This window comes from Marmota flaviventris, chromosome 5 (genome assembly GCF_047511675.1).
Source record: "Marmota flaviventris isolate mMarFla1 chromosome 5, mMarFla1.hap1, whole genome shotgun sequence".
In the NCBI taxonomy this organism is placed as follows: domain Eukaryota; kingdom Metazoa; phylum Chordata; class Mammalia; order Rodentia; family Sciuridae; genus Marmota; species Marmota flaviventris.
The window spans coordinates 130,715,284-130,859,462 of NC_092502.1; the positions used below are offsets into that span (position 1 = coordinate 130,715,284).

General features: G+C 39.5%; 1 protein-coding gene across 2 annotated transcripts; it reads left to right on the top strand.

The window, feature by feature from the left end:
- Nucleotides 1-36,206: 36,206 nt before the first annotated feature.
- Basp1 (brain abundant membrane attached signal protein 1) lies at nucleotides 36,207-89,092 on the top strand. 2 transcript variants are annotated; one of them, XM_027954406.2, is made up of 2 exons: nucleotides 36,207-36,408; nucleotides 87,496-89,092. In XM_027954406.2, the coding sequence occupies exon 2, from the start codon at nucleotides 87,505-87,507 to the stop codon at nucleotides 88,168-88,170; it is 666 nt and encodes a 221-aa protein (XP_027810207.1). In that variant the 5' UTR covers nucleotides 36,207-36,408; nucleotides 87,496-87,504; the 3' UTR covers nucleotides 88,171-89,092. The 2 variants fall into 2 exon arrangements, with proteins under 2 accessions (XP_027810207.1, XP_027810208.1); XM_027954407.2 differs by lacking the exon at nucleotides 36,207-36,408 and adding an exon at nucleotides 76,104-76,199.
- The last annotated feature ends 55,087 nt before the right edge of the window (nucleotides 89,093-144,179 follow it).

Consider the following 144,179-nt stretch of genomic DNA (forward strand, 5'->3'; position numbering starts at 1 on the left):
GGGTTAGTCATAAATTCAGAAGGATCAGGGATGAACACTGTGAAAATGTATCAGGAGCAGTGAGAGTCTGGGAGCAGGGAGAACAGGTTAGAGCCTAGAAGAAAAGTTATGGGGCATTTACCTAGATGGCGGCAATCTCACTCTTAAGAAGATGATGGGTGTGGGATACATTGTTTTCCAATCCCTTAACAGAGCATCATCACATTCTTTGCATTATGTTGATTTATAAAATTGAATGCATAAACATTTTTGAAGAAAGATGACACTGATTTATAAACTACATTCTGAATTTGTCATGGTCGAGTCAACATACGTGTAAGGTGATCATGAGAACATACTCTCCTGCTTGTCTCAGTCCCTTCTTGGCCAAGGAGACTGAAGCTAAGATAAGCTTTGCATCTGTGGGCCTTTGCCTCAGCAGCATGATTCTCCAGCCAACTGAGCCTACTATCATAATCTAAAGCAAGGAAGGTCTTCTACACCCAAATTAGAACCAGAGAAATAGATTGTCTTCTGAAGATGGTCCCATGGTATCTACTCAACGGTTACTCAGATGTGCTGGTGTCTTGTTTTGTGAAGATCTGCCTAAGTTTAACAAAGATATAACTTCTGCTAGTTATTAATGAATAAAGAGTAACTTCTAGGTGAATTTAGGGTAAGCCATCCCCATAGCCTATAGGTGAATAGGGCCCAATGTCTATTTATGTAAACCTTGTTTTACTGGGACATAGCCATACTTATTCTCACATATTTTTAACCTTTGAAGGCAGAGTGGAATAGATGGCCTACAAAGTTTAAACATTCAGTATCTTGTCCTTCCCTGGAAAAGTTTACTGACTCCCAACTTTCTCATCAACCAGTGGCATGGTCTGCTGCACTTTCATGGGGTTGGAAGAGGAAGGACAAAGAGACAAATGAAGACTTTTCTATCCATTTTTCTTGAAGTCATTGAAGTGAAGCTGGGAGAATCAAATACAAATCGCACCTCCCATTTCCTTTTTTGTGTGTGTGTGTGTATGGGTTTGTATGGGGGTGTGTGTGTGTGACGGATGGAACCCAGGTGCTTTTGCATGCTTGGCAAAAGAGTGTTCTACCATTGACATACACCTTCATCCCTTTTTTATTTTATTTTGAGACAGTGTCTTGCTAAATTGTTCAAGCTGGCCTTGTACTTGTCATCCTCCTACTTCAGCTTCTCTAGTAACAGGAATTATAGGCATGTACTATGTACCATTGTGCATTTTTTTGAACTTTTTTTTTAAAGGAATTGTTACTAGATTTAGATTTGGCAGGACTATAGTCAGAGCTCATCTGTGAATTGTTGTGCAGTAGTTAAATTCATGGGCTCTGGAGCCAGACTGCTCATGTTCGTATCCCAGTGACTCCCAATATAAACCTGGGCAAACTATGTGACTACTCTCTGCTTCAACCTCAGCAATAGTAACAGAACCCAAAGTCAAGGTTAAGGGGAAGATTAAATAAATTAACGCACATCATGACTAAGATAGTAGCTGGCCTATAGTCGACATTCTGTACACATTAGCTCTCAGTAGTACTGATGTGCTAGAAGGTTGTCCACAGCCAACATTCTTTGTGAAACCACCAGTACTCTTGCTCTGATGACATCTGCTTTAATTGAAAGAGAAGAATCTATTGCCTGAGTCAGGACTCTCTGAAATGGCCTTCCAAGTTTCCCTGAATGAGTGGAATGACCATCACTCTGGAAATGTGCTAGAAATACAAATTTTCAGGGGCTGGAGTACAGCTTAGTGGTAGAATGCTCACCTAGCATATACGAGGTACTGGGTTTGATCCCCAGCACCACAAGCAATAAATCTCAGGTGCTATCTAAGACTATTGAGTCAGACTCTGAAGATGGGTACTAGCCAATGGCATGCTGGTAAAAGTTGAATACTATCTCTTCTGGGAGCAAATGCCTTACAGTGCTGACCCTTGTGGTTAAATTCCATCACTAAGACTGACCTCAAGCTACTGACATGGTGATGTTGAATGTGGAGCTGGGAAGAGATGTCCTCGGGCAGCTCTCCTAAGCTGATAGAAGGAGCCTGCTCCGGTACATACTGACCCAGTAATCTCTGTTTCACAATGTTCCTGGATAATTCTAATACACAATCAAATTTGAGAACCATTGTTCTGACTGATCACCAAAGAGCTTATTCTTCTAGAGTTCTGGTGAGAAAGTGTGGCCCAGAGACTCGGCTTTAAATGTAGACTATAAGGGCACAATCTTACTCTACCATTTCATGACCTTAGGAAAATGCCTGACACATAGTTATACAAAACTATACACTGGTTGTTACTATTTATGTTACAAGCTTTTTATCTGGGACCGTAACACTGGACATGAACAACTTTAAGGAGGAAAGATTTATCTTGGCTCAGTTTCAGAGGTTTCAGTCCATGGTCAGCTAGCTCATTGTATTGGGCCTGAGGCAGAACATCATAGCACAAAGGTGAGGTAGAGGAAAGCTGCTCAGCTCATGGCAATTGAGGAGGTGGGGGAAAGGGTCTAGGATAAGATATAGTCCCCAAGAGCATGGCCCCAAGGACCCATTCCTTTCCAGCAGGTCCCTGCTCCCATAGCCCCCACCACTTCCCAGTAAGCCATTCAACTATCAGTGGGTTATTCCACTGATGAGGCCAGAGCCCTCCTCTCTATCCAATCACTTCCCAAAGGCCCACTACTGCACTGGGGACCAAGTTTGCAACACAGGAGCCTTTGAGGTACATTTCAAATGCAAACTTGAACACAGCTGACCAATGCCTTTCCTGAACCTTTATGGACTTTTACTGCTCCCCGAGGCCCCTGGTAAGGCAACGATGTTCCCCACTGCTGTATTTTGCAGATAGATCTATAGGCCTTTCCTGAGGGCTTTGGCATGCTATATATTGTGCCCCACAGTGAAGTAAAATGGAAAACAGCTTTTACTTCCCTATTTTACATGACAATAGGTAAAACAGGCAACACCAGCATGCTGATTTACAGAGCCTAATCATTACACTGGTTGAAATCAAGCAAAGAGGCCAGCTGGAAGTTCACAACTGCCCCTTGGTATCTAAGGCAACTAGATGGGGGTTGGCAGGCAGAGGGTTCTAATTCCAGTTTCCAGAACAATCAAGTAGCTGGTCTCCTGTGTGTAAGGAAGCCACATGGGCAGAGAGGCCAGCTTGGTAGACTTGAAGTCCAGTGAGACTGTGTTAAACCATGCTGAGCTGCTCTCCTCGCGAGAACACTACACACTTATGTAGTGTTCATTCTGTGACAGGCTCTGGCTAAGCAGTTTACGTCTGTTGACTAATTTAATGCTCATAACAACCTTGTGAGGGAGATACTACTGTTATCTCCAGTTTATAGAGGAGGAAATTAAGACTTAGAAAAGTTGGATAACTTGAAGGAAGTCTCACAACCAAGAAGCACCAAAGTTGGGATCTAATGGCTGTGTTCCTCATGGCCACACTATCACTGCCTTTCTTGAGCAGATAGAATAGCAGGGAAGTTGTGTAACCCTGGAGCCACCTGTCTCTAGACTTCTCTTTATGGAAGTATATACCATTATGTTTAAAGCACCTAAGGTTGGGTTCCTTGGTACTTGCGGCCTCAAACAATCTCAGCCATACCAGTGTCTTTGAATGTCTCTTTTTTCATTTCATTTCATGTGTTCATTTTTCTCAACTGAGTCACTCTTCTATCCAAGGACTGCTTTCCTGCAGACAGGGATTAAGAAACCTCCACAACGTCAAAGGAAGAACAATCCATCTAAGGTGGAGGGAATACCAATGTTGCAATACTGAATGGCGACACCAGTAGAAAGATTCCATTGGAACCTAGAGCTTATAGCAATGAGCATACAGGCCTTCAACAGCTGCTTGATTCTCAAAAATGAAGTTGGTCCAAAGATATTGTGGGAATGAAAAGCTGAAGGTATATGGAGGTTACTAAAAAAAAATCTCTAAAAGCTATGGTGGCTTCCAGTGTCTGCTGTCATTATTCATTATGTTCTCACCATGTAGTCAGCATTCGGATTTCCCCAGCATCCTAAAACCTCTTTTGTGACTAAGAATTGAGGATGACTTGTGTATTTCACTGATAAATTGGGTGTTTGGCCTCCAGACTTATAAAAATTTGGAAATAGAGGAAATGTTCCATCCATTCTGTCAGAGGCAAATTTGGACTTAAAGGGATAATGTTGAGCTGGGCACAGAAGGTGCTCCTGTGGAAGACAGTTGCTAGAAATCTGCTTCCTTTCTCATGGCTGTCCTTCTTCCTTCCTTGCTCTACAATGGACCTTTCTCTTGTCATCCCTTCCCCATTTTCCTTCTCCCCACCAACCCTAGTAATTCCTTGCTACTACATTCTAGGACCAAGGAGAACCAGGGTTCTACTACAAGGAATATGGTGATCTATTCATTGGATCAACAAATCCATTGGAAGAACAAATATAAGTGGCAGAGAGTCCCGGGCCCATCCTTCAACACAGTCTGCATTTCCCCCTCACTCATTTAGCACAGAACTTTTAAGCATCTACTCTGTACTAAGCACTGGAGATACAAGGGTAAAAAAAAAAAAAAAAAAAAAAAAATTTCTTCCTGGAAGATAAAGCAAACTTCTTGAGGGTCCTTCTTGAATTTTATTTCTTAAACTTATTTCAGTATTTCATGTATCTAAAGACCCAGCATCATCTTTTTATCAGAGCTCTGAAATAAATAGGTTAGGAATCATTGATCTCAAAAGGCGGGGAGAAGTCTTCATCAGTCATGAAGACTGACGGCAAGTTACTTTCTCATGGGATGTGGGTAATGACAGACCCAGCCCTCAAACCCACATCGACTGACTCATTTATGTTCCTGAGACATCTCACATCAGCATCTGGTCTGGGCAGAGTCAATCACCGACATTCCCACCGGCATTCTTACTGCTCGAAGCAGGCTGTCTGTGCAATCTTTTTACCAGGAGCTCCTCACCCAAAGTTAAGACAGGACCACTGGCAGCCACCTGTGTGATCCTGCTGGTTTGTCTTTGAAGTAAAGAACCTTGAGATCAAAGGAAATATTTTGTTGAACTCAGCTATTTGTCCTTGATCTACTAAAAAACTCTTAATTTAATTAGCAGTATAAACTTTGTAAAGACTTCACTTTCCAAACTTGGTTTAACTGATGCCATTTCTTTTATGTCTAAGTGAGTTGTAAAAAAATAGGGGGGAAAGTATCTAAAATATCTTACATGAGATGTAGACTATGAAGTACTTCTAGCTCATGAGTATTTTCTGGTGGTTCTCACCCACATTTGTATCCTTTTCATGCTCCAATGAGTAATAAGTTATGGTGGGAAATATTTTGGACTAAATTATCTAGTTCGGTTCCAGAACGGCAAACTTCCCAGATTCCATTTTTTTTTTTGAAGAGGGCACTAAAATTATGACATATTCCTCAAGTCAGGTGCTTTGCATATGTTTAAAGAATTCAATCCTGACAAGAATCTGTGACATAAGCAAGTATTCCTGTCTCTAACTCTAGAAATTAGGTGCATCCCACAGTCATGCAGTTTAGGACTTAATCTATGAGGACAAATGCAAAGACCTACTATGTACCTCCCTGTGTATGCAGAGCTCCCTTCATACCTTCTAAAATCATCTGCTTGAGAACCGAAGAAAAGAATCCCTGGAACTTAAAATACCTGTCTATTCCTCATGGAACAGAGAAAAAATTCAAGCCACTAACTCTGAAGAGGGCAGTCTTCCTGGTACTTTTGCAGCTGATTGAGAAAGCAAACTTTGTCTGAAGCAATGGAGACCACCTGTGGATTCTGGAGGAAACTCTTCCATCCTGGGATGTCTGACATGCACTATGAGGGCAAGATGCCAAAGTGGTTGCTGGTGAGGGGTCTTCTGGGGCATTTGTGCCCTAAGAGACGGGCTCACCTTATTTCCATTTGCACATGGGGTGTGTATGTAAACTATGCAGCTGGTCACCCCTCTTCTGTTGGCCTACATTCATGTCAGAGATGTGTCTGCCTTAAGCACTGGTTCTAGGGAGGACTCCACGTGGAAATAGGGAGGTTGCTGGCCAAGACTCCAGGCCCTGACCTGCATCATGCCAAACCTACATTTGCTGCTATGTAGACATGGGCAGTATTTTGGGGCAGTCATTTGAGTTCACAAAATCCCACAATGGGAGGTTTCAAATGACTCTGGTGATAAATGACATGGCAAGATCTTGAGCTAAAATTGGTGCCTACTTCTCATGTTTTTTACTTTCCCTTTCACTTGCCCAGAGAAAACTAGACTTCAGCAAGGGACTGTTGATATTAATGTATAAATTCTCCTTTTCTCAGTCAGGACATGCTATGAAAACAAGAAGGGAGGGAGGGAGGGAGGGAGGGAAGGAGGGAGAGAGAGAGAGAGAGAGAGAGAGAGAGAGAGAGAGAGAGAGAGAGAGAATATGAATCATATTCTGCATCAGAGAAGCTCCAAACAGACAAGCCGATGTCACCTCCCTCCCCAAGAATAGTGGCTGGTCCTGACTCCCCATGGGACCTTTTTCATTAAACAGTCTGAAATATAAAAGTGCATGAATTGGCTGGTATTCATGCACTTTTTGATATTCAGGTATCAAATGTTATTTGTACCCCCCTCCCCCGCCTGCACCCCCACCTCTCCCACCATGAGCAGCATTTCTTTAGCTTGGAAAAATTTAAACTTCTTACTGGAATTTGCTGCAAGAGGATAAAATCCCTGAGAAGTAAAATGTGAGCTTGGCATCAGTTTTGTTTCAGAGTCACATTCAAAGTAGTAAGTTACAGTGAGATAGATTCCTTTTTAATGATTCCTCATGATTTCTCTGAAATCACAATTGAAAGTCAGAATCTAAAGAGAGTTTTGCCAAGCCCATTGTGTGTAATTTGTACTAAGGACTATTTCAATGTGGTTTCATAAGTAAGAGGAAATATGGGGGGAGTTGGGAACAAGGTCCAAGTTTTGTGCAACACATTTGAATCTCTTTTCTTTTTTTCTTTCCCTCCCTCCCTCCTGTCCCATCACCTACTGAATACAGTGGCTGAAATAAGTGGAGGTTTAATGTCCACGCTGAGTGACTGGTACATGCAGCATCACTATTCTTTCCTCCAGACTACTGAGCACGTTTGAAACTCTCCATAATAAAAAAGAAAAAGGAAACGGTGGCCAAGAGAAAAGCTCATGGTCCTCATATTGGGCTGTTTTCAGCTTCAAAGAACCACTAGTGAGAACTAAACAGAAGCAGGAACTACATTTAGTTCAAGCTCATTTTCCTAGGAGACTTTTCAAAAAGTGTTTTCCTGGAACCTTAAAAACACCCTCACAGACTCTCTTAACATGACCCAGCCCAGCCCAGCCCAGCACTGGTCAGAGATGGCAGGAGTACAAGACTGTTGAGAAAGTCCGAGACATACAGTTAGTGGCTGGTTGAGACGAATCCCAAATAAAAATCTGACCAAATAGACAGTCAGAGGATTAGAAAAACAGAAGACAGTGACCCTGACGTTACTCATGTGGCTGCCACATATTTCCTCTTTACCTAGGGGCCATCAATACAGTTTTTTTTTTTTTAAGGTTGGAAAAATTACTTTATGAAGCCTTAAGAAGCACTGAATATAATTCAACTGTAACCCAGGTTAGATGCAATTTAAAATATAGTTCATTTAGATGCAATTTAATAATAATAGTTGATTTCCAAAATAAAAGTTATCATAAGTGAAACCATGAAATTTCCTAACACTTGCTTTTAATACAGTGTACTAATTTTCTAAAACAACTCTGAGGAACCAATATTTACAATAGATGGGATATTTATGAAAAATCTGCCATCAGCTATATTTTTTTGTGTATATATATATATATATATATATATATATATATATATATATATATATTCGTATATATAGAACCTTAGAGATTACATGAAGGAGGAAATAAGAGTCTGTATGTCATGTCTTAACAGCAGAACTAGAGTGCAGAGTGTGAAACTTTTCAAAGCATGTGGAAAAGGAGCAGACATCTTATTTCAAAATCTTAACTGACTTAGAGAAAAGGAAGCTTTTCTGGCTTTAATTGTTCACCTGCATCAGAAAGTCCAGTATTCCTGAGATATGAACCACTGCAATAAGAAGGGAGTGATAGGTACTTTCAAAGGAAAATTGTTGCTTAATTTGGACGACTTGCCCTGGCCATCCGGTGTAATGCAATATTAATTGTTCCAAAACTGGTTATGGTGCAACTGTTGTCTTCCACAAGTGCAACTGATGCCTTCTATGGAGGCAAGAAACACAGAATTACTGCTGAGATTTTTTCTCCAAATGATAAGAATCTTTTTGCTCGATTGCAGGGGAATGGAATGGTGTAATGTATGCAAAATATGCAACAGGGGAAAATATGGTCTTTGTAGATATCAAGAAGTTGCCTATAATCAAGAAGAAAGTGAGGAAGTTGGAAGACCAGAATGAGTATGAGTCCTGCTGCCTTTGGAAGGATGCCACTCTCAATTTAAAAGGCAGAGACATTGATGCAGCGACTGAAGCAAAGCACAGACTTGAAGAAAGACAAAGAGCAGAAGCCGAAGAAAAGAAGGAGAAGGAAATTCAGTGGGAGACAAGGTTCTACCATGAAAACGGAGAATGCTGGGTTTATGGTGAACCATTACTAAAACATATTGGTGCTGTGAAGCATTAGGTTGGGAAACACAGTTTTGAGTTTTTAAGCATTGTAATTTCTATGGACCTTGCTGTGTTGGGGAAACTCCTTGTCCCATCCTTCCTAACAAGCACGAGGTACAACTGTGCTTAGAGCAAACTGTTTCCTGTTTCAGATTTTCTAAGGGGAAAGAAGCATATACAGAGGCAGATTACTAACCTCGCCTCAGCACGCCGGGGTAAGCTTCCTAGACAGCTAATTCTCCTGTGAGCTGGCAGCTCCCAGCTGCTCCCCACGTGAAGCAGGGCTGCTCCCTCCTCTGCGGAACCTGTGGCCCCAGAGATTGCTCTCCACTGGGGCAGTGACCAACTGGCCATGGGTCCAGGGCTCCAGTGTCCTGGTAGCTCAGAAGTCGGGGAAACAACACGATTTTCGAGGTGCCCCTGGGGATTTGTGAGTCCCCTCTGGCCTGTGGTCCTGTCTTGTCCAAGGATCACCAAGTCATGGGCCTCGGGTAGCCTTTCTTTGCATTTTCTTCTGCCACTGCTGCTCCATGAGTCTTTTCCAGGGTGGCCCAATCTACTTCCCTCCCATGCCACCCCTTCCCACTGGGCTGTCGGGGGTCCTTGTTCCTTGATGGATACTCCCTTCTGTGGCCTCAGTCTTTGAAGAATGCCACACTGAAGTCCTCTCTGACTCTCTGGGCTCCCGATTTTCTAAGCTCATCCACCAGGTTGAGTCTCAGCATTATATCCATGATCACCCGCAGTCTGCTACTCTCCCTCCTATCTGGGCTTAGTCCTCCATGTCTTGTGCTTCTCTTTCACATCCATTCCTTCTTGTTTGTCCTCCCTGTGATATTCTGGTGACAGCTTTTCCTACTCACCATGAAGAAGCAAGAGAGAGAGTGTGTGTGTGTGTGTGTGTGTGTGTGTGTACTCGCGCTCATGTGAGTACGTGTGTGTGCATAGAGCATTGAGCACCCTGGTTGCCACAGCTGATGACTTGGGTTCTGATTTTGGCTTTGTGCTCACTGGTGAGTGGACCTTATGTGGAGTTACTTGCTATCTTCAGGCTTGTACGCTCTGGAACTTGGACAGCAGCACCTCCTACTGCGCAGGGTTGTTCTCAGGTTGAAATGAGGAGATCCATATAAATTGATTAGTCCTAACTCACTCAATGTAAACTATGATCATATTTGGCTGGCTTTCTTTCCTACTCGAATTCACCATTATCTGGGGAAATGTCCATGTTCTTTGTAATAGCACAATCCATATCTGGAGAGAGTTCCTGCCTTCTGCCCCTCTGGCACTTACATCTCCAGGACCCAGCCAATCCCACTGCCCAACAGCTACCTCCTCAGCTCCCCCTTCATGCTGCCTCTCCGTGCTGGTGTCACTCCCATTCTATCCACTCTTTCCTGTAGCCTTGTCCTGAATCCCTTCAGCAGGCTTGCTTTCACTGAACTCAACCCAGGCCGTGACGTATAGGTGATTCATCTTGCATGAATGTCATGTTTATTCTAAGCTTATATTTTCCATAATTCTTCCATTATAAGAATTTGTAAGGGACTGAACCACACCCAACCATCCCCCACAAGCCAGAGGGTATATGTGAACATCTGTCACCCTGTTTGGAGATTTGGCCTTAGGTCAGTAATGATCCCAGAGGGTGAGCTGTCTAGGACCCAAGGTGGCAGGGAAGTGGGATGGCACTTTTCACATGGTGATGACTTGGTGGCTGGAAAGCAAGGAGGCCACAGGTGGTCATCCTCCTCTGAATTGGTGTTAGCTTGGGTGGGCAGGGAGAGGACCTGTGGGCTGTGGGAAAAACTCAGCATGTTTTGGTTCTTCTGTGACTTTCTTTGATTCCCCTTTAATTTTCTTTAGAGCTTGTTTAAATCAACATTTTTGCCACTGTGACTAAAAGATCTGACATGAACAATTTTAAGGAGGAAAATTTTATTTGGAGGCTCACAGTTTCAGAGGTCTCAGTCTACAGACAGCTGGCTCCATTCCCTGGGACTCCAGGTGATGATGGCAGAAGGGTGTGGTGGGGGAAGCAGCTCACATGATGATCAGGAAGCAGAGAGAGACTCCACTAACTAGATAAAATATATACCCCAAAGGCATACCCCCAAGGATCCACGTCCTCCAGCCACACCCTACCCATCTTCAGTTACCACTCAGTTAATCCCATCAGGAGATTAATTCACTGGTTGGGTTAAGACTCTTATAACCCATTCATTTAAGCCTTCTTGTATTGTCTCACATATAAGCTTTTGGGGGGACACCTCATATCTAAACTATAACAGTGCTTTTGGTAATTTTAGTTTGTTCCAAATCTGCAAAAGCACAATGAGAAGAAGGGATTTTGTTATCCCAGGAGGATGTCCTTAGGTATTTTTTCCTGGCTTGGGCCAGATTTCTAAGATGTGGTCTTGGCAGAGGGAATTAGTCTTAGGCCCATGAAAGAGTTCTGAAGGGCTGTGTCATGCAGAGAATGTCAGGGTCAGTAAGCTAATGACCTTCCTGTGTCAGGGACATGTGGAGCCAGGAAATTAGGGGAGATTTAGTTCTGTTGGTGCCTTGATTTTTTTTTCTGCAATTCTAGATGGTGGAATGGCTCTTTTGCGGAATGAAAATCTTGTAGGTCCTGGAGAATTAGAGCATGACAGTGTATTTGCACCATTTTGTTTGAGCTTTTATGAATTCTCAAAACATCAGAGATGTTTCTGTCTAAAATATCCACTTCATGACAGGTACAAATTCTGAGGAATGTCTTGTTAGGTAGGCAGTTTTGTCCTTGTGGGAATATTACTGAGTTACCTACATAAACCTGGATGGTGTAGCCTAACGTACACCTTGGTTGTATGGTACAGCCAATGGTTCCTAGGCATCAAACCTGCACAGCATCTCACTGTACCAAACACTGTGGACAAATAAAAGCTGTAGTAAAAATACTAGGCAATAGGAATTTTTCAGTGTTACTATAATCTTATGGAATCACAGTCGCATGTGCCATCTATCATTGACCAGAGTGTCATTATGTGGTACATGGTGGTACACAAAAGAACCCCCAAAGGCTCTGCTGCTTGACCTTCATTTGGGAAGATATATTCATGTTTCTCCCATAGTTGGGTAATTAAGAAGAGAATATAATTGTGTGAGACTTAAGACAGGCTTTACAAGGAGTCTGGGAATCTGTCCCTTAAGCCCTGTTCATCCACTAAAAGCCTGTGTGACCTAGGATGCTTAACTTGGCTCTGGGTTCCCTTAAGTTTAAAAGCCTTTTTTTTTTTTTCTATATCTTTCCTTACCTCTTCCTTTAGCTGTCAGAAGAATAAGGGAACATTTACATTAAATATGTCGAGTTACTCCAGGGAGAAAGTGTTTTAAAAATGTCAACAGGACTGTGAGATTTTAGGCCTTTGAGGCCTATAAAATGCACTGGAAAAGACAAGGAATATGTCTCCAGAAATCACTAGGAATTGAGCATTTAAAAAGAAATAAGCTGGTGCGGTGGTGCACACTTGTAATCCCAGCAGCCCGGGAAGCAGAGGCACGAGGATTGTGAGTTCAAAGCCAGCCTCAGCAAAAGTGAGGTGCTAAACAACTCAGTGAGACCCTGTCTCCGAATAAAATACAAGATAGCTCTGGGGATTTGGCTCAGTGGTCGAGGACCCCTGAGTAGTTCAATCCCCAGTACCAATAAATAAATAAATAAAAATTAAAAAGAAATAAAAGGGGCTGTGTTTGTAGCTCAGTGGTAGAACACTTGCCTTGGATGTGTGAGGCACTGGGTTCTATCCTCAGCACCACATAAAACTAAATGAATAAAGATTTTTTTAACAATTAAAAATATTTAAAAAAGAAATAAAAATGTTTTATACTGCAAGTAGGAATCTGAGTATTGGGTAGTCAGAAAAAAAGGGGGAGAAAAGGAGAAAACAGAAAAAAGTCCATAAAGTTGTGTGCTTTGTCACTTAAATCTCTCTTCATTGCCATTCCCCAAATTCCACTCTGCTTTTTCCCAGTTTGGTTGGAAGTGCCAGATTCCCAGGGCTGCCCTTATGAAGGTCCATGAGCTTGATGAGTTGAAACAATGAAAATTTACTTTCTCTCAATTCTGGAGCTGCAAAGCCTGAAATCAAGGTGTGGGCAGGGCTGGTTCCTTTTGGAGACTTCAGGGGAGTCTCGGGTCCCTGCTCCTCTCCTGGCTGCTGTGGCTGTTGGCATCCCCTGGTTTTCTTGGCTTGTGGATGCATCACCCCAATCTCTGCCTCAGTCAGTCCATGGCATCTCTCTGTCCATATTTCCTCTCCTTATAATGACAATAGTCACGCTGAGGTAAGGTCCACCTAAGGACCTCCTCTTGATTGCATCTGCAAAGAGAGTCTTGCAATAAGGTCACTTTCACATATAAGGGGTAGTACTTAGGATTTAGACACATTTTGGAGTGTTGTTCAATCTACATAACTGACCAAGTGAAAGGAAATCTTTATTTTTTAGTTGTAGGTGGACACACAATATCTTTATTTCATTTTTATGTGGTGCTGAGGATCAAACCCAGTGCCTCATGTGTGCTAAGCAAGCCCTCTACCACTAAGCCACAACCCCAGCACCAGTGAAAGGAAATCTTCACCAGTCACAATGACCTAGGCTCTGGCAACTTCTTAGTGTGGATAAGGCCACCTGTGGCTGCCTTAACAGGCAGGCCAGGAAGCTCAGGCCAGGAGCAGGGGCCGGAGGGGCCTGGCTTGGGTGGTGAGTGCCTAGACTGTGCCTTTGTTGAAGTTTTCTTCCTGGGTCCCATCATTCCTTTTCTTAGGAACTCTCAGTCCAAGAAATTTATTTTTCATTTAATGAATAAATCAAATGCCTTTAAGAATGGTTAGTTTAATGACAAAATAAAACCCAGCTGCTTTTAAGCTGGATTGGAACACATGTTTATGGCCTTTTGCACTCACCCTTGGTCTCCCTCCCCTCCATCACCAGGAGGGTGCCACCTGACCTTCTCCCATGAGGTTGTGCCCTTGCTCAGCTGTGATACCCAGTGCATTATTAAATTAAATGTCTGCCACTCTTAAATCTTGCTTAAACCTCGCATAAGTCATCTAAAGTTCCTTGTTTATGGATATCAGCAGGGGTGACGGGGTAAGGGAGAATAGGGGTAAGAGAGGAGATTGTTTTCAGCTGAGCAAAATTTGACATTTGCAAGACCCGCATGTTATCTCTGGCCTGACCATTTTGTTAACATTCCTTTGCTGGTTCAGGTTTCCTGAGCGCACATGCATTGACCTTAGTTTGGGGCCAATTCTGAATGCTGGAGTCAGCTGCTTTTTAGTTATTACTGCCAGAAAATGAATACATATTTTTTTTTTCAGCAAAAAGCGCCTTGTGCAATTTTCTTCTAATCATATCTGGAAAATGGTGGCCTTCTGCAGTGCAAAAACAGTTCACTTCTGACAATATTTATAAAACGACCTGAATTTATGCAGATTAATGGTTTTGAAGATGTTCTTGTGTGCCTTGACTGCAGTGCCCCCTCGTGGACACTTTTGTGCCACACGTGGTTCACAGAAATGTCAAGAATGCATCTTAAGGAACACATTAAACTTTTTTTTTTTTTTTAAACAGTGAGTCCCTATTTTGTTTCTTGCTCCAACCCCCATATTGTGTAAATGTATAATTCTCTAATGTTCACAGGAGATTTTCTACACATTTCCTCTCCTTCCATTCAGGAGATTGGAAAGAAGGGAGATGTGATAATATGAGCATGTGAGTAAATCACCATAAGGGATTTTGACCTGTATTGGGATACATAATGTATGTCTGTCTGTCTGTCTATCTCTCTCCAATCTATCTCCAGAAAAACCAAAATGCTGAAAATATTACTTTGGTGAAGATTTAAATCTAAAATCATAATGATTAAAAATTTTTAGCTGGGCGCTGTGGCGCACACCTGTAATCCCAGTGGCCCTGGAGGCTAAGGCAGAAGGACTTGGAGTTCAAAGCCAGCTCAGTCATTTAGAGAGGCCCTAAGCAACTCAGGAGACCCTGTCTCTAAATAAAATAGCAAAAAAAAAAAAAAAGAGCTGGTGATGCGGCTCAGTGGTTGAGTCCCTCTGGGTTCAATCCCTAGTACCAATAAATAAATAAATAAATAAATAAATAAATAAATAAATAAATAAATAAAAATAAATTAAATGCAGTATAAGGATATGAATTCATTCAATTCAATTAAAGCTTCATATCCATTTTATTCTAGAAGGATTACAACAAGTGGGTGGGGAGGGAATAGCAGGTGGCTAGGTGAGGCTGCTTCCTTACTGGTTTGCATGATGGTGCCCTCCCTGTAGCTTTGGTTGAGCTGAGGCCGGCTTTCCATCTGTCCTGCATGTTGGTATCTGAGTGGATGTGAGGGTCCTGGCCTCACTGCCTCCTGCTGTAGCTTCCTGGAGAGTACAGAACAGCAAAGCCCAGGGATTTGAGCAGGGACTGTCTTATATGGAAAACAGCTTTGGAGGATTCTCAAGGTTTTTCCAGAGTCATTGTAAAGCTATCACAGGGACTCCCAGACTTGGAGATTTTACGAGCAACCTAAAAAGATTAAAAGATTAAAGATTAAAGAAAGACAGCTACTTCAAAACATTTTCCCCAAGTAATGGCATTGAAATATATGAATTAATAATTGAACAGCTACAATTATCTATTCCCATCAGTTCATAAGGAAAGAACAATTTCCTATAAAAGATAAGATATACTTTCAAAAGAAAGGACACTTCCCAGGAAAATATGTGTTTTGTATCTATATTATATATTGTGTTATACATATGTATATAGACATTGTAATATATACCTGTATATATAGAGACACACACTTACATATGCAAAGATTTGCATGTGTGTGTATGTCTGCATACACCCACAATTTGTCCTTGCCGTTGTTTCATTTCTCCAGAACAGGGTAGAGTTTTTCCTAAACTAGCAGGCTTTTGGGACAGGCATGAGAACTCTGCCTTTGACATTTCACATTCCCTGGTGTGATAAGGTATTTTTGTGATATTAGAACTCAGGGCTGTGTTGTGTGTGTGTAAGGAGATGGGCCATGAGAGAAATTTTTGCCCCTTTGATTATAGAACTTGTTCACTGCTGGCCTCGTTGATTGTGGAGAACACATGGGGAAAGCCAGACCTTAGAGTCCCTTGAGAAGGGCAGGACCTTCAGAGGTCTGCTTGGTGAATCCTCCAGGTAATCCCAGAACTTTATGTGACTCTTTCCAGGCAGAGGGGAACGTGCACTCACATTCAGAGGAAGGATTCCACAGCCTCCCTGAACACTACATTCTGACACAAGAATGCTAGTTCTCAGGGAGGGAACTTACAGACTTTAGAATCAGTGGTCTGGGCCAGAAATGGCCTAAAACCACATGGTTGAATGAAAGTTGCCAATTAGCTTCAAAGAGGCAAAGGACAAGCAGGGGTCCCCTAGATTGGTGTGGACAGTACTCTGTGTGAGCCACAGAGCCCAACACTGAAGCCTTGAGCAGTCTCAGGCTGCAGTTCAGACAGTGGTAATGGGCTGGGGTCTTCTGACGCATCATATTACACCCAAGCCCCCACGTCCTGAGATACTGCAATGCATGATGTCACACTTAACATCAGTACCCAGAGAGCCAACAGTAATGTATTAGCAGCATGCCTCTATCTTGAGATGGATGAAAGAGGCTTTTTTCTCCAGAGCCTCTACCTGCTGGCTTTGGGCCCATAAATTAATTTTCAAAGCTTTCTCTTATTGGTGATCAAATATTTCATCCTTTGGTTTTAAAGGCCTTCATTTTACAAATATTTAATTGATTTTTTTTCTGAATTTAATTCTCTTTTCACATGTGTTGTTCCAAACAGGCCAATATTTGAATGGACAGTTACCCGATTTATACATCCTTCTGTGCGTTTTAAGAGCCTAAAGATTGCATCTTCTTACCTGTACAAGTATATTTGCTGTCTTTCAATTTGCTTTGTTCTGTCTTCTTAGACTTTGGATTAGTTGGATATTTTGACTATTTAACTCAGTTGGCTGGTTTTGGATAATGTTTCTGAAGTGGGCTGAATGATGCCTTGTTCTCCCAAAACATACATCCACATCCCAGTCTGAACACTACCTTATTTGTGTACTTAATTAAGTTAAAGATCTTGAGATGAGGGAATTACTCTGATTGTTGTGAGGTACCCAAATTCAAACAAATATCCTCATAAAAGACACATAAGAGAGACACAAAGAGAAAGTGATGTGATGAACAAGGCAGACGTTGGTGTGCTGTAGCCATAGCCAGGAATGGTGGCAGGTGCCAGGAGTGAACAAAAGGCAAGGAAGAATTTTGCTTTTGGACTCCAGAACCTGGAGAGAGAAAATTTCTGTTGTGTACACCACTGAGTTTGTGGTGATTTGTTATAGTAGCTGTAGAAACAAACGTAGTCTCTGATCTTCCAAGTCTATGTTCAACAAAATTCCTATTGGGTGCTAGTCAGTCATTGTTCCTTTATTTCATGTTATTCCCCAACTGACAACTTCTCACCCCATCTTTTGGGTCATTGACCTCAGTTCTTTTGTGTATTCAACTCATTACATTGTGTCTGTCCATTTGTGGGTTGTGTCTAGAATTGGAGACTTGTGTCTTTCCCAGTGAGCAGAAAACAATCTTGATAATTTCCAACTCACATATTTTGGAGGAAGAACCTGGAAAACTTATAGAATGGAATAGCTTGATATTTCAAAAGGAAATATGAGTCTTGTGAAGGTGTCTTTGAGCAACTTCAGGAATCCTTAGTGTCAGATGGTCTTGAAGATGGACAATTGGTTGTGAGCAAATTGTTGATCTTCTCTTGACATAGATTTCCACATCTATGCAACGGGGATAAAAACTGAATCAACTCATAGGGTTTTTTGGTCAGAATTAAGTGAGGCGATATTGGATATTTCTTAGAACAATGCCTGGGATATAATGAACACCTTAGAAATGTTAACCATCGTCTATGTGTTTATGTCTTAAGCATCTAATTGATATGAAAGCTCCATAAAATGGAAAAGACTGATTTTTTGGGTAACTTTTCATTATTTCCTTGGTTTCAAAGCATCTAGCAGTGCTCCTAGATGTATACCCTATGTGATTCTGAAAATAGGATTTTAAGCAGAATTATATAAATACTCCCATAGAAATGAGCAAAGAATGATATACTCATAAAGCTCATATTAATTGTTGGGCTTTATGCCATTGATAATTATATTTAGCAGGAAGTAAATGACAAATTACCCTTTCTTGTTAAACCAGCTGTCTGTCCCATGCCTTGATCACTTGCAGCGATTCTAAAATTTGTTCCATCATTTCAACTCAAAGCCTGAATGATTAATCCCCTTAAGCTCATTGCTTCACGCTTGCACTGTTGTCAATATTCATGGACCTCATCCTATCTAAGTCTTTTCCCTCCAGCAGTATTTTGAATACAGCATTTTTCAGTCCTCAGACCTTGGGAAATTCTGAGGCATCTTTGCATTCTATATACACTCCATGTTAATACAAATTAACATGCCCTTTCAAAATACATAAAAATGGTTATGTTAATAAAGCACACAATTGAAATTTTAAAAAAGAGTTTAGCAGAAACAGGAAGCATTTCAAGTGTCTTGCTAACCCTGACACTTGGCCCTGTTATCTGCTGTCATCTAAGGCACACTTTACACCTAGAGGGAGGCTGTGCAGAAACAGTGGATGCAAACCCTCATTGCAATGCATTTTGCTGCAATTTAATGTTTTTTATTTTATTATTATTATTTTTATCCAGTTCATTGCATTTATCTCGCGCTGGGGTGTAGATGACTCTGCTCTGCTGCCTCCTTGAAACTCATGTGTCCTTGCTTTTTAGGCACCACGGTGAACCCGCCATTCTTTCCAGATCTGTTTTTACACTGCTTGTCCATCTTTTGAGGCCAATTTAAGCCAAAACATGATGATATATGGGAAGTAAAGTCAAGTCATTTACACTACTTTGGGGTAAATTCGCATGCTCCTTGGCCATCTAACAAGGGTGAGGACATGGTGTCAATCTCCGTACTTAGTGTTGGAAATATGTTCTTATTACTGCCAATTTGGGCATCTTAAGGGTGGACATGCATCTCTTGGGGACCACTGTCTATAGATGAAATCCCAACTTTAATCCTGACTACCAAGACCCTCTGGAGCCTGACTCCATTGGCCTTGGTGGGTTGGCTCCTACAGGACCCAAAGTGGACACAAGTGCTGGGCTTCTTTCTATACGGGTTGCTCTCTGTCCCCTGACTCCCTAACACAACTCCTTTTACCTTCACAGAATTCCTTAGCCTGACCTCCTCATGCTCAAGTAGACAATTCTGCCTTTCTAAGAAAGCCCATGTTAGGTCTCACCTCTCTTCCTGTACAACCTCAAGCCAGCAGTGAGTGCTCCTCTGACTCTGGACACATTCTTTTGACAATTAATCAAACTGGTGAGTTTCCATCTATTATTCTTTAATTGTCATTGAAACTCTCATTATTCCTATTCTCTTTTTACAAGCTTTTTGTCTTATCTTCACAATTAGATTGGTAATTTCTTAATGATAAATTTGTGTCTTATTTTTTTAAGTTGACTTTAAAAACCAAAGGTACTAAAGAATAGTAAAAACAATAAAAAGAAAAGAAACACAAAAAGAAAAAAAATTAAAAAGAAAAAGTATAATAAAACAAAGGTACTATGTGCACATGATTTAAAATGCTATCAGTACAAAAAGCTTTTTATGAAAAACACCATTCCCCTATAGCCTTTCCTTCATATCTTCCTTTTCACCTTCCTTAGGGGGATTTTCTTTCAATTTTTGGCTGGTTCTCCTGTTAAGTTCCTTGATATCTTAGTCCTGCTCTTTCTGTAATTCTTGAATTGTCACCTAGGGACATTTTCTATAGAATTTCTGTTAAGGGATTGAAGACGGGGCTTCCCATAGCTCCTCCTTCCCTCTTCCCTCTGCCCTTTCCATGTACTTCCCCAGCACTCTGTCATTTGTTTTTATTAGTCAGTATTTGCATCGCCTGACTCTATAACTATGGTCCTTCACTGAGCCACATAAAGTATATGAGCTCATTTTCTTCACAACTTTCATTTTTAATTTGTTCTGCTACATCTGAAGCTATCATTACTTCTTCTTTCAAAATCTATCAGTATTACTCTTCAAATTTTCAAAGCATTATGTAACCCTTCTGTTCAATTTTTGCTGGGTGCTGTAGTTTAGATCTGAAATGTCCCCCCACAAAGACCCAAGTATTGAAGGCTTGGTCATCAGCCTGTGATGCTCTGGGAGATGGTGGAACCTTCAGGAGGTGGGACGAAGTGGGAGGAAGCTAGGTTTCTAAGTGGTTTCCCTGAAAGGGAATATAGGGACCCTGGCCCCCTCCTCTTTCTTTCACTTCCAGACCACCATGAGATGAACAATTTTCTCTACCACATACTCACACCATGGCATACTGTGTTACTACAGTCCCAAAACAATAGGGCCAAGTGACAATGGACCCTTTGGTCCATTGGGACAGGGGTTCCCATACTCTTTTAAACCTTGAGCCAAAATTAAGTTGACTGTCTCAGGTATTTTGTCACAGCAATAGGAAGCTAACCCACCAAGAGAGCTTCCTCTTGTCTCATGGGCCAGGTTCACCTGTCCTGCTCTCAGTCAATGTCTTCTGGACTGCTGTGCTGATCTTTTCCTGAGACTCCTCTTTGGTATTCCCCTGTGTTGGGTGCCCTCCTTTTTGGGCTGTCAAATAGTCCTTAAAAGAAATCTGAAAATATCTGTCCTACTTGTTTTGATGGATAGATTTTGTGTACAATACTAGATTGGGAATAATCTTCCCCTGGAATTTTAAATTGTTCTTACCTTTAGTTTTGCCATTCTGATTTCTGACTCCATTCCTTTGTTTCCTCCATGGACGTCTCTGGCATCTTCTCTTTCTGCAGTTTCAATATGGTGTGATCTTTTCACTCATTGTGTTTGACACTCAAACTGCCTTTTCAATTTGGATGTGGTGGTCCTCAATTCTGGGGAAATTTTTCTATATTCTCTTGGGCAATTTCTTCTGTTCTTTTTCTGGAATTTCAGAAATGTTGGACTTCTTATTTTGGGACTTTGTCTTTCCTTTTCACTCCTGTTTTCTACTTCTTGATATTTTTGTTTTGCTTTCTATTATTATGTTTCTATTATTATTATCTTCTATTGAAATGTATATGTTGATTAATATATTTTTAATTCCCCAGAAATCTCTCTTTCTCTCTGATGCCGGCTTCATATCTTCCTGTTTTTATTTTGTGAATGTGCTCTCCTCTCCAGCAGCTCTGAGGATATTGATGTTATGTGTGCGTCTCTGGTTCCTGCATTGTTTTCTCTGGGTTCCTTCCCACCAGTCTCCTCTAGGTCATACAAGTTTTCTTAAATACCTGGTGATGCATGGGTCTCCTTTTATAATTAAAACTAAAGTACTTAAGAGCAATTTTCAAACTCTGTGTGGGCAAAGCTAGTGGGCAAGTGGGCTTCACAGTAAGTGCCCAACAAGTTTTGACTAGGGGCACTTAGGAAATGGACCTGTTGGCAGTATTTTCCCAGTTACAGCCTTCCAGGGTCAGGTTGTGGGAAATGGAATGGGCACTGTGTCATCAGTAGGCCAGCTTCAGTTAATTCCCCTGGTTTGGGATCTGTCCTTACCTTCTCTTCTCTGTTTCTCTGGACACGTTTCCAGTCAAGAGGGGTAACCATGGAGCTCAGAGGTAGTTGAGAGGGAATGTCTGCGATCATTGGGTGTTTCCTGCTTCTAAGTCCTGAACCTTGGAAAGCAGCTGTAGCAAACTGGCTTTCAAACCCTCATGTGGAAAAAGGGCAGCGTGAAGACATTTTTTTTTAATTAAAGGGGTGAATCAATGAATATTGCCATGAATTTTCTGACTGGGTAGAGTTCATGATGCTTGATTTGGGTTAAAAAAATTAGTGGAAACTGCAAGTTGAAATCTCCGTCATTTGGGAAGTTTCTTGTTAGCATGTGGACAATAAAAACTGTGCTAAGAATACTAAGTTGACACCAACTGGAAAGTGAATTTGCATTGTTGGGCATATGAGAATGGATCTTCCTGCAGAGGTATCAAGGGGACTGAAACATAATTCTAATTTGGCACCAAGTGAGCCTTGTATTACTACCCTGCTCCAACACAGATAAGGGAGTGTGTATTTTCCCTTGTTAGGTGATGTGAACTCATAAGTGGAAGAAGAAAATTATTCAATGGAATGAAATTAAGGAAATCACAATCTTAGGTTAAGGAAATTCTTCCTGTTGGTTGTATTTAGTAGTCAAAGAGACATGTGTCTTCTGAATTATAGAGGCCACAAAGGCATAGTAGCGGAGTCAGGGAAATGAACATTAATTGTACAGTAAATAATATTGAGCAAATGCATCCCACAGACGGCACTTAATCATCTGTGTTTTTCATTGCTTTCCATAAAGAGGACGTCTTAGCCCCTTTATTGCATCCTAAATTTCATTTTAAAATGTTAAATAATGCCAACATCTTTTAAAGGAACTTAGATTATACCTAAATGTGTTTTTATCATGATCATGGCAGGTGAAATGAATAAATGAATGAATGAATAATGACCAGGGATACTAAAAATTTAATATATATCTGCTGCTTAAACACACCTGGGGCTAAATACTTTACAGATATTTATAGCTCACAGCCACCATTAAATGTATTGTACAGGTTGCCTTAGCCTAAGTTATGCTGCATAAAAAATAGCCCCAGACCACAGAGGTGTACAACAATTCACGTTTCTCATCCATACCACCTATGTCATGGGACTGTATCAATGGCTACCTCAAAAGTGGGGCCATTCTGAGGGGATAAGGGAAAGGCAAATGGTGAACTATATGCTTGTTCTTAAACTTCTGCCCAGAAGTGACACATGCGACATTTCTTTTAGATGCTATGGCCAAGACAAGTCATGAGGTCACTCCTGACTTTAGTGTAGTAGGGAGGTTTCATCCTATTATATGGAGGGACATCTCAGATCCCCAGCCATGTCCGGTATCAATGGGTAGAGAAGGGCAATCCTCCACAAGGGAGGGGCAGTGCTACGGTTCAGATAAGTGTCCCCCGAAGTCCCATGTGTTAAAGAACTGGTCCCTAGAGTGATGCTACTGGGAGAGAAACTTTAAGCTTTAAGAAGAAGGGCCTAGTGGGAAGTCATTGGAAGCTTCCCTTCAAAGGGGATTGGTCTCTTCTCTCTTTTTTCTTCCTGGCTAGGTTAGTTGCTCCATTAAACACCATGAATTCCTGCCACGTGTTTGAGCCTCTTACCCAGGTCCAAAGCAATGGGGCCAATGGATGATCATGGACTGGAATATCCCAAACTGTGAGCCAAAATGAACCTCTTCTCTTTGTAAGTTGTTTACCTCAGGTGTTCGTTAAAGTGATGGAAAGCTGACTAACGAGGCAGCACATATTTTGAATGATATAATTAACCACAGACAGCTAATTTTATTATCTCCATTTTGCTGGTGGGGAAAATAAGCAAGGTGAGGGTGCCATCAAATTCCTAAACTCCATGAAGCAAGCAATTGATTTGAATACCTAAAAGACTGCACATATTTTATCCAGTTAAAATGTAAGCAAAGAAAGCAAACCAAAACAACAAAAATGCAGAGTGGAGGGATTAATCATGCAGAAATGCTAGAATCAAGACCTATGTCACTTTTTTGAAAGAGAAAATTTGTATTATTTTATTGTATCATTTGTATTATTCTAAGGTGGTTGGGAAAGAAAAATAAACATTAAGATATTATCTATGAGGAATAACACACAGAGATTCAAAAGGGCCTTTGAAAAAGGGCCAATCTAATCTCTCTCTCTCTCTCTCTCTCTCTCTCTCTCTCTCTCTCTTTTTTGGTGGTGCTGGGGATTGAACCCAGGACCTCATGTATACTAGTGCTGCCCACTAAGCTAAACCCCCAGTCCTGCTGCTCCCCTTCCTCTTTTTCTTCATCTTTTAAAAAACATTTTAAACATATTTTTAGTTGTAGATAGACACATGCCTTCATTTTATTTATTTATGTGGTGCTGGGGATTGAACCCAGTGCATCACATGTGCTAGGCAAGTGCTCAACCGCAGAACCACAATCCCAACCTCCTCCCTCATCTTCTTTATACAAATGAAATTAAGGTTCAAAATCTGTATTTCAGATACAGATTAGGTAGTCTCAGAGAGGATCCTGTTTCACTTTGGAGAATCTTGTGTTTTACATCAATGTGACTGAGATATTCCAAATGTGAGATATACTGGGAAGAAGTAAGCATTGTTATTTTAAGAGGAAATAATTCTTAAGAGGAAATAATTTTATACTACCAGAAGCATATCTTCAGCTCTTGGGAACCTAGCCAATTTTTGCATTTTATTTCCTTTCTTGTGGTTGCAAAATGTCTTGTTTGTCAGCAAATGAATGCTTACATGTCTTAAGGTTTTAGCTTATTTTTTATTTTGTTAAAATGTTCAGGAAAAAGTCTACATTTCTCTGGGTTTGGTTATTTATTATTGCCCTGTAAGAATTAGCTAAACAGATGATAATGTGATTTGTTGAATGAGCCTGCCACCTTGTGGTTATTTTGAAAATCACATGGGCAAGACAGTTCTGCAATACTTTTCTTTCAATAAAAACTTATTAAGTGCCTAATATGTCATCAATCCTGTTGTAGGCACTGAGCTTACCATAGTGATCAAACTGACAAAAGCTTGTGTATATACATTAATATATGGAAACGTGCCCACTTCATCAACCTGTCAACCTAGTTTTGACTGACACCTGTGCCTGCCTTCCCTAGCATTCTTCCTGCTATGGGTGGGTGGGCCGTCTCTGCTCTGTAAAAGTAGGTGCTTCCCTTTTTCTACTTTCTGGCTTTCTCAAGGACCTTGCATCTATAATTATTCCTCCATTTTCATCAGCTCCCTGCTCTTCCTATGTCCCCATTAACAAATTTGCATGCCTTAGTAACCTTCATTAAAAAAAGAAATATCTGTCTAATCCCCAATTTTTTTCTGGGTAATGCTGCATTTCTTAGTCACAGTAAAATGTCTTAAAGGTTTTGTTCGTATTCAGTGTATCCATTTCTGCTCTGCTAATCCTAATCCACCATCTCTGCTATTTCCACTCCCCTGGGACCTCTCCTGTCCAGGTGACACACCACCTCCAAGCACAGAGGGTCCCTATCCATCCTTATCTTACTCTGGCTCTCAGCACTGAACATTGCCTTTGACCCTCTGAACAAATCCTGGGGGCTTGAAGCTGCTATTTCTTTGCCACTGTACTCTCCCTTCCATATTTCCAAGGCCAGTTCATATCATGAAGCTCTCAGCTCCTTGTTTGAGAGGCCTTCCCTGACTATCTATCACAGGCTGGCTCCTCATCCCCAGCCCACCATTCCTCAGAGAGAAGTTATTCTCTGGCAGTGAGTGACCTGACTGCCTGCATTTACCTGACTTTTTTTTTTTTTTTTTTTTTTTTTTTTTTACCTTGATTGCTAGATTCCCAGCACCCAGGAATAGTTTGTGGCATTCAGTAGGCACTTTGCAAATACGCTTAATGTTTGCATGGTTAGAATTCACACAACAGTCATGGTCTCCCCCATCCTGCCCTGCTCTGTGGGTAATCTAGTCTTTGGGAACAGGAGCAGGAAGGGCATGGCGCTGACAGGAGACTTGGGTTTACCACTTGAACAAGTTCTTTAACTTCAATGTGCCTAGATTCCCAACCTGTTAAATGAAGCAATTGAGCTGGTTTGGAGGCAAGAAGTGCACATCAGTTTTGGGGGGAAGATGGACTTGGCAGTGGACTCCAGGGTAGAGTATTACAAAGAATGTTTTGGCTACTGAGAGAATGATATGGTTGAGACTTGAGTGATCACCACCGTCCACCCTGCCTGTGGGAGGTGGCAGGGTCTGGTTCTTGGACAGCATGGTTCCTTCTAGCTCTAAATGTCAGAGAATGATTTAAAAAGACCACCTCCCAAAACATCATCGGTTCAGTCGAATTTTAGATTCAAATTAGATAAACATTTGAAGGCTTCTCAACATTTAGTAATAGAAAAAGAATTAACCACAGGCTCAAAATTATAAGCTGTTACCTCCAGGAACTAATCTCACAGAGCTGTGTCTATTTATTTAACTAGGATTCACCTGATATCCTATGTCATGAGGGAGAAGTAGTCTATCATACGATTTTAAAAGTGAGCCCTTTAAGCCAGGTGCCATGGCACATGCCTGTAATCCCAGCAGCTCAGGAGGCTGAGGCAGGAGGGTTGTGAGTTCAAAGCCAGCCTCAGCCATTTAGTGAGGCCCTAAACAACTCGGCGAGACACTGTCTCTAAATTAAATATAAAAAAGGGGCTGGGGATATGGTTAAACATCCTTGGGTTTGATCCCTGGTACCCTCCCCCCCCCCAAAAAAATGGGCTTTCAGAAAAATTTCTGGCACTAAGTCTAGTATTTATTATACTTTATGTTTTATTTCCCTTAAGATGTGTCTTCTTTCTGTCTCTTCTGGGTGGTGATCTTGCTTTCTCCCCCCACCCCCATTTTGCTTTTCCATAGGAGATAATTGTAGACTAGACTGGCAAATATTCCAAGCCACATTTCAATTACTGGGATAATATGAAATTCATTAGATTAAAATAACATAAACCTCAGAAGGCAGTGTGAAACTCTCCTAATGGAAATTTGGATTAAGTATAGATTTTCATCACTTTATGTATCAGGCAGTCAGAAATGTTGTGAACGGATGAAAGAAATGACAGAAGAAACTGTGAGGCATTTATCTTAAGTAAAAAAGAAAAGATAACCATTTGCGACATGTGAACTTCTGTATACAGCATATTCAAAAGATTAGAGAGCTCTTTTCTTCCTATTTCTTGCCCCAGAATAATTTCCTAAGGGAACTAATATAATGCATATTTTAAAAATTGAGTTTTTGAAAGGAAGCTTCAAAGTCATTCTATTATGGAGATTTCAGGAGGAAGAAATCATGAACAGTCTAGAACAGGAATGTGCCAACTCAGCCTTGGGGTCAAAGCCAACCTGCCATGTGCTTTTGTAAATAAAGTTTTGTGGGAACACGGCCATGCCCATTGTTTATGCATCCCCTATGGCTTGCTTTTCTGCTACGGTGGTAAAGTTGGCTCTAGAAATCTCATGATCTTCAACAATTAAAATATTCACTATAGGACCCTTTACAAAAAAATTTCTGACTCCCATTCTAGGTCGTAAGCTTCATTGGCTTGTATACTTTTGAAGGTAGGGATTTTATAATTAACTTTTGTTTTTAAGTGCTCTTAAAAAATATATCAAGGTGAGCACTATGGTACACACCTGTGTTAGCAGCTATAGGGGAGGCTGAGGCAGGAGGATCACAAGTCAGAGGCCAGCCTGGGCAACTCAGTGAGATCATGTCTCAAAATAAAAAGGAGATAGAGGTATAACTCAGTGGTAGAGTGCTCATCTGGCATGTGAGGTCCTGGGTTTAATTCCCAGGACTACAAAAGTATAATATTAGTAACAACTTTCAGATTATCAGTTAACAACAACTTTAAAAAAAATGCAGTGTCCAACACAAGTTTATGCAGGGGTTGCCGTTTAAAACTTTCCTGTCAGTTATTACTTGTGGCCCACCTTATTTTCTCCACCCTTGGAGGAATGTTTGTATCCTCTACTTCTCTACCCTGCTGGGATCTTCAGCATCTTCCACCCCAGAAGGAAGCTCTGCACAGGCCTCAGGCCTGACATCTTCCAGCCTGGACTCTTCCCCCAGTCCTCCAGAAGCCACTCAAGTGTGTGCACTTCCCAGTCACATCCCTCCAGTAGCTATGGCCCTCAAAAATCTTTGCGGCACAGGTTGCCTTTTACTTCCTCTGTGCTTCTGGCCTCTGGGGCTTGCACTCAGCAATTTGTAGGCACTTGAGCAGAGTTTAAACAGCTACTGCACAAGACATGGTGTCTCCATCGTCAGACCCCAGGCACAAATGGGAGAACCGTCCTCCATGGGGCCAAGGTATGAGCCAAGGTTTTAAATGAAGAAGAAAAGGGGGGAGAAGGAGAAGGAATGAAGAAGAAGAAAGAGAATGAATGGGTGGGAAGAAGGGGAGGAGGAAGAGGAAGAGGAGGAAAGCCCTCAGGTATTTATTGTTTTTCTGTCAACAGAGCACTTGAGAAGTCCATTTTTGCTCTGCACTGTTTGTTTATAGTTCACAACATTCAATAAGAATAATCTAGGGCAGAAGTGGTCCAAGACTTCCCTGATGTCCATCAGTCTGAGTTTCCCTGGTCATAAAGCTCTGCTTGAGACTCCAGGGCAGAGGCAGCCTTAGGGGGATATGCATTTCAGAGAGACTTTGCTCAGTGGTGGAAATTCCAGCACTGTTCAAGGAGAGGCTTCCTCCTCCCCTCCACCTCCTGCACGGAGACTCTCTCCCAGCACAGAGTTTGCCCATCTGGGTGTTATTTTTCCTTCTCAGAAAAATGGTTTAGTAGAATTATAATGTGATGGTTTCTGAAATTTGAGGTTGACACAATGAAAGGCCTCATGAGAACATTTCTATATCTCCTGTAAAAACTTTATTTAAAAATTATCCTTTAATAAATTCATTATCCCCTTTGTAAGAGAATGTATCCAATTGGTGTTGTTACAAAATTAGCTTCTTCAGGACACATTTTTTCTGAGGGTGTTGTATGACTGTGTTAAAGGTTTTACATAAACTTTTTTTTTTAAAATATAACCCTCAGAACAACCCAATAATGTTGGTAATATTTTATTCTCCAGATTAAAAAAAAAAATTAAGGCCAAGAGAAATGAAGGACTTTGCTCAAACACAGGAAGCTAGAAAGTATTGGCACATTTGGGATTCTAACCCATTATAGGTAACAACCAAGTTTGTTTCCTCAGCCACTAAGATGTATCATGTGCCTGGTCACCTCCTAGTGGAATACTAGAGTTACCCAGAGGGCTGGGGATGTGGCTCAAGCAGTAGCGCGCTCGCCTGGTATACATGTGACCCGAGTTCTATCCTCAGCACCACATACAAACAAAGATGTTGTGTCCATCGAAAACTAAACTAAAATAAATAAATAAATATTAAAAAATTTTCTCTCTCTCTCTTAAAAAAAAAAAAAAAAGAGTTACCCAGAGAACAGGTCTCTAAGGACAGACTAATTTTCCCATTGAAGGGACAGTTTGAAAACTTTTACCTGTAGAACTGATGTTAACCCTTTTAAAAAGACTGAGACTATTAAACTAGACAAAACACTGAATCAATATAGTAAAATAAAGTCTAATCTTTTTAAAAGTTAATTAATTTATTTTAATTAGGTATATGACAGCAGAATGCATTTTGATTCATTGTACACAATTGCAGCACAAATTTATATGTCTTTGGTTGTACAAGAGGTAGCGTCACACAAGTCTAATCTTTTTGGTAATTAAATATATTCAATTTAAAACCATTGGTACCTATGAAAAGCTATAAAATGTATTTGAGGAAACCAGTTCCCTCAGGTTCTTCCAGTTGCACTGAATGTCTTTAATCTTTTTTTTTTTTTTTTTTTTGGCACAGGGAATTGAATCCAAGGGCACTTAACCACTGAAGCACATCCCACCCCTTTTTATGTTTAATTTTGAGACAGGGTCCCACGAAGTTGCTTAGGGCTTATGGCCTTGCTAAATTGCTGAGGCTGGCTTCAAACTCACAATCCTTTTGTCTCAGCCTCCTGAGTCGCTGGGATTACAGGCATGTGCTACCATGCCGGCTGCTTTTAATCTCTCTCCCTCTTTTTTTTTTTTTTAAATATTGTTTTAGTTGTTGATGGACCTTTATTGGTTATAATATGTGGTACTGAGTATTGAACCCAGCACCACACATTTGCCAGGCAACTGCTCCACCAGAGACTACAACCCCAGCCCCACCTTTAATCTTATTGGAGGGAAAAAGCCATAGAAACCAATGCAGCATTAATTGATAGACCCTATCATACTTAGAAACTTAAACTGAGAATATTTCAAAAGGCTTAAACTTTATGGGTTTGAAGCTGTCATAGTAGTGTTATGAGGAGTGAAAAAGGGAAAGAAAGATCACTGGCTTCCAAAAGAATATAAAGTACTTAATGGATTTGATTTAGCACTAATGCTGTGTCCTAGGTCATTCAGATATACTGAGGAAGACACACACAAACACACATACACACCAAGGTTATGCACAAAGTAGAATATTGTGTATGTGTGTTATGGGTCCATTGACACAAAAGTAAGCTAAAAATATTAAGCATAGGCTAAAATCTTCTTGTTCCTATAATCACTACTCATTGATCAACCACCATGAAATGAAGAATACCCTAACAGGGCTCCTGAGCATCTCCCCAAATCATATATTATAGTTACCGAAGCAACAAATGGTCAGTGTCCAAAATACTCATTCAATGTAGAATTTTATAACGTGGTTTCAGAAAGAGAGGCTACCTTCCACTCCACTTCTGAAATGGCACCATCTCTCATGGAGGTCTGTGTCAACAGTCTGGGGTCACATGCTGCAGACATTTCCCATGTATTTAATTATAACTTAAATGGGACAAGACTACACACATTGCTCAGCAACTTGCTGTAGGTATCTGAGAAATTGTTTTTGACACTTTTACTTATGTTTGACTTTGATACAATTATTATCTTAAATACAAGGAAGTTGATTTTCTTTTTCCTTTCAAGTCTTCCAGGAACACTGATACTTCGGGATGGTAACCGTGATTTTCAAGTACCGTAATTGTGTTAAGTACCCTGACACATCCTGTCATCATTTCCCTCTTTTTAGTACATGGCATTGCTTCTCCTTAAAGTGACTGACACAATGGCTAGTTGGTTTAGTTGGATTTGGAATATCCTCAAATATTTCTACCAACTTTATCCACAATGCATTCTCAGTCTAGCTCTTATTTCTTTTAATCTTGCTTTATTTTATTTTATTTTATTATTTTTTTAGGCAAAAATCTTTATTTCTGACACTGAGTTGAGCTTAACTGTGAAGGAGATTCTTGGGTTTGAGAAGCAAGAGAGTAACGGTAACTACTGTTTGGGACTCAAAAGGAGTCTATCAAAAGTGTAGTTAGGCAGATATTGCATTTGGACAGTATTTATACTTGGATAAATAGGCAAAGCGGCACCCCTTAATTTATTGATAACAAAAAAATGTGCATCCTTTTTATTCTGTTTAGCTCCTTGCCAATTTGTTTTGGGCAGGATTCCTCGCACCAGTGTTAAAGTAACAATATTTTAATCACTACAACCCCATAGGGGCTGATCTGAGATTAGAAACGGTTGGTATTATGAGGGGAAGCTGGGCTCAGTGCTCATGCTGTTTAACATGGGAATCTCTACAGTCTCATCTGTTCAAAAGTGGAATCAGGGGAACATGAGGCTGCAACATTCTTTATGCCACTGGAAATGAGCTTGTTCTGAAGGGCTTAAAGGGTGGTTATAGGGTTCAGAGTCTAGCCAAAGAATTAAGGACTGCTTCCCCCAGATTGAGGCGAGGCACTTTAATCCCTTGCCTTTTGCCTATGGGAACAGGTAGGCCCTACCTGGAAAAACTCCCCTGGTTAGTGAGACAATCACCATTTACCATCAATTTTACATATTTTCTTAAAAGAAAATGCAGGTGAGTAGAAAAGAATTTTGGAACTAAAGGGATAGGTGGGGGCATTGTGACTAATGAAAATGAGAAGGAGGTTAGGAATGAGAACTGTTCCCGTAGACCATGAGATTATTCTCATCCACCTTTTATCCTGGTCAAATGCTCCCAGGTCAGCCCCAAGGCCAGCCTGGCCTTCTCATTTCAAGTCCAGACCTTTGTAGTAAACAGATGTTTGCTCAGGCTTCTGGCTATCCTTTTACATACAGTATATAAAAAGGAAGGGAAATAGGGAATCAGGTTAAGCTGTTTTCTTTCAGTTACTCAGCATGTAGTCACAGGCAGTGGAATTCAGAACCCCTGATGTTAATCTTTGGCATTGCTCTTGAAGTAACTGGACTGATTTGAGTTAGAGGGGGGCGGGTCAGTGAAGGGCTCAGCGTGCTTTGTGGCCTGATGAAAGGGAAATCTCCATTATATGTTGTGCCTTCAAGTATGCTGCTGCCCTGCTGAAGACACCCCAAACCATAGTCAGAGACAGCTTCTCTCTGCACTGAGCTCTCTCAAATAAATAAATAAATAGTACCTTTTCCAACTGAGCATCAACTTCATTCTCACAAACAGCAGAATTTCTCAATCTCATCATTATCACTGTTATTGACATTTTGCTCTGAGTAGTTGTCTGTTATGGGTCTGTCCTGTCATTGGAGGATGTCTAGCAGCATCCCTGACCTCTGCCCAGCCGGTGGTACCCTTTCTACCCTGTATCCTTATACCTCCCATAGTGACAACCAAAAATGCCTCCAGATACTGCCAGATGTTCTCTGGGGAGTACAACATGCCCTAGTTGTGAACCACTGATTTAAACAAAGGGATTGTCTTATGTGGCTGTGTGAAGAGCAAGGCTGTAATAGTAGGGTGGAGTGGGGAGGTGGTGGAAAAGGAGAAAGATGAAGTAAATACACAGATTCCAATATTCTCTTTTGATGAAAAATCGAAAATAAATTCAAAGGGAAAAAGTGATGCACTGCCATATACAATGCTGACTGGTCCTTGGCTTGCAATTTGTAGGTAAGATTTGTTTAACAAATTGCAGCTTGGCAGTCCTCTACCCAATATTCACCAGTAGAGCTGGATATATTTTCTTTTGATTGGTCTTTGAGGGTCTGGTTACCTCAGTGGCCAGGAGTAGGAATAATCCACAAAGATGTCAAGCAAAGATGGCTGGAGGAACACTGGGTGATGCTTCTGTCACCATGCTTTTCCTTTATTTATGTTGTTCTACATCTTTTATTTGAGATGCTAACCTTCTTTTTACTACTGAGGAGGAAAAGATAGGAGATGGGAGGATGCTAGATCTCCATGGGTGATGGGGAGGGAGGAGGAGGGATGTCATAAGTGAGATTTGTAGGTGAGATAAAATGTATATAAATCATGTATGGCAGGTATCTCAGCTGACACCATAGATGCCATTTGAATGGCTGAACACACTAGTGTTTTTGTACTGACTAAGTGACAATGAGTCCATTATATTGGAAGCAATTCTATGGCAAATCCTTTAGTAAAAATTAGCAATCACGGAATGATATCTCTTTTTGATAAATACCTCATAATGCAGGTTATGCTTTCCTGGAGCAAATTATGTAGACAATTTAAAATGACAGTGGAATTCAGTTTGTAATCAACAAAGTCCAGCTTTGTTTATTGAAAATATATTCACTCTTTCTTCTTCATGAATGTAATGGTGAAAACTAATTAAAGTTATTATAAATTGTACCCTTAATATATGCTCTCAAGTTCATCAGTCTATAATCTAAACAGCCATATGACATTCATATTAAGAAATGTTAACAACTTTCTAAAATCCAGAGCTTCAAAAACTTATTCATTTATCCCCATAGTGTGTTTTAAAGAGTTTTTCAAGAGCATATACCCCCAAATTTATGATATTAGAAGAACAACTAAAAATGAGACTAAAAACATCACAAGTCAGATTTATTTAATAGTAATGTTGCATTGAGATGTAACATTTGGGCCACCATTTATAGCATGTCTACAAATTCTCCAAAAGCTTCTATCCTTAAGATTAATAGCATTATTGATCAGTTGCATCACTATTTCATAAACAATTCCTTTCTTTTTCTTCTTAAAAAAAAACAACAAAAACCTTTGAAGAGAACAACTATATCTAATGGAAGGCAAAATTGAGGACACCTGCAGTTCACTGGTATAGGCTTTTGCCTCCAGTTTCCATGGTAACCTGCGATCTGTATTCCAATCACACCTTTGAAAGGCTTGTTTTCTGTCTCCATCATGAAAATTTAGCCAGAAGCACTGAAGGTACCGAACATTAAATTTTAGCTTGTCTTTTTTTGTTTTTTTAAATTGGAATAGGGAACAAAGAAAGAAGATAACACCCATAGGCTTATCATGTAAATACAATGGGAACATACAGTCACTAATTTTAAGATGACCACCGAGATAAAAAAATACCTGAATGGTAAATGAATAACTAGTCAGCTTCTCTAACAAATTCTTATCTTGAGCAAAAAATTGTATATAAACATTTATTAAATTTGATAGGGTAAAAAAAAGGAGAATTCGGTTATAAAAGTCCACAATTTTACAAATCAATGGTTTTCAACTGGAGTGATTTTGCTTGCTGAGGGAATTTGGTAATATCTGGAGATATTTTGATGGTCAAAACTAGGGAGTGTGTGGGAATTATCCTGCCCCAAATAGGAGGCTGAGAACCCCTACAAGTAGCTTCATACATGATATACCAGCATAAGGGAAATAAATGTTCAAATGAATATAATGCTTTGGAAGCAATCATACTGGTGATTTGCTTCCCTGTTCCTGTGCTCTCCTAATTTCTTATTTCATTTAAATGCCAAATGAAGGTGGTGGGGAAGAAAGAAAGAAAAAAAAAATCAAACAAAACTTTCTCTTATCATTCTTTGGTTAAAATGTGAACATTTCCAGTCTGCACGCATTGACCTAATTTGGTGCAGCCTCGTATAAACTGTGTGCATTCAGTCAGCATTTCCACTGCAAAACAGCTACCAACATATTGGGCTGACCTGCCATTTGGATTAACTTAAAGTTACAATAATTTTCTTGTTAAGGGAAAACATACTTATCTTTCCCCCATGGAATACAAATTCACTTACCTTTAGTGTGTGTCTATCTAAATGTGGTTACATTTTGTCACCCTGATTCTGGAGGTCAAGCTTGTCCCGAATTAGTGCCCAGGTCAAGAGGGCATCCGACCTGTAGGACAACCCGCAAGTTGATCATTTTCCTTGGCTGAAACGTAGGCGAACATGAAAATAATCCAAATACAGCCAGAGGGCGCCAAATTGCCGCAAATAAAAGTTCCAAAGGTTCAGACGGGTTTTGCGGGAAGGTAAAATTGACTTTTGTCTAGTGAAAGCTACCTTTGCAAACGATGTCACGTTAGGTTATAGTTTGCATTCCCCTCTTGTCAACAGGTAAACACAGTAAACATATCTCTCACCCCTGGAGACTGTTTTGTGTCCTGGTATTACAAAAAGTGGCCGCTCCCTAGGATACCTGGACACAACGCAGTTGGCCGCAGCTTTGACCGGCGCTTTCTAGCAGCGCTGTGCGGGCTGCCTCGGCCAGCCCTGTCTTCTGAGAACTAACTGATGGCTTCCATTAAAGCACAGAAATAAAAAATCGACGGCCCCTTTGCCGGGCGCTTCTCTTCCCTCCTTCCTCTCCCAAGTCTCAGGAGCATCCTCGGAGGGGCGACTCTGCCTGTCCGGCCAGCTGGACCTTGGCGGTCGCCCTTCCCCAAAACAGCAGCCTCGGGGGCTCAGCCTTGCGGGGAGCCTCCCGAGGAGCAAGTCTCCCTCGCAGAAGAGCAGCCCGGACGTGCCTGCGGTCGGGGCCACTCTAAACCCGCCGACATCTGTTCTGATGGGCTGAGGGGAGCCACCAGGTCTCCCCCCAACCTCACTGCCTGCCGGTATAGCGGAATCTCAGCGAGAAGCCTGAAGCCGGCGGGATTGGGGTGTTGCGAAGGGTAGCTTTTGGCGAGGGCGTCAGTCTCGCTCCTTAAGTCTGAGCGAGAGCCCAGCACTTCTTATTCGACCGTTCCAAATAAATGAGGGGGGTAGGGAGGAAGGGAAGGAGGGAGGAGGAGGGGGGGGAGCGAGCCCCCACAAACAGCCCCTGCGCGGAGGGGGAAGGGAGGGCAAGGGAATGGAGGGGAGCAGAGGGAGGGGGTTTATGAAAAATATGGTTAGAGGGCAATTGAGGGGAGGCATGAAGGGCACAGAGTTGGAGGGGAGGGGAGGAACCGGCATGAAGGGGAGCGGAGGCTGGGGGTGACTGCAGGTGGGGAGGGAGGTGGCGGTTCTCGAATAATCAGGAATTGAGGGGAGGCGGGCGGGGCACCGGGTTGTAGGGGAGGGAAGGGGAGCGTTGGGAGCGAAGGGAGGGACTGCAGGAAGGGAGGGAGGTGGGGGTGCTTGGATCGCGGGGAGTTGAGGGGAGGAGGGCTGACAGGGGCTGGAGGGGAGGAGAGGGGAGGGAGGGACTGCGGGAGGAGAGGGGGTGGGGGCACGGAGGTGGCGCGGAGTAGAGGGGAGGCGGGCGGGGCGCCGGGTTGGAGGGGCGGGGAGGGGAGAGAGGCGGGCGGGGTCCGCGAGCTGAGGGAGGCTGGGCGGGCGGACGCGGCGGGGGAGGGCGCTGGGCAGGAAGGGGAGGGGGAGCGCGAGCGCGAGAAATGCAGAGGCTGCAGCGGCGGCGGCGGCGGCAGTAGCGGCAGCGGCGACGGCGGCGGCGGCAGTGCTCCAACTCGCTCCTCGCTCCGGGCTCCGCCGTCGAGCCGGGAGAGAGCCTCCGCCAGCGGCCAGGCATCCGGCCGGACCACACCAGCGACCCGGGCCCTTTGGTGGCACCGCGCTCACCCAGGGGCGGCACAGGCACCCAGAGCAGGTAAGGAGGCACATCTGGTGGCCCCGCCGCCACAGTGGACTCAGGGGCCTCTGTCTCCCCACCGCGCCCCGCCCCACCCACGAAGCCCCTGGGTTCTTCCCCCTACAGCGGGCAGCCGGGATGCGGGTGGATTAGACAGCAGTAGGCGTGGAGTCCCTCCGTGAAGGTTCGGTCACACTTTGGGGATCTAGGGTGGTGGTGGGCCCTCAGGTGGAAGGCTTCGGCCACTCGCGGGGTGGAGAGGACGAGGGGAGTGGCGAGGCTGATAAACGGAGTTTGGGAGGGAGGGGGCTAGCAGAAGGAAGCTGCTGGAGAAGGAGGAAATGCTGAATGCGAAACCCTTGAAGCGCTTGAGTCCCAAAGATTCTGTTGTGGGTTGAACCGAGCGTTTCTGTCATCGGAACCATTCCCAGCCGGGAGGACCGAAAGGGCAGGGCGTGAGGGGCGCAGCAGAGAAAGATGGAGGGTGGGGGTGGGGTGGGGCGGGAGTAAGGGGAGAAGGAAGAGGAGGAATTTGCTCTGATCGGAAGGAAGAGGGTGGGTTTTTGGTTTGGCAAATGGGTTTCCTTGACCCGTGGGACTCCTGAATCTTGGTTTGGGGTAACCAAGGAACACGAGGTTCACGCGACAGCGTGCATCCAGAAGCACATCCAGAGCCGATCAAAGCCCCAGTCTCGTACGTGGCTGAATTGCCTTCCCATCAACCTGTGGGTTACCTCGGAGCTTTTTATTTTTTGAGCCATTGGCCCAGAGAATGAGCCGCACGCCTCCACCGCCGCCCGGGCCTGCGGTGTGCGAGCTGGAGCCTGACAGCGCGCGGCCCTAATGGGGCTCAGCTTCACTGTGCGCTAAGGTTTGGGGTTTAGCAGTTTTTGCGTAAGGCGCAATCGCCGAAGTCTGACGTCCAGTTCCCGCTCCCCTTCGCCAGAAAAATAAAAATTGCGGAACCCCTGGATCCGTTTGCACACACAATGCGTGGCTACAAACCGCATTCTTTTCATGAATATTCATCGAACGCTTGGCTGGGCTCCTTATCTGCTTCCCCAGAGACATTTCCGCCTTGAAACGAACTCGGTGGACAGCCTTTGCCCGAGTAATTTTCACTCTGTTGAAATTAGCTTGGCGTACATGGGTGCATTTTTAGTGCCTTGTGCAGGGTTGACACACCTCTGTCTTCCCTACGACCTCTAGCACTTGCTTGGCCGGTTAAAACCAAACACTAGCACTGAGGTGGTCTTCTGCTATAGGGGTGTGGATCAGCCCCCTCCCGCCCCCACCCACCCCTCTGGGAATACAGCCGGGGCTAACAGATCTCGGGTACTGCGGGCAAAATGAATGAATCGGGACTGTAATTACCTATTCCTTTGTCTTGGCCTCGCGCATGCGCTGGAGAGCAGGGTGTGGAGGGCCTGGCAGCCCCATCTGATCTCCCCATCATCCACCCACCCACTCCCCTCCAAAGCCTAGGAACAAAGGCTTTTGCCCTAAATATTTCTTAAAGCCCTGGGACACAAATGACAGCCCCCCCCCCCCCCCCCCCGTGTGTATGTTTCCTCTTTCCCAGGCTATCACTCATCGTTTGCTGTCTTACTGATTTCAACTGACCAAAAACAAGATTAGCCTTTATGGCGAGGGCAAATTGTGGATTAAATATATTTTAAACGTGCACTGCTATTTTACTTTCCAGAACTGTCCATTGTTCTTTTTCCTGTAACATATCCCTCTACCGGGATGGGTGGCTTTCTTAATTTGCATCAATTAACCATTCCTCTTGACAGAGCTTTGTTGCCGGTCATTTGACTAAAGGACATTGGTCTCAAACCAGCAGTGGGTGTTGCCCCTAGTAACACCACCTGGGAAAAATTAAGACATCTTGGCATTTATACGAACAAGATGGCCTACGGAGCGAGAAAATGGTTACCTTGTCAGGATCCTAACCCTTCTGGTTTCTCTTGATTCCCACGCTACTGTTTCATTAAGAGTTCCAAAATGCAAACCCCATGGAGATGGCTACTAGGATTGCCGGGGTGAATATGGTGAAGTTCTAAGTTCATGATGCTTCTTTTAAAAAAATTTATTTCTACAAAATCTAACCAGAAGCCGTGGTATATACATTGATGGCTGATTTTCTTTCAAATGATGTATTTTCCAGGTTATAACCCTTCAGAATTCTTTTTGGGTTTGTTTTTACCTTCCTAAAGGTGACTTACTATATATATCAAATAGGAGTTAAGCACTACATTTTCTGCAATGTAGTAGGTTATGTGTAAAAAAAAAAAAAAAAAAATCATGCTGAAGCATTCTCAGTATATACTGGTGCAGTAACACGTGGCGTGAGAGGGAAGTCATCTCTTTTGTTCCTTTTAATAAAAACTTGATATTAGCCATGTTTAATATTACCAGAGCCTGTAATTGCTATGGTGGCAGCCTGGCTGTATTCTAGGTAGCATGGATCATTCCTTCTGTGCTGCTTAGTATTGAATGGGTTATTGTGGCTTAGAGGGCTATAGATGCTTTTTCTTTCTTTCTTCTTCTTCTTCTTTTTTTTTTTTTTTTCCTTTTCTATTAGGTAGAATTTAGCAGGGTGGGAATACAGACTAATTTTGTGTTGAAATACAGACTAAATATACAAGCTGACATATGCCAGTATACCCTGAATTCAGGGAGTTTTGAGTTTTTAAACAAGATAATTTAAAAATCAAATATTAGCAATTATCAGTTATTTTATTTCTACAATTTTATTTATTTATTTATTTATTTTTACCAAGCTTTAGCAGGTAGAGGAAGGGAACTAGTTGAGTCTTTTGATAAAATGCACCAACAGTGACTGCAACAGTGGCCTTATATCTCTAACTGGTACTTAGGCCACCATTGTGGTATAGAGAAGGGATCCTTTTTTTCCCCTCCCCACCCACATCACCCTAATTTAAATGTTCAGAGCCCTAGGCATTTAGGTTCCCTATCCTTGGAGGCCTCTTAATAATTCTCGGGAATTACCTGAAAAAACCACATGATGGTTTAAGATCTCTTTAGGTTTTTTTCTCCCCCAATTTCACACCAGAACAATTTCACGTCATTTTCTTTCCATGGTTAAAATAACTGGAATATGATACCAGAGAAGAACTTGCCTTTGCAGGAGATTTGATCACTGTAAAATGGATGCCTGTGTTGTTTGTGATAGTTTTGTAAAAATATTGCAACATCTAGAACCATTTTAAAAGCTATTAAAGCACCATGTATATACACACATGTGTATGCATAGTGTGTATGTACATACAGGCATGGATATCTATTTATATTTATGTACAGATTGTAAAAATCTTATTAATGATATGTGCTAAACTAGTTGGTATAGAACATTATTTTCTAGTGGTTTTACATTGGTCTTTGGAAAATAATCAGTTTCTGTCTTTCTAAGTATATGCTTAGAAAAGGCTCACTAGTCTACTAATATGCTCATCTTCAATTATTCCCAATGTATTCCTAAAATAAATGGCTGCCTGGAGCATCTGAAGCTAAGATGTTCATTTAGGGGCTTCAAAACCCATTAAACACTAATGAACTTTCGAAGCTGGAGTACACAATGCTTACTAAATAAAGGACTTATACATTTTTTTTCTGTTTAATTTTTGTGATCTCTTGTAAAATTTCATTTTTCAAAATATGTCCCCAAAAGACCTGTTAAAAAGTAAAACAAGTGCCTCTGGTATTTGATTCTGTTGAAAGAGACATTTTGATTCGTTCAGGCCTTTCTCACTCAACTCATCTTGACCTATTCGTTTCACACCTTCTTGGTCTTCCTGATGATTGTGTGAACTGAAATCCAGGTAGCTATTGAGGGCAAACCATATGTGGATGCATTGGATGGTCCCTGGGACAGATGCAGAATCCTTATCATCTTTTCAAGTTTTCTCAAGTCAGTCCTTTTCATTTTTTTTTCTGTCTCTTAAGTCTTTAGATAATGTGATGAATGTGAACTTTACGGCTTGAAATTACCATGAAGTTGCAAATAGAAGTTTTTGAAGGATAAAATACTGTCTGGGCATCTGAAAGGTTCTCAGATACCCTAACTTCTGTCCTCTAGTGGAGACATATTTGAAATTCTGTAAGGTGTTGTATGGAGATTTGCCCAGGGGTAGATTGTGTGGTGTCAGGATGGCCACCCTCCTTGAATTTCCCAGGGCTGCTATGTAACTCAAGAGGTGGCATTTAAGTTCTTTTGAGAAAAATATAGGTAGTTTTAAAACCACAGCAGTTCCCAGCCTGCCAGAAGAAGGATTTTGTTACATGCCATTCCCCGCATAGCTATTCAGACAGATAGGTGGCTGTCATGTGATTAAAAATTGTCTGTGAACCTTCTCAAGAGTAAAAACAATCATACAGAATCAAATTCTCAACAGGATAGAGTTAAATTTTAATTCTGAGGAGACAACAAGCCTAAGTAGGATTACAACAGCATTCTCCTTTTCCCGCTGGAAGTTATCAGGAGAATGGAGTGGGAGGCCAAGAGAGGCAAAGGGTCCATTTTCCCTCTACTGCAAACTAGGATTTAAATGCAAATCCAGGGATAGCAGAAGCCAAAGCCAGAGGTTGTGATTGAGCAGATTGGAAGTCTAGGAATACATTCCTGAAAGCTTTGGAGACTTAGAAATAGAAACCATCTGTAAGCACAACAGGGGCCCAGGGCATAAGGAAATACTTCAAGATAATATAGGAAAATGGTGCTCAGTGGGGAAGGCAAAGTCCTTACACAACATTTTTTTCCTTATCACTTGAATATTTTATGAACTTTTACTGCTTTTGAAAATTTATTTTGGATATGGTAAGAAGAACTGGGCTTCAAAGGCTTGTTTTTTGAATTTCTCTTTGAAATAAATATTTCAACAATTGTGCTTTGTGTAGGGAGTATGACTTTTAGATACTGTGACTTATAGGGTTTGGTGTGGTTGGGCCAAATTCACCCTGATTAGTCCTCTCTTTCAGCCATTTACTAGCTATGTGACTTTTGTCAAATTGCTTGGCTTCTTTATGCCTCAGTCCTCATCATTAAAATGAGACAGTAATACAGGGTTATTGTAAGGATTAAGTAAAATTGTCAAACAGGACAAAGCCTCATACATACTCAGTGCATCTTTGTAATCCACATTCATCATAAAATGGGGAAGAACACTGATTTTCCTAACTTTATCCCCTATTTCTACAGTTATTCACATGCTTGTTTCAAAGGGATCATTATTGCAAGACAAGCTGATGCTGTTGCCTTGGACAGAGTTTGGTAGGACATAGAAGTCAGTGGTTTAGAAAATCCTCCAGGCATAGCTCTGATTCCTTGATTATTAGATAGGACACTTGTAATAGTTTCCAAAGCATACACACAGTGGGGGTAGAAAGTTGATATAACCTCGGCCTCCACAGTGCATTGGCATTTTTTGAGATGAAAATAATAATAATAATAATAATAGTAATAAATGAAGATAATGTGGTGCAAGTCCTTGAAACTACAGAGAAAGGCTTACTCCATGTTGAGACATGAGCTTGACTTGATTAGCCATATGACCTTGGCTATGGACATAATTCATTTGGATTCCTAAAATACTTAGCTTTGTTATATCTTGAACCAATATGCATTAGTGAGCACTGAAAGAAGTCACTTGGTCATTTCTGGTAAGATTGATAAACCAACCTCAGTATTAAAATTCTGCATCATGTATTATCTGGTGACAATCCTCCATCCCTTCACACAGCTGACATAGTGTCACCGTTTCACTTTCCCACATCTTTGCCCCCTCCATACCAGGAAGAAAACTGAAACCTGTATTGGGCAGGAATGTAAAGGTGCTGTTACCTGTTGACAAATCTGTGGAAGCAATTATCCCCATGGAGACCTTAGATACAGGCCTCCTAAAACCATGAAGGAAGTTCTTTGGAATTTCAGATATTTGGGGTGGATCAATCCTGGAATTGGTCTGAAAATTTCAGGCATTGAATTTAGGGGCATATTCAGATGATTTTTTTTTTTGTCCTTCTGGGCACATATGCTTGCTTTTGAGCAAAGGTAGAATCGTTCTAATTTTAGGTAAGATATGTTTAATGGTTTCTTTAAGCAAAGTCGGTTTTTTAATCTTATGGATTCAGAAGGGTAGTTATAGTTACTCTGCCAAGTTTACCAAAGGGAAAGAGACTACAGTGGTTCTTTATAAAAGCTTCTTTGAAGATTTTTTTTTTAACTTGGGAAATTAAAGGATGAGGATGGATACTTGGTGACAGTTTATTGCATGCGTGATAACATGCTCAAATTGACTTTTAATCCCCTCAAACAAATTGTAAGACACATTTTATCTTTGAATAAGTGAAAAATAGAGAGTTAAATAATGTACCTGAGGTCCCAATGCTAATAGAAATTGGTGGGACTTAAATTGGGTCTTATGGCTTTCTGCCCTGTTCTCTTCACTAGCACCACACTGTACTGCCTGTGAGCCTTGACATTTCATCTTACATAACATGGACCCTTAGGATAAAATAAGTAACCTCTTAACATATAACACCTTCAATATCCATTCAGATAGAGTTGCACTAAGTGCATAGTTTAAGTATTCAAGCAGTAAGTACAGTAAGTACCTCTGTACCGGAAGTGCTGTTTGCCATAGTGAACAGCCACTCACTCATACTCTTAAACATTTCCAGGACAATGAAGGTGGTGAAGATGGTGTTTGCTGTTATTGAGGACTGCAACTGAGTGTGGATGTAGTCAGCCTCTTCTCTCACGTCCTGACATTTCACTTGGGGTGGGAGTCACACTTCAAATGCCTCATCTGTGATTCTGCTCTTGGGACATGGTTAGGTGCTTATCCACCTGTTTGCATCTGTGTAACCAGGGTTGCCAGGTTAGAATAAGCCAAATCCTAGACTTCTGTCTCTGTGCAGGATTCATTTTCAGAAGGTCAGTGGCTACTTTTAACCACTATCCCAGCCTCAGCCCTTTGTAAATTCTTGTGTCATTGGAGCAGGGTGGAAAGCTCAGGACTAATATGTTTATCTCTAAGATCAACAGGATCTTAGAGAAATTACTGGCTTGCACAAGGTCCCATGAACTCGTTAGTGGCCTAGGGGAACTTCAGGTTGTTTCCCAATAAAACCTCATTCCTGTCATCCCTCCTTGCTGAGGGAGAGAGGGTAGGCAGAGACAGAGAGACAGAAGCAGTGTCACATTGAGTCAGACTCTTACTCATTGCTTGCAACACAAAATACAACAGAACAATACAACACAACAAAAGAAAACCAAAGAAACCTACCATTCTTTAACCCTGTTACCATTTTTTTTTTTTTTAAATCTCATCTGGGTTCTATTTCTCTCTGTCTTCCTCATAGGGATCTCCTCTGCCCTTTACTATACCACATGTGCTCCTATAGGGAACGTTCTGTAACTAATGCTTTCTGCTTCATCTGTTGGCATCTGTCTCCCTTATTTTTCCCGTCTCTGCTTCTTGCATTGTATGCATGTAATTTTCTTCATATTCCAAAGAATATATGCATGTATTGAAACACCTTTCTTCATAAAATTAAAAATTAGTACTGTGTGTTGGTTTTCTTCCTAAAATGAACAATGGGTACAGGGTTGAGTCTGTGGATGGCAGGTACAGATTTCAAAGGAGAACCAGTTGGTTTTAGTCTAGTTTGGGTGTTGTAGAATGAGTGGGACGGTGGAGCACCCTGCCATAGAATCTCAGGAACCTCAGAGCCTCTGGGAATACCAGCATGCTGCTCATCACTGTGCATAGGTGGTGATGGAGACAGCATTTCTGCTGATTTCTGGTGCTCTCTGTCTTATTGGTTTGGGAACTGCATACAGCAGGAGATTTAATCTTTTTTTTTTTTTTTTTACTTTAAAATTACCATTTACAGTAATTGGGCTGGTTTTGAGATTTAAAAGAGGTGAATGTTTCTGAAGTAGTCCTTAAAATATGGGACTTGGGGCTGGGATTGTAGCTCAGTGGTAGAGCACTTGTCTAGCATGTGTGAGGCACTGGGTTTGCTCCTCAGCACCACATAAAAATAAATAAATAAAGGTATTGTGTCCATTTGCAACTTTTTTTTTTTTTTTAAAAATATGGAACCTAAGTATTTAAGTTACTAAAACAAGTTATAGGGCTTAATAATGAAATTCTTGAAACATATTAACAGGTTAAACTGTTTGTGTGCCTTAAGTGGAGCTTTGAGGAATTTATATTTTTCCAGAGAAACCTGAAATAAATAAGGGACTGCAGTTTTCATAAGACTTTTTTTTTTTTTTTTTTCCATACCAGGAGTCAAACCCAGAGATGGTAGGCAAGAGTTCTATCATTGGTCTACATTCCCAGCTCCCACTTAACAATTTTTTATTTTGATACAGGGTGGTTCTAAGTCACCCAGACTGGCCTCCTTGCAATCCTCCTGACTCAGCTTTCCAGGTTGCTAGGACTACAGGTGTGTGCCACTGCGCCCAGCTTTCTAAGAGTTTTAACCATTACTTAGGCTGATGCAGAAAAGGATGTATTACTAAAATAAACTCAAATTAAGAATTCTTTTTTAAGTTGATGAAGAAATAGATGTACAAGAAAAGTTTCTGGTTGAACTTTGAGAATTACAAGTTTCCCGGATTGCTCAGCAAAGTGACTTTGGAAAGACCCATATCATTTTCCAGCTGATAGGCTATTCAAAACACCTTTACCACACAGACTAATACAAGAGCCAAGTTAAATAGTAGCAAGATCTAATCAAGGTGAAACAGTGTATCAAAGTGGAAAACAGTGACCATCTCTTCACAGTGTGATCCTATATGGTCCTATATGAAGTCTCCAGTTGTCCAGTTTTCCCAGATGTCTCTCCTAGGCATCTCTGAGCTCATCCTAGAGATTGCAGGGGCTATAGGAATATTTGCTTTCTCTGACATTTACAGGTGTTCTCAGTTGTTTCAATAGGGAAAACAGTGTCTGTGTTCTGCATTTGCTTAGGATTATTAAAGATGATGAGAGAAAAGACAAAAATTAGAAAATCAGTGATTTATAGGTAAGCAGGTCCGAGACAACTCCCCCCTTCTTTATTCTACAGTTTATGAAAGGTTAAGTGACTGGGTGTTTACTAATGACATTAATATGACCAAATAAGACAACCTGGAACCTTCTTTGAATGATTCCTTTTCCTGAGGGGAAAGAGAAGAATCTCAAGTAACTACTGATGGTGGCAGTGGTTTCTGAGGCTTTTCATGGTCACCAACTTTAGGTAAACAGGGCGAATGCTGCACTAGTGACACAGGGTTTATCAGTGGGGATCTTTTGTTGATATCTCAAACTCCAATTTCCTTGGGCTCACACAAATGGACTTCACAAACCTGGTTTCAGAATTTTCAGTGTTTGGTTTTCCTACAGATAGTCACAAGTGTTTGTACCCACTCTCCACCAAAGGTTGTTAAGACAAGACTGACAATGGTCTCCCAGGTGTGTGTTTCTTTTTGTGACTCACAACTCAGTGTTTTCCTTCATCTGATGCAATGGCTGACTAATGAAAGGTTTCAGGGCAGGTTTGGTTATCCTTTCTCTGGTGGAAGAAGCAAAAACAGAAAAACAAGTCATTAATAGCTCACTACATTCATCTCTGCCTTTCTATTGTAACTGGTTTTATTTCTGCCATCCAGAAAGCTTGGGCTTTGGTTCCATCTGAACTAAGGTCTTGGATGTGCAGGGAGAGGGTTATCACAGGAAAACTAAACTGACCACAGGGCAGATGGTAGTAGCTGGACCACGGAAAACTAAAAAATCATTTCTCTAAGGTAAGAGTTTTAGTTTTATATGGGATGAACTCTTAATGGAAAAGGAGTCCTACTAATTTCTCTAAGATTAGGGGTTTAGCTTGCTGCAACTCTGAAAGCAGAGATTTGAACAAAAAAGATAATTTAACAAAAAAGCGAATTTTATATTCATCTCCTAGGTTACCCCAAATCCATGTTAATTAGCTCTTGCTTAAAAAATCACTTTGTTGGGGCTGGGGATATGGCTCAAGTAGTAGCGCACTTGCCTGGCATGTGTGAGGCACTGGGTTTGTTCCTCAGCACTACATAAAAATAAGATAAAGATATTATGTCCACCTAAAGCTAAACAATAAATATTTTAAAAAATCACTTTGTTGCAGTTTAATCTTTAGTGCTGTCAATAGCAACACATTCTTTGAACATATCCTTGTTTCTAGCAGTGAATGCTACTATGCTATGTTGGGAAGGTAGTGACAGGGGTCAGGGAGAGCAGTTGGCAGATTAGCACACATTTTTGTTACCTCTTGATCTTGTATTCTCTAGACCTAGAGCTAGGACTTGGCAGGTTTCATTCCTGTATTGATTCCCCTTGGGTAGGCACATTACCAAAAGAGGATCCTTTGTCATTTGTGTGGTAAGTTCGCCAAGAATCTCAGATAAAGGGCAAAGAAGTCCAGAGTGATGCAATACTGCAAAAAATGTTAACTGCTATTTCTAAGAAGAGTGAAGAAAACCAATGCCAGTTTTGAGTTGGGTGTGATTTCTGTTGGAAGAGGGTGAGAACTGGAGGATATATATCTTAAGTAAAATATACCCTCAGGATATTAAGATGGTTGTTAATATTAGCAGCACACAGCATAGCAAACCAGCAAGCCCTGACACGTTGGCGGCTGTTTGCATAGTTTACCTGGTGGAGAAAATATCCAACATAGAGCCAAAGTTTTGGCATACGGTGGTTAGCATGAGGTCTAGTTGACTGAGACACATTTCCATTTGATTCCAGTAACACATTTAACTACCTCCCAAGCTGACTACACAGTTGCAGACTTGAGAGAGGAAGAGGCATTTGTGAGAAGCATTTCTTGTTAAATATCAGTGTTGGTAAAACCCTTCTGAAAAGGAGGAAATGGCTACACTGGAGGGAAGTGTCAGCAGGGTAATTTTGCAGCAGTATCCTTGCACAGGAGAGGGGAAAGATCTTCCTTTTTCCTCCTAGGAGTGTCTGGATTCCCCTTATGTGGGCAGGATTTCTGATCAGTGCAATATAGACAGCAAAATCATGTTGTTGTAGGCCAGCGGTCAGTGACCTCTGCCTTCTGAACTCCACTGTTCCAGCCTCATGGTATTTGCAGGGGGAGGTTTGGAAACACTGGGAAGATCTGCTTGCAGGAGTAGAAGTGGTGGTGGCTTTATTTCTGCATCATTCTTCTTGTGCTGCCATAAGGATGTTACAGACCATGTGGTTTAAGCAACAGAAATGTATTTTCTCACCATTCTGGAGACTGGAAGTCCAAGATCAAGGTGCTGGCAGGGCTGGTTACTCCTGAGGCTTCTCCCCTTGGTTGCAGGTGGTTGTTTTTTCACTATGTCCTCTCAGTGTGTCCTAATCTCTTTCTTCAAGAATACCAGTCAGATTGGATTAAGGACCATCCTAAAAGCTCTATTTCAATTTCATCACCTCTTTAAAGGCCCTATCTTTAAATACAGTCTGGGCTTCTGGGGATTAGGGCTTCAACATAGGGATTTTTGGGGGATGAGATTCTGCCTGTGACAACTGCTGTTTCATATAAGGAAAGAGAGTCCAGTGAAGAACTTTTGAAGCTCTCTGACTCGGGAAGAAGGGAGTGGGCGAGGGAGATGGACAACCTGGTTTCCTCCTCATGAATCCATGGGAGGCCAGCACAAGGGTCTCCATTTGACACATGAAATGCAGAGAAGTTGATTTCTCCAGGATTCAGAGTCAGGTTTCGGTGTCCTCCTGGACCCAGAGCTTTAGGGAGCTGCACCAATAGGCATTTACACATGGGGAACTTCTTTTCCTTCTGACATTAAATTTGAGGCTTTCCTTCTACCTGAAGACTTTCCTAAGTGTTATAAGAGACTGAATAAAGAGAGAGAAAGAGGAAGAGTTGCTAAGTGTGTACAATATAAAGATGTAACCAGACTCAGGCTTTCTAAATTAGAAGGGAATTATTCTGGGGAAGCTTCTTTTAAAATTCTCTGTCATTAGTGGCAATGATAGGGAGTCCTTCCCTTTCTAGACAGAAGAGATGGCCAGATGTGTAGGCCAGTTTAAAATCCTCTTCTAGCATCTATGCTTGTAGGTATGGATTCAGCAGACAGATTTTTACCAAGGGACGAGTTTTGTTGGACAAAGGCTTGGGGTTGAAGACTTTGGAAGACAGGGGCTCTAACAAGAGCAGGTGTTGGAAGAGTGGGATTTGGTGACAGGTTTATGATTTCATGGGGTACCATGGTGGCAGAAGTAATTGCCAGGAATTGTATGAAATCCTTGATGACTACAAAAATCAAGGCTAATGAATCTTGGGGCCTTTCCAAGCAACAAAACAAGTAGTGATACTTAAAGGGACTCTTTAGAGGGACATTCTAAGCAGATCTGGAAGTGGGTATGTTACACATAGCAACTGTGAGAGGCTCTTTTTAAAGAGCATTTTACAACTTTTGGGAATGCCTGCTTAGGTCATTCAATCATTGCTTTCCTGTTTCATGTTTCAGGTCACATCATGTTGTATTAACTATGGCAACCTGAGCACGACCTCATTAATCCACAGTGAGATTGAATATGACAATTTAATTTTATTACACCAGATAAACAAATCTCCAGCCCCCAAATAATTGAAAGTTGATGCTCTTTAATATCTTTTATTAAAATTTCCACTGGTGAATGATCTTCTGCATAAAACATGGGGTGTGAGCTACTTTCAAATATTAAAATTTAGACTTTTAAAAATTTGTGCAAGTCTTATCTTCAATCCATTTCTGGTGGTCCTCTTGAAGTATACAATTTTTTTTGTATGTGTGCCCCCTCTTCCATTCAGGTCAGAAGGCTGGCATATCTGTGCACTGTCCTCCAAGGCCCATCCTTACAGCATTCTTTTTTCTTTTGTAAAAATTTGTTCTAATTAGTTATACAAGACAGTAGAATGTGTTTTGACACATTGTACACAAATGGAGCACAACTTCTTCCTCTGGCTGTATAAGGTGCAGAGTCACACTGGTCTTATAATCATACATGTACATAGGGTAATAATGTCTGTCTCATTCCACAGTCCTTTCCACCCCCACACCCCCTCTCCTCTCCTTATTCTCCTCTGCACAATCCAAAGTTCCTCCATTCTTCCCTACCTCCCCCCATTATGCATCAGCACCTGCTTATCAGAGAAAACGTTTGGGACCATCATTCTTTCATTTCTCACATTTGCTCATTTCTTTTCACCTTAAGCTAGGAAACTAGTTTGAAGTGAGACCATCCTTCTCTTGGCAACTACCTCTTGCAAATCTAGTGTAGCATTTCTCCACCTAAGACCGTCCATCCCAACTCTCCGTTACACCTAGAATACAATTCAAAACCCTCCTCTGGTCTGCAGGGTCCTGCATGTTCAATCTTCTGTTTTCCTCTACAGCCCACTTTCAGTCTCACCCTCCCCACCTCTGTGGTCCAGCCCACTGGCTGCAGAAGTTGCCCCCAGCTCCAAGATCTTTCCTCCTGTTTCTTCTGCATGGAATATTTGTTTTCTCACAGAGTTACTCCTATTCAATGTCATTTTCATGAAGATCACCACCCCTCATAGTACTGGACATTCTTGTCCCTGGACTCACTAAAACTGATGTGATTATTTAATGTTTCTGCTCCTCTAGATGGAAGTAGCCGGGAGGCAGGGATGTGTCAGCTTTTCTTAGACCTATCACTGTGCCCTGTGACAATTTCTGGTCCATGCTCAGCACTCCATGTTTGTTCAGAGCATGTTATCTTCATGGAGGGCACATGTCTCCTGAAAGTCACCTTTGACAGCTGAAATGACTTCAGTATAGGGACACTAAATTTCACCTCATCAGTTGTGCTTACTATGAAGATGAATAGCTGATGAACTCCAATTAGTGTAATTATTCTGTTTCCAGCCAGTAACCTTGGTAGTAATTGTCCTAAAGCCCTGAGACATTAGAAGTAATTAGTCCTGATGGCTTGTGCATCTCAGCTTCCTCCCAAGGTAGAGTCTGGAATGGAGAATAAAATTGTGTGTTATTTGTGGGAAGCAAATAATATTACATCTTGGGGATTTATTGAAAAATACGGTTAGTGAAAGTTGGGGCAGATTTGTCTGTTCTTCCAAATCACTGAATGTCATTCGTTAGCTCTGGACACCAGTAAGCAGCTTAATCGATGCATGATAGTAACAGCCTTTGTGAAGTCCAGAATATTAGGTCCCTGGATAAGCATGTGATTTGAAATCGTCACATATCTATGAATGGTAAACCTATCAAAGTAACAATGAATGGAGCCCTGGCTCTGTGCTGTGTCCACTTACACTCAATTGTGAGTTTCTAGTTGGGACTTTGTTCATCTGTAGATATCAGGTTGCTAGCCCTGAACCTCTTTCCAATAAAGGGTGAAACAAATGGAAGGGCACGCTCCATGGCCATGTGACCTGTGCTCTACCAATAAGATCTGTTTCAGAATGTTGTCCTTGACTTGGCTTTACTTCACACCCAGGAACCAACTTGTAATGAACCATTAGCAAACATCACTTTTTTTTTTTTTTTTCCCAGCAGAGAGAAGTGCAGTGAAGACATATTTGGGATTCACTTCCCTACTTCCTTGATTTTGAAGTACTCATGATGATCAGAATTCATTTTCCAGTGTCTTATTCTTAAGTGCCATGGGCATCCTCCTCCTTCCTGATGTCCCTCCCCATAACATGCCCCAGGATACTTGGTGGACAGATCTGAAGGCATTTTCCCACAGGGTCAAGTCAGTTTGATTTAAGTTGGGTGGTAGAATAGACAATCAAGGTTATGGGCCAGGTGTCTCTCTGCAATTGCTTTCTCATCCTAAGCACTGTTTAGAGACCCTAAGTCACGACATTGCCTCCTGAGTTCTTACATTCTGAACTTCAGGTGGTGTTTGGAAGCCTGGACTCATATTGTAGATTACATAATTGGAAAGTGTGATTAGCTGGGAAAAAGTGGTATTGATGATTGAACAGCAATTTATGAAATAAATAAGTATCTAGGTGACCAATCGATATGCTTTTAGATATATATTTCCAAGCAGATGATATTTTTTCTCTGTCTTTTTTTTCCCCCTACTTCTGTTGTAACTTGTTAGTGATGGTGATGATGTCATTTTGGTTTAAACTTTTGAATACAAGCAGAAAAGTGTTTGTGGCTGCAATAAGTAAGTCCATGGCATGATTATTATAGCTGTTTAAGTCCACTCTCTCCCACCTCCAGGGAACATTAGGGTTGGGCCTCAGTCTTCTGCAGCTGTGCACTTCACCTCCGTTTGATTATGTGAAGATTTTGTTACTGGGTTGGAGGAGTATGATGTAATTTGAGCATTTGAAGTCCTAAGTACAGAATGCATATTTTATGTAGTTAAAAGATACAAGTATTGCTTTTGTGATGAATTCATTCTTTTTCTTTGGGGAAAGGGTACTGAGGATAGAGCCCAAGGGCACTTTATCACTGAGCTATATCCCCAGCTTTTTTTAAATTTTTATTTTTTATATATTTTATTTTGAGGGAAGGCTTGCTAAATTGCTAAGGCTGCCCTCAAAATTGTGATCCTTCTGTTTCAACCTCCTGAGCCACTGGGATTACAGGCATGTACCACCACGCCCACCTGAATTCATTTGTTATTAAAAATTAGTGGCCTTTGGAAGCATATTTCTAGACTTAGCTTTTTAAAAAGAGGTTCAAATGATTCTATAGTCCTCTCTAAGCATATGTTGAAAACTTGTTTTTCTGCCCATGAATGAGCAACTGACATAAAGTTTTTCTACTTTATTAAATGTGACCTGGGAAAATGCAAACCACATTAAAATATTGCAGAATTAATATTTATTTATTGATGGAGCTGGGAGACTCAAGGACCTATTATTTTCCTTTAAGGAGATTACATTGGTGAGGGCAATCAAGTAAACTAGTAATTACAGTGAGATAAGTATTGGTCTGTAGATATGTGGGATAGAGACGGTGACCTGCAGATAGTCATTAAATTAACTTCTTGGATCAATCATTACCTGTACCTTTTCCCTGTTCTCCTGTCTGTCTGTAGTCTGTCTGTAGATTCCTTTTGCCTGACAAAGCCATGCGAGTTATCCCAAGTTCAATTGGCTATTATTTAAAGAGATTTATGTAAATATCACTTTAGAGAATATGGGAGAATTCAGGATCGATTACATTTAGTTCAAAGATCTTAATTACTACCTAGAAAAGACATTTAAGTATCTTAAGTGCCTATCAAAACCCGAGTGCTTTGGGATAAGAAATTGAAGGGAAAGTCTCCAAGAACAGCCAGTTGTTGATGCAGAGTGAGAATATGTCTTGTATCTGGGTGTCCTCACAGCTGGGCCTCCCTGGGAGGTGTCCCCAGGCAGTGCTCTCCTGACAGTCTAACTATGGTAAGACGGGCTGCTCCCTTGAGAAAGAGGAAGAATTGCTATGGACCTGTATTCAAAATTCTGAGAAATGCTTGCAATAGGTTTTTGAATTTTTGCTGTAGGGAGCTTCCTTCCCAGTCCAAGAAATGAAAGGTAAGAAGGATGCTGACTCTTTGAAGACAAGTTGGGGTGCATGGAAATAACTGCAATGGCAGTGACATACAGTGAAGGAGGGTGTTTCTATACAAATAAAACATTTTGTTTTGATAAAACATGGTTTTAAAATGTTAATTCCAGAGTTTCCATAGTGGGCTAGGTGTGTTCGCACCACTAATATTGACAGCATTTCCATTATGATTTGCATAGGAGATGTGGAGGCCACTTTTGCTCTAAAGTGCAGGTTTCTCTTGACTCTTGAATTGCAAGACTCTTAACCATGACCTTTTTTTTTTTTTCCCCCTAACGTCTCAACAAATTAAGAATGAAGTTGATAACTGATCTCCTATCACTGCTCTTGTCTGGCTTTCACCTTCCAGTCTGATCTGTATTCCCCAGCATCTGATTCTCCATCTCATGGGAAACTCTTTGGAGGCTGGAACCCCATCTGCCTGGTTTTTGTTTTCTTAGAACTTCAGACAGTCCTTGGCCCACAGCAATTGCTCAATGTGAATCGATGCATTAATCTTTGAGACCATTCTACTTTGGGAGAAGAAAAACAGAGAAAACAAAAAATGGTTTATTATTGCATGTATTTAAATCAATGTTTATTTTATAATTGTGGGGTTCTTGAGCAAATCATCCAGGGAGTTAGGTTTTTTGTTGATAAATGGGAATCAAAACATTTCACTCTTTGTCACTATTCTCTCTTACATAGTCCAATGGCAAATTAATATATCCTGAGAGCATGTCCTGAAGTTTTCATGTCACTATTGAAAACAGCAAGACACATTTTAATAAGAGGAACAAAGGATTTATATCAAGATCCAGACATCTGAAGGTCGAGTGGTTCAAATATGCTAGCACCTTCTTTGAGTTAGATCCATCTCTTAAATACTTCTTAGTAGGTCATCTTGATGTAAGTGAATTATAATTCTGCAAATAAAAAAAGCTGCTTGTGCTACTGTGTAATTCCCCTGGAATTTTTAAAAGCTGGGGTTTTTCTGTATACTCTGAAAGTTTGGTAGTGGAATCTTTCAGCCCATGCTCCAGTAAACAACCAAGAATTCTTCACAGAGTGGTAGTCAGGAACACTGGTAAGGCTGTCCAGTTAGGGCCTCCAAGAAACCCTCCTGTGCTCATCTGGAACATTTCCTGAGTCAAGGCACAGACTGGTTCTGTTCTTAACATTAGTGTCTTAGGTGATTTTCATTTTAAAAAAGAAAGGCTACCCAAATCTGGTTAAGCTTGAAGGCATTATGGCTGGAGGTGCTTCACTGGGCTCTGGACCTTCCTGAGTGGCTGTCCCCGATTTGGCTTTCTGAAGTCAGAGTGCTTGTAGTCTTCAGTGTCACTAAGCCCATATGAGATATGGATTTGTGTGAAGAGACTATTTTATTATATAAGTCCTTATTTGGGGGGTTCTTGTCCTTTCCCTATTTGGGGTCATTTTCGTTGGGTGGATCTCAGCAGGTGACACTCCTACTGTCACTCTGTGGTTTGAGCTCAAAATAGTTTTGTGAATGTTCTCTAATCTATTGTCTAGGTGCCTTTCTGATTTTTCTCTGTTTTAGCTGCTTTTCTTTTTTATAACAGTGCTAGACTTTCTCCTCAAACTCTTTTAAGATGTATTTGGTTCTTTATATCATCTCAGCCTTCTTCTGCAGGGAAAGTGGTCACTGTTTTCAACCAACTCAGTCTCCATAGCTGGCTATCTGAGTTTTTATTTAACCAAAAATAAAACTTCAAAGAAACAGAATAGGCTTGAGCCTCCTTCCCCTCCCTTTCAACTAACACCTACTGATGTTTATCTTGGGAATAATTTGATGTTTATTGGATGAAACATGTAGTTAAGGGTTAATGGAGATTCATGTCAAGCTTCAGAACAATATGGAGAAACTTCTAATATCCTATGTGGAGCCTGTGGTTCAAGGTCTCTGTGGAACCCACGATGGTGGGGGTAAAAGTGCTTGTTGGCTCTAGATGTCTATATTGAATGTAATGAAGCTGAGTCACATCCAGTACAATCTGAACTTGAACTTGACCAACCTTTTCCTCTTCAACTCCTGCCATCTCTTCTTTTTCTGTTTGTCATCTTCATTTCCAGCACTGTGAACTGTTCATAATTTCTGATAAATATCTAATGTGTGACCCAAATTATATAACTATTTAAACATGGCTCATTATAAATAGTATTTAAATATTGATATGACTTCAGGAGTTTTGAAAGAACAGGTGGAAATTTCTGAGCACAACTATTCAAGGCCTATTTTCAGTTCAACTTTGGTTATATTCAGTGAACTTTCAACATCCTCTATTCAAATGCGGATTGCCCAGCTTTCTGAGAGATAAGTAGGAAAGAGAATTGGTTTAGTGCTCACTCATTTTAGCCATGGAAGAAGCCAGTTCAGCTTGGTTCACCCAATAACATGTTGAGCTGGGGAATAAAGCCACACACTGTTCCTTACCTGAACAGTCTATCAACATGTGACTTAATATCACATGCTACTATAAGCTCTTTCTGAAAGGTGTGGTCTATGTGTAGAGTCTCTTTACTCACTGTGCAAAATCATTTTTGGGGTAAACAAATTTAGGATCCAAATAAAACCAACAAGTGTTAACAAAAGGCCATATATATGATGTGAACTGTGGACCTCACACTAACCCTGGAGTCTGGGCGACAGTGTCCCAGAGGATGTGTCCAGAGATCATAGGTCACAGATTGATGTTGTAATCCAACTCTGGTCCTATTTCTTCTAAAGCCTTGCAAAATGAGGCTAATCCTATTTAGGACTCAGGAATTCCATATGTGCAGCATATTTGTATCTGATAATGTCCTTTCAAAGTTGAAAACACAAACTTGAACTAGTAAAGTCAAACTCTTCTGGTGTGGATTCCCCCCAAAACCAGTGAATCTATACCAATCCGTAACGTCTTTGCTGGTCACTTCTGCTTTGAAAACGCAGTACTGTGGTGGTGTTTGCTTTCTCTTTTCCTTTTCACTAGTCAGTAGGTCCATAGTAGGACCTGTTAACAGAGAAAGTTAAAAAAATGACCCTATGCTGTGGTTTAATGTGTATGCCCTTCCCAAACTTATATATTAGAACTTAATAATACTCAGTGTGATAGTATTAAAGGGTCTTTTGGCACATGATTAAGCATCAGCCGGTGGTGGCAGTTGAGGCTCTGAGGGGTTTTTCCTGAGAGGCTGTTTGTTTGGCGTGTTTGGTTCTAAAAATAAAGTTAGTTTCTTTTGACAAGTGGCTCCTGATTGTGCCCAGCCAGACTGCGGCAATTAAGCCATGAGTGTTTCCACTATCATCAATGAGATTAGGGTTCTTAAAAAAAGGTTGATGGGAGCATCCTACTCCCCTTTTGTCCTGGATTTTGGACTTCCTGGCCTCCAACATGATGAGAAATAAATTATTTATAAATTACTCAGTCTAAGGTGTTTTGTTATAGCAGCAGGAATGGACTAAGACATCCTACAAAACAAAGTCTAGATTATTTTGATTTCAATTCTAAGTTTATAACATAAAACCACCATTACAGGGAAAATGAAGTAAGACAAAAATCTATTTTTTAATAGCCAAATGTTTTATAATTTCTTTGAATAATAATAGTTCAAAATAAAACCTTTTAGTCTACTGAACAGAAGCTTGCCTTTGACTTACCATATGCCTAAAAGGCATTTTTGATTGGCATTTTAAAATACACCAACTGGATGATACCACTGTTATCCCATTGTATAGATGAGGAAACTGTGGCATAAAGAAATAAATAACAGGTCCCAGCCAGTGTGATCTGGGACACCTTAATTCATATTCATGCTTTTAACTTGCTGGAAGCATTCTAGTCAACAACAGCAAATGCTTTCTTTTTCTTTTTAAAAATTTATTATTTATTTTTAAAATTTATATATGACAGCGGAATGCATTACAATTCTTATTACACATATAGAGCACAATTTTCATAGCTCTGGTTGTATACATAGTATATTTATACCAATTCGTGTCTTCATATGTCTTTGAATAATAATGATCATCACATTCCAACATCATTAATAACCCCCTGTCCCTGCCCTCCCCCTCCAACCCCTCTGCCCTATCTAGAGTTTGTCTATTCCTCCCATGCTCCTGCTCCCTATCTTACTACGAATGAGCCTCCTTATATCAAAGAAAACATTCAGCATTTGTTTTTTTTGGGGGGCAGGGGGATTGGCTAACTTCACTTAGCATTATCTTCTCTAACTCCATTTACCTGTAAATGCCATGATTTTATTCTCTTTTATTGCTGAGTAATATTCCATTGTGTATATATACCACATTTTTTTTAATCCATTCATCTATTGAAGGGCATCTAGGTTGGTTCCACAGTTTAACTATTTTGAATTGTGCTGCTATAAACATTAATGTGGCTGTGTCCCTGTAGTATGCTGTTTTTAAGTCCTTTGGGTATAGATAGAGGAGAGAGATAGCGGCGTCAAATGGTGGTTCCATTCCCAATTTCCCAAGAAATCTCTATACTGCCTTTCATATTGGCTGCACCAATTTGCAGTCCCACCAGCAGTGTATGAGAAAATGCTTTATTTTTCACTTGTAGTTTGAGTAACTTTTATTTGACTTCTTTAAACAAGCGCCATATGTTAGCTGCATTTGTTGGGAATGAAGGGGACCCTGAAGATTTCCTGGATCTGTGGGAACTGGAGTGGAGCTGTGTGTACTTCCACATGTCTTCCACAGGGCCTCTTCTTCTTCTCCTTGGACAGCACTGGGGGGAGTCAGGACTATAGGACAAGTCACAGAAACAAAACGAGGCTCCAACCAATAGCTGGGGAATTTGAGAACAAGGCTGCTAAAGTACCACATGCAGCCAGCATGGAAATTTGAGTTTTCTGAGGCTTGAATTTTTTAAAAGCTGTTAAATCAAGAGGGGTTCTTAAGTGAGATTTTGACCCACAGTGTATCTACAAAAATGTACAATGTGCCACATTTTAAGGGTAAGTGTGTATCTCTTCAAGACATCTCTCTCATCATTCTCATTCTGCATACTTTCTTGATTGACTGAGAAAGGAATAAAATTTTATTAGGCTGTGCCTTGACTAAGCATCTCTAGTGTACCATTAGTAGTTTTAGCAATTACTATGAATTACAGAAAGTCTGTATCTCCTTTTATCTTTTAAATTTTATCAATGAATTTGTGCTTTTCTCTCTTTAAATTTTATGTTTTAGACCAGTTAAAAGCTAGAGATATTTCCCATATACCTGCCGCGTATATACACATGCATTGCCAACATTCCCTACCAGAATGATGCATTGGTTAAAATTGGTGGACTAATACTGACATGACTGTCACCAAAGTCCACAGTTTACTGTAAAGTTCACTCTTGTTGTTGTATGTTGTATGAGTTTGAACAAATGAGATGTATCTACCTTACAGTATTGTAACTTTGTCTCTTAATAAATACTCAGATCAGGGCTTCTTATTTTACTGGGAAGGGACTGAATCACTAAAGGGTATTTGTTATGATGCCTGTTTAAAGAATCTGTAATGCTTTGCATTATAAATTTAAACAACAAAAAATGGTTTAGATTGTGTGTAATGTTGCCCAATTAGCTAATGTCTTTGTGGACTGGAAGTGAGTATAGAAAAACACCAATTTAGTTTTTAAAAAGAGTAAGCATTTTTCTCTTCTAAATGATTTTGGTGGGGGGAAAGGAGAGGGCATTGATTTTAAATGAATATATGCTTGCAAAATGATGTTTTGTATAAGTCCTGTCATCTCCATAAATATGTATCTTTCCTCAAACCTGGAAATCAGAGCCATTTATGTGGGTAACATGAAAGGGAATAGTCTGGAATGCTTATAGTGTTTGGCCTCCAGTAGGCCCACGTGGTAGGTGGGAAAGGGTATCACGATATACCCACAATTACTTAAATCCTTGTTTCATTCTTTATGGAACCTTGACTTGGGCCAGTTCCTTCCACCTGCTTAGCTTCCGTTACTTGTATCTAACTTGATACTAATGTCTACCTCATTCTATTGCAAAGGTAGCCAGGTGCATGGGAACTCCTCATCCCCTTTTTACTGTGATCTAGATCTTGGTGTCCTTCAAAGCATTTGCAGCACATTCTGATTATTGTATTTGTGAGTCTGTCTTCTTTGTGCACTGTGTCTTAGTGTATGATGTTATGATTGAGGAACCTGCCTTCATTATGTGTGACTCTAACCATCTCCCTTTCTAGCCTGCAGTGTAAACATGGTGCTACCAAGTCCTCTGTCTGTCTCAGGAGTGACTCTGTCTCCAACACCCTGCACTCTGTCCTCAGTGAATATCCATTGCCAATATTTACTGTTGCCAGAAGAACACAGAGCACTGTAGTCCTGCCAAAATGTTCATCAGGCAGAATATTTTAAGCTGAATAAATTCTGGATACTTTCAGGAACTGGATAAAGTTAATTTTTTTTTTTTTTTGCAAATAATATCCTATACTATAAATTTTAAAACAGGATTGAAGATTTCTAACTGATATTTTAGGTTCTAAATATTGAAAGATGAATTTCAATTTCATTAGAATCTATGTGTTAAAATATTTCCAGTATATACCTTCTTGATAAGAATGTATGCATTGCTATTCCCAATGTGTGGAGGACAGAAGAATCAGGTGAAAGTTTGGTGCAACATTGTGTGTGTGTGTGTGTGTGTGTTTTCTCCAAATAAGTAATTTAGCCTATGCCAGTATAATTGGATTTGTGTTCATGAGGGATCTACTTTAATTTCAGATGGGACATTGTACAGTGTACCTTTTTGTTTGTTTTGTATGGGCAGGTAAAAATTATGTTGAATTTCAAACATGAATATGATACAATACCATTATACAATACCAGTAAAACATTCTGGCTTAAGGATACATTGTCCAGGAACCTCTGGGGCATGTGGTCTGGTTCGTAAATCCACTGATTTGGGGAATAACACTGGAAAAGTCCTGAAGAATCCTGGGAATCGTCTCTCCCACCTTGCCATTTTATGGACAAAAGAGCTCATGATGGCAGAGTCTAGGAATTACCCTCAAGAGCCCTTCCATTATATATATTGTCAAATCTTAAAGTTATATTTTAACTTGAACTGACTTGATAGGACTGTGGACAATGAGTGTATAATTTGCATCATGCACGTTGAAGATATTGTGATTACGGCTTTTAAAACATTACTTAAATGTTCATGTTATAATAAGATGTTTTTCCCCTTGTAGTGGCTGCAAATAAATAACATTAAAGATTGTTTTCTCTCATTTTGAAGATGGAGTTGAATGTTATCATTATTGATACTATTTTGTTTCATGAGAGCTAGCCAATTGGTACTGTTTGGTCCACTATCATATTCTAATTGTTAAAAGGAATTTTATAAATGCTAAATCTAAAATGTCAAGTATGTGATATATTTATATTCAGGAGACAAATCTATAGTTACCTCTTGGTTTCAGTAACTGATTCTATTTTTTTAAATAAGCATTCTTACCTCAGCAATTTAGAATATAAAATTCTGGGATTAATGACAAATAAATTTTATAATCTTTTAAAAATCATCAGGTTCTGCATATAAAGTTGAAATTTTTCTTCTAGGCAGAGAATATTCTTGGTCTTTACTATTTATCACACTTTTAAAAAAATATAGATAAAACTGTTAGACTGGGGGAAGTTTAAAAAAGTGGAGAAAGAGACAAAGGAGTGAAAAAAGGAGAGATGGAAGAAGAAATTGAGGTCAGAAAGAATAAGTTCATTTCTCAGGAGAATGTGAAGCGAAGCACCAGGATTCAAAAGCACGTCTTTGGAACGCCTGACCTTGCCCCTGAACTTTCATGGAGTGGAAATGTAAACCTGGGGGACGTTTGTGAATTACCAGTAAGTTGAATAACATGAATGAAATGTATTTATAGAGAAAAAGATATCTAGGAGACTCTAGGAAAAAAGAAACAGGAGCTAGATGGTTTCTAGAATAACTGGAGAATGCGTTGTGGTAGAAACCTGTCACACTCTGAGGTCTTTGGAAGAGGTCTTTCTGCTGGAAAAAAATTGCCACAACCTGCCCACAACTTGTGGGGTTGGGCTTGGCTTTTTTGGAGGACATTTAGTAATGTCCTAATAAGAGTGGAAACTCCCTGTAAAAGACCTTTGGAAAGGAAGAGATTCTAGATGGAAGGTTCTGGAACATCCCCCAAAGCTGAGCCTGCGTGGTGGTGGTGGTGGGAAGCCAGTGGGACTGGAATTTCAACAAAGTGTGGATCCAAGGGAGCTGAGCCTGGGTCTCAACCTCCAGCCAACTCTAATGGTTGTCTCACTAGATGGGAGGGAGAGCCAAGGGATCACCCTGACACAGGCCAGTGAACTTGAGAAGGGGAAGTTTAGATTTAAAATGGGATCCTGGTTATTATTTCCATCATTGTGATTTAATTTGAACTTCGTTAAATATAAATTGTGTTATGCTTTGGCTCAACTCACAGCTCTGTGACTACTAGATACAGAATTTTAAGGGTATATGTTCACTTAGAAAAATCTGGAGTGACCTCATTTCTCTAAGCTACCCGTTTTCCTAGTTGGTTGGTTTCTGTAAAAAGTCTTTTTAAAAACTGCATTTTTTTGCTCCCTTTCAGCTTCTGAAGACCTCAATTCTGTCTGTGACAACTGAGAATCACATATGTCTCCCTTTTTATCTTGTATCACCTTATAAAAATCATGTGGGTTTCTGAATGTTGGCGTTTTACTAAAAGTTCTGGCCATGGCATGATAGGACTTTTGATCTATGTGCAGGCTCTATGAGGGATACGGATCCTGACTTCATGCACGTCAACGATTATGTTATTTTAATGTTGTTATTTCAATGTTTTAATTTGGTTTAGGAGATTGAAAACTATAATGTTTTTGTGTTTTCATCTAAACTATGAAGACATAGGCTGAATACTAAACTGCACAGGGTGTGTTCTTTTGTATACTTTCAGGCTTTGAGACTAATCCACAGTTGTAACTCACTGAAAATGCTGCTTCTTCAAAAGATCTTGGTGGTTAGGAAGCAGCACTGATGTGGCCTGTGAAGTTTCCAGACCGGCCTCGAGCCCCCCTTTTATGGCCCAACTCCTCAGGCAGATTTACAAAACTGAGAATCTTTTAGTACAGATAGTGTCAGGAATGAGGGAGGGCTGTATCAGTGTTCTGCAGGCATTTCGTGCTTATTAAGTTTGTGTTCCATGTTTAGCCTACAAAGTCAGTACAGTTCATGTCATGCAAATGAGGATGTAAATTCATTGCAGGGGATTTATGAAATATTTCACATTTCGGTGGCCTCTCCAGCTGCATAAGGGCATCAGAGAAATTGTGAAGGTTGGCATCTTAAGCCACCATGAATGTGTCTTAGGTTGAACTGGCCACCAATCCCACGGTTAGGATTTGCTCATTATTTGCTTAGGATGATTTGAGTTCAAACACTTGAATTTTCCAGATCAGAGTTTCTAGGTAGATGGTTTCATGCTAGTCAATATGTTGCAGTGAGTTTATTTTTGATAGTTGTCTATAATCCTGTTGTCAGAATTCTCACTTGAGCTATAAATACAGCAACTGCTTTGAAACACACTTAATTTTAATTAATACAGTGCCCCTAAACGGTTGTTATTAAAGGACCTCAGTTATGATCTCAATCTGTTCATTTGATGTGAAAACAGTTGTGTCATACTTTTAAAAAAGGGTTGCTTTTTCCATCATGTGCTGTTTCTGTGTGTTCTGGATAAAGGCTTTTATAATTAAAATTTCCCCTGTCAGTGGTAGATTGCATTGATTCTATAAAGGACTATAATTCTATTCTGTTTTAGTTAAATGGGAGTCCACTATAGCAAAACCACCCAAAAGTATTCATTTTAGCTTGAGTTGGACATTACTCTGTAATAGGATGGCATTTAATTATCATTACCATAGTGTGTATTCTATGATGGAATATCCTCATTGCATGGAATTGAGAATTAATAAAACCAAGTGCAGACACCACAGTGTTCTTTCAAGCTCAGAAGGATAGGAGCCACAGAGTCCCACAAGAATGGGAATGATTTGCAGTAAGTCCCCAGACAAGCATGTTTATATGGGCCCACATTAAATAAGGTGGTACAAAAATGACAGCACTGTAATCTCTTAAAAGAAAACCCACCTAGCAGTTGTGCTTCTTTACAGCTCATAAAGCACGTTTACCTATCAGTGCACCTGTTGTAGGGCTCCTTGATTTCCATTTTCCCTTCATGCACCACAATTCCATGGGCTCCAGCATCTCTTCATAATGGATGCCTTGCTCCAAATCATATTAAACATGAACACATACTCACATCCCAAATTAAATGCAATTTGCATAATTATAAATGTGTTGAACTGTAGAAGCTAATTGGCATAACCGTTACAGTAGATAAACACTTATTAATTAAAATCTGGAGGTCTTTTTTGTGTTCTGGAGGACTTATTTTATTTTTTATCTCAAACTTCGATACTTTTCAGGGCCTTGATGAGCTCAGACACCCCGACCTTGTGCCTGCAGGCCCAATGCAGGGACTGTCCCTGTGGCAGGACTTGCATTGATTCATCCCTGGATGGGTCTGACCTGTATGGGGTACAGTAAATGTTGGTCTTTCTGCATTTCCTTTGGTTTTTACTCAGAAGAGAATTCAGTAAAAGGTGAAATGCCATCTGTTCCTCCCTGTGCATATCTGTAGCAGGCAGGCAGAGGCTTTCTGTTTACGGAATGCAGGGTTCTGGATCTTCAGTGTGGTAGTTCCCTCCTGAGCTGTGGGACCAGAAATATCTATATGGATGTGATTAACTCACCAGGAATCTGAAACGTCAAATGCAGTTATGACTTTCATGATATCTCTTCTGCTATATTCAATGAGAATGGAATCTAAATTGAAGTTTTCAAAAGGTAAAGGGGTTGTGTGTAATTAAAAAAAAAAAAAAGATGTATTAGGAAACAGCATACAGTTTTTTGTTTGTTTGCTTGTTTTTGTTTTTACTTTCTAGCACCTTGCAGTAGAGTTAGAAACAGATTTTAAGTGGAAAGAGGAGAGATGCAGTTGGATGCAAGGGTAGTGATGATGATAGCACACGCTGGCCCAGAAAGAGCCCCACAGTTCTGGAAGGGAATGGGGTGGATGGTGCATCTTGCCTCTTGGAACTGAATACTGGAAAGGATTTGGTTCAGGTAGTGGAAAGCTAGCCATGAGCACACGGAGAAAGTCTTGAGTCTGGGTTCCTGAGGATATCCATGTAGGTCATTGGTACCACTGTGCCTGAATCTGAAGCCTAGGAAAAGACAGTGGTCTGCAGAGTGTACAGAAAGGAATCTTCAGCATCCAAAAGGGCTCTGGAGACTCTAAGTGGATGGCTCTCCCAAGAAGAACAGGAAGACTGAATGAATAAGGGCTTAGGTGACACCCCCAGGAACTTCTGGAGGAAGCTTGGAATGGTGGAGAAGAGCCCAAGCTGGGGAGGAAGGTGAGAAAAACAAGTCCTAGGAGAACTGAAAGGAAACTTTTGTGAGGCTGGGGGTAAGCTCATAAGAAACAACTATTTTTTTTCTTTCCCTTTACTGTTATCATTGGACTATTGTTTGGTATTATGGAAACATCATAGAGATAACTTCAGACAGGGTCAGTCATTATATAATTGATGGGGCAACACAAGACCACATCCTCTGCTCAAGAGTAGCATCTAACTTTATTGTTTTGTTTAATTTTTACAAATTCTTTCTCACATGAAGGTAGTATTTTCCCTGTCCTGTGCTTTTGAATAAAAAAACAAGACTCCTGAGGTTAGGGGACTCCTTGTATACCATGCAACAGAAAGGATGGATCCTTGTTTGGAACCCAAGCATGATTTTTTTTTGGTTCTGGTCTTTGTTTACTTCGCGCTGTAGCACTGTGCCTGCTGGGAGGCTGAATGAGTTGTCCAAAGTTTTTGACCTGGTAAGGGTTATGTTTCTACCTCAAATCTAAATCTCTTTGCTCTCAGGCAGTCAAAATACCAGAATAAGCAGTTAGAGTTTTTAAAAAAAGTATGTTGTTTCCCAGTCTTAATACATTCCCATGTGACATTCTTTTTCACTGATACTATTGTTGCAAACCAAAGACTGCCTGATTAATCTTTGCAGCATCCTTTAGACTTGAGTCACACATTCATCTGATCTTAGGAACTGAGTCATTGGGTTAAGTACGTTCATCTAAGACTCCAGACACAGGTCAGCAAGCTTTTACTTAAAGGACAGGATAGAAAATATTTTAGCCTTTTCCAGCTATACGCTTTCTGTTTCAGCTACTGAATTCTGTTCTTGGAGTGTGAAAGAGCTTTATAGATAATGTATCAATGAATGGCCATGAGTGTGTTCCAGTAAAATGTTATTTTCTAAGACAAGTAGCCTGCCCAGTTTGCTGGCCCCTGCTCTAGAAGGAAAGGTTATATTCTCAAATTTTCACCTTTAATTTGTCATGTAAAATCATCTCTGACAAAACTGTGAAAATAGTGAATTGTTTTTCTTCATTTACTGAGTACAAAAACGTACCTACTTTAAAAAAAAACCTGACATCTCTGAATTGATCTTTGAAATGTATAATGATGATTTTAGGAACACAGATGTAAAGTATGAAATTAGATTGCCCACTTTTTTCTTTATTTTCTCTTGTGTAGCCTTGATGGAACTCACAGTACATAATCAAGTCCTCCTAATCTCTCAAAATAACCCAAACTACCCTCTAAATCAGGGAGGCCCTGGTTACCAAACTGAGAAGTTTGAGTTGCTTTGATCCCCATCTATGTGAACCTCAATGTCTGTGGGATTACACACAGGAATCCATGGCCAAGAGAAAGCTTGAATACTTGAATTACTAGTGAATTTTCATGCATTAATTCACCAGAAGTGAGAAGACCACTAACACCTCTAGGAGGCTTTTTGGAACATAAATACCCTTCAACATTAATCACTATGTCTGATGTTTTTAATTTTTATTAAGCAGAGGATATGCATTGGGTACTTTTGAAAAGCATTATAAATGGGATTTGAATGTTGATGATTTTAACATTGTGTTCGAATTGTCAGACTTCATTGGTACCATATTTGAGGATTTTTGGTAATCTGAACTAGACTGAATCTTGAAGGGATATATATATATATATATATATATATATATATATATATATATATATATATATATTTATTTATTTTAATAAAAGAATGAACTAGGAGGTCTTTAGCATCTTATATGCAAATGAGGGCTGATTATGACATATAAGCATAATTAATTTCTAAAAGAATTATAAGCTGGTTTCTTTTTAATTTTTTTAAAGTTGTAGATGGATACAATATCTTTATTTTATTTATTTATTTTTATGTGGTGCTGAGAATGGAACCCAGCACCTCCCACGTGGCGAGCATGCTACTGCTGCGCCACAACCCCAACCCCTGGTCTCTATTCTTTTTAGCAGTTCCTTCTTGTCTGTTTGCAACTGCTCAAGCATATTCCTGCTACTTAACTGTAGTTCATTCTTTGTGTTTATCTGAAAAGGAACTTTCCCTTTCCAGCAGGCTTGCACTGTTGCAATAACCCAGGGTGCACTCCTAGCAGTGTTCCCTCACCCTGAGGCTGAGGACCATTCATCTGTTTGACCTTTGGCTTTATCCTGGGTTTTGAGAATAAAACATTCTGGTGCAAAGGGTCTCTGAATGTTGGAGTGACTGGGGAGATAGGAAGACTCCTTTGGGCATGATGAATCCTGTGAATCTGTTAAAACAACTAAAATAGTCGAGTTTAACTAATTCCATGTCCAAGGGGATGGATCAGATTTTTCTAGTTCTTTTTGGAAGTGCAGTTTTTTTTGTTTTTTTTAATTTCCTAGGAGTTTTTAGAGGGAAGCAGTTTGTGTGAACAAGTCAAGTGAGGTAAGTTGATAAAACATTTGATGTACAGTGGATATTTGTATATTATTAAGTGTTTGAAAACACTTTTAGTGGCCACATTTATTCTTAGATTTGACAAGATTTGCAAATGCCATGTTTGAGTTGTCACAAAATATGAATCATCCCATCCTGAATACTGAAATTTTATTCTATACCACAGTTGATCCTGGTCATAAGATATTTGAGGTTTAAATGAAAAAAAGAGGTTGAATACATAAATGCAGAGGGTAAATCTTAAAGCACCATCCATGCTGGATATCTTGATTTCAGCAGTCAGCACATAGAATGTCCTATTTCAATTGGCACCAAAAGACAATGTTCTGATACCAATCCTTCTCTTCGTAAATGTTGCCCCTCCTATGGGGGTCTTGGGTAACTGCAGTTTGTCTTCTGCTTCTTCCTGTCTTTCAACTGACTGAAGGTATAACATTGATTTTTTTCCCCTTCATATCATATGACAGTTTATTTAGTCTTACAAGCAATGTTTTTGTTTATTTAGTGGACCTATTGTTTCCAACATGTAAACTGTTTTGGATTTGCAAATTTTTTATCTTGGTATTTATCATATTAGAGTTTTAGATACACAGCATTATAGAGATGAAGTTGCTCAATCTCATGGGTGCAGATGTGAAGAAATGGTACAGGGTCACAAGAGCTAGGTGATGCTATTCTAACAGATTCTACTTCCCTTTCGTTCAGTATAATCTATTTTCAGTCCTTCTGTCTCATGCTAATGACATAGTAAAATAATCTACCCACTTAATACTATAATAAGTTCACTAGGATTTTCCCCATTAAAACAGACTTATGAGTCATAGCTTACTATCACCTTCTAAGCTCATATTTTCTGTTTTCCTTCAGCATCCAAGAGTCTGTGGTACCTGTGTCAGACTGAGGCTGGTGCATGTTTTGAAATCGCTTGCTCCATGTTGGATGCTTGGTGTCATTCAGGGAAATGATGAAATTTGTAACCCAGCACTCATGATGGAGTTACAGGAAAGGAAGTTGTGGAGGTGCAGGGTTGGCTGTGTGCATCAGTGTTTAGACACCCAGAATCTTCACTGAGGTTGGGTTTTGTCAGGTTGTGTAAGTCAGATAAATATTCTCATGTTGAATACATCTCTAATACTTCTACCCTTGTTTTAGCCTGGCAATATGTTTGCCTTGACTTTTCTATTAATTCATTACACCATCTTCAAACACATTTTTTTTTTTTTTTTTTTTTTTTTTTGCATCTTCCAGATTGCTTAAGACTTATGCTGGCACTGGTGTATTCTATTCAGCATTGTCTTATAGAGCAGCATAGGGTTATAGACAGGGAGATCCAGGTGGTCAAATGTAGAAGACATCCTTGAGTGCATAGTAGGACATTACTGAGTGCAAAAGGAATTTGTAATTACTGAGTGAATCTGGAGGTGTCCTTTTATTGACATCTGAGGTTCAATACTGTTCCTCATTTGTCTGCTATCTGTATATTTTACACCTTCACCATCCAACACTCCACTTCTTTGCAGTTCCCATCTTGCCCTGTATCACAACAGTGCACAAAAAAGTTTGAGTGGAGACCCCAGAAAGCCTCATTAAGAAAGGTTTGGGGGCTGGGGTTGTAGCTCAGTGGTACAGCACTTGCCTTGCATGAAGGAGGCCCTGGGTTTGATCCTTAGCGCCATATTAAAAAAAAAAATGTCTCTCTCTCTCTCTCTCTCTCTCTCTCTCTCTCTCTCTATATATATATATATATATATATATATATATATATATATATATATATATTTAGTTAGTTAGTTAGTTATAAATATATATAATTAGTTTATTCTAACTCTTGCAAAATAAATTATTTTTTTCTAGTAGCTGACCTGTTAAAATTGTTTAAGCAGTGCTCCCAGAATTCAGGCAACAGGCTGGCATTTCCTGTTTCCTTTAAGTCTTTAAAGAGGTGTAATTTTCCTAGGATACAGGCTAGAGAGATCTATGGAAGGTCAGAGTTGATCTTGTGTCCTGTTGCCTTTAACACAGTGCCTAGATGTTTACGTCTTTTCTGAAATAAGAGAATAAGTGGATTTGAGTGCTTAATACAATGTAATTAAATGTATAGATGGTTGCTGCACATTTGTGTAAAGACTAAAAATTATAGACCTAAGGGATACAATTAAAGTCATTTATATTGCAAGTGAAATAGCCAAACTGGGGAGGTAAAAAGGAGCTGTTTTACATAAGCGGCGAGTTTGGTGGCTGTGGTAGACTCAAATCCAAGTTGAATAGATTTTTTTTTCTTTTTTTCTATTTCTTTTTCTTTTTTAAGATTCATATTCAAAAAATCATATACAAAGAGGGTGTTAGCTCACTTTCTACAGAGATAATTTGTGTAGTTGGAACAAGCGCTGGACTCTCTGGCATTATCTTGGCCTTGATTCCGAGCCCTTAGGCTGAATACCAAGAGGCCAAGGTGTGGCTTGGAATGCAGTGCCACATTCCCTAGTGGTTCCCTAATTCTAGGAGAGCTGCTCCTGGATTCAGGCAACAGGTTTTCTTGACTTGCTTTCTCTAGGTTTATAGGAAAAAACAGTGGTGTCTGACTTCCAGCTGGATTTTATCCTAAGGTTGAGGAAGGATATCTGTTACTCCTTTATTTTGTGTTTGAATATATGATTTTACCGTTATGGGTGGAAAATCAAATATTCCTATGGAAAAGATAGTTCAATTTAAAAACTTTTTGAACCTCAAACTGGTGAATGGGACAAAAGAGAGTAAGGTGCATGGCCTTTTGTTGCAGCTTCTGTCTCATCTAAGCAAATAGATGAAAATATAGTTAAGAAAAGCCTGTCTCACAAGGGTGCTTTAAGTGGAATTCCTCTGGGAATGTAAAACACATTCCAAGGTGCATTCTCCCTTGGGATTATTTCCTAGAGTGTTGGTCTGTGCTTGACTCAGTCATTTGGCATTCTGCATTTGTATGCATCCTTTCTTTTCCCCAGAATGAAGAATTGAACCCAGGGACACTTTATCTACTCCCCTCCAATCCCGCTCCTCTTCCTCCTCCTCCTCTCTCCCCTTCCTCTCTCCTTTCTCCTGCTCCTCCTCATTCTCTTCCTCCTCCTCCTTCTCTTCCTTCTCCTCCTTCTTTTCCTCCTCCTCCTTCTTTTGGTACTGGAGATTGAACCAAGGGGTGCTTTAGCACATCCCTAGCACCCCTCTTTTTAATTTTTTATTTTGAGATAGGGTTTTGCTAAGTTGCTGAGGCTAGCCTAGAATTTATGACTCTCCTGAGCCTCCCGACAAACTGGGATTATATGCTGTGCCCAGTTGTATGTATCTTTTACCAACGTGATCCATCTGTTTTGTCATTGTAAGTTTTAATAACATTGACTTACTCTTAGAATCATAGGTTATATAATGGATATTGCGGAGACTAACCTGGGATTTCAATGTTAAGGAAGATGATTATTGTAATTGAATCAATACCCATTTGTTTGCCAGCTGTGAATACAGAGTTTGTCCTACCTCTGTTTTGTTTTTGAAATTCAGAATTCCTTGAAATTGAGACCTACTCTCTGCTATATGTGAACAGAGCTAAGAAATGAAGTTTTAGGTAAAGGAAGGTGAAAGTGACTGAAAATCTACTGTATGTGTCATGTGGCAAACTGTGTCCTTGGCTGCAAATATTCCCTTTAATGCTGTTAATGGCCTCCTGCCCTGTTTTTGATTCTGTAGGGCAGGTTGGGTTTTCTGGGGCTGACTTTGCAGGCCCTGGATCACATCACTGAATGTGGTCCGCTGACTCCTTACCCCATATACTTCTTTTTCACAGTCTGTGTTGTTGGGTCAGGGCTGAAAACTTACTGGCAAGCCATCAAAGTTCCATTTGAACTGGAAGAGAAAAACCTGTTTTCTGAAATATGAACTCTAATTACATACAATGCATGCTTCTGAAAAGAGGATCATCTCACCGGGCAGGCTGTAAATTGTGGACAATTGAAGGCTCACATTACATAAGAAGGGTGCTTACAGAGCCCAAGGGTGCCTTTCCTGTCCCCCTCTTGTTGGAATGGGCACAAGGTGTGACTTATGCAGTTGAGGGGGAGAAATAAAGAATGTCCACACACTTCTGCCCTTTTCAATGCTTTATTCACTCAAATCACTCAATACAATTTCACTCTATAGGTTCTTAATCAAGAAAAATGACAATCCTTAATGCTAGGCACTGCAATAGACACAATCAATTCACAGCAAACAATTCTAGATTAATTCTAAGCACTGCAAACACACTTAATCCTGACAGACATTCCCTCTGCATGCTAAACTCAAGTGTCAGATCAAAAGTCTCATTCCTTAGGCTCTAAGTCCAGCAGATGCACCTCACTCAGATCCTGGTGATCAGATCAGGAACCAAGGCAGGCTTCTCCTGGGGTGGAACTGATGGCTGGCTGAGGAGGTGGTCATAGGGAGAAGTCCTTTTCTCACCAGAGTCAAGAGGCTGCAGGAGAGTTTGAGAGCAGTGAGAACAATGCAGAGGATCAGGCAGAGGAGAAGAGTTGGGATTTCAGTCCAGGTTCTCATCAGGCTCTCAGGCTTGTATGCATCAGTGTCAGCTGGCTGAATATCTGTTCATTTGCTCCATCATTTATACTAAATTTTGGGGCTTCTGACCACTCTTTGAATCCCTATCAGCTGTTACCAGATTTCTCAGTGATGTCATTTGCCCTGGGGTTAGAGTATCTGGTCTGGTTTTCTTGCCTGTCCCCCTTATCCAGGTGAGGACAACATGGCAGAGACTTCACTCTGAGCTTGTCAGGGTGGGGAGAAGTGACTTGTTTGTGCCTGAGGGCCATACTGGAGGGCTCCTGGGTGTGCCTGGTGAGACTGCAGGTTTCAAACTGGAGTTTTAAAATGGAGTTGCTTAGGCTAAGGCCTAAGGCTATCCTTACACTCTCCAGTGATAAAAGTTGTCCCAACCCAGTGTGTGGACAAGGGGCTTCTCTGCAACCTATAAAGCTGCTGCTTGGACAGAACCTTGCATTCCAACACAGGCTGCTTGTGTCTTGTCCCTTCTGTGGCCAAGGATGGCACAAACAGGAAGGGTTGACAGATAGTGGTGGGGAAGGTGATGATGGGGTAGTCAATGGGGAGAAGAACTGGCTGCTAGGGAACTTCTGCTATGCAGAGTAATTTCTGAGACTTAAGGGCTGAATGTCCTACCAGTTTTGAGATTTCACGGGGGCTGACAGTACTCAGTTCAGTGCACCCGCACCTCTAGGCGAGGCCCAGCCTGGTTTCCTGGCATGATTTTGGTTTTGCTTTGTCACTACTAATAATTACACTGGTCTTTGGGATTTTCTTGTTCTTGGTTTTATGGATGATGCAAAAACATTAGCTGATTCAAAGTCACTGCAACCTACGTGTATATATATTTCTCAATGTTGTAACCTTGCACCATTTAGTAAAATATGAGTTCTTAGGACTCAGTGGAGGCCTCCACTAGGAAAGAGTAGATAGAGGCTCTGGTGCCCCCCCCCCCCCCAATCCCCTTCCATATCATTTTTAACAAGTTTCTCAGATGATTACTATATACGCCCATTTTATCACTACTGTCTGATGCATTATGTTGAAATATTGGCAAATAAGCGGACAAAGTGATGGCTGTAAGTCACAGCATGAGTAGTGGGCATAGGTACTGAATTCTAGTTGCTTCAGTTAGAATTCATTCCATTCGTTCATTGAAAAAAATACTGATTGTTTTTTTCTTTTATTGTGTGCTGGGTGTGAGGATGAAAGGCAAAGTTTTATTTAAGATTCCATCAGTGAGAAGAAGTACCCTCATTTCTGTTTTGAAAGTCTCACAGACTCTGGACTCAAGTCTTGGGCGTTTCTTCATTGCTCAATGTCTCATTAGGTAGCCAAGAGGCTCAGATTTGAAGATGGCAAAAGAGTGCAGGAGAATGTGATCATGGATAGGCTGGGAGCTTCCATTGAAATATATTTGAATTGTGAGAAGGAGCCAATGACATTGAATGCTGAACTGTGTTGTTCAGAATCAACTTTTGAGTCTCAGAGGTGGACACAGCCTATGCCCTTCACCTCTGGATTTAATGCATTTTCTCATTAATTCAGCAAATGTATTCTTAACCCTTATTTGTGTTTTTCAAGACACCAAGAAATAAGTAGTTTCTTTGTTTAATAAATTAAGGATATGCCTGAAAGAATTTTAGAATGGTTTTCACTGAGAATGATGAGAATAGGAAATAGCTTTAGGATCATAAATACTACATTTGCTGTTGATGCCAGAAAAAGAGATACCCAATTTTTGTTGGTAATAAAAAGTGTGAACCAGGGCTCGGGTTGTGGGTTTGATCCTCAGCATCACATAAAAATAAATAAACAAAATACAGATATTTGTCCATGTATAACTAAAAAATGTTTTTTTTTTTTTTTTTAAAGTGTGAATCACTTTATATTTGGAGATAAAAATCCCTGGAAATATGCCGCAGCTACCCCTGGTGTAGGTGGGCCTCCCCTCCTCTTCTTAGCCACTGGCCTCTCATGGCTCCCAGCCCATCACATTCTGTCAAGTCCATTAATAAGCAGCAAATATATCTCAGCTGCTATTAGTTTTTTCCCCATACTTTATTTTGAATTCTGTTTTGAGAGTTCTAAATTAGTTGCAGTGATAAGACATATTAAGTTTCCTGGGGGAGGAGAAAAATGGTTCAGAAATGATCTCAGCAGTTTGCATTTCCTGAGCTGGTTGTGGTTCACTTACTCACCTTATTGACTAAAAGAGCAGGTGATTCATACAAAGTCATGTTAGGATGCAGCAACCAGGGCTTTTGAAAGGACCACCCATTAAGTGCAAATAAATAACCATGTGGCTGCACAGTGGACTCTAAAAGCAGTGGGCTATTGATGAGAATGAATAATGCATGATTTCTGATAGTGTTTGCTGCATGTGGCAGAATATGTTAAAAGGGAAAAAACCCTCCGCATAATGTCTAGGTTCAGTCAACCTTTGCATTTGAAGAGAAGCCTATCATCTGCCACTTTAATACCAGTATCACCATCATCAATTTGGAATTTCATGGTTACAACTTGTAGAATCAATTAGGAGATGTACTTGTGTCTTGTCCCTTCTGTGGCCAAGGATCGCACTAACAAGAAGGGTTAACAGTAGGGAAGGGGATGATGGGGTAGTCCGTGGGGAGGAGAATTGGCTGCTAGGGAACTTCTGCTATGCAGAGTAATTTCTGAGACTTAAGGGCTGGATGTCCTACCAGTTTTGAGATTTCATGGGGGCTGACAGTACTCAGTTAAAAAAAATTGGTCTCTACAATATGCACATAGTTACTTAAAAGTCTTCACAGTATTGTCACAATGGTACCCGTGTTTATGTTCTTTAATTATGTGATGGGATGCAATTTGCTGCCACAGATGTTGTCTGGAACTTGGTCATGTCTCATTTAATGGAATGGACATTTCAGTTATAATTTAAAATACTTATTTTTTTCTACTGCTAAGTGAAAGATGAGTCTACATAACTTAATTTATAGTCATAGTTGTATTGATTTTTTTTGTCCTACAAGTTTATAGCTTTGAAATTGAATCTTTCAGGGTGTAGTGAGTTTATAATATTTACATTATAATAGTAACCACAAACAAAATGTTTGTTCTGGAGTCATCAGTCATATTTGAATCTATACTAAAGAAAAACTGTAGGTCAATATATAAGAGAAGTCAGGGTCTATTTTCCTGCTAAAACTTGCAACACAATACAACAGAATATGAAAGGATTAAGTAATGATGATACAGATAAATGACCAAAGATGAAGACTGGATTGTATAATAAAGGAGAAAAAGGAGTTCTTAAGAATTAAGGACCCTTTCTATATTTGAAAATATGTGTCTGGGTATTGACTGAGTCTTCCTTTATTTCAGAAGCTCATAAAACTGTAGTGCAGCAAGTCTATTTACTTCTGTGCATGGAATGGTTTTCACAATAAGACCTCTCCAGGTTTAGAGGTCATTACATCAGTTCTCTCACCTTTTGCTGATGAAATATCTGCCCTTTTGTTCCCAGCACTTAAGAAACCTTAAATGTTGTAATGGGAGAGAACTGAGAAGATAAATGGCAGGACAAATGAACACCTAAAATACTGAAAGATTAAATGGCCATTTCAGAGACATATGAGCTATCATTTACCGTGTAAAGATCTTACTAAGCGTTTGGTCTGCAGTAATTCATATTTGCCCATATTCACTTGGAGGAGAGTGATGTTAAGCCAGGGCCTTCTTCTGGGAGTCCCTCTCTCCTTTTCCTCCCTCCCCTATCTGAATAATGAGTGGCAAGTGTCCCTCTTCCACGGTTGATTTTTTTTTTTTGAGATGGAGTCGCTTACTGTGTTTCTTAGGGTGGCCTTGCACACCTGGGCTCAGCCTTCTGAGTAGCTGGGATCACAGGCATGGGCCCCTGAACCAATAAACGTGATTTTGATGTACCTCTCTGAGACCCCTAGGACTGTGCCCTATCAATAGTTCTCCTTCACTTTGATCTTCAGTTTCTCTTTTTTTCTTTGTTCCATTCCTTCTTCCCATATGTATTTTCAGTTTCTCTAAATTCTTATAAACAAATGAAGCTCATTCTCGCCAGTGTTCCGGGTTCCTGCCTTCCCCTCACACACTCTGGTGTTGGCCATGTGGAGGTGTCTTCAGGTGCTCACATGCTCTTTGAACCCTTCCCAAGAGCCCAGGGTCTGAGCTGCTCTAGCTAAGCTGCTCCCTAGGCCGTGGAGACAGCTCCTTAGCAGGTCAGATTGCACAATGTCCATTCTTATCTTTCTTAACCTTTCTGTAGAAGCATAGGACTCCTCAGAGCTGCTTCGTAAAATCTTGCTTTCTTTTTGGTAATCAGAGACATTATTTTTTCCTTCAAGAACTTTTTTTTTTTTTCTGCATTCTGCTACCTCAATCGAGATATTTCCCTGTTAGGCAACCTTGTAGGTCTGTACTCCATCACCCCTCACTCCAGGTAGTCCAGAGCAGTCGTCTGCCTCCTGAGTGTGAAAAGGTTTTCTGATGATCTTAACCAGATGCTTCCTCTTTGTTCCTTCTGTCATACACACTTTGCACTTTGCACTTCCCCATCTTCATGTCGAAAGTTCATCTGACCTTCAAGGTGGCGTAAGGTGGTTATGAGGCTCCCTGCCTGGCCAGAGGGCCTGGGTTCTCATCGCATCTGCACAAACTGCTCAGGTTTGATGTTGGGTGAGTGATTCTTCGCTTCCTCATGGTGGAGTGGAATAGCAATAGCTCTGTCCTCACACAGGACAGTGAAGGGATTGACTTCTGTAAAGGTCCAATACTAAAACAGTCCTCGGCAGAGTGAGTCCTCTTTGTACTTTTGATATTTCTGCCATCTCAGTCTGCTTTCTCAATAGACCTTTCCTGGTCTCCTGACCTCAACTACCGTCTTCTCTTTAGGTGAAACTCTTATTGTTTATCACTCTTATGGCACTTACCATCATTTATATTTCAGGTGTCTCTCTGTCTTCCCCTCCTGCTAGATTGGAGTGGTCTTTTCCTTATTATGTCCCCTTCCACGTCTTCACACTTGGTACACATTTCCAAAAAGATCTTTCCCTACAAAGATCAAGCCTGTTTTTCTAGAATAAGTTTGGAACATCTGACAGTCTTGAGATCACTCTGCTTGTTGGATTTTTAGGAGAGATCCCCAAAGACACGTTGAGGACACTTTGCAGGACTAGTCTGGGTTTCACGAAGGAGTTGGAGAGGTTACTTGTGATTAGTCTTGTTTGATCCTTCTGACTTAATAGCTGTAACTCACTTTAATGCCCTGTTTGGGAAAATGGGGTTGCATGAATGTGTGCATCACTGCCTGTATTTTCCCCACCCCCAAATTGTCTTGCAGTACATTTTCATAATGCTTAATATTTTTATTGTGACAAGGGAATAAATTATCGTGAAAATGTTTTTTTCTGAATTTTTACTATATTTAAATTTTTGTGGTATTTAAAAATGTGAGATTGAGACATGGATTGACAATTCTTACTACAGTTCTCTCTCCTCAGGGAACATTCCCATCCCATAAATTTTGGTGATATTAGAATTGCCAAATAGAAGCTTTGACTGAATCAAAACATTGGCAACAATACCTCTAAATGAGAATTACCAGGCATTGAAGAAACCTGAAGGAGATCATTGTGACAGAACACATATTGACAGGAAGCCAAAAATATACACACATGACATTGTTTCATTTTTCCATTTTACAATAAAAATTTTGACCATTTAAAAGAAAGAGGCCAGTCCTTTGTTCAAAATAGGTATTTGTGGATAGAACCAAAAGTTTTAAGCCAGGCGCAGTGGCACATGCCTGTGATCCCAGCTTGGGAGGCTGAGACAGGAGGATCTTGAGTTCAAAGCCAGCCTCAGCAAAAGCAAGACACTAAGCAACTTCTTGATATCCTGCCTCTAAATAAAATACAAAATAGGGCTGGGGATGTGGCTCAGTGGTTGAGTGCCCCTGAGTTCAATCCCCAGTAGCCTCCTACCCCCTAACAAAAAAAGTTTTTTTATGTTTTTTTCCCTTTATTTTTACTGAAAATACTTTCAGAGTATGCTGTGCTTATTTATTCTTTTAAAATTCTTTTCTTAAGGTTTAAAAAAAAGATTTTTTTTTCTTTTTCTCTCTTATCCCAGTATGTTTGAGCTAGGTAGATCAGTAACTTGGATTCTTCCAACCTAAGTAATCATAAAGTTCCTTGTCTGAATTTTTCTGCGGGTGAAACTCATGGGCAAGTTGTAACTTTATGTTACAGTTGGTTGTCTGAGGATAGGCAGTTAATATGCTGGGGACACAGGCTGCACTTTGTCAAGATCCCTTGACTCATTCCCAGCATCCTAATAGAGCAGATGTATTTTCTCCTGATTATGAGATGGAAATAAAATCAAAAAGAGATTGCTTCTTGTCTTCATGCCATGATGAAGCTGTAATCAAACTAGATGTAACACTCCGGACTCTGCCACATAGTCTTGTATATTCATGTCGGGCTTTGCTGAAGACCGGGAGTCATCTCCTGCATTATAATCTGTTTGCTGTCATCCTTAAGAACTCTGTTCTGAGGATTATAGGTGAAATGATTAATTAATCCAAGTCTACATTTTCAAAATAGAAATGTTGCAGTGGACGAGACCTTTGTATAAAAGAAGTGCCTAGATATTACTAGTCCAGAAAAAGAAGCTCTACATAGTAACAGCACATGATGTAGTGAATACGGGAACTTTCGGATGATATGGAGAGATTTGATATCTTGTTTTGTTGTAGAAATCATTTACTGTATGCCATTGACTTTCATGATGTCACTGAACTGTGTTGTTCATTGTTGGAGCAACATCAAGTAAAAATATGCTAATCAGAAATGGAATTGGAGGTGTCATGGAGAATATAGTATAGGAAGTACACACCGTGGGTTTGGGGTAGGTTATGCCTTGAAACTGTGTCATTATGCAAGGGGGCACTTTCTTTTCTTTTACTAGTGCATTATAGTTGTACATAACAGTTGGGTCCACTATGACATAATCATACATGCATGAAATTTAATTTACTCCATTTCTGTCCTGGTTTGCTTGCCTTTATTCCTCCTCTTACTCTGTTTTCTTCTACTCTACTGGTCTGCCTTCCACTCATTTGTTTATTTTTAATAGGTGCTTTATAGACATACTTAAAGGTGGAATTCACTGTGCTATATTTACATATGCACATAGTGTAATTTTGTCAAATTACAAGAGCCCCTTTCCTATCCCTCCTCCCTGCCTGTCAGTCTCCTTCTACTGCACTGACCTTCCCTCTATCTTTTTTTTTTTTTTTGGTAATTTTGCAGGAAAGGGATTTTTAAATTTTTTTTCTCATTTATCATATATAATTCATGTCTTTCCATACCAATATATTTTCGTGTCTTTCTGGTTAATGAAATGTCTCATTTTCTTAACGACTTCAAAGTATTATCAAAATCAATGAGTACTGTATGAATTGCCAGGTTCTCTGGCCCTGGATTTGTCTTCATGGGGTGTTTCAGAATCTAGATTTGAAACACTTTGTTGTCTTTTAATTACGCTTAGACCTTCTCTGATTCAGTGCCTAACGCTGAGGCTCTGGGTAGCATCCTAGCTCTTTCAACAAGGCCATGGTCCCATTCTCTCCTGTTCAAGTTCTTTCCTTGAGAACTGTGTATCCCCCGTTCCTTTGCTCTAGCCTTCATGCATGAGAGAGAACATTCCACAACCACACGGATGTATTTTCATCGTGGGGGTGGTCAATGCTATAACCGGGGCTTCCATTCAGAAAAAAGGCTGGTTCTGGTGAAGATTTTCCAAAGATGGGATTGGGAGGGTGAGGAGAGACTTCATTCCAATCGGGAAGCACTCCTCCTACCCTTTTCAGGATCTCCTCCTCACTCTTGCCCTCTTTTGTGTGAGGGTAATGAATCGGTGTCCTTACCTGTTTAAAGTCACCGTGGCCTCCCAGGGATGTTCCCAAAGCAGGACTGTAGGGATTAAAAGCTGTAACTGGCCTGGAACTCTCCCAACCTATAAATTCTTAATAAAATGTTGCACTCTGATAGCTCTGTAGAGATGTCCTAGTTTTGTATAACTTTTCTATTTCAAAAAAGATAGAAATGAGTTAACCTTTCATTTGTGGGGTTATTTAAGAATTCCTTAGATGACCTTTTCAAACAGGTTCTGAACATAATAGAGAAGCTCTGAAAATGTATGGGCATTAGTGAACAAATTTAGTTTCCCCCCGCCCCCAACCCTTAGAAGAAATACTCCATATTTGTGTGTTCAATTAAAAACAAAATACCAAATGGTTCATCCAAAGTTAGTGTTTAGGATTAATTGTTGAGAAGAATGTTTATGTGTTAAGCCTTAAAATTTGAAGGAAGAGAAAGGGAATGAGTCAACAGCTAACACCTTCAATTTTGGTGAAATTTAGGCCATTTTTATGGTGCTGCACTGTCTTAACATCTCAGGAATTTAATCCATTTTGTTGATAAAATTTAAGATACTTACCTTATATTCCCCCCCACCCCGAAAGGATCAATGTAGGTATAATTGAAATTGCTCTGTGTGTGTTAATTATTTCTTACATGTTCTTAGGGAAAAAGGAGTCTGTGGCTAAGGACTTGATATTTTTAACATTAATTAAGGAAGAAGTGAATCTAGCCTACTACTTAGCTGAATATTACTCACCAGTAGCAAACAGGTGAAAGCAAAGTTTCTGGCAGATGACATGTGTCCCCACGAAGTGCAGGTTTCAGTATTAGTGTCCTATGAAACAGCATTAGCTTGCTTTAGAACAAAGAGAAGTTCCCCATTTGCATTGAGCATGCTGTGATCCTGAAGACTTACACACACTGTCTACAATGTCAACCAAATATGTCCTACATTGGTATGTGTTTACTTATGTTTTTACAAATGGGTTTTATGTACAGGAAACAAATTCATCTTAGATTCATGAGACTGAATTTATAATTAAATGGTTCTCATAGGCTACAAAGAGGTAAAAGGAAAATGTTTTAATTTAGCTTTCCAGGTTTGCTAATTTTTTTTATATTGCTTGGTTTCTATTTTAAGTTAGAAGTCACTTTTTTTCTTCAGAGGGTCGTGGATATATTGTTCTAAAACTCTGGGCCTGAGAACTCTTCCCACTTATTATTTTCTCAACATTCCTACACAGCACTAAACTGAATGTCATGTTGGTGTGTGAGAATTGTGATTAGACTCGCGTCGATTTTACTCTTTTTGGAATGGTAATTTTAAAATATCTGTAGGCTGATGCTGCTTTGCATTGAAAGATGGTTTGGTTGGTTTAGGAAGTACTCTTGCTCACAGAGACTGGGCATAGGGCAAATCTTGCCAGGCAGGACCACTGATGGCTGGTAGATGACTTGCTGAAAATAGGTAAAGGGAAACAACTGAGTGTCTTTTATAAATAACCACAACACTGTCAAAGTGTTCTGTGCCAGGGAAGCTCATGAAATCTTCCTTTTCTGACAGTTATGACTTCATCTGAGATGTCTTCAGTGTGTAGTTCCATCCTGACTCATTACTGAAGCTGATACATTATCCTGAAAACATTTCCTAAATGTAATTGAGAACGTTTTAAAAGTTATATGCCTTGGTAAATATTTAGGTATTACTGTACAAATTTTTATTTCTAATTTTTCAAAAATCATTTTTATTTTTAAGTTTCTTTTTATATATATTTTTATTTATATATGACAGCAGAATGCATTACAATTCTTATTACCCATATAGAGCACTATTTTATTTTTAATTTTCAATAAGCTTCACAGACATTGAAATCATGTAGAAAGACTATCCAATCATAGTGATTAAACTGGCTGGCTCTCAATTTAATCTTGAGGGTATGATGATATTAGTTTTTATGAGAGAACTTTATTGATAATGTCACATTTTTCCCATGCTTAACATTTTATTTAGTGCCATATGCATTCATAAAAAAATCTTTTTCCCCCAAAACAGAATAAATTTTAAAATCTTCATTGTACTGATTAAGAAATTTGAGACCCAGAGCAAAGGTGACTTGGTTCAGACTCAGTATGTTGTTGATGGTGGAGTCTGGCACCCAGCACATCGGCTGTTTTTTAGCCAACTTCACTCTGAATACTAGATAGCTTGTTTTTGACGCAAGTCCTGAGGGAAAGATTTTATAATTTTAATTTTTTCCTGCATGTCATTTTGTCACCGGCCTTTTCACTTTTATTTTCTCAAATGAATTCTAACTTTTCATTCATTTGACTTTCAGGTAGTTTGGCTTAAGGTAAGAAAAACATTAAGTGCATATTAGGAATGTTTTGGATGAATTAGATCATGTTAGTAGCCAAGTCGTGTGGTAGTTTGTGAGAACCGTAGTTGTTTAATGGAATTCCATGGTAATTAAGCTTGCATGAAGGTGCTTTGGGCCTGTGTGTCCTAGGGATTTTGTGTATAAAATAAACACAACTCGGATGATTTGAATGGCTAAGCAGAGTCTTTCCTGTTCTGGGCTGCCTTCCTAGAAGGAAAGAAATGAACTATTAGAAAAACTTTGAAGATCATCTCCTTTTTTATAGTATCTTGTTTACAAAATATTTCAAATTATTACTCACCTTTGATCTCCCAAACTTTCATACAAATGTAAAATACAAATATTCATATAGATATAAATTTTTAAATTTTACATAGCTATATAGTTTTCATATTGAAATTCCCAATAGAACCAATGTTTTTAGTGTTTTTTAGAAATGTTATAATGGCATTATGTAAGACCACAAATTTTACCACAAAATTTGAACAGTAGGTGATCAATAAAATTTTCTTTAAGGAAAGATATATCTGTCAGCATCAAAATTTGACAGAATCCTCCTAATATTTGTTTTGGAGAGAAAATTAGGGCCTATTCTTTGTCCTTTTATTATCATCATCATTATTATATATTGTTATTATTAGTATGCAGTTGCTTCCAAGGATCAAAAAAAAAAAAAATCACTTTACCTGGCTTACATAACTAGTAAGTTGTTCTTTTATTTGCTTTTCTGATGAAGAAGGTGGAGAAACAAAGGTTTAGAAGTTTCATGAAAGTTCATAAATGCGTACTTAGTCTTTATGAGAATTACCAATAAGCAAGAGAAAGCTAGTGCCAGCCAAGAGAGTGTGGTTAATCTGACAACCATTCCATGATGTCAGTCTCCAGAGGGGGTGGGTGCATATTATGTGGGTGCAAACTCTGAGTTCCTCAACAGGTGTCAGCCAAAAGAACTGGGCTGGTGTGGCCATTAACCACCAATGAAACTGTAACCTTTCTAGACCTACCTCTGGTTTTCCAGGTTCCCATTTCAGGTTGTTTTGATCAACTAGCACTGCAAAAGGGTGTGGGACTTGAAAACATTTCTTCTAGAGCATTGGTTTATAGCCAATGGGATTAATTAAATACAGTCTGGGTTTTATAAAGCAAAGGGAATAGAATTGGTTATAAGACAATTGTGGGAGATTTAGCATATATGTGTGTGTATATCTATTTGCTTTAAAATATTAAACTCTTTGATATTTTAAAAAATGAATCTGTAGGAAGTGTTGATAGGGGACTTGACAATGTTACTTCCTCAGAAGTCTTTTATGTTTAGCTTATTAACCAAGACAAAGTGCAGATCAAATTTTTTAGCTTTCATGCATAAAAATTTGAGGCCATGATTGAATTTTAACTAAGGCAATTGGATTCTTTTCCATCCTGATGATGAAAGTAGAGTTTCTTGTTTGCTTGAACCAAGTGATGAAGAGGTCATGAGAATTCAGGGAAGATGGAAGGATGGTTCTTCCATGATCACCTGGGACTCATTCAAAACAAGAGCAATGAACTTGATGACTAATCTGTAATTTTTATCTTTGTCTAGAAACTGATTTCTTCATATAATGGGCTGTTAATCTATTTAAAAAGACTCACTACCTCTCAAATCTTAAGTACATAAAAGCATTCAAATCAAAGAAGCAGACTGATTTTAACAGCAGTATGGCAACAGTAGATTACTGTACAGACTTCCTTTACACATATACAGAGAGAGCAGGAGCTTGCTTGGAATTTGGTATAAAACACATACCAAACATCCTTTAGATACCATTTTTTAAAGTTTTTATTTTTAATGTATACTTTTAAGTACAGTGCTTCTAATGGCTGGTTCTAGAATGTGTGTTTGTGAAATCCATGTTTGCTATTCTGTTGCAGTTTATAAGCATGAAATTACTTAAGAATTATAAAATTAAATGATAAGGAAAGGAACTAACACTTATTGTAGACCTCTGAAAGGTCAAATGTTGTACTGATGCCTCAAATGAAATTCCCACTAAATTGATTTTTGTTATTTTACAGGAAATAGTGGGACAGCAGTGTTACATAACTTACCCAAGGATTCAAGGCTGGTGTGCTATGGAGATAGAATTCTTATTAACACCTTACTAGACAACCATGACTCAGTGTCCAGAGTTTCCCTGAAACAATTCTAGTCCAACATTTACCAGATTAAACTCAAAATACTTTTCTCTATTGCTGTTTATTGTTAATTATTTTCTACATCAGGTTGACCCTTGTGACAGAGAGGTTTCTTGTGATTTTAAAGGACAGCTCCTGATTTTCTTTCCTTTGGGATGTGAGGACTGAGATCAACTCTAGTGTGTGTTGTTGTATGAACACATGGAACTTAGTCTGCATTCGGCATCTGAGGATCCTTTCTGTGCCACTCACCTGCTAGTGGATGGCCTGAATGTGGACCAATGTAAAGGCAGCCTTAGCCCTTTGGGTTTTGCTTTGGTTTAGGTTTAAGTGACTTCAAGGGAGAATTAAATAGTAACTTGTTGAAATATGTATCTCTTTTTCAACTTAAAAGTTCCAACTTTCTCCGCCAAATGATTTTTTTTCCCATAAACAGAAGTTAATAGAAATGAGGGAAATTATTAGACTCCATGCCCATATTCTCCCTTATTTCCTAAGGGTGTGGATGCAAAGGTTCTTTGGCAAATAGGAAGATGAAAAGCTAACTTTTTTTCCTTACTTTCCCCACATCCCTATCTGTGACCCTGTGACCCAAAGAGGGTGACATTCCTGGGCTGGAAGCTCTGCCTGGTTGCCAGCCTCTTGGTGGAGTCCCCTCTGACCTCCTCAATGGTGTCTTCTTTCCTACCAGATGTTGCTGGACTTGGCCTTTTGCTTATTAAACAGCACCATGAACTCAGATAGGACTTCCTTTTGGGTAAAGAGGGTACTAATGGCCAACAGCTGCATGGTGCTGCTTAAAGAGTTAAGTGACTGTGTATGTTTAGGATTAGGATTTTGCCTGAACCTAGGAAACATTAGATTTTCATTTACCCCTGAAAGTAAGCAAGGTCTTCACTCCATTGTGTTGGGAACTCACCAGATGACCCTGCTGTTCCAGGGATCTAGGGCATTCTACAAGTCTTTCTCTGCTACCTCACTATAGCTCACACAAGTAAATTACCTGAAAACTGGGGGTATTTACTTAACTTTGCATTTGAAAAAAGAACAGAATTAAAGACAATTTCTCTTACCACAACTTGATTATGTTCACTTCTTACCCAGAAAAGCAGTGCAGCTGGACTTAGAGAATAGAATGTGACTTTAATTGTGTTTCAGAAAACCAATTTTAGTAACTTAGATTTTAGGTTTGTAAACCAACAGGACTTTAACCTCTGGGGATTGCTATATAGAATTTCATGCTGTGGGTGTCAGAATGAAGCACCCCCGTTATGCTCACAATGCACACTACATTTATTTGTCTCATGGTCCGTAATTTCTAGGTTGGGAATTGGGAGAAGATACTTACTGCAGGCCTATCAGGTTTCTTCTTTTTTAGTTCAACCTAATTTACCAAAATGAATTTTGAAATATCAGAACTAAAATTATAATTGATATAAACCATCCATGTACACTGGCTTATTAAGAATTCACTGAGAGTTACAAATTATAATTTAAAATATTGATCAGATTTATTTTTATTTTCATTTATTGCTTTGCATTAAAACTAAATTTTATTTTATTTTAATATTTATTTTTTAGTTGTAGTTGGACACAATACCTTTATTTCACTTATTTATTTTTATGTGGGGCTGAGGATCGAACCCAGAGTCTTGCACATGCAAGGTGAGCGCTCTACCGCTGAGCCACAACCCCAGCCCCCTAAATTTTATTTTTACCATATATTTTGCTCCTACTTCTGCTTGAAAAATTGTGAATTATCTAAAATAGATTTTGACCAAAAGCCATTTTTTAAAGACATGTAAGAGAATTTTTTGGATAATGTGATAAAGACTTTTCTTGAAAATAAGACTATTTTAATCATCTTTCAATTTATTGCTTTCCCCCCCCTCCAACTGTTGAAGTCATTTCAGACAGAAAATTTGGATAGAGTGGAGCGACAAATTTTACTGAAGAGTAGTGCTTTCTATCCCACACCTGACTTTTAAAAGATGAACGTGGGTTATTTTACTATCATGAATCATGATTCCAAGGAGTGTAATGAATGAACAGCTCATTTTCAGTACTGAGTGGATATTTTCAAAAAGATGACTGATTAAGGAGAATGCTATAATTCTCCCAGTAGTAAACACTGACCTGGGCCAGAACTAGATGGTCTCTTGGACTTTCCAGCTTCTGCTGGGACCTGGGAAGGTGTTCCCCCTCTGCTGGACACCTTTCATTTGTAGGACTGAAGGGGACCGTGGTATGTAATTTTGGCCATGTTTCCTATAGGAAAAGCAACTGATATCTTTTGAAAGACCAACATTTCAGTGGATTCTCACGGATATGATACTAGAAAAATGCATTTGAAGAAAAAAAAGGTTTCCTATTTTTTAATGCACCAATGGTGAATTATGAATTTTTAATTATGAATATATAATTTATTATTTTTCTGGTTTAATGCTTTGGTATCAGAGAAGAAAAATTCATGATTCAAATAGAACCAGTTGAGCTTGTGTGGTGGTGCATGCCTGTAGTCCTATCCCCTCAGCAAGACTAAGGCAAGTGGTTTTCTAGTTTGAATTGAACCTGAACAACACAGCAAGATCCTGTCTTAAAGAAAAAAGAAATAGTAGGCCCTCAAATACACCAGTGGTTCTTTAATCAGAATGGAAGAAAGAGCCTCAAGATAGAGAAGTAACTTTTGAGTGGAAAAGGCCATTAAAGGCCCTTTACCTGGCATATATAATTCAGATTCTATCAGGAGACAATTTTATATTACTATGGAACTATTCGTTTAAGCCAAAAGTACCTTGAAAAGCAATGAATACAAATCAGACACACTAGGAAATTAAATAAAGCTAGAGAAAGTGTACTTTCCACTCTTGCTCTTCCTTGGTTAGAAGAGTGAATCCTGCCCTCAGGTCTTTAAGATGTGTTTGCGTATAGAAACAGATGAATGAAGGAGCTTGAAGAGAGTTGTAGTTTGAGATTATTTCCTAGAAATTCCCGATTTGTGCTTTATTGCAGCTATGCAGAATGTACTTTAAAAGGATGAAGCCCAGCGGGCGTGGTGGCGCTCACCTGTAATCCCAGAGGCTGGGGAGGTTGAGGCAGGAGGATATCGAGATCAAAGCTAGCTTCAGCAAAGGCAAGGCACTACCAACTCAGTGAGGCCCTGTCTCTAAATAAAATAGGGCCGGGGACAAGGCTCAGTGGACAAGGCTCAGTGGTTAAGTGTTTCTGAGTTCAATCCTCAGTACCCCCCCTCCCAAAAAAAAAAAAAGATGAAGCCCATATAGACCTAGAGTGACTGCCACTGCCATTTTTACATTTTTGACCCATGTTTAGTTTTTATTTTTAACTGTGATACAATACGTGTAGCACGATGTGCTCTGCCGTCCATTTCTTCAAGTGCGATACCTGGGACCAAGCCCCTTGCTCTGCGCCTGAGCCTGACGCCTTGACGGCTGGCCACTAACCCCTTTTGTCTTGTCTTCTGTTTGCTTCCAGAGCTCCAAGATGGGAGGCAAGCTCAGCAAGAAGAAGAAGGGCTACAATGTGAATGACGAGAAGGCCAAGGACAAAGACAAGAAGGCCGAAGGCACGGGCACCGAAGAGGAGGGGACCCCAAAGGAGAGCGAGCCCCAGGCGGCCGCCGACGCGGCAGAGGCCAAGGAGAGCCAGGAGGAGAAGCCCGACAAGGCGGCGGACGCCGAGGGCAAAGCAGAGGCGCAGGAAGGCGACAAGGCGGCGGCTGCAGCCAAGGAGGAGGCGCCCAAGGCTGAGCCCGAGAAGAGCGAGGGCGGCGCTGAGGAGCAGCCCGAGCCAGCGGCTGCGCCCGCGCAGGAGCCTGGGCCCGGGGCCGCGGAAGCGCCCAGCGCGGCCGAGGCGGGCGCGGCGGAGAGCTCAGCCAGCGCGCCCGGGGACGGCGCGGGCAAGGAGGAAGGGGAACCCAAAAAGACTGAGGCTCCCGCAGCTCCTGCCACCCAGGAAACGAAAAGTGACGGGGCCCCGGCCTCAGACTCAAAACCTAGCAGCGCCGAGGCGGCCGCCTGCCCCAAGGAGCCCCCTGCAGCCTCGGAAGCGCCTAGTAGTACCAAGGCTCCAGCGCCCGCAGCGCCCACCGACGAGCCCCAGCCTGGAGAGGCCCCAGCTGCCGAGCAGAGCGTGGCCGTGAAAGAGTAACCGGGACGCCTAGGGAAATGCCACTTACAAACAGCCTCTCTCTCTCTCTCTTTCTCTCGCTCTCCCCCCCCCCCTCTTTCTCTGTCTCTCACACTGTCTCTCACTCTCTCTCTCCTATACTAACTTGTTTCAAATCGGAAGTAAGGATATGTATTGCCCAAGGGGGGAAAAGGATGCTGTCCCATCGAGGGAGGGAGGGGGTGGGAGAATCCAAATAGTATTTTTGTGGGGAAATATCTAATATACCTTCAGTCAACTTTACCAATAAGTCCTGGATTTTGAAGATGAGCGTCTGAAAGTACAGTACATGGTTCGTACGTGAACTGCTGCGCACGCACGCACGACTCCACCGCTAGGAGCCCAGTCTCTCCGCTTCTGCCTGGGAGTTGGGAGTGGGGCGTTTGATGCTGCCCACAGGGCCTGTGCCAAGGCAATCAGATCTTTAGGAAAGCAGTATTTTCTGTGTTTTCTTTTTAATTTACAGCCTTTCTTATTTTGATATTTTTTTAATGTTGTGGATGAATGCCAACTTTCAGACGGAGCCCACTTAGCTTGTCCATATGTATCTCGATGCCAACCCTCCATTCTTCCTCTCCAGATAATTTTGGGAGTAACAAACATTCTCTCATCGTACTTAGCCTACCTAGATTTCTCATGACGAGTTAATGCATGTCCGTGGTTGGGTGCACCTGTAGTTCTGTTTATTGGTCAGTGGAAATGAAAAAAAAAAAAAAAAAGTCTGCGTTCATTGCAGTTCCAGTTTCTCTTCATTCTGTGTCACAGACACCAACACACCACTCATTGGAAAATGGAAAAAAAAAATAAAAAATAAAAAAATAAAAAAATGTACAATGGATGCATTGAAATTATATGTAATTGTATAAATGGTGCAACAGTAATAAAGTTAAACAATTAAAAAGAAGTTAGAAAGACTGCTGGTTTTCTTTTACTTCCCCACTCCTGACCTCCCCTGGGTAAATTACCTCGTTAAAGAACAGAGCACTGTATGGGTATTTTTTTCTCTGCCCCCCCTCCCCCCCAACATTTTTTTTTTTGTATGGAAGCTTAAAGTAAGATCCTCAAATTTTTTGACACACACACACACACACACACACACACACACACACACATATATATATATATATATATATATATATATGAATATGACTGAACCTAGAGGTGCTTCACACACTGAGCTACATCCCCAGTCCTTTTTATTTTATTTTGAGACAGAGTCTCCAAGTTGCTAAAGCTGGCCCAGCACCATTACCTTTCAAAGTAGCTGGGTCAGTGCTCGTAAATTATCACAGTAAAAGAGACTAAGCTGAAAATGTCCTGTCTATATATATGCATCTTATGAAACATGGGTATAATAACTTTACTTAAAAAGAACAAATATTTTGTACAAAGTCATTAAAGAATAATAAATAGATCTGATCTTGAAGACTGTGAGGAAAAGAACATTAAGATCTTGTAGAAACACCATATGAATATATAAATGAGAAAGCCATGATAAGCATTCTGTGCAATCCCTCTTCCCTTCTATTTTTGTTATATCATGATGGCCAGGAAAGGGGACCAAGTGTGAGGCAGGCAGTGAGAGTGAAAGCTTGGAACTGGCCTTCATGGTGGCTGGATTTCTGACCCAATTCTGACACTGACAGTGTGGCTTGTAACTCAGTTCCCACCTCTCCACAGACCTTCCTGGCTTCACCTATAGGAGGGCACAGACTTTATAACCTCTAAGGCAAGGCACCTTTGACTTCTGAAATATTTGGTAGTTTGTGGATGTGTCTGGTCACAATGTATACCATGGATGGACGTGATGTTACCTCCAGTTCTTGATTTCTCCTCCAGTCCTTGGATAGTGACCATCTGTGTGCTCAGGTTCCATCTATGCCACAGGTGCAGAAGGCTGGAGAATTGGTGTAAGCAGTGACTTAGGCAGTGCCCAGATAAGCACATGAACTCTGTGGGCATGAATGAACCTGGTTCCACTCCTATGGCTTATATTACATATATAGAAATAAAACAGGAAAACGATATCCTCTCTGAGTAGTCTGTAGCCTGTACCACGTTTAAGATGTTGCCAATAGGTGACAACTGGGAAAACAAATGGTGAAACTGAGTCATAGGCAAATATTATATCTGCTGGGTTCAGTTCATGCCCATGATCACCTTTTGGCACTTTGGGTTCTTGCTTTTATGTGAAATAAATTTGAACTCTCAATGCTTGAAAGCACAGCACACATGAACTATGTAAATATATTGACCACCAAGCAACTGTTTTAAGTAAGGAAAACAGCAGGGGAATGTCCAGATGATTACTGATGTGCCCTGAAATATATGAAGTCACTTGGGGATAGGATGCTGGGGGTAGGGAGAAAACTGCTTCAGTCTTTATATAATTACTCATTTTTAAAAAATTTTAAATTAAAAGTTTTATTTTCAAAATTTAAATATTTTAACTGATAGTTACTAATATTAAATGCCATGCATTTCTTGCCAAAAAAAATGTGTTTGATGGAAGTAATAGGTGATATTTTCAGCCTCTTGGGTTAGCATTTATTATTATAAATCGCTGGTTAGGGATATATGAAATAAGGAGATTTTTTTCTTAGTTTATTTATACATAGAGTACTGTTGGGTAGAGTAGAGGAAAATTAAAATCTGAGCTGTATGTATTTATTTTTCTGTTTTCTCTTAGGTGCTCAAGCAATTAAGTAGTATCAGAAATGTGGTCACCAAGATATTTAAATCAAAATTTTAACCTAACTGAGATCTATGGCATTAATCTTACATACTTCAGGGGGAAAATAAAAAGACTTACAGTGTAGTTTGAAACTGTGCATTCAGCAGAAAATGTACATGTGGGAGTGATTGGCTCAGCCAGAAAGGGAACAGTGTTGGGCTCCCTGTTAATTTTGGATTAACCTAGATAGTTCCCTCCTCATGAATGATTTAAAACGAAGGGAAGGCAATCATAGGCCACACTCAATAGAAATGTCAGACTGGAACTTACCACGTTTTGCTTCATGAACTTAGGCATGTCCTCCTCCACGCAGAACAAAGGGCTCCAGGGTCTCACACTTGCAGGGTGCCAGTGTGAAGACTGCAAGGAGGGATCAAAATCTTCGTGTTTGCAGTTACCAGGTTCGTTCCTCTACATTGAAGGGAACACTACCTCTGCACGATGGGGATGAACCCAAGTCCCCAAGAGCTGGGCTGTGCCAAACATCCTAGGGGCCCCATGTGGCCTTAACCCTAAAGAAGACCATCTTCAGTCTGTTCCAGCCATTGCAGCAAGGGCCACACAGGCACTAATCAGGAACATCATTTGCCTGCGTTAGAGACACTCCTTCTCAGTGGGGTCAAGGCCCAGGTCTAGCAGACTTAAGGGAATAGTGGTCAACTATCTGGTGCTGACAAGATCTAGACAATTCTTTAGCTGCCTTGGTTGAGTAAATTATGAGGTGCTGGCAAAGCCAAGAACGGAAGTGCCACCCAAAGTCTGTTCTCATAAAGCAGTCTGGAACATTAATTTTCATTAAATGAAACTTCATGGCATACTGAAATACCACATTTTTATTGAAACATTAATTAAAGTCCACCGTCAAAGCTGGCTCTTGGGACACAAATCTTATCTTTGACATAGCAAATTTCATTTGTGAGAACAATCTATAAGGTTTATAAAATTTGCAAACTTGATGTTATCCAACTTCTTGTCTCAGGATCAAAGAGATAAATCTTCATCCTTTTGATTTCTATTCTGCTTTTTGAGGACAACAATGTAAATGTTTGGAGCTTTGTTTTAACTAACTTACAATGTTGAAAACTGGATGCTCAGGAAGTAATTTTAAAATACACCAAACAGCAGCACGATGAAGCTCTGTGGGATGTCAGGTGAGCTTTCATGTACATTCTTATGTAAGGAGGCTTAATTCCTATCAGATATGACTTTAATGCTGTAGATAGTGGACTCAGGGATGGCTCATTGGTTAGGATATCGATTTTCATTGTACCTTATCTGTTAATGTAGAAGTAGTTTTCATGAAGGTATATATCTTTGATTTTTAAAATAAGCTATTCTTTATCATGGGCCTACATGCTTTCTGTCTTTTTAATGACAGAGGTATTATTGGTATATAAAATCTCTAAGTTCAGAGAATCATTGATTTAGCATAATTCTCCAAGTTTTTCTTAGTCTCCGGTTTATTAAGAGCAATTTTCATTCTGGAGTCATATATGTTTACTAACATACATATTTAGGAGAATCACATAGGGAATATCTTTTTGAAAAAGAGCGGTGATCTTAAAAAAAAATCTTAGTGCAATTATACATATTGAAATAGAAAAATCATGTAAAAATATATCTATCTTATAAACACTGGATCTTCATATTTTTCTAAGGTGCAAACATCACATTTGATCCTTATTTTGTTTTCTTTAAGGTAGTTTTATATTTAGCCTGAGTTTTCCTCTGGATTCAGAAAAATTCACTTTTAATATTAATATATTAAATTCAATGCCTTCTTTAATGCATCCATTTCTTTTAACTCTCTTAGGTTAATGTGTTAAAATGTCAAATGGTAAAAGGATGAGTTAATAGGCATGGATTTAGAATCATTTAGAGAACATTCACATTTGCTTTCTTAACATATTTTTTTTTCTTATATCATCCAGATATTAAAAGACTAACAGTAAAAGGTTCTTAATAAAAATGCTGTTTGGGGGAATTCTCATTTTAAATATGCTTTTTACATATATTACACTAATCCTCAAGCAGAGTTTCAGATAATTAAAGCAAGACATTGTTGGTCTACAGGCAACTCTGAAGTCCTTAATATAAAAACATAAACTAATGCTTAAAAATAATCTACTTTCTAAAACATACAGATATTCTGATTAATTTTTTAAAAAACTTAAAGACTGAGTTCCAAACACTAGAAAGAAAGGCTTATGATTGGTGTCTTCACTGTTCTTTGGTTTTTTAAGCTATGAGTTTATTCAGGGACAAAATATGTTTAAAAAGGCCCCAAAGACTCTTGGCTTGTAATTAGACAATAAATTCTTACTGTTGATTGGATTGTGTTTAAGAGCCACACGACCAAAAAGTCAGTACTTCAAGCTATTGCTCAAAGAAAAAAAGATACCTGTTTTACCTTGAGGAAAATATGTTCACTTGTAACATACTTTTGTTAAAAAAAAAAAAAAGAAGTGGGAAAGAAAAATAAATAAAGAAAAGAAAGGAAGGAAGGAAGGAAAGAAGGGCGGAAGGAATTCCCCAGCATTCATTTTAAGAAAACCTTCCTCTTAGTGGAAGACACAGACTGTGTTTCAGTATCTTCTTGACAGAAACAGCCCAGCTTTGAGCTTTGCCAAGGAATAGGGATGACACCTCTAATTACCGGAGCCTTTTGCACAGGTTTGGGAAAGTTGACTTGACAGGTGAACCCCACTGAAAGAGATGACTGTGAGGTCCTGAAGCAGCAGTGAACAATTTCCGCCCCACTCTGCCTCAGCACAGACATCCAAGAATAGAGCTCCCTCTCAGCTGGAACCACCCACTGCAGAGCACCCAAGTCTGACTAGTATGCAAATTTTCCCCAAAGGGTGCTTTTTTTCTTTTTTAAACATTTTTTTTTTTACCTCTTTTAGCTTAGAATAATAAAGACTATATTTTGCTTGCTATCTATTCAGTTGCTTTCTTTTTCAAGAGCTGAAACTACCTTGACATTCAGAGCAAATTCTACCTTTCAACATACACACACACATTCCATTAAAAAGAACCAACCCAAAAGAACAATTAAAAGACAAACTATCAGAGTACATAAAAAAGAGTGGCTTACCTTTCTGATACTAGTCAGAACCTCATTATAGCTTTTTTTTTGGTCTTTTATTTATTTCCTCTCTTGCTTACACTGTTCTGTTGGCATTCACTTTTTTTTTTTTCCATCAAGTTCTTCACTTCTACTTTATGTTGTTGCTCAGTTAATTATTTTCCATTCTTTCCTTCTGGCCTGCTTGCCTTTCACCAATTCTGCACAGAAGCAGATGCTTACATTGGGCCAGAACTGTAAAAATCACTCTTTCAATGCACAGTTCTTAAATAACTGTAAGTGTGCAGCTCTTTTTGACTTGACATAACCTTCATTTGTCCAGGAAGAACAAATATAATTTCTTTGCCACCCTTCTGCACTTGATGCACCTTCCTTCACCTACCTGCTTTTATCTGTAAGAACAACATGGAGATTAAGAGGACATGTTCAGGATCTAAGGGAATTTGAAGTAATGTTTTTGTTTTTTTTCTGTGCTGGAGGCTTGAATCCAGGGCCTTGCACATGCTAGACAAGTATTACATCCCCAGCCCAAAATAATCCTTGATGTTCTGTGCTTATTCAAAGAGGTTCTATCACCAACTGTTTCAGAAGGTAGGAAAGTGGTTCTTAATATTCCATGTAACCTGGAAGCATAAAGATTTTTTCTTGGATACCAGAGTAAGAAAATTTTAGCCCCCCTCCCTCCATCTGTGATTCAGTAGTTAAAATTTTTTTTTTTTTTTAAAAATTTGCTCTAATTAGTTATATTTGACAGTAGAATGCATTTTGACATATACATAAATGGAGTTTAGCTTCTGATTCTTCTGGTTGTACATGATGTAGTATTACACTGGTCATGTAATTACATATGCTCATAGGGTTATAATGTCAGGTGTGCAGGGAGGGAGGTTCCATAAAGTACCTCTTTGAAAACCAAAAGAGTGTGATTTTTCACAAAATTTGGAATCAAAGAGACTTGAGTTAGAATCTGGGTTTAGTATGTTTTTCTGTAATTTTAAATAATTTACTTAAGATCTCTAGGTTCACTTCTCTCTCTCTCTCTCTCTCTCTCTCTCTCTCTCTCTCTGTGTGTGTGTGTGTGTGTGTGTGTGTATGTGTGTGGTGCTAGGGATTGAACCCAGGGCCTTGTGCATGTGAGGCAAGCACTCTAACAACTGAGCTATATCCCCCCACTAGGCTCACTTCTCTCACTTGAGAAAAAGACAGGGAAGAATAAAAAGAATAGCAGAGTCACTGGGAACATTTTCAATAAGACCTGGAAGGGTCGGTAAGCTGCCTAGAAGTAACTGGATCACGATACATAGTTTGCCCTCTCCGCTCTTCATCTCTGTGGATTCCACATCTGTAGGTTCAACCAACTATGGATTAAAAATAGTGGGGAAATAACCATCACTTCTTGTTACAGTTTGGGTCTTAAATGATACCCCAAAGCCTGTGTGTTGAAGGCTATGTCCCCAACCTCTGTTGCTCTTGAGAGGTGGAGGAACCTATAGGAAATGGGGCCTAACTGAAGGCAGTTAGGTCATTGAGGATGGACCTTTAAAGATGATATTGGGACCTTCATCCTTCCTCTCTGTTTTCCTGCAGCCATGAGGTAAGCAGATTTGTTTTACCAAGCATTCTCTGCCATAATGTTCTGCTTCACCATAGGTTCAAAGGCAACTGGGATCAAGTATCCAAGGACTGAAACTTCTGAAACCATGAGCCAAAATAAACCATATCTCCTGTAAGTTAATTATCTCAGGCATTTTTTCATAGTCACCAAACACTGACTAACACCATACTAAGCTTGTAGGGACTTTTTTTTCCCCCTGTCACTAGTCCCTAAGCATTATAATATGACAACTATTTAGATAACATTTACATTGTGTTAGATTTTGCAAATAAGATAGAGTTAATTTAAAGTGTGAAGATGGATGTACATAGATTATATTCAAGTACTTTACCATTTTCATGTAAGGGACTTGCATCTTTGGGGGTCTTGGAGCAAATCCCCTATGGATACTGAGGTAAAACTGAATACTCAGTGAACCACAGCTGTTCCAAAGGAGGTTTCAGTTCTTTAAAAACCCTGGACTCAGAAGATCTGGACTGCTTACTTCAATTACAAAAGAGGATATAATGGAAAGACATTTTTTTCATTTCCTTTTTTTTAAATTAAAGGACCATAATTATACATAGTAATTGGGTTTATTTTGACAAAATAATAATACATGCAAGGAATTTGATTTCAAGCTCCATCTCCCTCCCTTTTTCTCCTGTTCTCCTTCCCCCAATTTTCCTTAAATTTTCTTTCTTCTACATATACATAAAAGTGAAATTCCCTATGGTATCTGAAATAAGAATATTTTACTAAATTCATTTCATTTATCTTTCCCTTTCCCTCTGTCTTCCCTCTCAGTCTCCTGTGTCTACTCCAATGATCTTCCCTGTATCTTCATGATATCCAATTCCTTCCCCTATTGCCCTCTTGGAAAGAATTTCTAATATCAATATTTCCTTGAAAATGCAGTGATGACAACCATGGATAGAGACCCAAATTGTCTTAGAGGACAGTTTAATTTGAAGAAAATAAATACACACAGTGTAGGGAAATTACTTCTTTTGGGTGTCAAAATATAAGGTGGTTTTCCTGAGAATGTTCTAATTAGATTATGGAGATAACTAAGATTAATTAAGAAGGGAGAATAAGTTGCTTTTGTGTTGGGATGTGAAGTAGTTGACCCCACCTGTATTACTTTGTTAGCTCTGGGACTTGGGAATGGAATTAACTTCTTGGAGCACAACGTGCTTCTCTGAGAGTTGGAGAATACACCTCCCTTGGGAGCTGGAGGGGAGAATAGAAGGTTATGTTCGGCACACTGTCTGGCATGTAAGCACTTGTTCAGTGGATTCTCTCTGTGATTACATTTTCTTATCAAACGAGTGAAAAATTCTATTTCATGGATCAACTCTGGTTTGGTCCTTATTCAATCTGTATATATAAAACTTTCATGTATATCAGTTCTAGTGTATTCTACATTGCTTCATTCACTCATTCATTTGCCAAATACTTATTAAGTAGCTACTGTCTTCCAGTCATTAAATGGCTATGATTGCTAAGAATATAAAGAACAAAAACACAGAGCCCAGTATTCTTCTCAACTCTGAACTTTAAAATGCAACTTGTTTTTCAGTACCTCCTCTTGGATGACAGGCAATCGTCTCTAAGGGAGCTTCTGATTCCTCTTCACCCCCAAGACAGGCTCCTTCTGTCCCCTATGGCTTACTGGTAACTTCATCCTACAGATACTAAGTCATTGATTCCACACCTGACTCATCTCCTTTACTTACACTCAACAGCTCCTATCGGGGATCCTCCTTTCCCTCCACAGTCCTGACTCAAGCACTCTTGCACCTGGTCAAGGACACCCTGAGTCTCTTATTATTTAGTGCCAGAACCTTCTCACCAACTCTTCTGATCCTGCCCTTGCTTTTGGTCATCTTCTCAACATTGCAGCCAGAATGTCCATGTTAAAACATAAGTGTCTCCACTAGACCAGACTTGGATGAAACAGTGTCTCCCAGGTCCTACAGGAAACACTGGTTATGAAGTTTGCAGAACCTTATTCAAAGGCCTTTGGGAATTTCAAGATGCGGTAAGAGCAGAATACTAAATGAAGCCCAGGTCTCTTCTGAGGGTGGGGCCCTGTGTATCTTCCTAGGTCACATGCCCAGGAAGCTGATCCTAACCATAGGTTTCGAGCAGGATGTGCCTCCCATGTCCTCCTCCAGTATTGGATGTCCTCATTTCTCCTTCACTCTGGCCACCTGGCCAGTTTGCTGGTCCTTCAACATGAACTCTGCAGGTGCCTTGCTGCTTCAGGCCTTTACAACTGCTAGTCCCTCTGCTCGGAGCTTTTCCAAACTCCCGCCTTTTTCCATGACTTTGCTCAAAGTTACATTTGCATGAGATCACTCACCATCCTGTTTAAAATTGGCAACCTCCATGTGACCCTGTCTCATCCAACCTCGCTTCCTACACATCCCCTGGTTATTTCCTCTTCAGTGCTGGTCACCAAGCCATGATTGTTTTTTCTGAAATAATTTGCTTATTCTGTCTTCTTCCACTAGACTATAGGATCTACAGGGCAGAGGTTTTTTTTTTTTTGTTTGTTTTTTGTTTTTTGTATTTTTTTCAATGCTATATCTCATTACCTAGGTTAGAATAAATAGTCAATACATCTTATTTTGAAAATATGAATGTCAATGGTAGAGATGCAAAAATTAAACAATCATCCAGTAATTACAGCTGAGTTATGTGCTGCAACTTTGAGCCAGAGCAGGTTGAGGAGAGGGACAAGTATTTTAGGCAGAGAGAACAGCATGAACAGGGGCCTATGGGCAAAGTGAACAGGAAGGCTGAAGGAGCTGAGAGAAGGTCACAACAGGGGGAATTCATGGAGGAAGAGCAAAGTGGGAATAGATGGGTATGAACATGTAGCTGGATTTGACCAAGCAGGCTTTGCTGAGAACTCTGGTCTTCATGCTGAGGATAATTGGAGACCCCAAGAGCACTAGAAACTGAGAATATAGAAAGGAAAGGAAAGATCATTCTAGGTCTGTGTGGAGAACCTCTGGGCATGTGGGGTGGATTTAGGGAGACTGACAAGGAAGTGCTTTGCAGTTAACTGACTGATAGGAGGGGGCTGCTTGAGGACAGAGGTGGCAGCCAAAATGGAGAAAACCAGACCAATGAAGTTGCTATTCCCGTGGCAAAATCACAGGATTGGTTATCTGAGAGTTTTGACTGGTGGATAGGATTTGAAGCTCAGATAGAAGGACGACCTCTGGAGAAGAGAGGAGATTCCTCCCTGTGTACAAGACAGAGGGAGGTGCTTATGTGGACGGCCTTGGATGTTTGGGAGGGAAAACTGAGGCAGCATCACTTGGATGGCTTTAACTTTCTGTGAAAATGTGAAGTAAGATCATTTTTTTTTCATCACTGAGGGGACAATTGGGGTGTTGGACAGGTAGTTGGTGGGAGATTTGAGGATGAAAAAAGACCTGACTGTTGACTTCCCAAGTGAAGTAAGATGGCAGACACACATCCAGGATGGCCCACAAGGAGCTGTGAGTGCTGCTGCTCGGTTGCTGGATCGTCCCCAGCACACTCTGGCTATTTGGGTGCAGACACACAAAAAGAGCAGAGTTGGGAGGGTGTTAACTTTTTGTCACTGTGACCAAAATACCAGACAAGAATGGATTAAAGGAGGAAAAGTTGATTTTGAGCTCATGGTTTCAGAGGTTCAATCTGTTGGTGGACTCCATTGCTCAGGGTCTGAGGTGAGGAAGAACATCACAATGCAAGGATGTGGGGAAGGAGAAATGCACTGTCCATGGCCTCCAGGAAGCTGAGGGAGAGAGGGGAAGGGGCCCCAGGGAAGAGGAGCCCTTCCAGGCAAAGCCCCCCAGAAATTCCCCCCTTCTCCAGCCACCTGCTTACAGTTACCATTCAGTCAATCCATTCAAACTAGTATGAACCAATTAGGTTACTGCTCTCGTAATCTAATCTTTGGTGTCTGAAAATTCCTGAGACAGAGATATCTGAGGACAGAGATATCTGAGTAAGCAACATGTTGGGGAAATAGAACAGGACACTGAAATTGGAAATTTTGTTGACGGAGAAGTTTTGAATGGTGACAATTGACAGTTTCTCTTCCTGGTACCCAGGAAGAAGGTAGCCAAGGTGGCACGAGGGGTATTCAGTGAGAAAAAAGAGCAAGATGCTTAAAGGCCAGGGGATGGGGTGGATTTTCCAGGTGGAAGGCAATTGCCACTGAGGAGGCCAGCATCCAAGACTTAGGGACTGAAGGGCATGACCAGGAGCCTGTGATGATAGCAAAAAGAGATTGGTGTGGCCAAAAGATGGAAGCCTCAAAACAGACCTGGTACTGCAGTTGCAATTTTTGCTTGTTTGTTCTAAATGGTAGAATACATTTTTGGAAGTGACAGGAGGGAGCAGGGAGTTGACCAGCCTCCACGAAGAGGGCTGCTGTGGAAGCCATGTCCTCAGGAGCTTGGGCTGAGGAAAGGAAATGAAAAGTAAGCTCCAAAGCCAGCGTCCAGTAAAAATGGAGTTGTCTTGTGATGAGGCAGTGGGTATGGAGGGCATGATGGCAGTGCTCAGGAGGTGAGGAGCACTCTGCTGAGACTGGAGCAAGGAAATGCAAGAGGGATGGCCCAGAGTGTTGCAGAAAAAGCAGGCCCATGGGAGCTTCCACTGGGGTGTTGATTGGTGATGAGGTTAGGCTTCAGCATCCTGAGGACAAAACTGAGCCCAGAAACTGATGACCAAAGACGTTTTTTCACAAGATCTAGAGTAGAGGATTTATAAACAATAATGAAACTCATGGTGAGGTCCTTCCAATCTTTTGAGTAGGATATTGAGTTTGCTTCTTTAGAGCTCTTAGGGTAACTTCTTGGAGGTTGACACAATCTTCCCCCATTATGTCCCCCATCATCCTATATAGAATTGAAAATGTGGGACTTAATGGGAAGAAAGGGGGAAGGCTTTCATTTTCTCTAAGATAGTCTCTACTTTGCCTCAACAGACCTAGGATGCTGGCCCACAAATCAAGCTCGAGTGAATAAACCTACTTGACACTAGAGGTAAGTACAAACTGTTCCGTTGCCTCAAATCTCTCAAAGGCCTCCCAGGTCTTCATGCTCCTGGATGCTTCTCCTACTGTCATGAGCTGTGCATCAAAGGCGCTGGCAGATCCCCTGGTTTGAAGCTTGGTTCTGAAGCTTCCCAAGCTCAGTGCCTAGCATAAGTCACTTAACATCTTGGCAATTTATCCACCTTGTCTGTAATAATGATAATAATATGATTTAACTTACAGCATTGTCACCAGTTCAAATGACATAGATGATCTAAAGCCCAACACCTGGAACCTAGTGAGAAATTAAAGAAAACTCACCACTGATGCCTTTGAACACACCCGAGTTCTTTTCCTTCAGGATCCCACTGTCTCCACTACCCGCTACTGCCCAGTATGTGTCTGGAAGTCTCCACTCATCCTCCAGCCATCCTTAGCCATTCTGGAGACTTTCCGAATGGGAGGACTGAAGTGCAGCTGTCCTGTTCAGGCTCCTCTTTGCAGACACACCTTCTTCATGCAGCCATTCACTTCTGCATATCAACCCATAAGCAAGTGTGCCTCTCTACAGGACTATGGGTGGCTTGAGGGCTGGGGCACTCCTCATTTTCTATGCCCAGTACCTTGAACATTGTTTCACACTCCATATTTTAAAAATATTTGTTGAGATGTAAATGACTTATGTAGTATGACTCATCTTTTCTCTCCCAAACCCATATATGTGCTCTTCAAAAGGAGACAAAAAATTGAACTGAAAGTGACTCTACATTTTCCATTTTTAGATTATGGTTGGGCAGAGGAGAAACTGTCCACTTGGGGAAGGGTAGGGTTACCTGTGGTGTTGGGTGGTAGTATTGTTGCTTCGGGATTGTCCTAGAACCACTTAAATCACATGATCATTTATAATCACTTTTCTCTCCCTTAATAAGGCCAATCCTCTTTTTGGTAGAAACGCTATTTTTCTCATTAATGAATTTAAAAATATAGTAGTGTCTTATATTTTTCAAAGAAAAGATGCAAATTCTTGTCCTGATTCTATTGTTATAAGTGAACAAGAAAAACACACCTTGAACAGATTGAAGACAAGCATTATTATTTTATGCAGGTGTTGAATGGGATTGCCCCATTTATGCTTCCTCTCTCTGAACAAATAGCAATGGGTGTCCAATAATGTTCAGAAAGGACTGGGCAGAAATTGAGTAGATAACTGAAAATACTGCATTATTCAATTTAAATTTGTACAAGATAAAAACAATTAGAAAATTCTCTTGTCTTATTAAATATTCTTCAGATAAAGGAGCTTTTACTGTTGGATTCCTGGAAATTTTACATCAGTTTTGAAAAGGCTCTAGTGTTTCCCTGAAGTTCAGGGGGCTGCTACAGACTTATATAAGAGGTGGCATTTCCTAGCCTGGTTCTCTAATTCTCTCAATAATTATTGAATAGTGTCATCTTTTTCAGATAAAAGACTAAGGTGTATAATCAATTCATCAAAGTTTTTAATAACTAGAGAGTAAGTTCATTCAGGTGTAACCCTGATAATAAAGTAACATAAATGTCATCTTCTTTTTTCTATATATTGCCTGGTGATTTGGTAAACATCAAGTGAAAAACAAACATGACTCTCCAACAGATTTTATTAGCCATGGTGTTTCCTCTTCCCTGATAGAAAAAAAAAATGTATATAATGTGTTTATTATTCCTATCAATTGTAGCATTCTAATCAACAAAACCCTATATCTTCATTGTATTTTAGTAATTAAAAAATCTTATTCTTCTTCATTTATATAAAATATACAAAAAGATGCTGCAGCTATGCTATATTCATCAAAGGAAAGAATCCTGTTATTAACCTCAAGCATGTTCAATTATATTGCAACGAAAATAATCTGTGTAAGGTTATAAGGAATATAGAGGATTATTTCATTTTTAAAGCATATTCCCATCAGTAGTGCTGTGCCTTCATTTAAACTGGGATTTAATTTCAGGGAGAAATGCTGGCTAGTTATGCTACATATCTAGCTTGATGGGTGTCTATAATTTCTGTCTCTGAGAAAACATTTGGATTTAGCCGTGGACTATAACTCTGAGCTGGCTATATTCAATCTTGGTTGCTGATTTTGAAGACCATCATTTTTTTTTTTGACTGACCATTTATGACCATTCAGCCTCTGGCTTGGGTTTACTCTTACACAGTCTTTCTGACATTCAATAAGAATTCTTGTGGATTCCCCCTACTTTTCAGTTCTCTGAAGCAGCACAGTCTCACCTTTATGAGAGATTTCATATCAGCTACAACCACTCTCAAATGCAAGAGTAGGACAAAGTATTGTTCTTTTTTTTTTTTTTTTTTTTTTTAAAAAAAACCATTTTGTTGCTGTTGATGAACCTTATTGTATTTATTTATTTATATGTGGTGCTGAGAATGGAACCCAGTGCTTCACACATATTAAGCAAGCACTCTACCACTATGTATGTCATAGTAAAGACACATTTTTGTTGTGTTGAGACTAAAAATATTTTTAATTTAAATTTTGATTTATTTTTTATATCTTAGACTAAGATTCTATGTTGTTCCTTGAGACAGTTTTGGGCTTATGGAAGAGCTAGAAGAGAGTCTTGTGTAGTCTTTGAGGGCTTAGGAGGGTCAGGGTCCTGGGGTGGCAGCTGTAGACAGAGATATGCCTGAAATCAACAAGGTCCAGGAGGGAGCATGCCACACAGGAACGAGAAAATCACATTCAGATGAAGCTGGCAGACCACTGAACACCCAGTCCATAGACAAGTTCCAAAATGGGAGATCTTTGTGACTTACAGAGTAGAACATCCAGGGTTTTCTCCTAGCCTGTGTGCTGCCTTTAGACTTCTCCCCACTCCTCTGTGCTTTTCTCAAACATGTGGCTGAATGTGGCTGCCCTCCAGATGCTTGTACCATTTTTCATTCCAGTTGTGTTTATCATAGTAGGTTAGCTGAATAAAGGACATTTTCCTACCTTTTTGAGACCATAGGGGTAGAGGGTGAGATAGGAATGAGTGGCTTAGTACATGTATTTTCATCAATTTACACTATATTTAGATAATCAATGGTAACTAGATGGAGATATTTCTACCTAAGAAATGTTCCCCAAATTCTTTACCATTATTGAGTATAATGAAAAGGGAAATGGACTAGTACACAGATTAGAGTATTTCCCCCACTTTAAACATGTATAAATCACCTGGAGCTCTTGTTATATTGCAGATTCTGACTCAGCATGTCTGTACTGGGTTAGAAGATTATGAATTTCTAAAAATCTCCCAAGAGACATCCGTGTTGCTGGTCCTTGCTCCACATAGGAGTAGCAAGATCTTAGGGATCTCAAACAATTAATATTGTTCTAGCAAATATGTATGTTATCTACTTCTGAAAATGTATGTCATAAGTAAATGTCTAATTTATTTCAGAATAGTAGTTAAAATTAATTCTAGACTTTGTATTTTGCTGCCTATATTTGAATGATTGCTAGGCTTAAGTGGTAAAATGTTGAGTAGATATTTTTTGGTCTCCAAAAAGAGACAGCTAAATGACAGCTTTTGTGTCTTCAAATACTTGTAGAGTTATTGTTTTCTTTTCTCAAAAGACAACAGACCTCCTTCCTACCCTGCATTCATATGAGACTGAAACAGAAACAGATTTAAATTAAGACTGTGCAATTCTGTCTTACACATAGGGAGAACTTACAGAATGCTGGGGTATGCATGAGTCTCCATCCCTCATTGATCTTCTGAGAATCCATACTAACATAATCCTTGCCTTGAGGAAGCAGCATTGGTTCAGAGCACATCCCTCAACATTAAAAAGCTGGGTCACTGGATCTCCATGTAAAAATGGGACGATTACACTGTCATGGTCCTTTGCATGAACACCCCTGCAAGGTTCCCATTCTGAAATCCCACGCCATCTGCCTCTGGGAAGACTTCATTCCCACATGAAGATTCATCTTGATCTCAGAGAGTTTGAGAAGTTAGGAAACCTCAGCCTAATGCTGATGTTAATGACACTTAGCTTTGGCCCTGAGATACAGGTCTACCCTTCCACTTCACTTAGACAAAAGGGTCAGAAACATATCCCAGAATACATGTCCCCCTAAAGTGTGATCCTCCAGAATTGAGGTGTCACCTAGATCTTGTCAGTTCTCTTCTAGACTGGGAGTCCTGGGTCCTGAGCCCCTGTAATGGCAGGACTGTAGCCAGAAGGCAGCTCAGGCTTTCCAAAAATCTCTGCAGAGGCTATCTATAGAGTCCCTGTTCCTAGGACCCCTGAGCCCCACTTACCTGTACAGATAATCCTGGTTATTGTTATTCTATTCCTTAATGTTGGGGCCACTTACCTAGACTGGTAAAAAATTGTCAAATTCTCTGAATCCTGGATTTTGCTGTCCCTCTTGTTTCTTTCTGCAATCTGGTACCAATGCTTCCCACCTCTTGGGGCAGGCCAGTTTCCGAGCTCAACTCTTTCATTAGTCCTCTGAATTGCTACAAAGAGGAAAGCAGAGTGCTGGGCATAAACTGCTTGATGTGTGCTCCCCAAGCAGTTGGCTAAATGAATACAATGGCAGACATGCTTTCTGACTGAATAATCTCCTGGATTTTCCCATGCCAATGCCTAACTTAATTCTCTCTCTCTTTTTTTAATATATATATTTTTTCTGTAATTGTAGATGGACACAGTACATTTATTTTATTATTTATTTTTTATGTGGTGCTGAGGATCAAACCCAGTGCCTCACACATGCCAGTTGAGTGCTCTATACTACTGAGCCATAGCTCCAGCCCCTTTCTTCTGCTTATATATTTTTGTTAAAAAAACTGCTAGCTTTTTAAAAAGTCTAACTTCAAAATTATAGAGATACTACCAAATTATTGCCTTAAGGAATTATGCTTTTGCTCTTCATAAATTATGTTCACCACTTCCAATGGCAAAAATCATACCTTAAAACAAAAGGTTATTATTCATATTGCAAATATGGCTAGAGTTTCTTGCCCTGTTTGTCTAGCTAATCACACCTGTGAAAGGGCACATTCTAGAGAAGTACTAATATGACTTGGGAGGGTCTGTTATTTATAGATAACAGGTTTGGATAAGTGTGTGGTTAATAGGTCCATAATTAGAGATAGAAACAGGAAAGAGAAACTGAACAGAGACATTGCAGATTCAGAAACACATTTCAGATATGTTTAAGTTTTTATCTGAGTAAAAAAGTGACAGCAAATATCTGTATGGACACATTTGCATGCACAGGTAAGTAGGTAGAAAAAAAAATGAACCAAAGGAGTGGATGATTAACATGAAACTCAGCCATGATATCAAAGTGTTGATAGACAACAGTCCAACCCAGGAAGAGTGATGTTGCTGCTGTCACTATCTTCTGAGCTGCAGTCTAAAAGGTGTTGTTGCTATGTTAATGGCAATTCATGAGTTAACTGGTTTACATTTGTCCCATAAAACCAGGTTACAACTAAAAATTTTAATATTTTTAACTAAGAATGGAAATAGGATTGGACTTTCCCAAATTGCTTTTATTACAAATTTGTCTAGCCATTAAGGAAATTATATTTGTTATCTATGGTGACTCATAAATTGGGAAACATCCTTCATAAATAGATATTTGGAGTTAAAATCATAAACAGTTATGATTTAACATTTTGATTGACACACCCATGCACATTTCTAACTATAAAAATTAGCTTTTTTGTTTTATAGAAACCCACTTTTTTGTAATAGTAAATTATAGTTACTGTATTTTGTGAAGAGTGAATAATAACCTTTGTGGACACATTAGTGTTTTGACATCCCTCTTATTGGGGACAGGGGTGGGTGTGAGGATCAGGTTTATGGAAACTCATAAGATGTGACACATGAATAAGCCAAAGCAAACTATGAGCAGAAATACAAGAAAATTCTTGTCACAGAGCCTAGGCACTGTTCCCTAGAAATTCTCAGTCCCTTGATTTGGTCCTTGTTCTGGACAAGGGCAAGGATGAGAAAGATGGCAACCAGATTATGCAGTATAGTATTCTGTCCTCATCTGTGGGGGATACATTACAGATCTCCTATTAGTGTTTGAAACCACAGATTGTATGGGACCCCATATATTTCTTTTCCTATACACTAATGTTAAAGTTTAATTTATAAATTAGGCAAACAAAACGTTAATAATAATAGTTAATAGTAAAATAGAGCTATTATAATAGTATACTGTAAGAAAATGACCAGTACCACTACTCTGGTGCTATGGGGCCATTATTAAATAAATAAGGGACACTTGATACAAGCAGTGATATATTATAATATTGGATCTGATAACCAAGATGACTACTCTCATTCAAGGCAGGGTAGGGCAGGATGGCAGGAGAGTTCATCATATTTTTTAGAACAATATGAAATTCAAACTTAACAAATTATTTCTGAAAATTTTCATTGAATATTTTTAGACTTCAGGTAACTTAAGCCACAGAAAGCAAAACCACAGAAAAGACAAACTACACAGTGGTTGTCTATGAAGGGAAGAGACTGGTAGCAAGTGGAGTCATATACCTCAGGACTCTTAAAAGCATCCCTGCAGTATAAAGTAAAATGTAAAGTGTCTGATGTGCATAAAGATTACTGAATCAAAAAGGAGAGTTTAAATCATGCCCCATATCACTCACAGATCAGTTTCTTTTCATTTCACCCACCAGATACTAATTGTATTCCTTGGTTGTGCTCTTATGAGGAGGTCCTACCCAACTCCTTCGATCTTCTTCATGTCTTCATGTACAAGGGCAAAGCTCCAAGCAGACTTTGACATTGCAGAAAATTGTGATTTCATGTCTAACTGTGACACTGTCATGCTTTACCCAAATGTTGCAAATGAGGAACACTCATCTGAGACTTTGCCTCCATACCAGCTCACCTCCAACCACCAGATCTAACTCCATATTGTACCCTTCCTCAATCCCTAGCAAAGCTTCTCTGTAACTCAGGGGTTTCTAAACAGGTGCCTACTGGAGAAACGTGGGGACTGTGGTCAACTGTTCCAGGCCAGCTGCTGCTCAGTCCTGCATATGGTTGCCTGGAGGCCTGGAATTACTGGATTTTTTTTTTTTTTTTTTTTTTTTATCAAAGGAAGCCTTTCATTGTTTTTTTTTTTTTTTTAGTGGAAATTTTTTTTTGTATTTTTATGTCAGTAAATGCAATATTTAAAAATGTGGGGCCAAACAACACATTGAGGGACAAATCTGGACCACAGACCTCAATCTGTCACCTTAGCTCTGTCTTTGAAATTTACGCCATCTCTGAGTGTCCCCATCTCTGCCTGTGTCCAATCAAGTAAGTATTAGAACAAAGATGTGTGTTAAGACACAACTTCTGGATAGATTACAATAGTAGTCTTGGAAAATAGTGTTATACATATAATTTTATATATAATGTATTATAATAATGTAACCCTGAAAGCAATATATTTCTCAAAAGGATTATATATACTCTAATTATAAATGGCATATTAGAAGAAAGTTTATGCATAATTTATTCTTAAAAACTTGAATTCATAACAGAAAAAAAATAAACCTTTAGTTAATATTCTTTGGTGGTTGTAAATCTCTCTAAGTTATTAAGATGTAGCCTGGGGCAAATTTAAGATGTTAGCAATGAATTCTGATTAAGCAAAATGTGATTATGGTCGTGTCTACAGCACAGCAAGTATGCATTTTAATAAAAAAATTGAAATAAAAAAACCAGAAAGAATTTTATAGGTAATAAGGAACATTTTATTGACTTTTTTGTTTGAAATATTTTTGTTCAAAAAAATTAATTTTTTTGGAATTAAGGGAAACTGTATATGTTTAGCATGTGCGACATGATGTTGTGTATCAACAGTTTCTGTTGTTAAATGTGGGGGTCCTTCTCATATGAACCCCTTGGCAAAATTCTTGGCTTTAGTAAACACTGGAAGATTCACATCATCTCTGCTACTAATAATGACTTCCTTTTATGACTCTGATGTATGCCTTGGGAACCCCCAATTTAGCTATGGGTAGTGAAATTCTCGGAGTGATGGCATTTTTAATTTCTTATCAGTTGGTTTGTTTTGTGGCATAGGCTTTGTGCTAACACAGGTTAACTATGCACACTAGGAAGGAAGGAGGAACCATAGCGACTCTTTCCTTAGGTGTCAACCCTAGGTGATCCTGATGACTCCCACTTCTGTGAGCTGTCCTGCCTGGCACCTGGCCTATGTAATCCCAGGGAGCCCTTGCTTGCTGACCTATCTGTATCTTTTCTCCTTGGCCCCTTCTCAGCCTCCAATTTCCCCTTTTCTCCAGTCTTACAACTCTGGGTATTGGAGGAGTTCATCAATGCTCTAAGGCAGATTTGCTGACCTCTCAGCTAAACAGAGATGGTGGGCTGAGTCCCTGCCTGGAGGCCACCATTGACATAGCCATTCTTTAATACTGAGTGAGACCCAAGCTTTGGCTTCTGCCCCATGATTTCTGCTAAAAACTGCTATACACTTACTTTTCTCTGCTCAGTCTTCTAACCCTGATTTGCTTGTGGCAAGGTCTACTTGATGAGGAGTCTTTTTTTCTTGATATTTCATACATACCTGGAATCCTGGAATAAACTGCCTCTGTTGTTTATTTCTTCTTTCTCCCCCAGTGTTTTCCCCTACTACCTCCTGAGGAGCTTTGCCACCTTTCCTTCCCTTCTTGGGGTCCCTGGTGTGGGACACAGCTTTTATCCATGCTCAGCAGGCACAGAGGGATGATATATATTATATTTTCTGTTATATTAACCCAAGAATGGTTGAGGGGTTGATTGATATCTAAAAGCACTTCTGCAGGCAAATCCTTTGTTTGCGAAAGTTCAATCTTAAAGTGAAAAATTCCTGAGAGTTTCTCTTGTTCTTAAGAAAATGTGATTATTTTTATTTTAAGGGAAAGGGCTGGAATTCTATTGAGAAACCTCAATTCCATTGAAAAACCACCAAAGGACATAACATCCCCAAAATTTGCACGTCGTGGACATAGACCTCCGGAAAGACTTTTGTCTTTCTAAATCAAAGTGGTCAAAATCTTCCTGACCCTCCCCATTTCATTTATGCTGAGAACTCCTTCAAGAAAACTTTTGAAAGGACTATATTTCCCTTTGCAAAATAGTCTTAATCTGGAGGCACTGACTCTTTGCGGAGGAGCCCTGGTTCCACCTTATCATTTATTTCATGAAGATTCTCTTGAAGATTCACAACAGAGCAGTTCTAGAAATTCTTACAAGATTAGGCACTGGGCTAGAAGGTAGTACTGAATGGCAATGAGTAATAATTGTTTCTTCTTTGAAGCAATTTATCTCTCTTAGGGGAGAAAGATGGACAGTGGAGCAGGTTTGAATAAAAGAATACAACTTCTGCTCAGAAGGTGAAATTATAATCACAGACTTAATGTATCATAGACAGTGAGTTTGTCATCATGGTGCAGTTTACTGAGTCAAGGTCAACCAGGCCATGAGGTCAGGAAATATTTTTTTACAGAGAAATGTTGTATATATGATATTTGTTTTGTTTGGAGTTTGATCTAAGCTATGACGAGAACTCAGTTGAGTCATTCAGCTCTGAGATAGCAAAAGCCGCTTGTTGCTTTGTTTCCTTTTTAACAATTGGGAATTATTTTCTGAAAGATTTCATCCGTCTGTGAAATGATCTAAAAGGTACAGTAGAACTGCACAGTGACTAAAAATAGAGCTTGAATTAGTTTTGGCAACTGGAGGATCCCTAACAGCAAATACATTAGCAAGAATGTTGTTTCCCACCGAGAAAAATGTTTTGTTTGTTTAAGGAAGAGAGTGTGTGTCTTTTTATAAACTGTCATGTCTGTGAGGATTTTAAATTAACATATGGTAGGAATAACAAATTGCAGTTACCAGTTCCCACCATTATCTTTTATCAATATAATTAATATTGTCTAATAAATTGTAAAATATGAAGTAACAGTGAAACAATTTTAAAAGGCGTCATGTATATCCATAAGATATTTAAAAAAAACCCAAAACTAAAATTAAATAACAAAAGATCAGTAGAGTAGAGGGAAGAGAGCAGAGGGAGGGAGAGAGGAGAGAAAGGGGAAATACTAGGGACTGAATTACAGCAAATTATATTCCATGCTTTTTAACTATGTTAAAATTAATCCTAATGTTATGTATAACTAAAAAGAATCAATACAACATCTAAATACAGTCTTAATTAAGTAGTGATTTGTATAACTAATGATCATTTTAATTGAAATGACCAGATTAAACATAAATACAGGTTAAGCCCTGCACCTTTGGTGACGTACATAGAAAATAATAACCTCCATATATTGGAGAAGTACAGTGACGTCAGAAATATGTTCTTGGAGGTCACAGAAAAAGTTGCTACAAGAATAAGAATATCTAAAAATTTACTAAACTTGAGATCAGTGCATCCTCCTTATCTGAACACTCCAAAAAGATCACCAAGTGGCTATTTGAGCAGATATGTGGTTTTAGATAAAAATGGAATTTTTATTGTCACAATTCATTTAAATGGTGTTGACTTTGGATAGCAAACAAGCTGGGGTCTGACCTGCCTGATACTGCTTCAGGCAGTGATGTCAGCAGTTGCGTGTTAAAGAAATAAATTAAAGATTCCTTAAATGCCAAGTTACACAATCAGAAACACAGCAGTCTTTTTCCATTGGCTTTTTACAACAGGTTTGTGTATCTTCGGGGCATGAATCAGAGCAAGTCTACTGGTAAACCTGGGAGCTAGACATTATTTTCAAGATGGCAAGATAAATGACATAGCTGAAAGAAACTTCTAGCCAATGTCTGTGGCCACTGGGAGGTAACTGAAGTAGGGGGAGAGTTCTAGGGGAAAGATGGTGAAGAGCTTGATTCTCCACTGAGTCTCATCAGTCAATTTAGAAGAGAAGACCAGATGGTCTCTGTGACCCCTTCCAAACTTATTATGCATATGTGTGTGGCACAGGGCTAGCATGTTGTACACTCAAATAAATAGAAATTTCCCTTGTGTTAGGTCACTGACTCCAGCTCTGACCATGTCACAGGTCAAAAGAAAAGAAAGCTGAAGAAATCTCTTCCAAACATGGAATTTTGCTGCTTAGTGCAATTTTATGAAATGTGAGTGAGAACGAGTTCTAAGACATAGTCTAGTCCTTTTGAGACAACAACCCTTATTTAGAGAAGTAGTGAGTTCATGAAGTTTGACTGTTGATATAAACTTTTCAAGAAACTCAACACTGTATTTCAAAAATTTCTAAAGGCAGATATGATCCTAAATGGACCATTAATGCTACCCATTGGTGAGAGGTCTGATTGCAATGATTTTCCAACTACAGTTCTAGAGATCCCTAAAGATTCCTCTGTTTCTAAGGATGTGCAAGGTGTTTGCAGGCTCTAAATAAGTACAAACACATAATTGTAGTCCAAACAAGAGCTCTGTTCTTTTCTGCCTTGGATGGTTGAAATGAAACAACAGCGGCACCAAACCAACAAAGGTCAAGTTTCCGCTAGCTCTGTGAAGAAGCTGTTTGGTTTCAAGACATTTGACATGTTTGCTGAAGTCTTTGAAATTTGACTGTAAGGACTTGGCAGGTCTCTCTTACTGGCTGTGTTAATGCAGGAGCAGAGAAGGAAGCTCCAACAGACAGAGCAAAACACAATAATCCTGCAAAGGAAAAATCAACTGGAGCAACTCTAGGAAGACATTTATGAAAGGCAGGATAAAAATCCATTTAATGATTTTTTTCCTCTGAACACTGTGAAAAAGAATCTTGCCCAACTAAAGTAATTTAAATTCAATTCAATGAACATTTATGGAGTAAATACTCTGGGACGTTAGTATTTTGCAGTGAAAACAAAAATTGGGTTAGATTTCAAAGGAGTCTAAAAGGTCATTATTATAAATGTGACCAGCATATGAATAATCTCTCTCTCTTATTTCTTTCTCCCTTCTGGGAACATTTCTGCCTTATTCTCAGATAGAACATAATTTTCTTTATTCTTTCTGTATTCTTTTGAAATGCATGATTATTTTACAATATAGTTTAACTTTTCCTTAAATATTTCATGCTATTTACAATACATATTCTTTATATACATAAAATATTATTTATAATTATATATACTATTTATAATTATATACAACAATATCACAAAAATGTGTACATGTGTATATGTATGTGTGTGTATATGTACACATATTTTTTATTTTTTTCCTCTTTCTCCATGATTAAAATTTATTTCCCACTCCCCTCCATCATCTATCTGTATGGACTCCTTGGCTGAATACTTGATAGGGTTCTTTTCCTTGATAAAATAAGCAGAATGAAAGCCAGAACTGGGTTACAATTCTTGTAACTATTGTTCCATTGTGAAAATTTATTAAATTCTCTAGGCTTCAATTTCCTTTCGCATAAAATTTACAGGCAGTAAAATATGGAAAAGTAACCTCTTGGATTCATTGCTGGAGCCTTTGATTGCATTATATTTCATGAGAAAAATGATGGCAATGGCCCAGACGCCTGGTAGGTGGCAGTCTATTAAATCGACCCTAAATCAGATTAACTGAATATTTATTTAGTTGCTTGGACATGCAAGATACAGCTGAGAGATTACAAAAGGGATCTTAGATTAATGATAATACTGAGATAACCTAAGATAAAATATTTAACTAGGAAGTTTTTTTTATATTATTAAGTATAAGGTCTTTAGAGATGCCTGCTTTTTATGTTGAATATCCCCTAACAATAATCTGATGAATTAGATTAATCTGGAAAACTTCAACCTATCTCCTGAGAGATCTCAGAGGAAGTCTGTTACTAGAGATTAAATCATAGACCAGTTTAACCTTTAAGGACAGGCTTGCTATCCAATGTTTTGTCATCTATGTGACTTCTGAAAGGAACCCACAAACATTGCAATCAGATCCTAGAGTAGTCTACAGCATCTCCTGAATGACACCAATCACAAATGTACAGTTTCAGAAAATAAGAACATGGAAAAAAAAAAGTCTTTAGCAAAAAAATCCCCAAACATAACTATCTTCACTGAAAGCCATGTTTGCTCTCAGCCATGTTTTTCTGGGAAACTTGTAGGTGGAGAGACAAGAGGCTTCCTGCTAAACATATGTCGCAGTTGAATTGAGGTTGAAGGACTGGAGCTGAGTGGTGGGTGGACGGCACTAGGAGTTGACACTGGCAGATGAGAGCAGCTCACAGATTGTGTGTTCCTTAGGAGAGATGTCAGATCACCTCTGGGTCAAACCAACTTCCAGAAGAACTTTAAATCCATTCATGTGGAAATCCTGGTCACTTATAGGGTCTATACCTACAGTGTTTGTGCCAGCTCTTCTAATAAAGTATTTTCAACTCAGGAGAATTCTGCAGTTCCTTGGACTAATTGATAGGACTTGGAGAGAAATGAACACTTTCAATTTACTAATTATTTTCCTAAGTAAGTGTTACCAGATGGAGGAAGAGTTAATTTGCTTGATCTTGAATTTTACTATTCTGAGATTGATGCTGGGTACCCCATCTGATGATGTGTTCAGCTAAATGCTTGGGTGTCAAATGAGCCATGGATGGCTTTTGCATGCTTCTGTGTCAAAGTGAATCAACTTTGAAGGAAGAACCATTTATTTATCTCTATACAATGCAAGCTATTTTTTAAAAATACTTATTTTTAGTTTTAGATGTTTTATTTCTTTATTTTCATGTGGTGCTGAGGATCAAACCCAGTGCCTCACACATGTGAGGCAAGTGCTTCATCACTGAGATACAATCCCAACCCTGTAGGCTGTTTCTGATGAAATCTCTTCTGGGCTCTTACCCAGCCCAAACAATGTGAGATAGTGTAAGTTGCAATGACTGCCCCCCAATATTCAAGCATTCCAATGTAGAACCACTGCCTCATTCAAAGCAGCCAATGACCAGAAGTCCCACTAAAATAAGCTAGCATTTTAAATTTAATGGTAATTAAAATATTGAGCTATTTTTGTTTTGCAGAGAGTTCCCATCAGTTCCTATAGAAGCTCATAGGTTAATAACCAAGTAAATGAAACTCCCTTATCAGTTTATAAAACACATCCACTACTAATCAAATAATAGGAAATCAAGGGAAGGAAAGACTAAAAATTGGTAGTATTTGCTATTATACATTTCTTAGTAAATTTTCCCCTTGTGTGTAATTCACAATTTCATTGTCACCAGGTGTGAGAACATTTAAAAAAATAAATATGCATGTATATATAATATATGAGTCAAAGATTAAGGTGTGTGCCTTTTCAAAAGTGAATCCTCTTTCATAGTGATTTGTTTGGTTTTAAATTCAGCACAGCACTGTGGTCTAAAAGCAACTTCCTATGACTGGAAGTCTAGATGAAGTGAAGGACGGTGGAGGTAAGTGGGTGTGTTCCTTGGGAAGATCCAAGGAAAAGGGGAAGGTAGAAAATGAGAAACTTCAAAAGTGTGGTTGTGACCTGTCAGTTTGGAAATATTTCAAACAATGTGAAGAGCTTCCTCAGTAATATTTTTCAATTGCAGGAGGGTCAAACTGAGGGAAAACAATATTTGACAAAGTATAATTCAGTTTTATTTGCATGGTTAAAATTATCAAAATACTCACAGTTCCAATAGCAGTAACTTTACCCCCCTTTGCTTTACTGAGGTAGTGAAGTCCCATATCCTCTCCATCACTGTTAACTTCCCTTCTGTTCTGCAAGCATTTGGGGAAACACCTGCATTGTGCAAGATGCTGTGTGCTGGGAAGTCTGTGAAGCTTATCATTGGCATAAGTCATATTCAAGAGCTGATTCTTCTCAAATTCCTTGAGCTTTAATCAAAGTCTGTTTTTAAAAATCTAAAAATTGTTAAATAATACTTGAAAATATTTACCATGTGAAAATAATTAAATGAATTAATATTTTGACTGAATTCACAAAATCATCTGGTGTCTTTGGTATTATCGACACCAATGCTTCTCAAAATACGGTCAGTGTACCCGTAACATCAGTGTATTAGAAATGCAGGGTGGGGGTGCTGGTGATGGCGTGTTAGAAATGCAGATCGCGGGCCCCATTCCAGACCTACTGAATCAGAATCTCTGGGGGGCTTGTTAAAACAAGCCCCCCAGATGATTGGACACATAATCCTGAGAAGTGTCAATCAAGGTGAAACTGTATGATGAGACCCTGTACTTTTCATTTGTTCTGATCAATAGTTTTAAATTTTGATAAGAAAAAAAAACACAGTATATATAATTTTCCAAAAAAAAGTGAACATCTTATTTTTTTGTGAAATTGAAAGTATTTCCTTAATGATAACCATTCACAGAATCCAGTGAAAAGATTTATTAGAAGAGAGAGATGAAGAGTTTTGAAAAAAACATAGACATTTGCTAAGTGTGGTGGCACATGCTTATAAGCTTAGGAGCTCAGGAGGCTGAGGCAGGAGGATAGAGTTCCAAAACAAACATCAGCAAAAAGTGAGGCACTAAGCAACTCAGTGAGACCCTGTCTTCTCTAAATAAAATACAAAATAGGGCTGGGGATGTGGCTCAGTTGCGTGTCCTTGAGTTAATAAAATAAATAAACAACCCCCCTCCCCCAAAACCAAACAACAACAACAAAAAAAAAACATTTAGCAATTATTTTTATTTCAAAGACTTTAAATTGAGTTTTCTATTAGTTAGAAATTTCTGCAATTTAACTTGAATAGGTTGGCTCATAGACAATAGTTACATAGGACATAGAAGAGATTGTCTATTTTAATATAATTGGAATCCAGAACATAGTGGAATAAATGAACTGGCTCTTTTGGTTGTTAAAATTAGCATTTTGCAAATTATCTGTGAAAACAATGTTTTTTCCCCCTAGTTTCCAATCCATCCTGGACTGTTACTTCTATAAAATGCAATTGAATTACCAGAAAAGTGAGGTAAGAAAGTCATATACATTGCATGCACCAGTTTTTATTACTAGAGTCAACAGACATAAACCAATCCAATTACATGATGTTTCTGATTGCTGGCTTCATTTCTAAACCTACTTTGTCATGAGTTGACCAACAGTTTACTGTAGGCACCTATCTGTGGGCCACACTCAGACTGATTAGACACCATTGCAGTGTACTAATTACTAACCAATTGTGGTAAAAGACCTAGTGGGCAAAAAACATTGGGAAAGATTTAAATATTTTAAATCCTTTGAAATACAATAATTATTAAATAGTCTTCTTGGTGTCTTTTCCCCAAGCCTTGTTAATAAAACAAGAAGCAGTTGAGGCTCTGGAGTCTGAGTTGAATCTTGGTAGGGCCTTGTGCATCAGGTTTCTTCCCAGCACAAAGGTGATGACAGTAACCTCACAGGATGATGGAGAGGGATTCTGGGGGTTGAGGACATATGTAAGGGATACTTTAAATGAATGCTCCAGAATTTAAGCTGTTATCTTGGTAGAGAAATGAGGACACCAGGAAGGAGGAGTACATTGAAAAAAGCAGGATCAACGTGGTGTGCTTGTGTTAAATAATGACTGGAGTCGATACTACAGGGAAAAGGGTAGAAAGACAAAAGGTTGTTGTTGTGGTCTGAGTTTTTGTGTCCTCGCAAAAGTCACGTGTGGAAGTTCTATCCTCCAATTTGGAAATGGGCCCTTTGGGAGGCAGTCAGGTGAGGGTGTGAAGACGGAGGCCTCTTGATGGGATTAGAGTGCTTATCACAAGACACACAAGAGAGTTCTCTGTCTTTCAAAACCTCCAGGGAAAGGCCATGTGTACCCGCAAGCAAGCAGTTATCTGCAGGGGAGGAAATGGGCCCTCACTAGAATCTGACCAGGCTGGCACCCTGATCTCAGACCTCCAGCTTCCAGAACTTGGAAGAAATAAACTTCTATTGTGTAAATAATTCTGTCTGTGATATTTTGTTACAGCATCCCTAACTAACTAAGATGGTGGTAATCAAGACATTAGGATTTTTTGGAATGAATTTGAGTTAAGGACGATGAACTTCTATAATAGGACATGATTGGATGAGAGGGATTGTCTGGGCTCTGTTTAGTTGTCAGTGGATCTTTATTTTATTTATTTATATGTGGTACTGAGAATTGAACACAGTGCCTCACGCGTGTTAGAGAAGCACTCTATCACTGAGCCATAACCCCAGCCCCACCCAGTCTCTTTTTAATGCTGAATTATGATACTTGAGACTAAACTTGTGGCTCATATTATATGTTTACAAAAGATTGCATCTTCAATTTCTTTTTTCAGTGTCTGAGATGCATATTAGCAAGTAAAAAAGTTGTATCAATGTTCTTGAAAGTGTCAGACTGTCTTCGTATCTTTATATCTTTTCTAGTTTAAAGCCAAATAGATTGATATCATTTATACAGCTATTCATTCAAGAATATTTAAGTGCTGATCAGAATGCCAGACACACATACCTGTGTTTCTTGTTCTTATGGAGTTTATATTTTAAGGATATGGAAGCAGTGGTGGTGGTGATGCAGAAAATTAATGATAAACATTATAACCAGGTAAGTTATATAGTATGTTAGAGGTGGAAATTGCTGGGAAATAAAGGAGAAGGCTGGGGGCCAGTGTGGGATGTAGGGGTATGTCATAGTGTTCATAGGTTTTGGGGGTAATAGGCCTCACAGGGAAGGTATCATCTGAGCCATGATTTGAAGGAGGTGGGAGAGGCTTCTGAGATAGTTGTGGATACCTGAGGATAGAACTTTCCAGGCAGAGGCAGAGATAATATTTGTTGATTATTGAATCTCTATCATGTGCATCATTTTTTGCTACTTAACTTCTGAACAAAACTTTTATAGGCTTTACCTAAGTGACCGGAAAGTGATTATGATGGGCCTATCCTGGTCAATGTGGGCACTTTCCCCCTTCCCCTTTGTTTTGGCTTCAAACCAGGCTTCCCCAGGTGTGGTCTCAGCTGCAGCAGTATCTCCAGGATCTTGTAAAAAATATGCGTGGTTGGGGTCCCCTCAGAACTTCCGGATCAGACACTCTGTGGTGGAGCCCAGGGATCTATTCTTAAATTCATCCTCCAGCTGACTGATACCCACCCAACTCTGAGACTCGGGGGTCTGGGACCTATGACCTGTAAACCAAAATCTGGCTTGTAGCCTGATATTGTGTAGTTGGTGAGTGAAGAAAATTTAAAAATATTTATTAATAGTTAAAAAACAGCCAGTACCATTGTGTGAGATGTGAAAATCATCTGAAATTTTTAAATTTCAGTGTCTGTCCATAACTAACAGCTTTATTGGAAAACAGCCACATCCATTCATTTACAGATCATCTATGGTCTATGGCAGATTTCACTCTACCTAGTGGAGTGGGGTCGTTGCGACAGAAGCCATGTGATCTACAGCCTAAAACGTTTACTCATAGACCTAAAATGTTCCCTATCTGTTCCTTTGCAGAAATAGTGTGCTAACCCTGGCTGTATACCCTTTGTTCCTTCCTTTTCCTCCTCCATTTCTACCCCACTCCTACCTGTGTTCAGCTGTGTCATGCAGTGTCATAAACCGCCCCTAACTATAGGAGGAACTCAGGGTCAAAGAGGTTGTTAACCTTTGTTTTAGTATAATGCCGTGCAGAGAAGCTCAACAACCAGGATTTCCTCGTGCAAACTAGATTGACGTGTATCTGCCCAGAGAGAACATTACTCCCATGTAGTTTGCATTCACATTTTTGTTTCAGGGTTTTGGGCATATATTTTCTTAGCATTTGATTATGGATCTGTTTTTAGAGGAAAAGGCTGTGGGGCAGAAGGTGGGCATGCTACTGTTAGTTCTGACTAGAATGCTTTGGCATGCTCAGGGCAGACATTGCTAATTGTAGAAATGAATACTTGCGGTCTAGAGACTTGGCAGTTGTCATTCTAGATGAGATTGTATGTCTGTCAAGTTCAGACTCTCACTTCCTGAAAAAGGTCCTCTCCTAATACTGCATGATTTAAAGACATACACACTCGGCTACCCCAGCCAGGAATGTGATGGCAATTGTATCCTTGTGCCAACTCAAAATGATTCTGTTTTTGTTTCTCTGCCCTGAAACCTGAGGCTTCTTCTTGAGGCAGAGTGTTATTTGCCTAGTACTGGAATAATAGCCACTGAAACCATGATCTGTGTTAAAATTAATCTTTCAAATCACTTAATAATGTGCTGCAGAGGCATCCAATTGTACAACTTAAGTGAACTGCTTTTAGCACAAAGAGGAATATTTCATTCTGGGTTTAATTTCACATTGATTTAATTATGTGAATGTCTGCAAATGACTCAATTTTACCTTACTTTTCCCTGGGGAGATGTCACTGAATTCTGAATTCTTTTCAAGCAGTCAGTCTTGGAGTATTTGTGTGGTTTGCTTTATCACTTTACTGTCTGACTCTAATAGGGCCAGGTGGACTTTGCCTCAGTGTAGTGGTGATGGGGGCACTGAGTGTGTGTGTGTGTATGCATGTGTGTGCATGCCCATGTGCAAATATGTCTGGACTAAGTGATAAAGAGCATAGAAAGAATAGCATTATGAAAACTTCAACTGGCAACAAATGCAAAAAGAGGTCTACATTTCAATAAGAATCACGGGTGATTGTTGATAAGAGTTCTTAGACAACCTAGTTCTCCCCATGAGAAAGGTTGTGAAAATGTCCCTGAGAAGGCCAGAAACTGCAGTATACCTCCCTGCTGCCTGGATGGAGAAGACAGGGCTGGGGGAAGGCAGGGAAGCATGGACTTCAGGACTGACAAGGAGTTCTTTGATCTGTTGATGCAAATGACCTGTTTCTTGAAATTTTTATTGTGAAACATTTTCAAGGTACAGAAAAATGAAAAGACTCATTCAATGAACACCACTAAGTTCATCCAGCTACATGTAACAAATGGTTAAGGTTCTTTGGTGTCTACTGCATCCACTGTTCTGAGTGTCCAAACTCTATCTTGCCCATCTGTCGATTTCTGTCTCCATCTCTTCACCCATCCCATTCCGTTCATCCAGCCATCCATCTTCTCATTTCTCTCTTTGTAGTCTTGAAAATAAGTTGCAGATATTATGAGAATTGATTCATAAATAAGTTAGCATGTATCACTTCAAAACACATTCTCCTTTATTTGTTTATTATACTTAAAATAATGTTTCTAGACATAAAATTTTCATGTTCATTATTTTCTTTTCATACATTGTAGTTTTCAGTTTGAGAAGTTCTGTTTTCTTTTTAAAATTTCCTTTCCTTTGCTCATATTTTATTTTTATTTTTTTTAGAGAGAGAGAAAGAGAGAGCCCTCCTTTGCTCATATTTTAAAGCTTCTTTTAAAAAATTCCTTAAAAAATGATTAAATATCATTGTTATCTATACTGTCTGTTACTTCCAATATCTATAATGTTGTATGCCTCTTTGAGCTGTTTGTTATTTTTGCTGATTCTTGTAAAGGTGCCTATTCTTTGTGTTTCCTGAATTTTGAGTGAGAGCTGCCTGTTTTCCTTGCAATTTCATTATTGGGAACTAGTTGAGGTTTGATTTGAACTTGAGATCCTCCAGAAAGAACATGATCTTGCTTTCTGTTTGCAGCAAAGCTGAGACTACTCTAACCTAACACTCTGGTGGATGATTTATATAACATGGCATAAATTTGAACTGAAAACTCATATAAGGGCCAGATTTTTTTCCATTCATTCAATCTCGACATTGAGATGGGCATATATTTTGTGTTTTGGTTTGGTTTTTGTCTCCTTCTGAGTATGCCATGTTTCTTGTTTACCTTTGAAGTCCCAGTTGTAGGTGAGGGTCTCCTATTAGATTCCCAGCTTGGACAGGCCCTGGACTTTAATGTGTCTCTGATGTGCAGTGCCAGCCCCTCAGAACTCAGCTGTATTTGGAAAGCCTTGCTCTTCAGAGTTTCCATGTTCTCTTGGGGATACCTGTAGTATGGGGACCATACTGCCAAAAAAGGTAAGTAAGTTTTTCACTAGGATCATAAGGGAGATTATTCAAGGAAGAAGATAACAGATTTTCCTATGGGAAAGAATTTCAAGACTTGAGTTCAATTCCTGTCTTGAAATAGCCTAGAATAATGATGCAAAGACTTGCATGACAAGATTGTTTTATTGTTATTGGAACATCAAACACTGTTGACTTCATCTGGCCAGGTTTTATTCTCTTGCAGCAATGGAGGCTGTACATTGTCTACAATAGGATACTTTGCCCATTCCAAATGAGGGGACTAAATAATGCCCTGCTTAGTATCTAATAATTTGCAATTGAAAATTGAAATGGCTTCTGCTTTGACTTTTAGAGAAATGTTTCTTTAGACACACAGAAGTTCAGAGGGGGTATTTCATAAGGGAAGCCAAAAGGACTTTTGTGGTGTGATCAGCAGGATATGCTCTATGCGAAGCCAAGTGTTTGGCAAATATGACAACTCATAAGAAGGAGGTCATCACCATTAGCCAAACTGAAAATGTGGAAGAATAAAGCTGGTAGGTAATATTATTGTAAATGTTTGAATTTTCTTACCAGGTAATTAAAAAATATGTACTTCTCCATGTTTGTTTCAACTTGGCTCATTTTAATCTTTGAGATTTTATATTTTCAACTAAGAAAATAGAATATTATGGTATTTCTGAGTATGTTTTCTACAGAGTGACTCCATAGTGACCATGGGAATAACGTGGATAGAATTTGAGTTTTTTCCCACACTTTTTTTATTCGTGCATTATCACTGTGCACAGTGATGTATTTGTTGTTATGTATTTGTACATGCACCCAATGTAACAATATAATTTGACCAGTATCATTCCCCAACATTTGCCTTCTCTTCTACTGATCTCCCTTTTATTTTCATGTGGTGTCTGTTCCATCGTCACCTTTTCTTTTTTTCTCTCTCTTTATATATATAGAGATTATCATGTATATTTTGGACATAGATATAGTTTCCTGAAAGAACAGAACATATATAATAAATATGTATCAGGATCCTTAAGAGAACATAGCTTTGCTTTTTCCAGAGCATCTGAAAACAATTGTAAACCACAGCACACTTAAGTTCAAGTCACTGCATAGGGTTTTATGGATCTTTTAATCTTTACTTGACTCTTCCTTATAACCTTCCTCAAATAGGAGTGAGTGGAAGTAACTTTTTTCAAAGTACAATGATTTTTCTTTTGACCACTTTAAAATTTGGAGCATGTTGTGCAAAACATACCTCTTTAAAAGTTCTACTAAGCACTAGGGCAGGATACAGTAGGTGGACACTGGATGGAATAACAAGGTAGGAGCATCTCCGGGTCTGGGCCTGCTCCATAGCAACCCAGACCTCCCCGCTACCCAGATGAATCCACAAATCCATGTGTTCTTGAGTTGAACTTGTTCTCTTGCCTAGTGTTGGCGTTTTGGGCATCCAGATTTACACTTACATCACCATCAAACATCAATAAATTCTTTGTGCTCTGTTCTCACTGCCACCAACTTGGTGGAGGCCCTCAGTTCCACCAGATGGGCTTAGTGTTGTGTTACAATCCTAACAGAACACTGCCTCTGATCTCTCCCCACACCTGTCCATGCTGTGGGTGGCACTTGGTTAATCCCTGCTGAAGACACTTAGCTCAGATTGCCTGAGCCTGTAAACATTCAATGTCCCTGCAGTGACCACAGAGAAAAAGCCCAAATTTCATAATTTTGCTCCAAGGTCCTTTAGGAATTGGTTTTAAACGCCCTATTCAATGCATAATAACAACCCTTCTGTTTTGGTTTTACTCATTTGCTCTTTGTAACCAACTCCCTGAAGGCACATTGTGTATATTAAACTCAAAAGAAGTCATTATTTCATATTGTGGAAACTCAGGGGAAAAGTTTAGGATCAATACCAACAGATGTAGCAGACTTATTGGAAGTTTTAATAGCTGTTATCACTCCCAATAAACCTGATGCAATCCTTCTTATAATTATGGTTTCAGTAGGTGGTTAGACAGAGTGATAAGACTAAATTCACCCCACCTGTAAGCAGATCATATTATAATGTAGGAAGCTCTTCTTCATATGAATTCTTCTTTCATTTTTTTCCCTCTGCCCTCTTCTTTGAATACTCCTCTTTGATATTTGTTATTAACAGCTTTTGCAATCCCATGTCTGTGAATATTTGCTGTCTTTGGAACAGCTGGGTGCATTTTGATTGATGTCCTTTGCTCATCATGCAAACACAGCATCACTTTGAACATGATTTTCAATTTGATGAATGTTCATGATGTATCGGTGGTCTTGTCCATAACATAATTCCGGTTAGTTTTGGAAGCTTTCCATGTTTGTATGTTTTTTATTATGGAATTCACTTTTTTTTTTTTTTTTACTAATTCTAAACCCTGCATTCTTTATTCTTAAAAACCTTATAATCAAACCAACAATTTGTACTAAAATATTATCTATTTATGTGTTTAAAATATTTTGATTTTACTTTTGGGGTATGTTTTATGCTATGTATAACACACTAACACATGAAATTATGCTAATGCTTATAAAGAAATTATTGCACACGCTGAGGATGAACACACATTTTTAATAAAGAGTATGTGATAATATGATTTTAATAATTTGGAGACAATTTTTAATTTTTTTACCATCAGTTTTACCTTTATGATGTTCTATAATATGTGATAATAGCTTTATTGAGGTAAAATTTATATTCCATGAAATTCATTCATTTTTAAGTACACAACTAAATGATTTTTAGTAAATTTGCAGAGTTATATGAACTCTGGACCCATTTGCATTCTGTTCTCACCTCCAGTCCCAAGCAACCAATGATGTGCATTCTATCCCCAAAGATATGCTTTTGGTGGACATTGGGTATAAATGGAATCCTACAAATATGTGGCCATTCTTCTTTCACTTAGCATGTTTTCTAGATTCTTTCATGAGATAGTATGCATTAATACTTCACTCACTCATTTGTATTCTTGGACAGTATTAACTATGTGGATAGATCACATTTTTGCTTATTCATTCATCAGCTGATGGTCATTGGATTCGTCCCAAACAGTTATTATGAATACACTTCTATGTACATTCATATGGACAAAGACTTTTTTTTATAAATTCCTAAGAGTGAAATTTCTAGGACATATAGTAATTCTATATTTACTTTTCAAGGAAGCAACCAAACTCTTTGCCAATGTGAAAGCACATTTTACATCTTATCAGCAACATCTACACCCTTTTCTTCAACATTTGTTATTATTGTTTTATTATAGCCATTCTAGTGGGCATGAAGTGAATTTCATTGTGGTATTTATTTGCTTTTTTTTCTGATGAATAATATTGAATCTGTTTTCAATGTATACCTTCACTGGTGAAATGTCTATTCACATCTTTTGTTGATTACATTCACCAAAAAGTGAGTCCTCTATGAATCTCTTGATAGAGTTGGTCCACTAATAGTGATCTCATTTTTGCTTTCAGGTTGTGACCTCTCACTTCTTTCTGCTGCTACTGGGACTCTATTAGCAATACACTCTCTATTCCCTCTCAGATCTGTGACTTCAGCCCTTATAATGGGCTAGACAAATGGATCTCCAAGCTTGTTAGATTTAAACAACTCTGTAGGCACAGAGATACACTCCTACAGGTCAAAATAGGAAATATAGTGACTAAAATGTATCATATATGATTTGGCTAGTTTTAAAAGTTCTGGACATTTTTTTTTCTCTTACAGGTAATCAAAGGTATAGGATAGGTGAATCCTGGAAGTGATGTGTTCTTACATCTTTTTATGCTCAAAACAAGTAATGCACTAAAAGTGATTTTATTATTTTTCTTCCTTTCAATCTATGAATGAGCACACTGAGAGGGAGAGGGGGAGAAGAGAGGAGAATCACAGGGATTCATCATGGTGCCAGGGCTCAGTTTCATCATTTAGACATTTAATTACAATAACTTTTTGTTTATCCAGAGGGTGTCAAATTCTGAAAAATTAAATCATACTAACCATATTAGTTTCTCATTGCTGCTATAACAAATTACCACCAATGTAGCTGCTTTAAAAGTACTCACTTATTATCTTATAGTGCTAGAGGTTAAAAGTCCAAAATGGTTCTCACTGGGCAAAAGTCAAGGAATCAACAGGGATCTCTGGAGGCTGTAGGGGAGAATCTGTTTCCTGGTCAGTCTGGCTTCTACAGGTTTCTGTATCTCTCATCTCATGGCCTCTCCCTCTCTCCTCAAAGCAGCATGGTAGCACCTTCAGATCCTTTCCAGATGTCTGACCTCTGCTTCCATAGCCACATTTCCATCTTTCCTTGCCTCTAACCCTTCAGACTTCCTCTTGTAAGGCTACTGTGATAATGTTGAGCCTATCCAGGTAATCCAGGATAATTTCCCCCTCTCAAGATCCTTAACAGTCACATCTACAGTATTTCTTTGGCACTGTAAAGCAACAGATTGACATATTCTGGGACTAGGACAGGGGCCAGTTGTTGTTGGTGATCATGGGGCATTATTCAACTTCTCACACTCACTAAACTCATAACATCCTTATATAAGAACATGCTGGTGGGATAACTATAATTGCTCATTTGCACAGGACACTTTCTTCTACCAGGGCAATAGGTCACATGAGAAGGCCAAAATAAGATAAGCTAGCTTTGTAAGCATAGAATTATATCAATGGCTGTAGTCAAGAAATAGTAGTAGCTTGAAAATTGTCCTTTGTAATCTGAAAATGTTTCTACCCAACTAAGAAGCTCTGGCTGATAGAATTGCTTTTCTGTGTAGGTCTTGAATTTGACACCTTGACAGGTTCAGATCCTTTGATTCTCCTCTAGTGAATTCCCTAGCCTGTGGTTCTAATCATGTGTCCTTGTGTGTAAGTAATGTGGTGCCCTCAAGGCAGCTGAAGTGCCTGAGAAGGAATTCCCATTCTAGATTCTATAGATGACATTCAAAGTATCACAACAAGGAACAATCTCTTCCTATATTCACAAATTCAAGACTCTTGAATTAGATCTATTGAATTAGCAATTGGGAGATAGGCAGTGACTTTTCAGTGGTGCTGTGAGGGGTTATCAAGGTCAATGACAGGTTAGAAACATTGGATGGGTCCCAGCGTCTTTATTATAGCACCTAGGAAGCCAAGGAGCTGATCACTAGCACAGGGCTCAAGGTCTAGAGTCATATTAGTCCTTGTCAGTGCTTCGTGAAAGATGCTGACACCTCTCCAGGACCTGGATGAACCTGTCTGCAAAAATTTTAATCTGATTGACACTGAAAGTTTTGTGCCTGGTGTTTCAGGATGTCAGAGAGGACACTTTTCTGAGTTGTGAGAGTAAGTCTCAGGGCTGTTTGCTGACTACTTGCTATAAATGTTTCTACATTTGTCAGAAATTAGACTGATACTTTCTTTATAATCTCCCACTTGGCATTAGGAGAAGGAACATGTAACTCTATGATCCAATTGATGAATTAGTAGGTTCTTGCTTCTCTGGCTTTAAAGAACATCAGTGTCATCCAGGAGAGCTGGTTAACTCCTATGCCTGGGCCCACCCTTAACCTTCTGAGCCAGTAGGTCTTGGGCGGGAGGCTGGGGAACACATTGCTCTCTATGTTCCAGCTGATGTTGATGCTGCTCACTGGGGGCCATTCTTTGAGAACTACTGGGTTTTGTTGTGGCCTAAAGCCACAAAAGATTGATTTATTGCTCACACTACATGTGCCTGTAGGTTAGCTGGAGGCTCTAGTGTGCATCATCTAATGCCACTCCACTCCTGAGATGGATGGAGCAACAATCTGGAATATCACCTGTGGTGTATGTGCACAAGAACAGGAACTGGTGATAAAACTCCTCAAAACTCCTTGGCTAAGATTGGTCACATACCACCACATGCCTGGTCCCGCCACATGAGTACCAAGAAGCATAATTTTACCATGTGTCTTGGAGGATAATAACCCGAATATTTGTAAATAGCACCAATGGCTACCTCATGTACTCCCCAACTTTAACCAGAACAATCTGATAGCAGTCAAGCATTCAAACTGACTTAAGTCAGCACAGGGTGCTTGGGCATGGCATAGCTGTATCATGGTGGCTCAGTTTACCTTGGGTGTGACATAGGTGGTATCATCCTGGATTAGTTTACCTTGGGTGTGATGTAGCTGGTGTTACTGTTTAGTCTTTCCAGGTAGAACTGGAGATTATACTAACCTCATTTGTGTCCTGGTTACAAGGCATACTTCATTTGGTTCCTCTTAGATATATGGTTGATCCATCTCTCCCTCCCCGCTTTGTCTCCCCCACCCCTTCTGCATTTGATACTTATATTCTATTGCGGATATGATCTTTTCTGACTTTCTCTTTAAGTTTTGGAGATAGACTTGACTTTGGAGATTTGCTGCCTTATTGTGTTGACTGTAACCGGATGATAATTCTGACAATTCTGATCATCAGCAACTCTCACTTCATTCCTTCTGCCCTCTGCCTCCCTCCCTCCCTTCCACCTCTCCCCTTTCCTTTGTTCCTTTCTTCCTTAATTTGTTCATTCCTTCCTGATAAAGCTTTGTTGCTTTACCACCATTTAAGCCATTTATGAAGCTGGGACAACATAATATATAAGTATAAATTTAAACTTTCCATCTAAAATTATATCTCAAGACCCCTCTTCAAGCCATCGTTTTAGCCCATGCTCCTATTAAACAGTGCTTTCTCATAGATCCTTAATTACTTTCCAGCCCACCAGAGAGTGTTTACATCTTCACCAAGGACAGACTGCACGGAGAACGACGGGGTGAGGACTGCTTGTTTTGCATTCTTTGGTTCGATCATTTCAGTTCATCAGGGAAATAAAACTGTCAACACAAGATTTCTGAGTAAGGGGGATGATGGTATGGTATATGATTCAAAGGATTGCCCGAGGCTAAAGCCACTGTGAAAGCTTTAATTAACTGGGACAGTCAGGGGCAGGTGTGATGGAAGGGAACACTGTGGTTATTAATGTTAATTTTATATGAATATAGGGAAACTCCTGAATGCATTATTTCATATTTACTTTTCTTATAGGTACAGATGTCCTAGATATCCCCTAAAGGAAGACTGGAGAGATCAATTCATTTAATACACTTTAGTGTTTGGAGGCAGCCATATATTTATGGCTATGGTTTTGCTTTACTTTCTTAATGCGGTTTTCTCTGTCCTTAAGATGGCATGGTTTATGGTCATTACCATGGTTTTTGAAGTATTTTAAGTTCCTTGGGTACATTTTCGGTCATTGCTCAAAGCAAGATGAACAAAAATCATGATGGCTTTGGAGTTTCTGATATTTAATTCTGTTCTTGCAGGATATATACAAGTATTTGTCAACTAAGTAAATGTGTCTTTTTTTTTAAAGTTGGGACTATTCTGGTAATTGGTCTTAGAGTATTTTATCTTATGTGAAATATTGTATATATTCTAATGTTTTATTGTCTTAAAAGTTGAAGTTTTCTACTTATTTTTTTTAACATTGTTATTTTTATTGTTCCTGACCACAAACTTAAATGGGAACAGGGAGGACCCAGCTACTCATGTTTGCCCCAAGGTTTAGAAACAAGGCTGATAAGACTGTTTTTAGCTGAACCAGATTTTCAGGTAGGACAGAACTGCCAGGATTCATCAGCAGCCTGAACTCAACCCTGGAGGTAGGTGGGGAATGGGGGAGAGATCTATGGTGCAAAGAAGCAAATTTTCTTTCAAGGACATGTTTCTCTCTGGAAATTGGTAGATTTCTCTAACCACAGCATGCCTGAGATATTTGCGTGGGATTAAAATCTTGTCAGAAGAAACACTCTGTCCTTACCTGTGAGATGCTCACCTTCCATCTGCATGTCTGTGTAGCCCTTACTAGCATAGGACTGTAGCCCTCATACTCAATTCCTCCATACCTTATGTTCTTTATTTGTAGAAAGGGAGCAGTAAAAAAATATTATAGAATGTTGAGAAGATTATGTGATGTAATATGGAAACAGTTTCTTGAAGAATAAACATTGGACAGGTAGATAAACAGTATATATTATCTATTGTATGTCTCCTTTTCCTATTTTGTCTTGCATACATTAACAATAATCAAACCAAAATCATACATTATTCTGCTCCCTCTTCTAAGGCCTTGTTGGGCTCAGAAAGAAATATAAGGTGAATTTTCTCCAAAAGGATATGAAACAATTGGTAAGATGAATCATAAATAAGTAAACCATGGTTTAGAAAAAGAAGAGAAATTTGCATTAGTTTTCAAGTCAATATTACAGATCATGAGTGTCAAAGAAATTCAGGAAGGGGAAAACCACTCTGGAATGAAGTGATCTGCAAGACTTCACAGAGGACTGATTTGGATAGGTATAAAAAGTTAGAGGTATAGATGGGGGTGGAAATGGTGGGGAGATGGAGAGGTTTCTTAGAGCATTATGTAGGGATACTGATAATACCAAAAGCAGGGAGGCCAGAGAGTAAAAAGGGTATTCAAAGAAGAGCAAATAACCTAGTTTGTCAGGTAAGTACTCTATTGGTGAGTGAATATTGAGATAAAATATGTGTGTTAGAGCCACTTTTGGGGGGTACTTATTGGCATTTAGTCATATTTGTTAGAACCATCTTACAAGTGAATTTGAGGAAATATGACCACTAACGTTTTAATGGTAGAGAGATGTTCAATTTTTCTATATGCATTGCGCGGTCATTGTGATGGTTTTGTCTGTCAATTTAACTAGACTACAAGATGCCTACATAGCTAGTGGGGCATTTCTGGGTGTGTTCGTGAGGGTGCTTTCAGAAGAGATTACCATTCAAATTGCAGGACTGAGTAAGGAAGCATGTCCTCACCAGTGTGAGTGGAGTCATTTAACCTACTGAGGGTCCAGATGGGGGTGGGGAGGATGAAGAAATGGTGGTTAAAAGAAAATATTTCACAAAACAAATTTAACTGAGTTTGTTTGCATCAAGGATGATTTGAACGTCCAGCAGCATCCAGGACTGGAGAGGTACAGTGAGCTCCACCCCAGCAGCATGGGCTGCCATGGAGTAAGACAAAGAATATATATTTGATTGGTTAGAGTAAGAAAGACCCTAGATGGAGAGCATTTGGTTATTTCTGAATGGTAAAGTCTCTAGTTTCACTTTATTATTTATGTTGGGCTGAAGCAGGAACTTGAAGTACTAGAGCCATCCCAATCTAAAGACTTCCTAGTTGAAAATGTCTTAACAGGACCTGTTCACTCTTCTGGGACATTCATCTTCTCCTGTCCTTGGGCATTTGCCCTCATGGTTACTGGGCCTTCAGACTCTAATCACCACTTAGATTATTGGACTCCCCAGTTCTCAGCTCTTCATGTTTGGACTAGATGAGACCATCAGCTCTCCAGGGCCTCCTGGTTGCAGATGACAGGTCATGTGGCTTCTCAGGCTCTTCAGTTATGTGAGTAAATCCCTTGAAAGAGATCTATGAATCTCTATATCATATGGGTTCTGTTTCTCTGGAGAATCCTGCCTAACACAGTCTTGATATGATCATTAATGTGACCTTCACATATATAATCAAACCAGCACAAGGCCATGGGTGTATGTTAAATTCTCTCTAGAGAACCCCTAGAAATCTTTTCTCACAGTTACTTTTTAAAAATTATTTATTTTTTAGTTATAGGTGGACACAGTGTCTTTATTTTTTACTTTATGTGGTGCTGAGGATCGAACCCAGTGCCTCACGCATGCTAGGTGAGCGCTCTACCTCTGAGCCACAACCCCAGCCCCTCCCATAGTTACGTTTTAAATAGTACTTCAATTTAAACAGATAGCATGCAATGTATATCTCATGTCATACAGTATTTATCTGTTTCAGAAGATTGCTTATTCTTAGCACTGTCTATTAGAGGCCTGAGGGATATACTCATTGATTTGGAAAAAAACATAGTCCATCTTGGATCAATAAATAGGTATTTGGTTTATATTAAATTGAATAATCTATTAAACAAAATCTATTTTTGTCACAGTTTATCATTTTTTGTGGGTGATGATGGTAAAATAACACGGAACACTTTGATTTTTTTCCTCTTTTCTATCTATTACATATTTAATCTTTTATTGAATCCATCAACATGCTTAAAATAGTTTTTCCCTTTAATATGGAATGATTTTTAGATTGAATGTCTTAATAAATCACCTAATATAAGATTTATAACTCATGTCAGAGTTGATGTTTTGCAAGATTAAAATATTTTCTACAAGCTGGGCATGGTGGTGCACACCTATAATTCGAGAAGCTAGGGAGGCTGAGGCAGGAAGACTGTAAGCTCAAAGCCAGTCTCAGCAACTTAGGTAGGCCCTAACTAACTCAGCTAGACCTTGTCTCTACATAAAATAGAAACAAAACAAAACAAAACAAAACAAAAAAACTGGGGATGTGGCTCAGTGGTTAAGTACCTCTAGGTTCAATCCTTTTTTAATTAAAAAGAAATCTTTTTTTTTTTTCTTCAGTATACACACAATTTAGTTCAGGCAAAAGAGACATATTCTTTTTTTTTTTAATTTATTTTTTTTATTGGTTGTTCAAAACATTATAAAGCTCTTGACATATCATATTTCATACATTAGATTCAAGTTGGTTATGAACTCCCAATTTTACCCCAAATACAGATTGCAGAATCACATCGGTTACACATCCACATTTATACATAATGCCCTATTAGTAACTGTTGTATTCTGCTACCTTTCCTATCCTCTACTATCCCCCCTCCCTCCCCTCCCATCTTCTCTCTCTACCCCATCCACTGTAATTCATTTCTCTCCTTGTTTATTTTCCCATTCCCCTCACAACCTCTTATATGTAATTTTGTATAACAATGAGGGTCTCCCTCCATTACCATGCAATTTCCCTTTTCTCTCCCTTTCCATCCCACCTCATGTATCTGTTTAATGTTAATCTTTTCTTCCTGCTCTTCCTCCCTGCTCTGTTCTTAGTTGCTCTCATTATATCAAAGAAGACATTTGGTATTTGTTTTTTAGGGATTGGCTAGCTTCACTAAGCATAATCTGCTCTAGTGCCATCCATTTCCCTGCAAATTCTATGATTTTGTCATTTTTTAGTGCTGCGTAATACTCCATGGTGTATAAATGCCACATTTTTTTAATCCATTCATCTATTGAAGGGCATCTGGGTTGGTTCCACAGTCTAGCAATTGTGAATTGTGCTGCTATGAACATCGATGTAGCAGTATCCCTGTAGTACTCTCTTTTAGGGTCTTCAGGGAATAGTCCAAGAAGGGCAATGGCTGGGTCAAATGGTGGTTCCATTCCCAGCTTTCCCAGGAATCTCCATACTGCTTTCCAGATTGGCCGCACCAGTTTGCAGTCCCACCAGCAATGTACAAGAGTACCCTTTTCCCCACATCCTCTCCAGCACTTGTTGTTGTTTGACTTCATAATGGCTGCCAATCTTACTGGAGTGAGATGGTATCTTAGGGTGGTTTTGATTTGCATTTCTCTGACTGCTAGAGATGGTGAGCATTTTTTCATGTACTTGTTGATTGATTGTATGTCCTTCTCTGAGAAGTGTCTGTTCAGGTCTTTGGCCCATTTGTTGATTGGGTTATTTGTTTTCTTATTGTTTAATTTTTTGAGTTCTTTGTATACTCTGGATATTAGGGCTCTATCTGAAGTGTGAGGAGTAAAAATTTGTTCCCATGATGTAGGCTCCCTATTTACCTCTTTTATTGTTTCTCTTGCTGAGAGAAAACTTTTCAGTTTAAGTAAGTCCCATTTGTTGATTCTTGTTATCAACTTTTGTGCTATGGGTGTCCTATTAAGGAATTTGGAGCCCGACCCTACAATATGTAGATCGGAGCCAACTTTTTCTTCTATCAGTCGCAGAGTCTCTGATTTGATATCTAGCTCCTTGATCCACTTTGAGTTAACTTTTGTGCATGGCGAGAGGAGGGGATTCAGTTTCATTTTGTTGCATATGGATTTCCAGTTTTCCCAACACCATTTGTTGAAGATGCTATCCTCCCTCCATTGCATGCTTTTAGCTCCTTTATCAAATATAAGATAGTTGTAGCTTTGTGGATTAGTCTCTGTGTCCTCTATTCTGTACCATTGGTCCACCTTCCTGTTTTGGTACCAGTACCATGCTGTTTTTGTTACTATTGCTCTGTAATATAGTTTTAAGCCTGGTATCGCTATACTGCCTGATTCACACTTCCTGCTTAGAATTGCTTTTGCTATTCTAGGTCTTTTATTTTTCCATATGAATTTCATGATTGCTTTATCCATTTCTACAAGAAATGCCGTTGGGATTTTGATTGGCATTGCATTAAACCTATAGAGAACTTTTGGTAATATCGCCATTTTGATGATGTTAGTTCTGCCTATCCATGAACAGGGTATATTTTTCCATCTTCTAAGATCTTCTTCTACTTCTCTTTTTAGGGTTTTGTAGTTTTCATTGTATAAATCTTTCACCTCTTTTGTTAGGTTGATTCCCAAGTATTTTATTATTTTTGAGGATATTGTGAATGGAGTGTTTTTCCTCATTTCCGTTTCAGAAGTTTTGTCGCTGATATACAGAAATGCCTTTGATTTATGTGTGTTGATTTTATATCCTGCCACTTTGCTGAATTCATTTATTAGTTCTAGTAGTTTTTTTGTAGACCCTTTTGGGTCTTCTAGGTATAGAATCATGTCAACTGCAAATAGTGATAATTTAAGTTCTTCCTTTCCTAATTTTATGCCTTTAATTTCTTTCGTCTGTCTAATTGCTCTGGCCAGTGTTTCGAGAACTATATTGAATAGAAGTGGTGATAGAGGGCATCCCTGTCTTGTTCCAGATTTTAGGGGGAATGCCTTCAATTTTTCTCCATTGAGAATGATGCTAGCCTGAGGCTTAGCATAGATAGCTTTTACAATGTCGAGGTAAGTTCCTGTTATCCCTAGTTTTTCTAATGTTTTGAACATAAAGGGATGCTGTACTTTGTCGAATGCTTTTTCTGCGTCTATTGAGATGATCATATGGTTCTTATTTTTAAGTCTATTGATGTGGTGCATAACATTTATTGATTTTCGTATATTGAACCATCCTTGCATCCCAGGGATGAATCCTACTTAATCATGGTGCACAATTTTTTTGATATGTTTTTGTATCCAATTCACCAGAATTTTATTGAGGATTTTTGCATCTAGGTTCATCAGAGATATTGGTCTGTAGTTTTCTTTCTTTGAGGTGTCTTTGTCTTGTTTCGGAATCAGGGTGATGTTGGCCTCATAGAATGAATTTGGCAGAGCTCCTTCTTTTTCTATTTCCTGAAATAACTTGAAAAGTATTGGTATTAATTCTTCCTTAAAGGTTTTGTAAAACTCCGCTGTATACCCATCCGGTCCTGGGCTTTTCTTGGTTGGGAGAAGAGACATATTCTTGATGATAAATGTTTCTTATAAGATTCTTTTTTAGTGACCATAATCAAGAGCAAGAAAAAAAAGGAAGAAGGAAGAAGGAAAGGAAGAAAGAATAAAATTCACTAATAATAAGTTGGGATTGGCTGGAAGTTCTTGATGTCAGGATTTAAATTTTTTTAACATTTAATAATGAAAAATTTAAGAAAATATAGTAAATTTGAAAGAATTTTAAATAAACACCCATGCACCCACCACCTAGATTATACCATTAATGTTTACTTTACTTGCTTTATTACACATCTATTTTTAAATCTACCTGCACAAGGAAAAGTTACATCAATTTTATACTGAGTTCCAGTTGGTTGGGTCTATGCCATCTGTTTCCATGTTTCTGTAGCATCTACTACCACTTCCAAGCAAGACCAGTGGGACAGATGGATAGTCTTTCAATTTATCAAAAAATGCTTATTGAGGCTTTAATGACATACCCTACATCACTCTGTGGAACTGTGAAGTCATCAGTAAATGACACTGATTATATTTTGTAATTTCTGCTGTGGTTTTTAGTAGTTACCTGGGGAGCTTGCTCACCTGAGTTCTCTTAGACCTCCCTAAAACTATTTGAGTCAATAAACCTGACATGGGAACTTGAAGTTAGTATATCTTAGAAGCCTTTAAAAAAGCATCAGAGATGACTTTGAAGTGTGATTGGATTTGGAAACCACTGATCTTGATTTTAATACAAGTAAAGAATCACATCTTACATTCATTGAAGAAGAAAAAGCATTTTGGGGAAAAGTCAATAATACAGTATGTAATCAAGCACTATATTCTGTGGTGTTGTGGTTTGGATATACAGTATTTCCCCAAAGTTCCTGTGTTAATGCAGGAATGCTCAGAGGTGCAATGATTAGATTATGAGAGCTGTATCCTACTCAGTCTAGTCACCCATTTGCTGGATTGATAATTTGAGTGGACTAACTGGGTGGTAATTGTAGGTATTTGGGGTGTGGATGGAGGAAGTAGGTCACAGGGTGGGGGGGGTGGTCTTTAGGTTTGTGATTTGTCTCTGTGGTGTCTATCTATCTTTCTCTGTTTCCTGGCTACCATGAGGTGAGCAGTTTTTCTTAATCATGGCCTTCTGTCTTACTGCCAGCCCAGAGTGATGGAGTCAGCTAATCATGAACCAAACCTCTGAAAATGCGAGCTTGAAATAAACTTTTCTTCTTCTAAGTTGTTTTTGTCAGGTATTTTGGTCACAGTGATAAAAAAACTGACTAATGTGTGTGGTTTATACATTCAAAATGCTTGAGGCTTTTAGAGAATGAAAAAACTGATGTGGGCCAGAGAGTTGTTCAGTTCTCTGGATGACCAGGACTGAGTCTGAAAGCATCAGTAATATCTGAAGAAGTCAAGAGGAGGGACAGGAGATCTAAGTCTGGAAAACACCAGAAGTGTTATGAACTGGTGGGAGTGAAGTATCTCTAATGAGCAGACAGAGAGGTGTAGGTTTTGGAGGATATCAAACACCAGATAGGTAGCAAATGCAAAATTTTGAAAAAAAAATGTTAAAAATTGTGCTTGAAAGTCATCAGTAAATGACACTGATTATATTTTGTAATTTCTGCTGTGGTTTTTGGTAGATACAAAGTTCCATATACTAGCTATGAATTTTAATGGCATTAAGGGTAAACCATTTTCATCCTAGATGAAGCATTATCTTTTATTTAGATTCCTCAGGCCCATCTGAGTTTTAGATACTCATCATTTTAAGCTGTTGAGATTTCTGAGGCCTTTTTCTCACTTTGACATTGATTCCTGGTTCCAAAAGCCTTGTTTGGATCATAAAAAAAGTAATATTCATATTCCTTTCCTTTTCACATGTCTCCAAGACCTCTGGCACCTGTCAACCCCTTGTATTAGCCAGGGTTCCCCAGAGGAACAGAATGAATAGAATGTAATATAATTGAGATGCTCTATTCGACTGGCTTATGTGTTCAGAACCGGGACAGTCCCACCACAATGCCTGTCTGCAGGCTGGAGAGCCTGCGAAACCAGAAGCTGCTTAGTCCAAGCAGCTGGAAGCATCAGAAAAATAGGGACTAATGATGCAGTCCCCATCTGAGACTGAGGCTTGGAAGTCCCCTGGAGAGTAACTGGTGTGAGTCCACTTTCAGAGGCGGAAGGTTCTGGAGTCCGATGTCCTCGGGTGAAGGCAGTAGCTGAAATGCACACTCCGGGGAAGAGCCAACTGTGTACTTACATGCAAGCTTCGTTTTTCTTGCAGTCTACTGGACTGTGCCACCCACATTCAGGGCAAGTCTCCCCATTCAGTGTGCTGACCCACATGGCAATCATCTCTGGAAAAACCCTCTCAAACACACCTAAATGTGGGCTTTACTAATTTTCTAGGCACCTCTTGTTCCAGTCAAAAGTTGACAACCAATTAACCATCATACCCTCTGTTGTGTATCTTTTATTTTTGTTTTTGGTTCTGTCCCCATAATCAAACATGTTCCCTGAGGTCAGGGAATACCTATCTGCTACTTCGTCATCTTGGACCTGTCAGGATCCTTGACTTATTTATGGGACCCTAGTAACTATAATATTGTTGGTTACCTTTCTGATTTCACAGTTTTTGAGTGTCAGCAATCTGAGTTGCTTAGATGGTGGTTCTCTTCTGGTTCTGGGTTTCTCCTGAGGTTTCAGTTCATGTGTGGGCTAGGTTGCAGTCATATGAAGACTAGATTGGGGTGAAAGGATCCATAGCCCAGCTCACTCATGTGGCTGTCAGGAGGCTCCTGTTTCTCACTGATGTTGCCAGAGAGTTCAGTTTCTTTCCTGATGGTCTTCTGTATAGGGCTTTTCTCAAGGTGGTAGCTGGCTCTCCCCCAGATTAGCAATATCCCAGGAAGAGGGCCAGGGAGCTAGACTGCACCTCACGTGGAAGCCTAAGGATTTTGTAACTGAGAATCAGAAGTGTCACCACTTCTGCATGCTATTTGTCACACAAAGCATCCTCAATATAACTAAGGAGATGCTATAAAAGGTAGGAGTATCAGGAGGCAGGGATCATTGGGGGTTACCTTGGAGGCTGGCCACAACAGGACTGTTAGCTCAGTTGGGTGTCCAGTGTTCTCTCTTCTCCCAGTTCCATATTTATCTAATTGCTTTCTCCATCTGTCTTGTTAGAATAGGAAAGAGGAGAGACCCTGCACACATTATCAGGAAAGCCTCAATGTGTTGACTGAGTGGTTTGGGGAATGCCATTGTGGGTACTGTGAAGGTCACTAAAATCATAGATGACTTCTTATCCTCAAGACTTTATGATATAGTTGAGAAAACAATGCACACCAGGGTACTCAGAATCCTTTTTTCATGGAAAACTATATTAAATTCAACTCAGTCATAGCCTAGGCAGCAAGAGGAATTTCCTGGAAGGCTGTGTAGCTCAGGGAAAGGCAGGGGTGCAAGCCCAGCTGGATGCAGTGTATAGATCTCACCAGGACACTTGTACTCATTTCTCATTTCTGTGATTCTTTTTTGCATCGATTGGCCTCATTCACTGAGACTGTCATTTCACAAGACTTCTGGCAATCCTTGGTCTACATCTTGAAGCTGTACTATGTAGACAATAAAGCCTGCTTGTTGTTCTAAATTCTAAAATCTAAGGGAAGGGCTCTGATGGCTCCAGTCTGATCCCTAGACTGATGAGCATCTCTCTAATCTTTTGTCTGACCCTCATTTGGCATTGACACTGTGGCAGATATTGGGTGGGTGCTGGATTTACAAAATCAAAAGTAAACCCTGCTAAAGGTATAGCTGTAGCTGGGAGGCAGGGCCAGGAGTGGTAAGACTCTTCTTTGTGGATGTGAAACAGTCCTGATTAAAGAAAGACCCTGCTTGCATGAGAGGAGACAACACTGAGAGTGTGGGCCTACAGGTGTGAGGCCATGTGTCATTTCCATTCCCTTTTTAAACTTCAGTTTTTTTGCACTATTATTTTATTTAGTTGGGTCTAGAAGTTCTGTCTGGGCTGCTTCTTTGGGATGTCAGTTGCTTGTCTGAGAAACTCTTGGTAGGCTGTATTCGGAGTAGCACCTAGTGTGCTGAACATCACTTGATTTCTAACAAGTCATAATAGTTCTGACAAGATCTTTCTTTCAAAGGGAAATGTGAGAGAAAAAGGGAGATGGAAATGTCTCTGTTTTCACTGAAGTACAGTCAGAATGAATAATTAAGAAATTGATCCTGAGCTCTGCAGTATTATCAGAGCTGATAGTCAAAAGAAGGAGGATGAGGTGTGGGTGTGTTTGTGCTTCCACATGACAGGTGGAAGTTCTTATGTCTACACTTCTGTTCATAGATCCATCCAACTGGATGATGAGGACAGAGCTCTCTTTGGGCTGAATAGGGTTGTTTTTCCAAAACAACACACCTAGAGTAAGTGCGTAGTTATGCTAGTATGATTTCAGGTAAGAGGTAGTTTCAAACTCCAAACAAAAGTCCCCAAATACATCCATGCTCAATAACCAATCCCCTGTCAGAGACAACATATCTTATTCTATGGTTAAAAAAAAGAGATGAATCATTTCTGGAAGATTTTAATAAAAATTCATATTAAGATATTAATAAATCACATCAGATGCTTTCTTGAAATACTCTCTCTCTCTTTTTTTTAATTGAATGAGGCATAAGCATACGAATGCTGTGTGTGTGTATGTGTGTGATTGTGAATAAGTTTAGGGACAGGGACCCCAACTTCTAATACAAAATTTTGCCTATGGCCGATTGTGATATTAAATCCTCATTTTCCTTTATACCACATATAATTTATGTGTTTGAATAGAAATTCCATCTGCAGAGTAACAATGTAGAGTCAGACATTAAACTCTCTAAGAATACTTATGTCCTTGATCATTTATTTTAACAATTAGTCTGGATATTAGCATTCTATAAGACTAGACCTCTCAATACTTAATTCTTTTAAATTGGAACATACACATTAGCATTCTTCTATTGAATATTTTGTTCAGAAGCAGAGAAAAGTTCAGCACTCCTTCCCTGATGTGATACTGTTTACTAGGCATCATCTCCTTCCAGCGACTACATTTGGATACATTTCAAATCAGATAAGGCCTGTCATTTATTTTAAGACCCTTTAAGAACATAGCCAATTAGAGCACAGCACCCAGATTTCCTAGAAAGGGAGCAATAATGGGTTTTTGAACTCTGTTACAAAGCATGGCAAGGGGTCTATTTTTAAAGGGAAGTTTATTTTTAGAATCCTCTGATCCTCTTGTTATCCTCAAATTCCTTTGCTTGTAGGTATTTCAAAGAAATCTGAGCCCTGGTCAGGCTATTTTTATAAAGTCACCTACTTTTTCCCCTTCCCTAGGTTTCTTTAGACAAGGAATTAAGTTAAAACAGGCTTAATAAAACCATGCTCTGCTCAATTCAACTGACTTTGAATCAAGTTCATCAGATTTCTATTAATGAATTACTTTATTAATTAATTCATTCAGAAAATATTTACTGAGGTCCTACTAAGAGCCACATACCAGAGTTAATACAATAGACATATAACCTCCTTATGACCATAGGTCAATATGCGAACACATGTGACTGTACTACACAAATGAACAGTCACAGCCAGGCTGAGAATTTACCCCAAGTGGTTAAAGACTGAGTACCTTAGTTTTGGGGGGCTAGACATACTCTCTATAGGAAGAAACTTTGCACTAAGTCTGTATGTCTAGGAGACATTAGGTCTCTGAAGACTGAGGAAGAATATCCAGAAGAGAGAAAACAGTCAGTCCAAAGACCCAAGGTGGAGGCTGGTCCTGGCATGAGGAACATTTTCCCTTTCATTGCAGAACTATGCACATTGTCGGTGATGGTGAGTAAGCAAGAACATCAGTCAACAGAAATAAGAGACAAAAATGGTGGAGTGAAGTTTGGCGGCCACCCACTGCCCCTCCACAGCCCAGAAAGCAAGCAGTTCGAGAATGGCTGACCAGAGACTGGAGCTGATACTGGGAACAGCAGAAATTCATGTCATGGAGTAGAAGTATCAATACCTGGATAGTCACCCAGCCTGGGAGATAAAGAGAAAGAAACTCACTGAATAGTTTATTGCATAAAAGTAGAAGCAATAATCACCCCAGCAGATGGATAGACATATGAGCAGTATGAAAAAGCAAGAGAACAAACCACCCAAAACAGCCCACAGTACTTCAACAACTTATCCCATTGACACCATGGTAAAGGAAATGTTGGAGAAAGAATTTAGGAAGTTCATAGTTAAAATGTTCAATGAGCTAAAAGAAGATCTAAGGGATGAACTTAGAAAATATAGGAGGTGAAAGATCATTTCAATAAAGTGCACCGTGATCAAGTGGATTTCATCTCAGTGATGCAAGGTTGATTCAAGTTATTCAAATGAACAAATATAATGCACCATATAAATAGAGTTAATGATAAGACCACATAAGAACCACATGGTTATCTCAATAGATGCAAAAAAAGCATTTGACCAAGTCCAGCACCATGCATGTTTAAAAAGACTAGAAAACTAGGGATGGAGGAAACTTACCTCAACATTGTAAAGGTTATAAATGACAAACCCAAGGCCAACATCATATTAAATGAAGAGAAACTGAAAGCACTTTCTCTAAAATCAGGAACAAGACAAGGATGTCCACTCTACCACTCCTATTCAACATAGTCCTTGACATTCTAATCTGGAGCTATCAGGCAAGGGAAGGAAATTAAAGAAATACACATAGCAAAATAAGAAGTCAAATTATCTGTTTGCTGATAACATGATCCTACATCTAGAAGGCCCAAAAGACTCCACCATAAAACTTCTAGATCTTAAACAAATTCAGCAAAGTAGCAGGATACAAGATTGACATATATAAATCAATCACTTCCTTGCACTCCAATGATGAATCTGTTAAGAAAGAAATAAGGAAAATTATCTCAGTTACAATAGCCTCAGGAAAAACAATACTTGGGACTAAATCTGAGAAGGTAAAAGATCTCTACAATAACAACTATAGAACACTGAAGAATGAAATTGAAAAAGACATAGAAGATGGAAAGATCTCATTTTCTTGGACAGGCAGAATTAATATCAAAATGGCCATACTACCAAAAGTGTTATACAGAATCAATGCAATCCCTATTCAAATACCAATGACATTTCCCTCAGAGTTAGAAAAAGAATGTTCTAAAATTCTTTGGAAGAATAAGAGACTCAGAGTGGCCACAGCAATCCTGAGCAAGAAGAACAATGCTGGAGGCATCACAATACAGGACCTTATACCACAGGGTTATAGTAACAAAAGCAGCATGGCATTGGCACCAAAACAGACTTGAAGACCAATGGAATAGAATAAAATACACAGAGACAAACCCACGTAGATACAGTCATGTGATACTAGAGAAAGGTGCCAAAAACATACATTGGAAAAAAAAGATAGTCTTTTTAACAAATGGTGCTAGGAAAACTGGATATCCATATTTAGAAGAAGGAAACGGACCCCTATCTCTCATCCTGCACAAAAGTCAATGCAAAGTGGATCAAAGACTTAAGAATTAGACCAGAAACATCACAACTTTCATAGGAAAACCTTGGCTCAACACTCCAATATGTTAGCACTGGTACCAACTTCCTAAGCAAGACTCCTAAAGCACAAGAAAGGAAACCAAAAAGGAGTAAGTGGAATGGCATCAAGTTGAAAAGCTTCTGCATAGCAAAGAAAACACTTAGGAGTATGAAAAGAGAGCTTACAGAATGGGAGAAGATCTTTGCCAGTTGATCCTCAAAGAAGGGATTAATATCTAGAATATATAAAGAATTCAAAATACTTAACACCAAAAAACCAAATAACCCAATTAAAAAATGGGCAAAAGAACTAAACAGACACTTCTCAAAAGAAGAAATAGAAATGGCTAACAAATATATGAAAAAAAATGGTCAGTATCTCTGGCAATCAGGGTAATGTAAATGAAAATTATATTGAGATCCCATGTCACTAAAGATAAATTATTTAGGCTACAAACAATAAAAAGTGCTGGGGAGGATGTGGGAAAAAAAGGAACACTCATGAATTGTAGGTTGAACTCCAAATTGGTACAACCACTATGGAAAGTAGTATGGAGATTCTTCCAAAAACTAGAACTGGAACCACCATATGACTGAGCTATCCCACTTCCTGGTTTATCCAAATGAACTAAAGTCAGCATACTGTAGAGATACAGCTGCATCAATGTTCACAGCAGTGTAATTCACAATAGAGTTTTATTCAGTCATAAAGAAGAATGAAATTATGACATTTGCTGGTAAATGGATGGAACTGGAGAGCGCTGTGCTAAGTGAAAGAAGCCAGAATCAAAAACTCAAGGGTCAAATGTTTTCTGTCATATGCAGAAGCTAGACCACAGTAAGGGGGGTAAGAGGGAGTGGATTCCATGAAATGAAATGAAATGAAGTGAAGTAGAGGAAGGGGATTGAGAGGGAGGGAGGAGTTATAAGAAAAGAAGGAATGGTGTAATGAAATTGACCAAACTATCTTATGTACATATATGGATACACCATAGCAAATTTCACCTTTATGTATATCTATGAAGCACTATTTTTTCTTTCTTTTTTTTTTTTTTAAAAAAAAAAAGCTAAATAGAAGGAAGAGCAGTAGAGTAGAGGAAAGAGAACAAAGTAGTTTCCCTTTTTCTCCCCTCTCCTTCTTCCTGAATTGGAGCAAATTATATTGCATGCTGGTAAGATCGTGTCAAAATGAACCTCAAAGTTATGTATAACTATAATGTGCTAATAAAAATGCAAAAATCAATTATTTTCAACAACAACAACAACAACAACAACAACAACAACAACAACAACAAAGGTCCCCAAAGTGGGAATAAGCTTGGCACGTTGGAGCATAGGAAAAGGGTCTTTTGACAAAGCTAAGAGAAAGGGGACTCAGACAATGGCTCAGTGGGTAGGGCCCAGAGCATGTCCACCTTTGTAGTCCAGGGGAAGGAATTCAGGTTTGAAATGCAG

Coding starts and splice junctions, on each gene's coding strand:
- Basp1 (XM_027954406.2), top strand. CDS start 87,505: ATGGGAGGCAAGCTCAGCAAGAAGAAGAAGGGCTACAATGTGAATGAC.